The sequence below is a fragment of the Clytia hemisphaerica genome, unplaced genomic scaffold (genome assembly GCF_902728285.1).
Source record: "Clytia hemisphaerica strain Z4C2 unplaced genomic scaffold, Clytia hemisphaerica genome assembly, whole genome shotgun sequence".
Classification (NCBI taxonomy): domain Eukaryota; kingdom Metazoa; phylum Cnidaria; class Hydrozoa; order Leptothecata; family Clytiidae; genus Clytia; species Clytia hemisphaerica.
Genome location: NW_027104353.1, coordinates 374,753 through 516,830, shown reverse-complemented (window position 1 = coordinate 516,830; position 142,078 = coordinate 374,753). Strand labels below are relative to the sequence as shown.

General features: G+C 35.0%; 4 protein-coding genes across 8 annotated transcripts; 2 read left to right on the top strand and 2 right to left on the bottom strand.

Annotated features, from left to right (window-relative positions):
- Positions 1-3,801: 3,801 nt before the first annotated feature.
- LOC136818109 (M-phase inducer phosphatase-like) lies at positions 3,802-10,625 on the bottom strand. The gene is made up of 14 exons (XM_067074467.1): positions 10,408-10,625; positions 10,220-10,314; positions 9,940-10,012; positions 9,732-9,779; positions 8,870-8,903; positions 8,313-8,567; positions 7,641-8,036; positions 7,309-7,408; positions 6,867-6,904; positions 6,594-6,656; positions 6,045-6,143; positions 5,373-5,503; positions 4,875-4,992; positions 3,802-4,651 (listed from the first exon to the last, which is right to left on the bottom strand). Exons 1-14 carry the CDS (start codon positions 10,518-10,520, stop codon positions 4,508-4,510), a joined length of 1,707 nt encoding a protein of 568 aa, XP_066930568.1. The 5' UTR covers positions 10,521-10,625; the 3' UTR covers positions 3,802-4,507.
- Positions 10,626-15,646: 5,021 nt separating this feature from the next.
- On the top strand, positions 15,647-50,819 carry LOC136818122 (uncharacterized). The gene is made up of 33 exons (XM_067074479.1): positions 15,647-15,812; positions 18,001-18,459; positions 18,655-19,190; positions 19,448-19,739; positions 19,942-20,137; positions 20,295-20,347; positions 20,654-20,707; positions 21,046-21,120; positions 21,325-21,438; positions 21,875-22,026; positions 22,378-22,479; positions 22,971-23,012; positions 23,686-23,839; positions 24,050-24,109; positions 24,721-25,002; positions 25,566-25,645; positions 26,736-26,895; positions 36,995-37,034; positions 37,360-37,439; positions 38,161-38,257; positions 39,160-39,353; positions 41,129-41,226; positions 41,567-41,662; positions 42,187-42,247; positions 44,882-44,974; positions 45,323-45,400; positions 45,836-45,958; positions 46,236-46,304; positions 47,496-47,687; positions 48,394-48,482; positions 49,387-49,461; positions 49,887-49,958; positions 50,709-50,819. The coding sequence occupies exons 1-33, from the start codon at positions 15,786-15,788 to the stop codon at positions 50,743-50,745; spliced, it is 4,332 nt and encodes a 1,443-aa protein (XP_066930580.1). The 5' UTR covers positions 15,647-15,785; the 3' UTR covers positions 50,746-50,819.
- A 1,020-nt stretch (positions 50,820-51,839) lies between these two features.
- On the top strand, positions 51,840-57,004 carry LOC136818121 (hematopoietically-expressed homeobox protein HHEX-like). 2 transcript variants are annotated; one of them, XM_067074477.1, is made up of 5 exons: positions 51,840-52,787; positions 52,993-53,066; positions 54,045-54,161; positions 55,357-56,293; positions 56,521-57,004. In XM_067074477.1, the coding sequence occupies exons 4-5, from the start codon at positions 55,714-55,716 to the stop codon at positions 56,916-56,918; spliced, it is 978 nt and encodes a 325-aa protein (XP_066930578.1). In that variant the 5' UTR covers positions 51,840-52,787; positions 52,993-53,066; positions 54,045-54,161; positions 55,357-55,713; the 3' UTR covers positions 56,919-57,004. The 2 variants fall into 2 exon arrangements, with proteins under 2 accessions (XP_066930578.1, XP_066930579.1); XM_067074478.1 differs by having other exon boundaries at positions 52,993-54,161.
- Positions 57,005-59,288: 2,284 nt separating this feature from the next.
- On the bottom strand, positions 59,289-116,763 carry LOC136818047 (lysine-specific demethylase 3A-like). Of its 4 annotated transcripts, none has more exons than XM_067074408.1 (34): positions 116,474-116,566; positions 111,147-111,378; positions 106,892-107,026; positions 106,630-106,703; positions 106,199-106,253; positions 105,555-105,651; positions 105,172-105,211; positions 104,912-104,969; positions 104,569-104,650; positions 104,302-104,363; positions 103,963-104,105; positions 103,664-103,774; positions 103,459-103,503; positions 103,150-103,266; positions 100,270-100,406; positions 97,646-97,826; positions 82,810-82,910; positions 82,414-82,521; positions 81,750-81,896; positions 81,430-81,519; positions 80,947-81,080; positions 79,569-79,739; positions 67,345-67,420; positions 63,580-63,719; positions 63,209-63,252; positions 62,751-62,825; positions 62,431-62,557; positions 62,184-62,238; positions 61,779-61,852; positions 61,424-61,486; positions 61,151-61,207; positions 60,778-60,897; positions 60,280-60,414; positions 59,290-59,910 (listed from the first exon to the last, which is right to left on the bottom strand). In XM_067074408.1, the coding sequence occupies exons 2-34, from the start codon at positions 111,258-111,260 to the stop codon at positions 59,833-59,835; spliced, it is 3,246 nt and encodes a 1,081-aa protein (XP_066930509.1). In that variant the 5' UTR covers positions 111,261-111,378; positions 116,474-116,566; the 3' UTR covers positions 59,290-59,832. The 4 variants fall into 4 exon arrangements, with proteins under 4 accessions (XP_066930508.1, XP_066930509.1, XP_066930510.1 ...); XM_067074409.1 differs by lacking the exons at positions 111,147-111,378; positions 116,474-116,566 and adding exons at positions 107,483-107,562; positions 108,124-108,173; XM_067074407.1 differs by lacking the exon at positions 111,147-111,378 and having other exon boundaries at positions 59,289-59,910; positions 116,474-116,763.
- Between the last annotated feature and the right edge of the window lie 25,315 nt (positions 116,764-142,078).

Genomic DNA, 142,078 nt, shown 5'->3' with positions numbered 1-142,078 from the left:
TAGCATTTTTCGTAGTAGAGTGGTGCCTTGCCTTCTAGGCTACTATTTGACTTGTTTTTTTTCTCTTGTTTCCAAGGATTTTAGAAAGAAGATTTATTTTTATTGATTAGTATATTACTTGAGAGAGTTTTTTATCGAAAAAGAAGTTTCTTTACATTACCTGACCTTGTCACTCGGAAAATTTATTTCTTTTTCACGACAATCGTTTTGTTTTGGTCAGTACCACTCATATTTTATAAGCATATGGGAAAATCGGGTCGAGGCTCAATATGCTTAGCAAAAAAGCAAAAAAAAATTTCAAAATAAGCTCTTTGGAGAGTTTGTTGACAAGTCTAGAAGCCAAATCCAATCGACATTGAAGGAAATGAATTTTTGCAAAGTCTTCAGGCCTTTTTTTTGTCTTTTTTTTCAGTCATTTTTAGTCTTTGGAAGTCTAAAATTTGCAAGGACTGCTAGCAAGCCTATAGGTGTCTTCTGCCAGATCACTTGTGGTTCATTTGGGAAATTTCCCAAGTGTCAAAAGGGCTTTTTTTGGCACTAATTTTTGAAAAGTCCTTTGAAACAGACCTTTTGTCCGTGATTGTAACACGTTATTTACATGGCTCAATCAGATGAATTAATTTTGAAAGATTAACGAAAAACGCCCCACAAGGCGGAAATTCGAAGACATTTTTGCTAAGGGGTCTGCTGCTACGATCTGGCAAAACTTTATTATCGACCAATAAAACTGACAACTAACGAAACTCGTAACCATAAATTTGAGGTAAATTTGATTTTACGCTTACATGCCAAACAGTTACGAACATTTTTCTAGCCATTAGCATTAAAAATATTTGACTTTGTGCTCGTTGGAAAGATATTATATTAAAAAGTGGAATATTTCAAATAGTGAAAATTCAAAAAACATGTGATTGTTCGAGATGGGGAATTTTTTTACTGGAGGGGGTGTCACACCTTAGATAGCGATTAAAAGCTCAATTACCTGAGATATCAAGAGTTTACTACAAAAGTTTTTAATCGAAGCATCGAAGCTAGATATATCGTGGCACGCCAAGTGAGCGTTGTTTCTCACTCTAGAAAAAATGCGACGAGGTTCGTTTCAATCACTCCTCCGTCTTTAAAAACTCGCGTTATATTTCTGCTTTATTATACAGTTGACACTCTCTAATTCGATTTTCAAAGCGGATGCGTTTTCATCATAAGGGAGCGTATCGAATAGATGAGTGTCGTTTATGAGAGTTTCTTGTTGATTGTGACTTTCAATATTATCGAATAATGGAGCGTACGGCGAATAGTATAACGTCAAACTCGAGAGAACAAAACAGTGGAGCATATCGTTCATGACGTAAAGCATTCTCATCAAGCCCCAGATTATGATCCTTGTTTTGTGACGTATAATTCTGAGACGTGAGGGATATTTTAACTCAAGAAGTATAGGAATAATAGATCGGAAAAATGCTTGCGGCACATTCTCGATAACCGGACGGAATATCTGCAAGTTTGTGAAGAAACAAACCGGAAATATCACTTGTGGTTTGCAATCCAATTACCATTTTACCTTTCAAAGCGGCCTTGTTTACTTTGCGAGAAAATTTCTGTCTCCTGTACTATTTCCGTCACAGCTGATTTTTCTTTTCAATTTTATTTGATGATAAGTTTTTAAAAGAAATATTTTAAAAAGCTAACGATTAGGAGGTAGATTTCCCGTTCGGCTTAGCACTCCAAAGGCGTTCTTTGTTTACTCAATCTATATTTGTTGTATTTTCTAAAAGAAGTTTATTCGCTCTCTAGGAATCCTATTTGAATCATGTTTAATCACCCTTCTAGAGATAAGGAGAAAATCTGTTATCACACGACGACTTTTCTTGTAAATTGGACATTGAAAAAAATTTTCCCGCCTTTTGATATAAAATTAGAGCTAATGACATTCCAACGTCACTACATAAAAATCAACTGTTTTAAGGGGTTTCCCTTTGATAAGAGTGTTCCGCTGTGAAAAGTGCATGCAACACGTGATAGATTGAACCGCTCGATGTACACAGTACACGAAAAAATAATCTCCTGTTTAATATCTCGCATTACAATGAAATTTAACTTTCAAGGGATAAAGTTAGTGGTGTAAAAATTCAAATTAAATGCCAAAATGACCATTTTCTAGTTAGACCCCAACATGAATCAAATGAGATCGAAAAAAGCGGGATAACAGAAAAATAAACAGCTTTAGAAAAGGTCATGATAAGAAAGAGTAAGAAAACGGAGTGGTATGAAGCGCGACATAGTCGAATGTTTGTTCTCGATACTTACACTTCCTACTGTACTCATTTTTACAAGGCACCATTTCTTCCAAACTGAAAGCGCTGGCTTCTTTAAAAACAAACAGCGATATGATATTTGATAATGAAAAGGCCTGGTAATGGGCTAATTAACAGGAAGATTAAAAAAGGTCAACGAACGAAATCTTGTACATTGACACACAACGATTAGCCCTGCAAATCTATTACCACCCACAAAATGAAATATACTGTAATAACATTCAAAATGGCATAAGTCTTTTCCAGAGAGAAATCTGTTGATGGGGGGTGGGGTATATTTTTTCCGATATTTCGATTTTCCACCCCTGGAAAAGAATCAGATTCGGTCAGATTGGACAATGGACAATGCAAAATGCAGAATTTCAATGACACTCTTATCTGGAAAACATTCAACCTCTTTCAAATGAATGGCAGTTTATGTCTGGAAAAGCCTAAAGGAATGCAAGTTGCATGTGTACAGTCATGATGAAACAAACTGAAAATACTGTGAACATGTACACCCCTGTTGCATATTGGTCCGTTGAGAATTTTCTAGTTAAGCATCTACCTCTAACGGTCGATGTAGTCGCGTGATGATATATCTGCTAGGATCTCTATGAGAATCCTAATTAAGAGCATAATGAAATGAGATGTCTTGGAGTTTTTACAAGATGCTTAACTGATTGGTTATTTTTAAACAATAGGGATGACGCGTTCTTTAGAAAAAGTAATAAAATCGTTTGTCTCGACATTTAACGACCAACAGAGTCATCAAAGAACTTGTAAAAACTCCAGCTTGACCCAATGAAATGGACTTTGCAAACTTTGATCATATGCGAGTGGAGATTTCAAATGGCACATGTCATCACCTTAAAAACCAAATAGGCTACGGTGCGAAAGGTTGTGGGTTCAATCCCAGTGGGCGATACCAAAAACTTCTTACTAAGTACAATATGATATTTGATGCATCTCTACTCAGCCCTTTAGAAAAGGAACAAGAGTAGGTGGAGCAATCCAAGGAGAAAGAGTGGCACCCTCCCCTACCTTTGTGCTATCGAAAGAGGAGCCTTCGCAGCCGACTGCGGTCGCAGACTTTACAAACTAACTCAAACCACAGATATCTAAGCCCGAAGGGCTAGATTTGCAACTTTAAGCTTTCTCCAGCAAAAAAAAGTGAAGCAAAAATTTGACTTTTTAAATTTCGTGCCGATGGATAGGATCTAGCATTTTAATTGTTTTCGGAGCGCGAGATCAAAAAACGTAGGCGGCAAACCCTATTTCACATCTCTCAAACCGGTGAAATTGCATATTTTAGTCACGTGACTTTGGTAGGAAATCCTTCCAAACCTAGGCTTCACTTTTCGATAAAAGCCGCAAATCTAGCCATTCGGGCTTTACAGATATCTGTGACTCAAACCCTTTCAAGAGGTTTGATAGTTTACTCGGAAATCATAATATATATCTAAATAATCTTAATTACAGTCTGAAGAAGAGAATGATACCAAAAGACTTCTCAGGTTTTAAGAAATATTTCGTATTCATAAGTATATCTTCGTTTGTTATAAAGATAAAACATTAAAATAAAATCAAATGGTAAATAAAATTGCTAGGGCAGAAAAATAATTTTTATGCCGTAAAATGAAAATAATAGTAGAATTTCCAGGATGAACACAATTTCGAACAAACTTCTTGGTCTTGAAATGGAGAAAGGGTGCTTTGTATATAGTCGGTCATCTTTACTTTTCTACAATATGCGCCGGCGCATTAGAAATGACCAACCCATTCAGCTTCAAGCCAACCCTTTTCAGTCCATTTCAAATAACCAAACAAACTCAAATAAAAACAAACTCTATTCTACCACTGCATACAGCACACGAATAAAAATTTCAGAGAAAAATAAAACTAAACCTAAAAAAAATATTTAAAATCTTTTTGGACAGTCATTTTGTAATAAAAATGCTGAACGTCAAACTTCTCCAGCAGCAAATTGGGTTATGATAACATGCCAGTGGTCACAATTTTTATAATATACTACTTACTTAATACAAGGATAACAACAATAATATAATAATAACTATATACGCCTCAGGGTTAGTTTAATATTTTGCAATATTTACATATGAACATTTCTTGACTTTTTAATTTATTCTATAATATTTATAAACGGACACCCCGGGAAGTGAGGTGTCCGGGATTTTTCTGGTTCTGGGATTTTTTTAATATCTTAGGATTGGTCTCCTTCGGTTCCGGCAACTTGACTTGTCTTCACTCCATGATTTTGATCTTTTTGAAAAAAGTTTTAATTGTTGTTGGTATTCAGGATCTAACATTTCTCGGTATTCTTTAGGTTCACAGTATCCCTGAAAATAGGAGAAAAGATATTAGTTTCTAGGTTACTTTACTTTACTGCTGTTTAGATTATCAGACAAAAGGTTGTGAAAGACGCCTCCCAAACTTAACACTTATTTGAAGATTTTGCACAGCTTTCTATTGAATAACGAAAATGACTCATGATATTTAAGTAAGGTTTAAATATTATATCAAACAAAATCTCTATAGAAAAAAACGATAAAAGATACATACTGGTTGGTTACTGTAGAACTCTTTGTAGCCTCCTTCTAGTAAATAAAGCTCAGGATAATAAAGTTCTGGGTAATTCTCTTGGTGAGCATCTCGATCTTTGTTACGAAGAAATCGTGACCTGAATGACAGAAAAATATAGAAAAAATTAATGTTAGTCATTTTCTATAATTTTGCCATACTGTTGGTAGTTAAGTACCATTAATTAAATCATTCATTTATGTGGGAGGGGCCTTTAGAGAAATTTCAGCCCTCATGGAAAATTATTAGTCTTTAAAGCATAATTATCTGATTTTCAGCAAAGGAAAAATCACAGTATTAATGTCAAAAGCGAAGAGTCGTAAAATTTTGTCTCGATCGGAATTAAATTAGGAAAAAAAGGAATAAAATGAGCTTTGGCATAATAAGGGCCAGAGTAAAAGATGCTGGTGCTTAATTATGGCCGGCGTAAAATTGTCGATAAAATGTTTAAAAGAAATGGGCATAAAGTTTAAAACTTACATAGAAGGACCACGTTTCGACGAGAATTCACAATGGAAAATAAGGACAGTTCTTTTCTCATTATCACTCTTTGGTGGGTTCTTCAAAAATCTATTCACCAATTCTTGTTTCTCGAAGATGTTAAGAGCATCCTAGAAACAAGAAGCATTCATTATTACAACCCAGTTCCAATACGAGGTTCTCATAATATTTGAAATATTGTCAGAGGCCCGATATTATTGCATTTTCATCAAAAAAAGAGGAACTCTTACTCCTGAAAACGAGGTTTTGATATAGGCGTTATATACTAAAATTCATCACAAGTAGATTACGGTTAGGTACATAAAAAGCGCCGTTTAAAACATCGAGTACTAGCCAAAGTGCACTTATCAAAAACGAGAAGGTTGGAGAGGAGAAAAAGCTCAGTCAGCTGATATTAAGAAAAAAATTAAGATTAAGAGAGATTAAAAAAAGATTCACGTCACTACTAAGAGACTGAAGTGGAAAAAGGACAGTACTATAGTGACTAAACCTGAAAATATGCAATATTCAAACTGCAACTTGAGCTTATAGTTGTTGTGCATGGCTACCTTCGAATGACGAAAGAACCACTCTTATTTTCCTCTTCTCTCCTTTCTATACTTTTTTTTACTTTTAAGCCAAACCAGAGTACTTGAAAACAACTATAAGTACCTTGATGTGTCCACCTTCGAATTCGTAAGGGTAACGCGAGTCAATGATGTGAAACTCGCCAATAACATCATTGTATTTTCCCTCCAACAAATCAGTCAACTAAAAAGAAAACAAAGAAGTTGAAAAACGATCCAGGTGTATTGGGGCTGGAATTTATGACAGAGAAAAAGCTGCAAGCCATTTGAGAACGATGTCATAAGGTGTACTAAAGTCTACAAGAAACTGATCTTTTCTATTTTTTCTATTTAGCATACTCTTGAATATCTTTTCAACAAGCACAAAACCGCTACTTAATTCTAATTCTATCATAAGTATCATAAGCCTTTTTTGTCTCCACTGCAGATTATTCTGAGATAGACTTTATTATCATTATGTCATGAATTTATCCCTTGCTATAAAGCAACTGGTGCATATCGCATATCATGAATGTATCCCTATCCAAATCGACAAAAGGGTCTCTTACAACATTTTTATGAATTTGATCTCAGTAATAGATCACTTTACTGTAGTGTAATAAACTGTGAAAAATGAGACTTTTAAATAACTTACAGTTTCAGGAGTTATGCCTTTCAGGTCAGGATGTTTGCTTTGACAGGTCGGTAAGCAATATTCCTAAAAACATGAGAAAAAGAAATTCGATCCTTGTTTATCACTAGTGAAATCACATTGAAAGGGTATTAAAATCTCATCGAAGTGTTTATTTAGACAAATCATTTACATCAAATCGCCATGCCAACTGCAGTATCTATTTTTCAAAAAAGCCGCAAACTATAATGACCCTTTTTTAGAGAATTTAAGCGAAATCAAAAGACGGAAAATTACCTTGCTTTTGTCACCAATCAATTTTTTATCATCCATGTCTGTAAAAGATAAAATACGGACAGGCAAACATTACATAAGGTTGATAAAATCTCTCCAAAAGTTAAGTCATTTCATTTGTTTATCAAAAAGAAAGTTAGGAATAGATAATACAGTAAAAACTGTTTAGATAAGCTTTCTTTATCAGAACGTCAAATTATTCTGGGCTTGAGATAAGAAATATTCTTAAAATGTTCTAATTCTAAGTACAGTGGAGTCTCTTTAACTCGAACCTCTAAAACATGAATGTCTCCTTAACTCGAACAAATTTGTGTTCACTGTTGGTATTCGAGTTATGTAAACCCCACTGTATTTTCAGTCCGCAAAGCCTTTGAAATGTTCTTAAAATTTCCGAAGCCTTAATCTTCTTGGAGACTTTCTTCTTATATAAAAAATATATACATACCAAACAGTTTGCTGATATCGACATTTGCATTCTTGGAATGTTTGACATCGAATGATTGCGATCGCTGTAAAGCTCTTGTAGGCGTTGGTAGTTCGAATTTCTGAAACGGAGCGTATTATCATTAAATAATGAATGCAAAAGGTACGAAAACTAATTTGCAACGGGTCTATCAGTGTGATAAACACTTTCCATCTAGTATATTTCCTTTTCGATCATCTAGCCTGGTATAATCTAATGACCTTATTCTAGTAGCTTTTAATAGTTGGTCGGAGAAACCAGAAAAGAGGTGACCAAGAGATGTAAAAGTATAAAAAAATCAAGCAATGGCAAACCTTTTCAGACATGTACAAATCATCAGGATTGGTATCATAAAATGATTTGCTTCGGTAAACATGTCTAGGTCGCTTTTTTCGTTTCATGGGGCTTGGACTCAACGTAGCTGGGCTATCTCTTTTGACGGATAATGAGCATGATCGAGGTCTAGTAGTTGGCATGCCAACTGGTTTGATGAAAATCGGTTTCGATTTAGGGACTTGATTTTCTTTATCAACATCGCTGACTTTTCTTTTGGAAGAGCATAAAGGTTCATTGATTAATCCCATCAAGTTAGCGGGTGCATTGAAGGAAATTGCTGAGTCAGCGATATCACTGGTTAGTTCATCAAAGAAACCATCATCGTTGCTTCCATTTGAATGACCAGAAGACCCAGAATCAAAAATATCCAAATCCTTTAAACAATTTGAAAGAGAAACAATGAATTTAAAATTGCTGACACGCAAATTGAACGCGTGAGTCATAATTCTAAGTATCGAGTGAAATAAAAGTATAGTATCGAAAGAATTTGAAGTATTTTGAACAATGTCAATGATTGAAAATTCGAATAAAATTGACGGAGTAATTATTCAAACAAATTTTACACTGAGAGACAGGGATATATAAAGTGTTTCCTACACAAAATAGAATCTTTAAAAGACCACGAAAATCCCTTGAACTTAAATTCTTACCCTTTGAACAGTGGGAGCAGAATGCGATCGTCCAACGTATTTCCTTCTTTTGATCTCAAAATCGTCATTCAGCTCTGGAAACTGATCCGACATTTCGCAAAGAGATAGATCACTGTGATTTTCTTCCACATTCTCACAACCGCTGTTAAAGATAATCGGCTTCAAGAGATTTTTGGAGGGCCTTGCCGGTGAGTTGTTTTGAATGTTAGCGAGGTCGTCGAAATTCAATGGTTCCAAAGGCTTTCTTGGTAAAACCTGTATTTGAAGGATGAAGCATGATTGGTAAAAATCTTGATAGTTGATTAATACATTGGAATCCATTGCCAGTATTTTTACTTCATATAATTATAAAGCTACAAAACAACGAGCTTTTTAAAAGCAAGATGTTCCGCAGAGAGGACACTGAAACTTATCAACGGAAGAATAACTAGTAAAAAATTGGCATTTCTTTCAAAAAAGCAGATGGCATTTTTAATTGGAAATTGAATAATTATCAGATTCGTTGCGTGATCAACTTCTCTCCGTGGACGAGCACACCAAAGACAATCAGAACTTACAGGTGAAGAAAAACTCCTTCGGGTCATCAATTGCCTACAAAAATTAAAAGAATAGAGGAAAAAATGTTAATGGCTTAAGAATAAAAGATTATAATAATGGTTATTTACTACAGAATAAGCAAAAGGGTTAATCTATAGATTAATTGTAAATACAATTAAGAAGCTCAGTGCGAAGCCCTCTTATTTTGTGATCAATTCTGGAAACAGCTGAGAGTCATTTCATTTAGATTTTTTTTTTGAAACGCGGCGATGAGATTTATTGTACAATTGTACTCATTATTTCTCAATGTTAAGAGTTTTGAGGGTTTTTCTTTCTCGATGAGATGTTAATAAAGAGATGAATATCTCGGTAATCTGTTATCAAAAAAATATCAATAAAGTCTTTTCTCATTGATTTAAATACACGTGCGGATTTACTATTTTAATAAAAAACCTTTCGGGTTCACGTTTAAAAAATAAAATAAAAATGTTTTGAGGTTTTATCGATTGTTTTGTAAACGGACGAATTTATTTTTGAAAACGAGTGATCGATTCAGGGGGTCAATTCAGAAATTGGGAAGTGATGTCAAAAGCATTACTCGACAGGAAATTAATGCAAAATTTTTCCAAATGACTCCTTCTATTTCAAATGGAGACTTCCATCAAAGAAAAACCCTCTTGAGGTTTTACGCACGCACCGAAAAGGAGAAAAAGAAAACCCCAAAATTGCAATGGGAAAACCATGTCAATAGTGATTGCTATTCAGAGAAAACTCCTTGTATCTTTGGCGGGAAAATTGGGAAACCCTTGAAGTTTTTTTCGCAAAGCCGAAAGGTTTGTTTACAGGCAAAACAAAGTTTTTATATTTCTTTTCTAAACCTACCTTCGTAAACTGTGGTTGTGAGAAGGTCCCCCTGAGAGTTTTCGTGCTCTATATGTATTAAAAAAAAAAACACAAAAAGGTTTTAAAAACATTTCATACATCAAATATCAAGGTTTCATCTTTGATCTATAAACAAGGTTTCGTTTGTTTGCCAGTTGTAAAATCACAATTAAAAGACAATGATACAGAACAAAACAATGTTTGTTACCTTATACTCTCAAGGGTTGGTGAATCTATTTCTGGACAGGCGTCCAAAAACAGTGGAGACCCTGCTTCGTAACCTAAAAAAGAAAATTCGGAAGAAATTTTTTTAAATCGAAAAATCAAAAAAGTATCAAATTTCTTTTCCAACGAAATAGTGTTCTGACTGAAAAATTAATCTCCTCTGTTTATTCAATCTGTCTCGAAACAGCATCTTCTTAATCTGCTTACCATCGTGACAACCGACTTCGAAACAATATAACAAATACTAAAAGATTAACACTAACCTGATTCTAGTGATTCTGTAACTGAAGGACTTCTCTCAGGCGTAGGGTTCATAGAATTTGAAAGTGCAAGCTTTCTTCTTGGCGTAGACATCGAACTAAAAGAGAAAATATCAAAATCATAGTTCAAACTTTTCATGAAAGAGTATAATTTTCAACATTTTGTAAATTTGAGAAAGAAAATAATTTACCTGAGTTCGAAGTTGTTCGCCAGTTCTGTCATAGGAGACAGGGTAGAGGAATCATTGGCCTCAAAAGAACAATTATGTATTGGTAAAAAGTTGAGTTTTCTTGACAGATCCATTTTTACTGATTTTTTTGATGTTGTTGTGTTCTGACGGAGAAAGTTGTTCGTCAGATTCACATCCAATAAACTGCTAAACTGTTTTTTTCTGTGTGTTATTTTTATAGCACTGGAAGAGAACAAAAGGAAGGCCATCAAATTAAAAGAAAATAATTATCTCGTCAGCTACCTCCATTAAATCATGTAAGATGGTTCAATTCCTAAATGAGAAATAGCACTTAAAAATATATTTTACATAATTAGAAAAACACCGTCCCTCTCTTTACTTTTCTATAGTAAAAATGATGATATTTCCACTCTTTCTCATATAAATATACATTATTTTCGACGGTTAAAATGTGCCCAGACACAAATAAATATGATCACTCTATCAGCAAATCAGACATCTTTCTTCTGATGTGGTTCAAATATCATGAAGCAATGATCACACAAAAAGAAAGAACGGCCATTATTGAAAAATGTTCAACTAATAACCACATGTCACAGGGGTTTCCTTTGACTGTGCTGTTTATGAAGTACACACTCATCAGCCACTCATGTTTGCTATAAACAAATCCTACTGAAATCTGAGACTAAGTTTTCCTTCATACTTATCACCCTTGCACGCAAAGGAAAACCCCTTTGACCAAACCTAGTGACTTTTTTGAAACCAATAAGTTGATATTAATGGACCAAATTTTGCCAATCATTCAAATAATCAGTGTAGCATAATTAGATTCAAATGAGATTTTGCTACCTAACATTTCAACAATTATTTCATTGATAAGATCATCATCAGCTAATAAAATCAACATTTTGGTGATCTGGTATGTCCTACATATTGACTGAAATGAATAATCCAAATAAACCCAATGAAAGTGCAAAAAATCAATAGTTTCATAATCTCAACTTATGAGAACTATCAATAATACAAACTTTCAAACTAAAGTTATCCAATCATAAAATTCCTGATTCATTGAGCTCTTTTAGAAAAAACTTAGAATTTTTATAACGATGCTAGCAACTAGTAGTAAACAGTAAAAAGAATATTTTCATATTGTAGATTCTATATAGCAAACATTTCAAACAAGTAATTTTGTTGGAAACCGTTGCAATTCAATACAAAATTGTCTTTGAGATGTGATAAGTAAATACTTAATCAAAGTAAAATCCAATCAAAACCTTTATCTGATCATGTTGTTATATGCACCATTTTTCATTGTACATAAGCCTAAATTCTGAACCCCTGGGTTTCAATTTATTCAGTTTCTTATCAATGGCAGAATAGCAGTATTATAACCAAATCCAAGGTTGGAAGGTGATAGTTCTCCAAATCTGTCTAAATAAAAGCTGGGCATTTTTACTTCTTTTATCTAAAAAAGCTGGAACTTATTAAATTCTGTCTGGCTTTAAAATGGACAGAGTTGAATGAATTTGCTCAAGCTACCTGAACCATCTTAAAAAACTAGGCAAATGAAAGAAATGTCTGATTTGTGAAATATAGTCCACAAAAAAATTCTAGATTCTTTATTCGCTAAAAATAAACTTTTAAAATTGAAAAACATGTCAGCTTGTGTCTTGTCACCCATAACTCACCATCTGGGAAGCAAAAATCCAAAATTATAAGGCACTTTTTATTGAAAACAGGGGTTGTGAAAATTTTTTTTTTGTAGATTCGTAATATATATACTAAGATACAGTATAGAATAAAAAGCTTTTCATTAATTTTGAAGTATATACTGTTCCCTCTGTATTGGCATTTAAAACATTTCCTTGGAAAAATTTCCTATTTGCTTACAGTAGAAAATATTTCAAAAATAGTTGCTACTGATAAATGCTACCAAAAAATGTCACAATATCAATGAAGAAAAATGGAGCCCATTAGCATTAGATGTTATTTTTTAGCAAAAATTTGACATTTCCAGCCTTGTCAGCTAAAATTTGGGCCCTGATATTACATCTTGTGTTTACTGCAAGCCTCCCACATGTCTCTAAACCAATCTTTAGTTAACTTGTACAACTTTTTTTTTTGTATTATGTTCTCAAAAAGTACATGAAATGTTTGCAGACCTAAAAATTGAAACTCATCTGATTGATAGCTCAGCAACTACTCTTTCGACTATGAGCTATCTATCTATCTATATATTTAAGTAACATTAGGCCCGAAGGCCCATCTTCGCTACATATAAAATACAAGATTGTTTAATAAAATAATTTTATTCATAAATACCATCATTCTAAAAGCTTCAATTTTCTATTGTGAAAGGTATTGTAATATTTTCCATTTCTAGAGTTTTGAAAAAGAAGTTCAGAAATCTGCTATTTTTAAGTATTTCAGCAAGTATAAAACTCTGCACTGCCATAAAAAGAGAACCACCAGGAGTTAGACACTGAAATCTTCACAGATTTTTCATGCCTTTGACAAGAACAAAACACTCTAATAATGAGACAATTCCAAGAAAGTCTTTTTCTGACCCTTGCTGATTCTTACAGACAGTAGAGAAAAGTTTTAAAAACAAACTTCTAAGAAAACACAAAAAATGGATGTCTTTATCATGATAGTATAAACATATCAAGAAATAAAGAACTAACTTACAATTGGTACATGGTGTTTCATGCTGGCGCAATCTTCAGGCAATGCAGGTGTATTATAGATTTTATTTCAAGTATAAACATAAGATTTTTTCATTGAATTCTATCAACCTAGCCAGATAAAGCTTGGACCCTGCCAACAAAATGTGGACCCATTAACTATACAAAATCTTCTTTAAAAACCTGGTGTATAAGTGGCAAATAATTAAAAACTCCACTGATTCTAGCTAGAAAGAAATTTATTTTGATGCTTGAGTTTTTTCTCACACTCTGCTGCAAAATTATTTAATCATTGTAACAGATTGTAAACCTGCAGGAATATCATCATCTAGTCTGTCTTTTATGGATGAAAAAAGTCCTCTAATTATACCCTTTTTGTCCTCTTTAGTTACAAGATATGCAGAAATTAAAAAGAGGTCAAATACAGAAAGGGGTCACTCACAAATCAATTTTAGGCTAGAAAAACGTCAATTACAACCTACACCTGCCTACACCCAAAAACATCAAACACCTGATTAATCCCTGAAAATTGATGAAAAACTGAATGAAATCCTTTGAGGGCTGTTTTCAAAACAGCCACAGCAATCAAAAAGAAACATGGAGAAGTAACTTGGTATGGAAAAACGAGACCCGCTGCCCACGTAAAAATTGATGTTTCTAGACTTGAAAAAAGTCAACAATCTTCAACCCACCCACACATGCACACACACGTGCGTGTAATATATTGAACTTGAGAGGGGCAGGAAAATTAGAGGTGCTGAAATGAATGTGGCATCAAGCAAAATTAATGAAGGTATTCAACATGGCACTGTGATAAGAAATGGTCTATCAGTTAGTCACACTAGGAAATTAAGCTTTCAGAAAAAACAATATCAGTCATCTACAGGATGTATTTGCAACAACAAGGATGAGAGTTACCTGAATCAAGTTTGCAAGACAATTAATTAAAACTTGAAAGTTTGAAACAAAATAAAACGTGCAGCAGCCAAAATCAACCAACCGAGATTTGTGATTCAATTCCCGACAGCGCTTCGATTCTTAAGGCCTTGTCTATACGCTAAAGTAAAAACAATTCCGCACATGTAATTGGGTCAGTGTTTGAGGTCAGGCAAAATTTCCGGGAAATAGCCTATCCGGCAGTGCGCTGATCTATTAGGTGGATTCTGTCTCCCCCGTAGATCTTTTTCTTAGGAAGTTGATCTTCTTCAAATTAGTTCTCAAGGTTGGCTTGGCTCAAATTTTTTCATCTATGGCTCAAATTTTAGGCAATTTTCCATAGTTTTTGAGAATGTTAATTTCATTAAAAAGCACCAGGTTATTATTTTATGAATCCCTGCCCTTTAGAAGTAGGACCCTGCCGACGCACCGGACTGTCCGGTGTATTTGTCCGGTGGCAAAAAGTATCCTTTCGCTACACCGGACGCAATAAGTCCGGTGTCAGTCCGGTGTTGCATACAGGGAATTTTGGACACCGGACATTTATAAAACAAAAAATTAAGAAACACCGGACGCACCGGACTGGTCATGTCCGGTGTTTTGATTGTCCGGTGGAAAAAATATCCTTCTCCAACACCGGACATACGACTTTCTTAAGTCCGATGTAGAGATTGTCCGGTGGTAAAAAAAATTCTCATTTTACACCGGACTTTCGCGTGTCCGGTGTTCGTTAAGTCCGGTGCGTTGGCAGGGTCCTTTAGAAGTTTTGCGGCGCATATTTTTGCTTGAGAGTCAGGTAAACGATATAGCGCTTTCGCAGCATTAATCTTTGATACGCATTTCGCACACTAGTGTGACTAACTGTCTATTCATCATCAAAAACTACTATTAAATCAACCCACCCTCCTGCAGCCGGGTCCTGGCCTTCATCTTATTAAGTTATCTTATACTGTATTGTATTTATAGAGCCTGAAAAACAAGGGACCCTTTTTATGACACATTCTCACACCCCATTTTGCCTCAATCCCCAAATCTTAGTTCAGAGCACCCTGCTATCCCCCCCCCCCCCAAAAAAAAAAAGAAGTTAAAAGCTAATAAAAAACTTTGCAAAAACAACTTCTCCCTCAACTTTTCATTACAGAATGAATACCTTTCGTCAAGGATGAGAAGCACAGTTTGCTCTATGTCAATATTTCTTCGATCAATTTTGAACAGCAATAGACATTTACTTTTTACAAATCTAACCCATTCATGAATGAAAACGAATGAAAAGAAATTCAGGTAATCCGGAGTTACAACAACCGGACGAGCCGAGTCGAATGATTGACAAAAAGTTTTTTTTTACAACTTTGAACAACAGCGCCAAACTAGCCTCGACCGGCTAGTTTCTTCATCAAGTGATAGGAGATAGTCTAAATAGAATGTAAAGCCCTTCCCCGTTTTGAGTTTTAAACCTTTTGTGAGAGGCCTCCACTTTCTCTTTGGTCTTTCTAGATTTTAGAGCAACGCGGTGAAGAGCACAGTTTCAAACAGATATCTCTCTTTCTAGATGACCTATAAAGAAAATTCAGGGCAACTTTCTCCACTCTAGTTATTAAAATAGAGATCCGTGGTATCTTGGTTCCTTGTAAACAAATGGTAGCTAAAGCTGCGAGTACCTTAAAAAATTTGGAATTATTTTAAAATCTAAAGCTGAAACAGTCACAAATGCGAACTACTGACTGAATGTGAACGTCAGGACATTCATCAAATTGTAAAATGCCCCCAATTTTTCCTACAAAGAAGGTAGGAATTTCTATTTTGGTGTTTGGTTTTTACAAAACCCCTATATTTAGACCCCATGCCATGTGAGGGGAATTGGGTAGTCAGTTCAAGGTGCTGACGGGACGCTCATTAGTAAGTGTCTATAGTTGAGAGAATAGGCCTCTAAAGCCTCATGCAACTCAACCAAAATAGAATAGACTGATTCCCATTAAATTCTGCTGTGTTTTTATTTATTTCACCACGTCCACACCACGTACCAATGGAAATAACAACGACCAGCCATTTTTCTAAGAAATGGCAAAAATAATATGAATATGTTAGAAAACAAGGTTCTTATCGTGAAGTCGGGTAACTTGCATCAGTGGAGGCTAACATGCATAGCCCTCAAATGACTGACCAACAACACAGCAGCAAAATGTCAAAACAAATGAACTACGCAGCTGGCGCTCGCAGTCCCTACTCTACCATTCATTTTTGTTTTGATTCAACTTTGTATTTTAAGGACCAGCCAGGTCATTCATTTGAGGGCTAAATGTGTCGGAAATTCCACTCTTTTTTAACTGTTTTTTCTTCTCTCACCTTGGAAATTTTGAATTTTGGGGAAAACTTTTGCCCTCAGAAATCCTGTGTTGTCCGCCCCCTGTTACAGACGAATTCTGGAATGGTCCAATGGCAAAAGACACATCTGGACTTACTTTTTACTTTACAGTCTCTAACAGTCTAATAGTTTGTAGTTATTTTCTCTGATTTTTTGGGACTTTGTGAATTATTTTCTATGTTTTCCAACAATTTGAATGATTTTCAGAAAGGTGTGGAAACGATGCAAAGTCCAGGACGAATTGTTATTTGTTAAAACTGAGGTCTACGTCAAAAAAAGTTCTGATTTTGGCGGGTAAAATTTCTGGGGAGGGGGGCTCAGGGGTAAGTAAGTCCCCCAAATGGGTCCAGGGCTCGGCCTTGGTGAGGGTCAGGGGGCGGGGAAGCCCCCCCGAATACCCTGGTATATTTGCTCTTCTTAGCCTAAAAGTTGCTCAAATTTTGCTATATTTTGTAGTTTTATGATTGAAAAGGTTAGAAAATAGCTTGTATTCTAAGTACTTCTAAGGTGGATGCGCTTAAACCTGGTGTAATGAAATTGGGTGTTAGAATGGCAGTTCTTCTCTCGTTTTGAAAATAAAATTCTGCGACCAGATTTGGCATCTACATCTGTTATTTCTATATTATTATTCGTTTTAAGTTTAACTAAATGCTATACTTTGAAATCACACGAACAGAGTAGACGGGTCTCCCAGCTACGTCTAACCTTGCATGCACCACAGATCATGCCAGAAAAGCATTTCTGAGGGCTATAATTTATATTGTACAAACTACAAACCAGACTATATTAAGAGACAATCACAAAAGAGTGCTTGTTTTGAGTTCCAAGCCTGACCTTAACTGATGATAACCCAATTTCTTGCCAATCTGATACAAAACCACACCCAAACCTCACCCATACCCAACTCTACTACTGCAAGTTGGTCTAATGTTGACACCCCTCTTCTAATTCTGACACCCTTCTTTGGAAATTGGAATAATAGGAAGAAGTACTGTGAAGTTAACCAAATAATATGGGAAGAACCTGTGTGAGTGGATTAATATCAGTATTTTCTTTGATGTTTGAGAGTTTGGTTGATTCTCAATGACTTTTTTTAGCAGCATGTGACAGTCAATGATAAACAGAACATTGAATTCCCATCACCTCATCTCATTATCCCCTTTTTCTTTATTTTTAAAAAGTAACTTAGGAAACAATATAATGTGCAATACGTAGACAAATAAATGTTTATTAAGGAAACAACCATAAAATTAAAGAAGAAAATTTGATTTCAGGGGTCATTGACTCTACTGCATCACTGAATTTAAGCCTAGAATTGGTGTGTGAAAAAACTAAAACGAAGCTCAATGTGGATAGAATTACACACAAAAACTTGCAAATGTAATGGAATGGTTAGCTATTTAAAATAATTTGGACATTTTTCTGAACAGGCTGACTCGGTTTTGGTTGGTTGAAAAATATTGGAAGTTGATTCAGGTTGATTCTCTTCCTTTTATTTCAAAATTTTATTTTTAATAATGATTTGATTTGATCCTTGATGACTGTCATCCTTATTGAGTTCTTTTGAGTTTCTTTTTTACATGCCTTTTTTTTTGCCTTTTATTTTTTTAGATGATGCTGTTTTGGTTACTAATGTTATTAAATGTTATTGGAACAGCTCAATGTCAAAACACATGCAATAATGGGAATGAGCATTCATTGATGAACATCAGTACAGTTTATACTAAGGACAACTTAATAGGATCATATGACAACTTGCTCCATCAAATCAGGAAGGAATTTTTCATAGATCAAATAGAAGTACCTTCTACAAACAATCTATTATACTTCAATATTACCATTGAACCCTGCCGTAATGAAAGCTCGACATTGAAAATCAATTGTACTAATTGTGTTTTGAAAATAATTAATGGTATAAATATCGATGAAACAACCTTCAGAAAAGATGTTTTAGGAAAAGAGCTTGTCACAGTCTCATTTGTGATATCAAATCAGTTAAATAACAATGTCATATTTGACATAACATTACAAGAAAATGGGACACGTCTGTTAAAGAAAAATCTATCTAAGGTTTGTTGATGATTGATCTTTCTCAGTTTTTAAATTGCATAATTTTCCACATTAACTGAGCATCATCAAATTTTATATTTTTCACTTCAAATGAATTTCAATACCAACCTTCCCTAAATAAAATTATAAATTCACTCTTTACAGTATTCTTGTGCTCTTTAATTCTAGTATCTTTTTAATCTTTTAATTTCATAGATTGTATGTTACCCAAACGATGCTGCTGCTGGTTCTTTTTTCACATTAACAGGTGAACCTGCAACTAACCTTGTCTCTGGTGATACCATCTCAATATCAATCAATACATCTTCCTATCACAATGAATTGTTCCTTGTACTCCCAATATCAAACCAAGAATTCAATTATACGACATCTTCAACTACCTGTAAACAAGTTCTCACAACAAAACTTAAGGATATTAATGTCTTCAGTTTGGAAGTGAATAACAATAATAAATGTATCGTGGATATAATAATTTTGAATATAAAGCCAGCAACAACGATATATGCCCATTGGTATCCTGTATCTAATCAAACGAAATGCTTATCTTCAAACAAAAACTTGCTACAGCTAGACTCCAAACCTGTTCAAATTTATTACAACACTTCAAGAGAAACAAACGATCTTCTTGCTGGTGAAGCCTTTTTCTTAACAGTAAATTTGGAATTTCCAAAGACAGAAGTGAATGCCTTGACCATTAATATTAGCTTTATTGGCGATGAATTGCTTGATATGTAAGTTGATTTTTAGTTATTACATACAATCATATATTTTAGACCTCGTATTGCATGAGAATGTCTCTATTTCAGAGCTAAATTTTTCTCATAAAAAACTTGAGTTTGCTTTATTTTTACTTCACATTTAATTTAAATGTGTTTATTCTATAACAAAACATCGCTGAACATAGCAAAACTCCAAAGAGGCATTTGACACTATTACCTACCTACAATTATGTCAATTTGTTTATTTTAAACACTAAAATATTTTTAAGGAATATTGCTTCACTCACATACATCAATGCTGTTTTTGAGAATGATCATATGACGTCAGTCATTACTAACCAGTCATCCAATGGAATCGCACTAGTCATTCCATCATACATTTCAAGTGCTCCTTCAAACATAACTATTGACCTTGAAATGCAAATAATAGATGATGCTTTTCAGGCCAGTGGTCGAAGTGGCGCTGTTTCGATTCAGTGTCTATCTTCGATCAAGTCCTTCAGAGTACAAAGTATCGGACCTATTTTGAAACCTGCTCTCACTTTGGAGAAGAAAGCAGAGGTAAGATTCTTAATACCAAGTGTGTGTTGCTAATTTACTCTGATGTTTGATATTGATTTTGTTGTTCTTTAGAATTGGAACAACAACCATAATACAAAAACCTATTTTTCATTTTGAATTGCTAAATATTTAAGGATTTGAATTTATTTTGATCCCATAAAATTCAGGAAAATGAAGTTCTTTTTAATCAATTTTTCTTTAGGTTTTTGGTGAAAAGCGAAATTACTTGAGGACTGAATTAGTTTTGAAGCACCAAACAAACTCTTCAGATATCGCATTCAATGTTGGTATATATGATGGTTTTCCAGGAATGCAATTGGTTTCAGTTCATCAAAGTCAAGAAGAAGTTGTGACATATACTGACTTTCTAATCAATTTCAAGATTAACGCTTTTGGAGGTACTGAATGTTTTTTCTCAACATTTCAATGGTTGTCTTCATAAGACTCACCTTCAAAATCCTCCTAGTCCTAATAATTGTAAATTTTAATTATGTTCAAACCTACAATGAGATAACTTCTTATAATATTTTCTGAATATATTTTTCTTGATTTCAGTACAAGAAGAGTCTACTTTCGTCTACATCACAAAGTTTTCTTCCCTTTGGGAGGTTTGTATTGTACATCTTACCACTTTTTTAAAGTCGTCGATTTACTTTCTTGAAACACATGAAACTGCCTTTAAATTTTTTCTAAAATTCCTTTTTGTTTCTAAAAAGAAACTATTTAGTCAAATAAAATAAGTTTTATTGAGTATCTTATGGGCCCTAATTTAATGCGGACCATCTTTGAATCACTTGACTTTCTTGAGCTTACATATCAAAATAGGACTAAAGTCAAACCACTTAAAATTTAGCATAGAAATAATTGGGCATAAAAAGGCTAATAAATAATTTGATCCACTTTGTACATTTCAGCCATCTGAATCAAGGACTTACAATAACACAGAATTGATCTGGACGTCAGGACAGGTAATAGCCTGGATATCCAAGATTTAGATTATTTTCTTATAATTTGGTGTTTCTGCCATTTACTGTACCTTGATTCTTGTAAACCCGGTGTCGACAAATCTTTAGTTTTACAAATATTTGAATTGCATCGCCAAAGTCAAAGTATACATACACTGCACCTCTTACATTGCTGTAGAAACAGTAAACTAGAAACATCAAAATTTAAAAAAAGTTCGCAGCCTGGATATCCAGGCTAGTGAAATGATTTATACAGTTTAAAGAAAAAATCACTCCTACTCCTGCTTGAATGATGATTTTTTCTTATTGTCAATTTATTATATTTTGCACATTTTCTTTAGGTTAACAGTCCCATCTACAAGAAGGTAAACAATGGAGCAATTTGTCTTCATCAAAATGTCAAAGAAGAACAAAATGTAATTCAGACCCTTCCTTTCTATTTGCATCTTTTGCAACAATTAATCAGTCAAAAACATTTCAATCTTTTATTGAAAGATATTCATAAGGCCACTTTGGATATTGATGGCTGCATGTAAGCAAGAAATTTGCAAAAAGACTTGTAATAAACATTTCAGGTGATTCATAAAATATACTTTATTTCCTATAATATCTTGTTACAGGTTGTCTTCAATTATGGATACTTGATATTAGCAGTTGTCTTGGGAATCTTCTTTGGGATTGTCATTGCTTTCATCATCATTCACCTCTTGAAAAAGCTGCCACAATTTAGGAATGTAAGAATGCTATTACTCGTGTCCTTTCAAGGTCACGAAGGTTGTCAATAATGGTAGTCCATATCTTCTGAACACCCCTACCATTAGTGTTATTTAGACTTAAACTATCAAATTGTAGGCTTTGGTTGGAAATAGTCTTATACTGTTGATACATCCTGTGAATTCAGGTAAATGATTCAGAAGTTTCAGAACTTGCAGCCAACCTAAAATAATCAAAACTTACCTTAACCCTATTTTTCCACCACCCTTGCGTTGGGTGAAAGAATAGTGTTTTATTTGCTAGTAGCTCACCAATGAAAAAATCAAACCGTCTGAAGTTGTGCATTGTTGCATTGACTTTCTTTTAGACATAGAACTTTGATGTAATTTCTCTGTGTTGAACACAAAGCTCTTTGTGGCCTTTAGATTTGATAGCTATGTATTCTAATTTTGACAGTATGTTCTTCACACCGATGAAGTTGATGAAAATGAAGAAGAGAATGCAAAACAATCAACAAGGAGAACCAAATCCAAACTACCTGATTATTATCTCTTGTTTGATCCACAAGACACTGAAGAAGTTGTTGAAAAAACTTGGAAAGAAAAATTGTAAGCAATTTCCTATTCCCAAAGGAGCAGCCTAAGGTTACCTATATCTAAATTAGGAAACTATATGTCGAAAACTAATTTAATTACTGCAAAAACTGCGGCTTCAAGCTTGGTAACATTTAAATTCCGAATCAGCACCCTCAAATTGACCAACATCAATTGTAAAAGCTTGGTCACGGACATTTTGAAAAAAAAGGGAAAAATTTTTCTTTTTTAGATAATACGAATTAACTACACATTTCTAGGCAAAAAGGGACTGCTTCAACCTAAAATTAACCAAAAATTATTTAAAAAAGTAAAGCATCCAAGTACTTTAGAGACAGACTTGAGATAATGTTTTTATTTCTTCAGAAATGAAAAATTTTCCAATGGACGTATGAACAAGAAAGAAGATGTCGAAAAGGATCAAAAGTTGCTGACCAATCTGCTGAAAGAAGACCATCAATCATTACTGTATGACTTCATCATTTTTATGTCTTATGTTTTGTTTAAATTTTTTAAAAGTTTATGAAGGATTTCCAAGTTAGTGGAGGAGCAGAATCAGGCCTTTTATGGAGTTTGGCGAAAATTTGGACAGAATTTTTAAAATTAGGTTCTTTTGTGAGAGACTGAAAATTGGAATTTTTGAGCCCGGAAAAATCAAATTTCAGAATTGGGAAAAATATTGAATTAAAAAAAAAATGTTGGTCCTTGTTTTGACAGTTTGACGAAATTTTAAGAGGAAAATGAGGGAATGGCAGAATTGACAACATTGTCAACCTGATGACCGATGACGGGTTTTTGGAATTTTTTCGGAATTTTGAAAGATTAAAGAATGATAAATTTATTATTTTAGACATTTTTAAATTCATACGTCATTATTATAAGGGAACAACCTTTCGAAGTAATTCGCAATACACGCTTTGCATTAGACACAAATCACACAGCTTTCTTTTACATTGTAGGAAAGAAATGGATGAAAAGAAAGACACTTTGTGGACAAAGCTGTATGTATTTCTTTTTCAAAGGAAACTTTCTGATTTTGAAAATTACTACCTTACTAGCCTAAAAAATAAAAGCCTAAGATTTTTTTCTACATTAATGGCCCTAATTTTTGTCCACGCATACAGTCTTTTTCAAATAGAGTCCCCCCCCCCGGTTTTTTCCAGTGTTTTTATCTGTGTTAAGGAGTGATACTTTAACTAACAAAAATCGTGCCTTGTTTGTTGACATCATTTTGAACTATTGCTCTATGTATTTGTTATCGTACTTGTTAATAAACATAATTGGTGAACAATGTTCTATGTGCATTTTCAAATGATTTTTTTATACCCTAGAAATACTAGGCTACTACACTTTGCCAAAGATTTTATCTAATAACTCATTCTTTCTGCACCGTGCATTATAAAGTCCGATCTTTGGTGACTATCTTCAATAATGCGCACTTTTCAACAGATATTCTTTTTTATCACATAGAAAGAAAGTGCGCTCAATATGCTGACTAAGCAGAAATGACAAAAGAATTTGTCCTTGTGCGGCACAGGAAAGGGAGAAAGCTGCTCTTTCTTTTGTTTAAAAATGCTGTGTAAGCAAATGGTAGGAGATGCGTTAAATGATGTCCTTAAAATACCAACTATCATAATTATCATAATTACAATTATAACTGCTTTGATTTACTAGCTGTTTCGACTTGGACCTTGCGGTATCATCAAAGTTCACAATGTTGGCCTCAATTCGTCAATCTTTTTCTCAACATATCATGCAATATTTCATCAAAGTATGGAGCAGTGTCATTCAAAGAAAATTGAAAGAGATTGACACTGATAAAACAAAGGTCAATATTTTTTTTTACGTCTTGATAATTTTTATTCCTATTTTATATTTTTTTTCCTGCTTGTTATAAACTAATGTACATGTAGGCCCAAAATGGTCCACTTTTCATATCTTAATGATGGGTTTTTTAAATTGTCAGAACTTTAATGAAAACTTTCCTGCAAATAATACTGTATAATTTGCAAATCTTCCTTTTTTTCCTATTTTACAGCACGACGATAAAATGATATCTCCTCGACTTTCTGATAAAGATCTTCAAAATTATCATGAGGTATTGAATTTTTACAAAACTATTTTAATAAACTGATATTCTTGGTTTGCTCTAGCTTTGCATATCTTCCATACTTTCAATGGATTCTCCATCCTGCAAGATAAAAATAATAAAATGTCTTTAAATGTTTTAAGACAGTCGCAACCAGTGGATGGGGGGGGGGGTTGGTACAAAAATTTCAGACATATATGAGTACTAAAAGGGTTTTCAAGAATTATTCGCGTACCACCACTCTATTTTAGAAAAGGGCTATTTTAGTACAAATATACTATTTTTGGGAGCATTTAGACACAAAGACTACACAATTTTGGTCTTCTCAGGATAAATTTTGTCTTCTTGGGACGAATTTTCTCAAGAATGCTGATTTTTGCAACATAATATTTATTTTTTGGCAAAAATTGATACTTTTATAAACGATGCTGCTTTATGAATTGAGCAAACATTTTTACAGCAATAAATGAACTGAAATAAAATGAAAGTTTTCTTTAAGAAATAAGAAATATAACGACATTATGTCAGAAATTTTAGTATCGACCCCCGTGTCGTAGCACAAGTTCCATCAATCTAGTTAGAAAACCAGACGTATAATTTACTTTGTAAAAAAATTATAGTCAAATGATGGAAAATTGCTTAAAGATCTCCTGGATGAGGGAATTCAAATCTTCAATGATGGAATGCAGAAAATCCTTAAACAACCTCAATTTCCCTCCAAAACAAGTGAAGAAGAAAAAGAGAAAAAAATGGCAGAGTTTGAAGAAAGACAGAAAGATTTGCGACTGGAATTGATGCAAGAATTCACTTCAATTTTCGAAGGATTATTGAATATGTTATTCTCCTTGAAATGTTCAGAGTTGATGGAAAATCATCGCGTGCAATCATTATGTTGCAGCTTCGTAAGTTTTACTACAATCACAACAATAATACACGTTTTTCATAAGAACAAACTATATAAGAACATAAGTCTTCGATGGCCAAAATGTTAGGAACATTTTAAGGCTTTGCAGACTCTAAAACACTTGATTTTTAGGAAAACGGGCAAACATGCTCAAAAAATGATGAAAATAAGTTAAGAAGATTTTTTAGGTTTAACACTAAAAAAGTTAAGAACATCTGCGGGCTTCAAAAATTTAGATGTTCTTTTAAAAACAAACATGTACTTAGCAGTAAATCAAGAATTTTCCAAATAAAACTTTAATGTAAAGATCTTTTAACCTTACTGCTCATACATCCTGGCTAATATTGTAGCTAACAGGCAATAGTTTTTGAGGACCTGGGAATAAGAATATAATGTTCTATTACACACAAAATGATCATTTTCAATCTACCATTTGGTGAGAACCTCTACATCGAAATTCCAGCCCTCGCAATGTTTTTTGATTCTTAAAGCTATTTCTAGAGATAATTGTAACGCATCGATTTTCACGAATAAGATATTTTTGATCTCTTATATTGCTAGGTTCCTTTGAAGTCATCTGTCCCTGTCTTGGTTCATTTCATCCAGCAGAAATTCACAAGCGACATTTTCAAGATACGAAGGTTAGTTATTACCAAATCTTTCTTTTGAGAAGGTCATTTTTACGATAATTGCATTTTTTTTGTTAATTTTTCATGCTAGATTTGAGAGATGGTTAAGAGAGTGCATTGTATTTTTTTTTTAAGACTACCTTAAGGGTTGGTTATACTCGCTGACTGTACCTAAATTTTAAACATATAGTGTATGGCTGATTACATTTTTAAGTTTGAGATGAAAAGGGCGAGCGGTGTGATTAATTCGTAGGCCTGTTTTTTTTTTTTGCAATCACCTCGGCAAAAACAAGAATTTGTACTAGTAATCGTATGGTTTGGAGTGCAATTAACGATTAATCACGAGTAACAAAGGAGAAAATAGTAATTTGCACGAGTCCGAAGGACGAGTGCAAATTACGGTATTTTCTCCTTTGTTACGAGTGATTAATCGTTAATTGCACGACAAAACATACGATTCCGAGGTAATCGACAGTAAATAGTTTTGAAAAAGAATCTTTTTCTAACTTTTATATTTTTGTAAACATTCGAAAACCTCCTTTTTTTCTTTTGTTTAAAAAGAAAACATTGCAGTGTAATTTTTCTTTGTTTTCAATTAAAAGAAGCTATTGTAACGTAAAATTTCTTTGTTTTTTATTATATATAGTAAAAAAAAGTCTCGGACACAGGACTTGGGAGAGAAAAGAATAAGGGGACAAAAGTGTACCCCCGCCGAAGAGTGCAAAAAGTGGTAATAGTGCAATTAACGATTAATTGCACTCCTCTAAACCAATCAGATTCGAGTAATTTTGCACGGCTGACGATTACCATAGTAATATTGTTAGACAATTGATCAATTTCGTTATAATATTAATCGAACGTTTTGATTTATTAAAAAGAAAAGCATTCGAATTTTAAGTTTTAAAAATCAACATTGAAAAAACATAGCAACAAACGCACACCGCTTTGGGAAAAGAGAAAACTACAAGATCTTCTTAGGCCATAACGATTACCGATAAATAACATGGCTTTTGGGATAAAATAGCCCCTCGTTTCATTGAAAACATTTTAAATCTATATTGAGCCAATGGTAACAAATCATTGCTTTCATTTTGCATTTTAGGAAAGGAGAAATTTCTCAAAACCTCCAGGTAGAGGTGGAGAAAGTTTTGAAATCGGAGTTGTTTGATTTCCATCACTATCTCGCAACATCTTTACTGAATTTGGTGGAGAGAGATGAAAAAACAGTCTTCACAGCATTCCTTAATAAAGTCAAATTTTGGGTGAGTTTAAATCTTTAAAAACGGTTATGTCTAGACAGGTACATAAAACTTCAAACTTTAAATGATTGACAAAGGTGTATAGGGTCTTCCTTATTGACAAATATAACAATCTTATTTCATAAATGAATTTTCAAGATATCGAAAATTAAAACAATAAAACTTTCATCATCATATGAAATAAAAATTAAACAATAAAATTTTCATCATCATTTCATTTCACTTGAATGTCAGGTTCATGATATCGGACTAAGTGACCATTGTTTTCTCTGTGTGAAAAGAGATAATAGTAACCTTCCAAAAGCAGCACCAAAATTCGTTACTAGTAGATCCTTTAAAAACTTCAATCAATTAGACTGGTCTAATGCTCTAAATAGCATTGACCCAAACATAGCTGCTGATGCTTTGAATGAAAATGTTCTGAAAGTCTTAAACATTCACGCCCCTATTGTCAAACGACGTCTAAGGGAGTCAAGACCTTCTTGGATATCCGAAGAGCTGCTTAAATCTATATTAGACTATCTAAAAAAATAGCATCAAGAACAAAAGATGGTGAAGATTGGGCAAACTTCAAACAGCAAAGAATTTTTGTCATTAATCTGAAAAATCGTTTGAAGAAGCAGCATTATCAAAATTTGCTAGATGAAAACTATGACAACCCAAATATACTGTGGAAAGTTCTAAACGAGTTAGTACATAACGAGAAGAAATCCAGCAGTACCCCGAAGTTCATAACTGAAGTGTAGAATTATCTGAGCCAAAGGCTATAGCTGCATCTTTCAATAAATCTTTTGCAACAGTAGGTTCTAAGCTCGCTTCTGTATTTCCTTTTTCGGACACCATATTTGCCCAAAGGTTGTTAAAAATGATTTTAATTTTTCTTCCATCTCTCTCACTTCTGTCGTGAAAATCATTTCTGGATTAGATAATGGCATATGTGTAAAATCTCTTTAAAGCTGGCTCACCAATCCTATCTTATTACCTTGTCCATATTTTAAATCTCTCTTGCTACTGGTGTCGTCCCACGATGTTGGAAGAAACGAGTTACCCCTGTCTACAAAAACAAGGGAGATAAAGACGACGGAAATAACTACAGACCTATAAAAAATCAAAATTTATTTCACTACATAAAAATAGAAGCTTTTCGGCTTACGCCATCATCAGTATACAAGAATGGTAAAAAATCACAAATTTGTATCTAAAATGTTGAAAAAAATTGCCTAATTATCTACAAATAAAAAAGTTATTAATAAGCGCTTGATAAAAAATTCGTTAAAAAACATAATGGGTAATAAAATTTTATTTTATTCCGTGGAGTAAATCAAGTGATGCCATTTCTAAAAAGTTGTAATTGTTTTGTTTCTATTTGGTTGTTTAATGATGGTCCCATAGTAGCAATAAATCAGGCTTCCAGAAATTTCCTTTCCTTATCGTTAATTGGAGCTTTTAAATTTTTTTTACCATTCTTGTATACTGATGATGGCGTAAGCCGAAAAGCTTCTATTTTTATGTAGTGAAATAAATTTTGATTTTTTATAAACTATGGCGAATGGATTCAACAACAACTACAGACCTATTTCGTTACTTCCTGTCTGTATATAAAGGTTTTCGAAAAACTCGTTCATATCCAAGTCTCTACTTTCCTAGACGAACAAAACATCCTTAGCAAATACCAATCTGGATTTAGAAATGGTCGCTCCACGGATACAGCAGTCCTTTGTGTCTCCGACTTTGTACTTGAGGAGGTAGCCAAGGGAAGGTATGTTGGAACAGTCCTTGTGGACTTGAAAAAAGCCTTCGACACTGTCGACCATAAAATCCTCCTGAAGAAGTTATTTTGTCTAGGTCTACGCGAAAACTCCTTTGATTGGTTTGAGTCCTATCTCAGTGAAAGAGAGCAGTGCTCAAATATTGGAGATGTCCGATCTTCTTTTATCACCGAAGGAATGTTTGGTGTGCCCCAAGGCTCCGTTTTAGGACCTCTGTTATTCCTTTTGTATATCAATGATATCTTTAGTTGTATTGATAAATCTCGCACCTTCTGTCATCTTTATGCAGATGATACCATCATCATTCAAAGTGCAAAAAATCAACTTGAGTTAAAAAGTAACTTAGAAAGCCAACTTGTCAACCTCAGCAAGTGGTTTTTCCAGAACAAACTTTCTGTCAATACCGACAAGACGGAAGTCATCTTTTTGGGAGGCCTAGAAATATGTCTGAGTGTAAGGTTCTCCCATCAATCAAATTCCAAGACAGTGAGGTTACCAGGCCTCCCGCTGCAAAATCCTTGACGCAGTCTTGCAAAATTCCGTAATCTAAACCTTCCAGATGTTGAAAATTTTCCCGACCTTCAGAGCTTTAGCGTGTCGGAAGAAGATTTCACCATCTGCTGGGTGCCAGATAAATTAACACCAACACATGCCAAACCTGTATGCATATAACAGGCTTCATCGACGAAAACTTTCAGTATGACTTTTGATTATTATTGTGTTAAAATTTACTGCTCGAGTTATATTTCAACATTTTGAAACAAAGGAATATAAATTATACCGTATCATTGAATAATAATGTAACCAAATGGTAACCAAAAAACGATGTCAAATATTTAGGAGTTATTTTTGATGAAGGACTAAGATGGGAAAAGCAGGCAAGTAATGTTAGAAAAAAGGTCTACCTAACTCTAAACAAAATCAAGAGAATTAGTACCGTAATAGATGACAGCACCAAAAAGAAGCTCTTGAATGCTTTGGTTTACCCTCATATGGGGTATTGTGTAAATGCTTGGAGCAATACTCTGTTTCGGGTACGAAATCGATTCAAATCGTTGTCAAGACAGATTTGATCGTGTCTCACCAATGAACAGATCTTTTAACTCTCTAACTAAATACAGCACGTCAGTAATGGCTTTTAAAGCTGTCAACAAAATCTATCCAGACTATCTCTCAGAACGTATCAAATTAGTAATTGATCTCCACGCACACAATACACGCTTTGCTGCAGAAAACAAACTGGTGGTCCAAAACAACAGAAACCGTTTTGAAAGTAAAACTTTGTCCAATGCCACAAAAATTTGGAACGAGCTACCAAGTGAACTGAGAAAGAAAGCGAAAAAATATTTTTATGGAAAATTTAATATAATTTCTTCCTATTCATTCTTATTTATTTATTATTATTGTTTAGATTCATCTCTATATTCTGTTATTGTTCTCGTTCTAAATTATGATACAATTGATAATAAGAATGATAATTCGAACGAATTCCTTATCCACTTGATCCAAGGACGCAATAATTTGGAACGAAATCAGAAAGTTGATTGTGATGACCAGAATCGAGTGGACCAGAGACATAGCGTTATTCGTTTATTTTTAGGAGAACCCCCCTCCCTCCTTAAATTTTCCTGCATTTTTCAGAAAATGTTATTTGACCTCTTGGAGATTCCTTCTCAATTTCGGTTGCACATATAATTTAAATAATTAAAGCTTCCCTTATTGCAAAAACTATTCTAAAAAACCTTTTTATCGGGTATTGTCTCCCTTTACCCTTTTTACTTATCATTTTCGGGTGTGGTTCTAAAATCAACTTAATTATCAAGATTAATTTCAGCAGCGCCACTCTATCGGCTGTGCAAAACTTTCTAAAAGAGGTCAAATAAAGTGGTTTTCTTCGATCTTTTTTAGCAAGTAGACAGTTTATAAGTGGAACCTTATTGGGGCGATAGTTTTGCAATCAAATATTAAGGGTAGTAGAGGTTCGTGCGGACTATCTTAAAATGCAATCAGTTTGATCCAGATTTTGAGACACGTGGTTTTCCATTATTAATAATTGATGCTGGAAGTGCAGGAGAATGGCTACATATTTTGAACCTAGACACACATTTTCTTTATAAGAACAATTTTATGAGAACTCGGGACTGAAATTTCATCAAAGCCTCAGACCGAATTAAGGGCTCTGACCATAGTGAATTTTCCATAATTGCCGTGTTTAAAATGTGTTTTCTGACTGATGTAACCAACAAAACTATGGCATGTTATACATTTTCTGTTAGACAAACTATTCCTGAATCTGAAAATTCAAAAATTGCATTGAAAAAATTTGACCAAGAAGAAAATAAAGACTTTTGCGAGGAAGAGTATTTCAACTTTGAAGAGCTTAGTTTCGGCGAAGAAAAAACATTTTGAAATTTTTTTCGCAGTAGATGGTGTATCTTTTACCGAACAATATAAACTTTTGCGGAAAATTTTTGTAAATGCTTCTTTGTCTCGAAATCTTCAAAATAGTGGTTTTTCATCAATTTTTCATCTGGATTTTGCTTAAAAAAACAGTCATAACTTTTGACACATCGTTTTAGAAAATTTTCCGCAAAATTTAAAATAGTCAATTCTTTGCGGACAGTGTAAAGAAATTTTGAAACAAAAAAGTTAATTACCCATTAAAACTAAGCACTTTTTGTAAAAGAGGGTGATGCAACATATTATTAACATCTTTAAATTTTTAAAGTTCATAACGTCATTTTTGCAATTAAATTCTTAATTACTCTTAAGGGATTCGATTAAAAAGCAATTTATAAAGGCAATTCTTTTTTAAAAGTGTTAAGGAACCTGAAATATAACTTTTATGTTCAAAATACCAAAATAAATTTTTGGACTATGGTCAGAGCCCTTAAGAACAATGCGAGACGCGTATATTTCAGAAGCTTTTAAAGTTTAAGTCGGTGTTTTTTACACTTTTGGCAAAAACGTGAAGTTTTTTTAAACAAGTTTTAAAATAAATACAAAATGCACCTTTTCTTAATATGATATCAGGGGAATCGGCGGGGAATCGGCGGGGAATCGGCAAAGGATTGAAGATTCCATTCCATTTTTCCCGAGCCTTCTAGAGAAACTAAACCAGTACTTATAACCTCTTAAAGTTAGGAGCACGTTAGGATTAAACGATTCCATAATGAAAATGGATTATGGATTCCATGAGCAATAACTTTTGATCTAATGGGGCTTTAGAACTGAAATTTGGCAGGAGTGAGCATTTATGTATTTTCTATTCCTAAATAAAAAATCTTCCAGCTGGGAGCAGTTTGGGATCACCTATTTCTAATTTTTCTTTGAGTTCAAGCCTTTTTAAACTGAGGATTGTAGTATATTTATTTGATATTAAGTAGTTCAAATTAAACTATTTGGAAGGTTTGGGCTCTTAAGAACACGAAAATAAGATTTTCCACTAGAATAGAGCATCTAAGGATTATCAAATCCTTCATTGAAAGTAACATACTTTGCCTTATCCGAAATGAGCGTCTTAGTCTGGAATGAAATATCCTACAAGGCTCTAAACTGATTTTTTTACGTTATGTATGATATGTCGTTACGTTAATGACCTAAAATAAGCTCAGATAGAGCCCCGAAGGATTAATAATTCCATTTTGCGACAAGTTGGGGTTGGGGTGGGTTGGGGCAGGTTGACCACTTTAAAATGAAATTTTTAATCCCAAAACACTCGCGAAACCGCGCCTTTTGGTATCTAAGAATGTTTTAAAGTTAAGTGGAAGTGACTTTTGATTAATTTTAGATTGGGATCAGTCCATTTTAACGATGAAATGTATCTTTTATAATTGTTCAAGTTCAGAGATGTTCTTCGGATGGAATTTTTTATCCAAAAGTGCTCTTCATCATTGTTTCATAAAATATAGAGATCATGTAACAAGTTCAGACCATCAGAATCAATTCAAGAGCCACCTAAACTCTCATAATTCCAAAATTCTTAAAATCTAATATTTTGGAATATTGGATCCTTCTTCGCTCCTGGGACCAAAACCAAAAGTTCTAAGCTCGTGCGTTACACCTTTTTGGAAGATTTCATCCCAAAATGCTCGTTCAAATTCATTTTATTCAAGAAAAACCGTTTTTTAGAAAATTTAATGTCACGTTTTTGCCAAAAGTGTAAAAAACACCGACTTAACTAATTTTAAGGTTTTTTTAGTGTTCAAAGTAAATGAGATAAGTATAATTAAAAGCATCAATACTCAGGATCCGAATCCACGCGTGATTGGTTCGAAAGTAAACAAAAATTATGAATGACTTGCTTGAGAGGAATTCCCGTGAATAAGGCCTGGCTAAATTTCTTACGACTAAAAGACTAAAAAGTGGTTAAAATTTGATGACGATTTTCAACATTGAATTCAACAGGAATTATTGTCTTAAATACAGGAATTTAAAGTTCAAAGTGGTATGATTGACGTCAAATTCTGTCTAAACCATAATGTATTGGACATGATCTCAAACTTCAAATGGACAAATCTCTTTTTGTGTTCGAGTACAGGATATGTTGTTATATGATTTTTGCAGAATTTTTGCTCAAAGCGATAAAATCAACCATATTTATGTTGAATTTGGTCATTTTTTAACCCATTTTTGTGTCTCGAAGATTCGTGTATTGCCTAAGCTGATCCAAACTTTATTTCTTTCCTATAAAAAAGAGTATGTATTAAGATAGACGATGCTATCGTCCGTTAGAGGGTTAGTAAATGCGGGAAAATATATCAGGGCGTCAGGGCGGTTTAACGGGAAACAAAAGTGGTTTGGAACAAACAAACTGTAAACACATTCGCCACTGCTTACTCCACCCCTGGTCTAATCACCGTTTTCAATTCATTCCTTTTTTAGTGATCTTGTATAGACGATAGGATCGTCTAGTATAAAGATCTATAAGAATGATATGTGGAAAATCAAATAAAAAGGGATAATAAGCCCAAGAAAAATCCAGAGCTCTATGCAAAGGTCAAAACACAAGAGCTGTAAGCTATAGACCATAAAAATATGATTAAACTCTCTATAATATCATTTCTCCTTTTTCTTCGTCATTTGGATAGTTTTGAAATTTCTGGCGAAGCAAATAATTTGTTAAAGGGTTACAATTCTATAACCATCTACTCTCAATGCATAAATTCAAGTTATCAGACACCCAACAATAAGTTGGCTACAAATGTAAAACGGCAGAAAATTTTGGTTTTCTCTTATGATGACCTAACTACACGACATACTGAATATGAAGATATTTGTAATGATACACAAATATTAACTCAAGTCTTGGTTGATATGCTTCTTGATCAAAAATATTTCTTCCAACCTGATGATATCACAAATCAAAATGTCGAAGTATGGAGGGACCAAAATATCATAAACATCTTAGCTTTGGTCCCTGATGAAATGTCCCAGCTCATCGAACAAACTTTCAGCTTCACAGATACATTTAAAGTTTGTGGTCCTCGAAACTGCGACAAAAGATTGACAATAAAACCTGTCAATGACCAAGTTGTAGAATTGAAACAACTTCTAGACGATTGGCAATGGTATGATGTAACTTTCATCACCACAAATGATCAAACACCGCAATCTGAATACTGGGATCAATACTGGAATGAAAGTATACAGATTCTCAAAGATAGCAAACAATTTTGTATCCAAACAAAACGTTTTGATGCTATTGATGAAGACGATTACCAGAAAAGTATCTCTCAATGGGAAGACTACTTCGTCCATTCCATCAGTAATTCAACAGTCATCATCTTCAATGGACCAATTAACATGTTCAATTACATGAAGCATTTTCTACTCATTTTCTTCAGTGATAACCCTATTATTATACCATTCAAACCTCAACCATATTCTTCTATGGGAGATGTAAGTGAATATTTACCAGAGACTCTATGGATTAGTAATTATCAAGAAACTAAACAATCTTCCAGAATTTATGAATATGCAACCATTCAATACAAAGAAATGGTAAACATTTACAGACTCTATGGGAATTATGATGAACGTGTGTCACTTCAAAAAGCGTTAGATTATGTTATCCCTTACATTGGACATTCTTACACTGTTCCTTATTTCCATAATAAAACTGGTCATGATTATTCAAAGAAATACCCAGAATTCATTAAAGAGACCAAAGAATTTCGCAGAAACGCGAATCTAAAACATGTACAGTGCAGAAGGGAAATTTGTCCACCAGGCAAACACCAAGTTTATGGCTCGATTGAAAGTGGTCTCTTTGATGAAAAGTATGGCTTCAAATGTGTTTCATGTCCTGAAAATCACATCAAACCATCCTATGGCGATGGAAAATGCATAAAATGTGATGTCGAGCCTTTTGTTATCGATAACGGTCAAAGAACCACTTGTATTGACCCATATTCAAATGTCGACATCCAGTTCAGTCAATTACAAACTTATTTGATTTTGAGTTCAGGGGCATGCTGTATCACCATGACTCTGGCATCGTTGGTTATTTTCACTGTCAAACGCAACACACCAATAGTTCGTAGCTCGGATAAAAATTTATCAATGCTGCATCTATCGAACATATTACTGACAATCGCTTCTTTACTTTATCTCAACCTTGCACAGAAAATCACCATTGCTAAATGTATTGCAACCAACCTGATCATCAGCGTCTTATATGTTATCAATGTGGCTTTTGTTTACACCAAATCGCAAAAACTTTTGACCGCTTTTCGCTCTCACGTTCATCTCTCGCGTAAAGAGATTCGTTTGACATCTGCTGCTCAAGTATTTACTTTTGTCATATTCCTGGCAATCTCCAATGCTATGTTAGTGACCACTTTCACTCAAGAATCGGTAGAAATTGTCAGCTTTCTGGATGATACCAAAATGCTGCGCGTCCATCATTGCAATACAGTGTTCCACGAGAATGTCTTAATCTCCTTCATCACACTCCTACAAATGTTATGTTTGATCCAAGCTTACCGAGGACGCCATTTACCAGGTCCGATGAACCACGCAATGTCTCTCCTCTACTCAATTCTGGTCATCACAATAAACTTCCTCATTTCGTTCCCAATTATTGCGTTCTTGGATCAAGTGGATAAGAAATTCGCTCGAGTTATCGTTCTTATTATCAATTGTATCATAATTGTCTTCTTGTTATACGGCTTCAAATGTTACATCATAGTGTTGCAGCCTCACAAAAATACCAGACACTATTTCAATCAAAAACGATTGGAATCTATGGCGAGACTGCCAGCTTTGCCGAGACTTGGACGTCATTGATTTATGACTTAACTGGAGTAATTACTAACTGTGTGGCAGCTTGAAAAATTAACATTGTAAGGACAGGGACTAAATTGTTTCATTAAAAAAAGCATAACCTCTTTTATGTATATTCTATTAATTAATTTATATTTAAGTCATGAAGTAACTAATTAATGTATCAAGTTTGAAAATGTTCAAGAAAAGATTTGACACTTTGTGCATCAATTAATGTTCCAATTTTCTCAGAAGGATACTGGAGTATTTGTTTACTCGAGTGTCACCTCAACTTCAACTCAAATTAACCCTATTTCATTTGAAAGATGAAAGATAAACTAGAGTTTTTTGAGTGTCATTTATCAAATTCATTAGACCAAAAGGCTCAATAAAAAATAATCACCTCTAATATTATTTTTGGTTCAATTTTCTGTGCGAATTTATCGTTACTTTGTGGATTGATTGAACTTTGTGTACTTTAAGGGTAGAAACTTTCGTGGGCAGAAACTTTCGAGTTTTTCGCGATTTCGATCCTTTTTCGCGAAAGTTTCTGCCAGGTAAGAAATTAAACCTAAAAAACGCGAATTTTTTTTTCGCGAAAAATAAACTTTTCTATTCAGTTTTGCACTGTTTGCTAAATTTTTGTAACCAAAAAAGGTAAATTTTATATGAATTCGTGAAAGTTCTATCTGTGAAATTTCGGCTAAAACCATAATTCGCGAAACTTAAATTCGCTAAATTTCGCGACTTTTTGACTTCGTGAAACTTTCTGCCCTTAAAGTATTTTACAGACCAAGTTACACTCTTGCCATTCAAATTGATTTAAAAAAATTATTCTTGATTAGCTAGAATAATATTAGGATTATGGGTACCTTATAGTCGGTTTGAAAACACTCTGAAAAAAACTTTGCAACTACATTTCTTTGGAAAACCTACCCAAAAACTTTTTCATTGCATTTTTTTACCATTCTAATAAATAACAATCTGTTGCTTTTGACTGGTTAACTTTTATACATCTGCCATTATGACATTATTTCTACTTAATAACTATCTTAATTACTATGTAGGAAGAATCAAACAAACAAAGGAATGCTCAAACTTTAGAAGGTAGTTGATTGATTAACTCTATTTTCCATATTTTACGTTAAGTTCAGCTGCCATTTTTCCCCACCCTGTTTAAATCCATTTCTAATCTTCATCTCAACTAAATTCGCCAATATTCTTTACCAAAACCTCTGTTTATACGCCATTTCACAAGTGAAATAAATTATGTGTAATCTGGACTGATTGCGCTTCCATAACGGCTTCCTATTCGTTAGACGCAAAAACCCTCAAAATTTGGTCCAATAGAAAGTTGTTATAAAGGTGCAGTGGTCCTGATAACCTTTAATTCCTTACGGCTTTGAAATGACCAATCAAATTCGCTTTCTAGAACAATGGGTAGCAACAGATTTCGAAAGACATTTCGAATACATCAACGAATTGAACCACTTGTCTGATGAACTGCAAACGGTAAATTGTTGATTTGGTATATGTTTCGTTTTGGAAATTGGTCGGCCTTTCCCTTACGGGATAATATCAGTTTAAGTATAAACTACAACTTGTCCCTTCCATTACTTTGCTTATTTTACCATATGTTAGACTACTCTGCTCTGAATAACTGGGGTCACTTCTAAACTAAGTGAAAGTGGTTAGGGGGGGACTTAGAAATAGGCGTTTTGGGAATGAATTCTTTGCAAGGTCAATATTTCGCAAACTACGATTATCTATAGATACTTTTGTAATTTCCTCTATTTAAATTAAGGACGGTAACTATTTCTTTAATTTTGATAAAATCGCCAATAGGCGTTGCTTAAAATCGTTACATTGACAAGCATCATGGTGTTAATATTGGAAATACGCCCTTGGGGGAGGTACTTAGACAAAATGGGTAGAGGTATTGGGTCCTATTGTTAAACCCAAAAAGTCTCTCGCATCACTATCTGCTCCCTCTCAAGGTCATGAATTCTCTTAATTCGCACCAAAGTTTGAAAATGTTGTCTGAAAATCTGGAAATATGCTCTCACAGGTCGTAAAAACGTCAAAAGGGGCAAAATTCAGTCTCTCCTATGGTCGATTTTCGAACTTTGGCTCCGACATACCCGTCACCTTACAAACCTAGTTCCCCTGGGGAAATACGGTATTCAATGTAATCATTCTTTATGACGTTTGATTATCCATTTTGTTTACTCAGGAGATGCAACCAACCTTTGTAGTTTTTATCAATTACATGAATTCCATGTTCGATATTTTCCTAAATCGTGTGGTTCAAAAGATTGAACATTTCCAAGGTAAGACTCATTTGTGGACTGTTGTTTTTTCAAAGCTGTGTCCCACAGATTTCTGTAAAGCCCGAATAAGGAGATGATGGAATGCTTTAAGCTTTTCCAAGTAAAAAAAGTGAATACTACAAAAAAAATATTGTTGCTATCGTTTATGAAAATCCGCGAATCTTCTGATTGGTCAAGCGCTGAAATTCTATTGTAATGTAACGTGACCTCGATAGGATTTCCTACCGAACCGCGGCACAATTTTCGGCCAAAGCACGCAATCTAGCCCTTCAGGCTTTACATATCTGTGTGTATCCCAGTCTTTTAATTACGTCATTTATCGATACCGGATAATATTATTTGGTAATTTAGCACCAAGAACTGATATTATTCTAGGAACGAGGTTGTTTCCTCCTCCCCTGTTTAGTGTCTAGAATGTCAAGGAATGTAGAATATTAACTCTTGAGTTTTAACATTGGACGTTAGGATCTCCAGCATCCAAAAGCTAAGAAATGTTTTAATATGGCTGAGAATATAGCCTGCAATCAAAGTCATAATATTTGATAAAAAAGGGAAATTCCCACAAAATCTGACAACCACAAATGATTTGGAAGCGCTCTAAATTAGGTTGGACGGGTAGAGTTAAGACTTAAGCTAGACTTAAGACTAAAGACTTAAGAACTTAAAGTGCAAGAATGGTCCAATAGGGCTTAGAATATAGCCTGGAAGTCTAAAAACCCCTCCCGAATTGAAATATTCGAATAAATTTATCAATTTGCCCAAAAGCGACTTTTTCGCCCGAACTTTAAATTGCTGAAAACGAGGAATTAACCAAAATTCTCAATATATTTTGACCGAGATTGTGGAACTTGAAGATCTCAATATACTTCAATTATTATGATTGATGAAACTTTTTTCAACAGAATCTGACGATGTTGATGATGAAGTTCAAAGCATGGGAAGTTTCTATGGTAACGGTGGCATGCAACTCCAACAAACCTCATCAACCAATAAGAATGCGTCTTTGGCGGAGATTTTTCATTCGATGGAAACAACTGTTCATAATTTTATTAACCTTTTTGTCAAAGAAATTGATCAGTTGAATGGTCAAATAAAGGTAAGATATCTTTTCTTCTTCTTTTTAACTTTCCATGGTCCTTTTTGGACAATTTATGATATGCACCATTGCAATGTCTTCCACGAACCCAACAGCTGATTGGTTGAAAGTGACGTATTGACTGATTTTACGTCATTTACAACCAATCAGCTATAGGGTCCGTGATGTAATTTGAGAAGAACATTGCAATGGTGCATATCATGGATTTAGTTTTTTTAATGGGATGATTACTTTAGGCGTACAAACGAAATTAAAAGTTAAAAAATAAAATTAAAAGTAAAATTTTTTAGCGAAAGTAAATGTCTTTAAAAATTATAGGAAGGGCCATTCGCGAATGTTTATGCTCGCAAAAAAAATCTTGCAGGGCCGGCGAATCGGTTTTAAAAGTGAGTGGGCTAAATGATACAGTGACTAAGAAGGCCCCACCATGGTTGGGGCCGACGGGCCGGAAAACTTTTGAAATTATAGTACTCTACATTGGCTTAAGTGTCTAAATTTAATTTTGATGAAGTTATTGGAATGTAAAAATCAAAGAAGATGGGTGTCTTTTTATACTGAAAATCACCAAAGAATTTTCTAGAAATTATAAGATGTCATCTTAGGCGGAGTACTTCCCGAGAGGTATATAAATCAGAACTATTAGGTAGTTGTAGGATGAGTTCAATATAGAAACAAGTTAAGGCTCGATATTTCAGGTTAGGTGGTGAAGTGAGATGTTCTGTGTTTGAAAATATTTTGCAGAAAAATGTATAAAAGATAGACATAGTAACATAGACATAGACAGTGAAATGAGTGTTTAGATAAAGAAATCCAACACAAGATAAGTTAACAATACAAAGATATAAAAAATACCACTAAACATCCACATATTTCAATCATACTATAACGATTTTAACTATTTTTTTATTTTTTCCTCGCGAAGCCTCTCTTTCTCTCTCTCTCTTTTTATTTTGCAAAAAAGTGGGGGGGGGCTATAGTGATTTTTCATCCTCGCGAAAGTTTCTGCTCGCGAAAGTTTGTACGCCTAAAGTAGATGGTTTAAGATCTTTCACTTGTAGGTTCCTTTCCTGCTTACGCACAAGTACTTTAGAAATGAGGCAGACAAATATATTTTGGAGGTTTTGTTCAGGACCATGGAAGGCATCTACAGACCAGAATATCTCATCTGATTATCATTTTAAGACATCTGTTATTTGGACTACAGTGTACTTCTAACTGAACTTCTTTGATAACTTCTGTCCAACAGGAGGGGGGTGGGTAAAATGTTACTTTATTAATTGAGCAAACAATAATGACATTGACAGATTGCAAAAACAATATTGAACCAAGGAAGTTTTCTTCAAATGAGAAAATTTTCAATTGTTTTGTTTTTGAAAATTACGAAAAATTCTAAAAAGTATTCAAATGATGATAAAATCACTGGTTTTAGTACCAATACACTAAATAATTCTCAACCACCATACCACCTTTTTGATAGTTTAGTACTAAAAGAATTTTCAAGTATTTTGGGTATACAACCACGTCACTAAACATCATGATGTCCTAGATTTTAGTACCGACCCCACTCCCCTGAGTCAAATGAACATGAAGTGGACTAGGGGCAAGTTTGTATATGAAAGATTTGGGAGATCTCTTTTTATTTCAAATACTTATAGATATTTGGCGTTCTATTTTTGACGTTTCTTCAGGCTATTTAATAGCCTATAACCTGAATAATCATATATCTGGTTATTCTAATTTCTAACATTTTAGAGCATATATTTTCGTTTTTACAGGAAGAAGAAACTCTATTGGAGGAATATTTCGATGGACAATTATTGAAAGAGAAGAAGAATATCATCCAATTGAAGATTGATTCACATCTTTACTTCAAGTATGTCTACATTTCATAGATTACGTCACGAACAACGATTGCCTCGTTTTCAAACAACTACCAAGGTTATTATATCTCAAAAGACAAAATGACACATTTTTCAATAGAATCAAGTTTTGATGACCATAGCGATCAATTCAAAACGAGGCGGCATATGTTCGCAAAGTAATTCATGAAAAGGGATTTTTCGAACTTTCGACCTCATAGCAAAAAATATAGAATAAATATAGGATTTATGGCGATATTTGAGACAAGTACCTCTCGCTTCTTTACAATTTTCAGCTTCAAATATTGTAATAAGACGGTTTGTTACATATAAACTATTCAAATTTTCTGTTAGGTCATCCATCCAAGTTAAAAGTTCAATGCTGCATGAGGCTTCTAAAGAAATTATAACGGAAGCAGTTCAAACCTTCCTGGAGTCTATTCTAGATCGGTAATACTATTTTTTGGTAAAAAGTAATTTAGGAGAATTAGCTCTCTAGTTGGAGGGAATTTAGCTTTTTCCCCCAATACTGGATTTTATTTGTTTTGAAGTATTCTTCTTAAATCGTTCTTATGTTGCTATCTAAAATTGAAGTCTATCTCAAAAGTATATGTGGACACTTTACTTTGTTGACAATTTCTCAACATGTATCAATGCTATATCAAAAGACTTGAACACCATGGCAAAGATATTTCCGAGGAAAATAATCTAAAGATTAAAAGATTTTTGAAAAATTGAAAAATGAAGAAGAAAAATGAGGATGAAAAAATGAAGATTTTTTCTACTGTTTTTAAAATCAATTTTTTTCTTCTTCATTTAAATAATTCTCCTAAAGAATATCTTTCCAACGGTGTATAACTTTTTAACATAGCATGAATGGGCACATATTTTTGAGACTGACTTCAATATCTGACACTTTGATCTATGACCAGGATATCTTTTTATCTAGATACTCCTTAACATTCTATTTTTAGATTTCAAAACAATTCAATTCGGGTTCCTGAAAAAACTGAAGGCGAAACAGATTCAAGACAGGTTTGAATAGAGCTTTCCTCGATCAGACAATCTCAGTAAAACAATCGAGTTAAAAATCGAATAAAATTGAAAACAGTCTTCTGAATATTTCCATGATTCCAAGATTCGATTAGATCGTTTCTCGATGATTGAGTTAAATCTAACCAATCGAACTTTGTCGTTTTTAAAGGGACATTGCGGGAGTTGTGATGTAAACATTGTCGCGCCTTCAAGTCAAAACAAAACATACAAAATCAAAACAAAAGTCACGTGGGAAAACAGAAAAACCATAACAAACATGGTAGACTTTCCTTTGGGCGCAGGAAGCCTTTTGCATATGAATCGTTCCAATCTTTCTTGTAATACTAGCTAACGAAGTAATATTTTCATTCACAGAGAAACATTTCCAACAAAAAAAAATCTTTCATTCATTTCTTGTCATTTTGTTTTTGTTTTACTTTTTTATTTCTCTGGACGGGGGTGCTGGTGTGTTTCTCTATCGCTCTTGTAAAGGGTAATGCCTTTGCCAAAAAAAATTTGCTTCGAAAATGGGATCCTTGACCATTAAAATGCACTTCCTGAACTCCCAAAAAATGTCCCCAAAAAGTCTCCCTATATCGTCAAACGTCCGGTGGGTCGCTTAACGTTTTAGATGCACCCCCCAGGTTTATTGCAAATTTTCGAACGTCGAGGTAATCGATTTCATTGCTCTCTCTTCCGCAGCTAAAAATTGAAATTATAAAAAAAAACTCTACTATAAAAATGAAAAAAGACACAACGGTAAGTGCGCTACGATTACGTAATACTTACTGAAATCTAATGATATTTTTGACCATTTTTTAGCAAATACGTTGTTATTATGAGAGAAAGCAGACAGAAGAAGAAGATGGATGATTTATTTTGCAATTGTAAAAATACCTGTTGTAGAAAAGATTCCAATCTCAAAAAGGATGTCCCTGCAAAACAAGGGGTGTCAAATGCTCAGAAAAGTGTTCTTGTGGGAAAAGAAAAAGAAGAGCCTATCCTGCATGAGATTATGAAGCTAAGTTATAGTTACAATTTCCAATTTAAAAAGCATAATAATCCACATTTTAAAGAGTACAAAGTTCTTAGTAGTGGTAGCCAAGGGAAGATCAAACACCTGTTTTATATTTCTATGAAATCCAAATAATATGCATTGCATTACAGAAATCTTTATGATTGCTAACGAAATACTTAAAATCATGGATCGAAACTTCGCAGACATCAACTTTGATAAGTCTCCTTTCAACTCCATACATTCCCAAAGAAATTGGTAAAATAAAAGACAACTACTAGACCATTCAATTAAAGTGAAAGAAACCACAGAGAAATACACATGTTCTTGCCGACATCTTGAAAAATATTATAAAAGTAATCCGCAGGTTGTATCTCAGTGGCTGGAAAATGAATAATATAATCTGCAGACCTAGGCTTTAGTATAAAGTGCGCTGGTCTGTAAAATACACAAAACACAATCTACCGATTCTTAAAAACGAAAGGCTTCTATTGTTAAAACTCCCGCAATGTCCCTTTAAAATTGATTTGGTTTGATTGATTAAATCACCGACTTGTTCGATAGAGATCATCTGAATTTGAATGCTATCGTTAAATATCTTCCTTCTTGACCCTATTGTTCATTAAACTATTTTCATATCAAGGGTTAGATCTTTCAATACTCGTTAACGAAGATTTCTTATACTGTTGACTGGTTGTATCATAGTATAAGAAAGCCGCGGCTGGAATATGTACCGCATTGTCTTTTCAGTTAATTGCTGTTCTATCTATGTCTCCGTGGTTTATAAGAACATCAAGATTGTCAGTTTATTATTGGTAGATAGTTTTTGAAGTTTTTCTCTTATCTTTCTTCAAAAAAAGTTTTTTCATTGCTAGATATCTTTGAATCTGTACCCAACGGAACACTTGAACTAATTTTGGACATATTTTAGGGGTATTTTGTGGAAACAATAGTTTTTCGCCAGAATTAAAATTATAAGAACTATATTCAAGATGACAACTTTCCTGTCAGTTTGAATGATAAACTTTGAAGGTGCTGGCTTGACATTTTCACAGTATTATCTTGATGTACTTTTTCATTGATTTCTAAAAAGATTTCACTGAAATATTATTATTGTGAAGGCATTTCGAGGCACTTTATTAATTTTTGAGTTCTTTCAGTCCCAGCCATTTTGTGCTTGTTTACATTTCTTATTGTTGATCTTTTCCTTACAATGAGTTTATAATACAAGTGTATTATCAAGGGCATATCATTAATGTCTAAAACGCACTGAGAAGTAAGTATTACGACAAACCAATGAAATGTACCATTAAAGATGCTACATTACTTATTTCTTGATCAACAAATAGTCATCAAATACGACAGAGATAGAACAACAGAAATTCAGATGTTATCATTCCAGCCGCGGCTTTCTTATACTATGGTTGTATCTAATATTTCCTTAAATGAATGCTGGGATAACAAAACCCTTTATAAACTTTGGACTCCCTAATACCAAGGCTTTCCATAAATCTCCGATTAAGTTTTCTAGGAATGTTCGAGTTATCGAGAGGAATGCATAACTAGATATTAGGGAACTTTAGAATTTATTAAAACCTTTACCTTCTTTTTTCACCAAGGAGAACTTAAAGCACATGAAGCTTTCTCAACAGTTGCAAACCATTTTTGCTCACACTACAGAGAAGATTGCTAACATGTACAAAATGGCCAAGGTGAACATTTCTTTCTTTATTATACCATTATCACCATTTTTTCCAAGTTAAGTCTAAGCTAAGTGTAAGCTAAGGGTACCTTATCTGTTTTTATTTAAAGTCTGAAGTGAAAACTCTCTAAAAGTATAGAAACTTTGTTTCATTTCATGTTACTCCGTGTAAAAAATGGTTCAACAAAACGTTCTAGTATGAACTATATTTTACATGAAAGTAAAGCATAGCACTTGTCAAATTTGATAAATGGTTCTTTCTTCCATTGGCCACTTTTAAGGGCTCAATTGACTGAGCACAAAAACTGCATAACTTGGTAACATTTAAGCCCTAGATTTTTACTTTAATTTTTTTCAGACAAAGCAGCAAGAAGGAGAATTTGGAAATGAAGTGAACAGTTTGAAACATGATGAAGTTTACCATGTTGAAAACGATGTATGTATTTTTCAGATTGCTTTTTTTGTGACTCATTTCTGTTGTCTGTGTTGTCAATTCACATCTTTGTTTACACGGGGCTACACGTTTTTTTATAAGAATAAGCTATATACCTATATAAGTATAAGTATAAGGCTTCGCTGGCCAAAATGTTAAGAACAAGTTAAGAACATTTTAAAGCTTTATGGACCCCAAAACACCCTATTTCTTAGAAAAATGGTCAAAAATATTCACAAATTGGTCAAAATAAGAACATATTAAGAACATTTTAGGCTTAAAACTCAATAAGTTAAGAGCATTCTTATAAAAAACGTGTAATAGATTTACAATGGAGGTTTTTCTTCGTAATTTTCGACGATGCAGCAATAATCGAGTAAAAATTGTATAATAGTAATATTGAAGTGGAACTATACTCCAGTTTCTCTCTGTTTTCAGTATGCAGAAAAAGGTGTGATATTAAAAATCACTTTGCAATATTTGAAAGAAATTTTCTCCAATCATCCAGTCGAGGAAATGGAAAATGCGGAATTACAAACAGCTTGTCACCAATTCTCAAAGGTATATACGAAAACGTATTAGTTACAACCCCAAAATCTAACTGTTATTTAGACTAGCTTTTTTATAATTTTTGATGGTGCTGAGTCCATTGAAGTAAACCTCGCCATTTTGAAAGAAGATCACCAAAATATCCAAGTAACAAAATAATTGAATGATAAATAGAATAGATTTGCAATACCCTATTTTCAAATAAAAACATTGCCCTTTCCATTTTTTACCTTCCAGGTAATTTTTCCCCGAAGAATTTCTATTGTACAATGTATTGTATATTCTTCAGGAGGTGAAAACAATCTTCAACAAATCAAACACCAACGAAGAAGAACAAAAACAAGAACTTGATGAAAAGGTTTGTTAACTCATCACTATTATAGGTGGTGGTTGCTATCAGAAATCTTGTTTACTAGCACAAAAACGCAAGAAAAATATCAAAAGCCAGAAGAACTCCATCCCGTTCGAATCTTTTTCAACCAATCACAACTCATGCTGTTACCAGCATAAGTTTCAATGTTTTAAAGTGTCATCGAATCGTCATTCCCTTTTAATGTTCTAAAAAAAGAAGTTTATTGGAATTCTCCATTCTTTTCCAACAGTTAACTGTCTAGAAAGTTAACTGTTAACTAACTCGATCGAGAAGACATGTTTGTTCGAAATACAGGGAAATTCGAATTATAGAGAGTATTTCATGTAGGGTGCTCCTTGATTGGAACAGAATAAATTCGCCGAATAATAAAAGAATTTGAGTATTAGAAGTTCGATTTGGCGAGAGGCCACTGTATATCACGCCCCATTCTCACAGACCAGACCCACTGGGAACCCTTCCCACTGGAAAAAATCGCCCCAATTTTTGTCCGCACTGAAAATAATCAAATAAACCAATCCTCACTGCAAAATATTATGCTATTTTTTCCATCTCCACTGAATTTTCTGACTTTTAAAGAAAATAATTGAAATACCCAGCTATAAAAAATAAGGAAATACCGATCCCCATCGAGTTTTAGTCCGTTATTCTTATCCCAACTGGCTGAAAAAAATCCTACCGGGTCTGTGAGAAAGGGGTGTTATATTAATACAATAATGACCGGTTAGTGAGGGCTGTACTGAGAAATATTGCCCGAGGTCAAGTAACGACCGAGCTTGCGAGGTTGTTACGTTGACCGAGGGTAATATTTTCAGTACAGCCCGAAAAAAACCGGTCATTATTGTATTTGTTAACCGTTTCCTTCAACTTTGATTGATATTTAGCGCTTTATCAAGGAAAAATAGCGAAATAAAGCAGAAAAAACAAGCGAAAAAAGATAAAAAATTGCTATAATTTCTGACGTCAGGAATAAAAAATGAGAGAAATGATGTCAAAGCATTGTTCATTTTCCTTTGAAAAAGTGACGTCACAATGAATTTTCCTAACGACGGGCAACTCTGGACGATGTAGGCCCGTCGTCATGCGAAAAGAACCAATTGCATTGCGCAAAAAGCCATGTAGCCCGCTTCGAAAAAGTAACCGGTTAACAATTAAAAATTTCTACCCCTTTCAATTTAGGATTTTGAAGAACAACTCTCATCCTACATATCACACTGCAACGTCTTCAATCCCTCTTACAAACCGATTTCGCATTCGGAAGAAGTTTTCATGTTTGATGTTCAAGAGATGACTCAGCATTCTTTACGTTTGATCGAACGAGATCGAAATATGAAGAATCTCATCCGTGATATGGACTTTATTATAGAAAAGGTATCTCGACTGCTTGTGTTTTTGATTCTTCGCGAATGTAACGAAAAACAAGAACACAGTATTTAGTTAAACTGGCAGAAATGATCTATATAGGTAAAAAAGACATCCTTTCATTTTGCGCTGACGAACCAAATCAGTTGAAAATGTAATTTAACTTAAAACTAGAAATTTACCATACATATTGCAATTATATAAATAAGTAGAGGAGCAGGCCAGGCTGGTCGTAATGGACTTAGATCTTCTTTCTTTATTGCAGTTTGATTTTAACTGGTAGGGTTATTTAGCATTATTACGGGCTTCTTTATAAGTATCATGTCCCCCTTGCCATGTTATCTCGTAACCAAAAAGAAGAAATCATGTTGAGGGTTTGGCTGCACGCACCCCCTCCGATATGTTTTGATAAAGGGGATGCGTATCGTGTATAGAATTCCCGCCCGAAAGTTACCCCCGTCTTTGTGTTTTCGAGGGATATTTTTTACGAGCAGACTGAGTGAACGCTACGCTTTTTGTGCAGTCTTATCAAATTTTCGAATCGCTATAAATTGAAACAGCTGTTACCCCAAATTAGGGGTAACTTTCGGACGGGAATTTTTTTATACACGATACGCATCCCCTATATCAAAATCAATTTCGGGGATGCGCGCAGCCTAGCAGAGGGTGCACATTTTGAGATACAAAAATTACAAATCCTCTTTTACGTGTTCAGAATTTCCAATTGCTGGCTGAATTATGCAAATATGACGTATTGGATGAAAATAAAGCAATGGATTTGTTTAAAGATTTGTCATTCCATTTGTAAGTTAAATCTTTGCTTGTTAGAGTTATTTCCATTAATGACTTTATTAAAGATGAGTTATTTTCATAACAAGTGTAGAGTTAAGTATTAGAATTAAGATTCCTGGCCCTTAAAATAGTCTCTGCTGGAGTCTCACATGAATTATTTGTTACTTGTGAAAAACAAATTTATGGCACGAACCAGGACCCAATGCAATAGGTTCCCTGATGATCTGTCTGTTATTGTTTGAGACGTGTTTCAATATTTTCTATTGTGTTCATGCGAGATTAAAAGGTAAATTTGTTCGTTCAAATTCCCCATGGAGTCATTATAGACTGTTCCAAACAAACATTAAAACGTAAACATTTCACAGATATGATTTTACACATAATAAGTCCACCGGAACAAACTTTTTCTGTTCGTCTTGACGTGAAACTCGACAGATTCAATTTTTGTTGATGAATCACATCAGAAATTAATCTCCTTCTTCACCCTTAGTTATTTCGTTGTTGTTGTTGTCTTGCAAAAGCTTGACGAGGTCACCTCAGCAAAAAATTGAACGGATTTTATCTCAAATTTTAGTTTCATATAAAAATTGAAGAAGTTAATAATTATAATAGTCAATAATTTAATTTTCTCGTGAATTCGTTGACTTTCATCCCGGGGTGGGGGACGGGCACTTAATAAAAAATGACTAAGGCCTTTAAAATCGGACCATTACAGTGCGAAACAGAAATCTTCCTTTACAGTACATTCTCTTGAAAATGTCTGTCCATTTCATAGCAAAAGATGGTCAGATTTTCCTAAATTTGTTCAAAAACTTCTTACCTTGAGTGCCCCAACCCGGGCTCTCATCTTCACTTTACTTACTGTCTACAGAGATAAATTTCTAGCTCTAATGTGTTTTTCCATTTTTCTTCTAAGGAAAACTCAAGAAGAAGTTAATCGAGTCAGTGAAGTTATTCTTGGGAAGAAATTCTCTCTGACAGATCTATACAGGTAGGTTTACACTGAGATTGACCTATTCAACTTTGAAGAACTTGATGAGCTTACGCAATGTATAGAATTACTCTCGATAGAATGGCGTTTTGAAAATGAGTTACTTCTATTGAAGAAAACAGAGTGTTCCCCTTCTATACACATTCGGGTTAAATCTAGCTTATTTGGATAGAATGTACTATACCTACTAGACCTACGTCAATCACTTTGCAAGAAACATTCTAGCAGCTTAACCACTCCAAGGCCACTCAATGACCACACATTAAAACTTACTGTGATAAGCCTCACAAACGCTCTCAAGACTAGACGCTGATTAATTCTGAAAACGTTCCAAGTGCTCACGCCCATTCTCGGCTGTGTTAATCCGGTGAGAGAATGATGCTGACGTCATTGGCCTTTTCAAATCATTCTTTTTCCACATTTAGGTACTCCACCACAAAAAATGAGGAAACAAGCACCAGAAATGACCAACCTGATCCACCATTGAAGCGTAGAAAGTAAGTCTTTCTTTAGTAATGCCATTTGATGCTCTATATGCTATCATTTGATTGCTACTCTAGTAGGAAAAATACAATTTAATGTTTACTGAATACGTCAACCAATGCTTGCGTCAAAAGCTAATATGATAGAAGATTGGGTCTGATTGGGTTCGATTTTCTAGGAGTTGAATGCGTTAAAAATGCCTGAAGTTCTTGTATAGATACATGCAAATACGTCACGGATTCCAATATTTGACCTCATTTGACCCCGACAAACTCGAACCCAATCCCCCTTTTCGCGTTGGGAGCGATAGATGTATGGGGAGTGAATGAGTCAAGGGTATTCTCGGAATATAGTGAAAATCTAATCAGCATTTTTCCTCGTGAGAGTGTATTATTGATGGTAGATAGGAATAATCATGTATTTTCATGCTTATTTGTTCCTGTCAATGAATTTCTACACAACAAAAAAGTTCGTCAGTACTTTCCGGTGGAAACAGTTTGTTCATTCTCGATAAGCAAATGAAAACTGCAAGAGTTGTTAGCTTGTAGTGGTATACTGTTGACATTTTACATTTTTCTGTGTACATGCATTTTTTGTTTATATACCAGAGATTGCTTATTTCCTGTCGACAGTGTTGCGCTCTTGTTTGCTGTGGTTTTTTGACACATTTGATAATTAAATACCTTATCCCTTTGTCAAATATATTCATTCAATTTATTGCCGTTAATTAATAATATTTTCTTATTTTCCGTTGTTTTTTCTAGGTCAAAAAAGAAGAAAAAAACAACGAGTGAAGCATAAAAGATGCGAGTTATATTATCCCAATCTATTATGTAGTTTGGAAGCTTAAATTTTGCTATTGAGGTATTTTTCAAGAATGTAATAAAAAAAGACAAATTGGTACACGCTTTTTTTTATAAGAATGGTGTAAATCCATTTTATCATGGATATTCTTAACTAGATTTAACATTTAGTACAACGTCTCAAGCATACAATGGCATTTTGTGAAAGGAGTGAGCCTTACTTGGGGGTAATGGGCAATTTATAATTGAAAATGCTCTAAAAATGGCATTCTTAGCTTGAGTAGCAAAATTCCATGATGTTGATATTCTTAGCATTATTCTTAATTTTTTGGCCATTTTCATCATGGACCTTCTTATTAAGTGTATTCTTATTAAAAAAAAGCGTGTTTTCTGATACCTGGACTAGCGTTTCATAATAGAAATGTCAGAAGTTGGTTATGGATTCTGCAAACAGATATAACCCATTTAGCACGTTACGCTGTTTCAATGTTCAGCTGTTCTTATTTTTTGGGACTTTGATTGAGCTAAAAATATTCACATCCTGTTATCATTTATGACCCTTGATTAACTTTAAATCCAGCAATTCCAGGCTAAATATTATTCTTAAATTGTTCTTATTTTTGACATTTTTAAGCCTCGTTGATCTTATAAAACTATATGACAAACGTTCTTTTGATGTTTTATGTAAGTCGGGAACAGCGCTTTTATTTGCAATACATGTACCGCGATGTACTAAGCACATTTGTATATAAACTACACCACTGCACATAATTTTTTGAACATTTATATTTAAAGCCTGTAAAATATTGTTTTATATTATCCCTTTTTTTAATCAATTTTTTTAATTAATTCTAATTTCCAAATATTATTAGCTGAAATTGCATTTAAAGGTAAATATATATTTAACAGGTATATAACCAACTAGTCATGTTCATTTTAATAAATTGAGACTTTATTTGAATTCCTCCCAAACTATATTTACCAAATAAAAATCACAAAAGTTAAAAAAAAATCATTAAATTTCATATCAATGTTTATGAATTAAAATTAAGACAGCCATCGTTTAATTTAATTATGGATATTATTATTAAAACACTCGAAAAATCAACCATTGTTTGAACAACTGTAGGCGATATATGAGAGGGACGTTTATTTTGCACTCATTTTTTCTTCATTCTTCTTTTTTAGGTGCCCTCAATCCATTTATGTTTAATCAGCAAATTAAGATTGATCATAAATGTCAATTGTATTGCAAAGAATGAAACACGACCCAACCTGTCTTTTGATAAGCACACAGTTATATTTGAGCCTTCAGTTTTTTCCGGTGTTTCTATTGAGTCCTCCAAAGGTCTTTACGTGCTTCTAGCATTGTATTTGCTTTTTCAATGACCTCATATAAGACTTAATATGGAGTTTAAGATGACAAAATAGTCAATCAACTATTTACTCAAAACAGCCATCTGCTAGTTTTTTATGATATGATGAAAACGGTATTGACTTATCGATTGTTGATTTGGTTTCTATTCATACACCACTCCTCTTTATTCTAAAAATCAACATCTAAAAGAAACCTTGAAACTATCAATGGCTGAATTGGTTAGTACGGTTTGCTAAATACTTGTATTTTTGCTACCTTGGAGCATGCAGCGGTCGTCCGATCTAACTGGTAACCCCTAGGGGAATAATTTGTCAATAACAAACCTTTCTTCATATTTGGAATAGGAATAAATCCAGGGTTTTGGTTATAAATTTCAACAAAGACGTAGATTTTTTTATAAGAATAAGTAAGCTCTGACTCAAAAGTTCTTATAAAAAAAAGTACTGATTATTGGTGAATTGTGTTTTCCATTACGTTGATTTGTATTTCTTTCTATATTATACAGAGAGAGAATTAGAAAACAAACAGTAAATGATTGTTGAGATTGGACACTGTTTCAAAAGGACATCCGAAAGCGTTCTGTGGTTTCCGGCCAACGTCAACTGCAAGCCTCAATGTGCAGAGAGGAGATCTCAAGAGATTGCAGCCAAAACTCTCTTGTTGTGGGTTTTACTTCATGTCTTTGATTTTACTTTATCTAAACACACGCCCTTTATAAAACAGTTTTAATGAGCTCCCCTTTTCCGTTTCACATATATTCAGGCCCTGACGGCGTGACGCCTCTGGAAAAAGCACAAATGAAGTAAGAATGTCCTCTTCAATACATACCCACAGCGACTTGAACCACTTTTTTTATTTTACTTATAGACTCGATACAATCCTTACGTGAGTGCTATCAGAATCGAATGAACAAAAGGACTGGGTTCGAGTTTGGTTTATTGGTTCGTTTTTATTATCAAATTTGACGCATGTAAAATTTTGTCCATTTTTCGACGTTTTTGCCACACTATTTCCCTAGAATTTCAGCCAAAATTTTCAAATTTTAGTCCAAATTTCAAGAATTCATGACCTTTTGAGAGAGACGGTTTTTGATTTTCGTAGTTTTGGAACCCTTAAGCTTTTCCACATGCACGTAAAATTTTACTTTAGACCTTGAAGAGTGGGGAATTTCCCTAAGCTTACGTAGTGTTTTAAGGCCTTATGTAGAGTTTGCTTACGTTCAAAAAGTTTTGAACGGAAGGAAAAGTCACGTAAGACCCTCTTAATCAACAAAAACTCTACGTAATGTCGGGGAAATTCCCAAAAGACAGCCTTACGAACGATTTTTCGTAAGGTCTAAAGTAAGATCTTACGTACATGTGAAAAAAGCATTACAGAGACTCGATTGCTTTTTAATGGTTTTTGTACCCCTTTGATGTAGTCTAATTGCTATTGGTACCTATGCCAGTATCAATTATGTATAGGGGGATTTAAATTTGTTTCAATATTCTCATATCCAGTCAAACTAAAACTGAGAATGTTTTTTTGTCTTTGTATCATCGTATTTCATTGTCTCATCAAAAACGTTAGGTTGGAAACTGGTAAACGGTCCGGTTCCTCCTCAGGAGGAAGTGTGGAATTTCTTTCTTTCGTTTTATTCTTAGAGATGAGTTCTACTGAAACGACTACAATTTAGAGGATTTTTTTTTTCAATTTCACAATTGTAAGTAGCTTGTAAATTGTAAGTAACTTGTAGATTGTAACTAACGAGTAACTTAGATTATGGCGGTTAACGGTTAAAAGGAAGATATTTTGAATTTAGTTTTTTCAACCAAGGAATGACAGGATTACACGGGCCAGTTAATTTCTTTATGAAAATTGAATTTCAAGTTTGTTTATGTTGTGAGAAAAAATTGAATTGAATTTTTCTTTCATTACAGAATTGTTGATTACACCATTACACAATCAAGAATGTTGTTGATGAAAAAAAATAGATAAGAGGCATCCAAAAACCAAAACAAAACATCCAAAGTCAAGTAGCAATAGACCACTCTGTGGTAACCATTTTGTTTTCTTTTTGTGGAACATTTTCTTCCATCCACTTAAACGTGAAACAGGTATGATACATGCTTTCAAGAATGAATGATTAGGTGCTTAGCACTTCAAAAGCGGTAGAATGGCAGTCTCTTCAAAATTTGGTTGTTCCACAATTTGACAGCCATCTTAATAAACTGTGTTCGCCATTCATTTAACGCAGTACCACTTTGCATTTAAATGGGGCCGCTTTTTATTATACGCTTTTGGGTGGACAAAATATTTTTCTCCACCCAGTTAATTATGAGGATATACATCAAAATGGTTGGATTATAAGCTAAAAATACTATTTTTCCTTTGCGAGTACCATTGAATATTTTCCATTCATTTTCTTCAGCGCTGGGAAATTGTTAGGGAACTCACCATCTAACAGTTCATCAGAGTTTCCTTAGCTTCAAATTGAATAGAATGTTGAGAGAGAAATCGCATAGTCTTGTTTCAATTCCGCCATCTTATTTGTACTCGGGAGTTATCCGAATTCCGTTAATTTTTTTAATAACTTTCGGGAAAAGTTCTTTGAAGTGTGAAAAATACTGTTCTTTTGACGACATTTTTGTGTGAGATTTTCCCATAGGAATAATCTTCGGGACTTGTTTATTTTGTCAGGGTAGTTTAAGAGTGCTGGAAAAGGCAATTTGGCGCCTTAAATGTTCTTAATGGTGTTCTTGAAATTAATTCAATTAGAATACAAATTAGCCCTCAAGTAGAACAAACCTGCTCTAATTTTAAATTTATTGTGAATTCAGATGTCTTTGGTTAATCTGTTCGAATTTCAGACTGTCCAGTTCTTATGATGTTCTTAACTTTTTCATTGCAGTCTTACTCTGTAAAACTTTCTATTAGATCTTACTTCAGCCCGGGGGGGGGGTTACGGCTTGAAGCTTAGAAACTGTAATTTCGCTATTTCAGCACATCAAACTTTTTTCTGAAATGACCTCTTCTACTCTGGTTTTGTCAATTTTTTTTGACACAGGGGGGTAAAATGATACTTGATTACCCACACCCCTTCAAATCATTTTTTCATTGGTTTCCAATACATTCTTCTTTGTATTGTATATCATTAACAAATATTGAAACCATTTTCATAGATTATGTATTGATTCTTATTTCGAACAATTTTGATACAATCTCTAATTCTCACATTATTTGTTGTTATAGGCTCGCATCGCTCAACAACTAAACAAAAGGATTGTATTGTCCCAACATCCAATCAAAATGAGAGGAAAATACAATAGACATTGTTATTGTTTTAATAAACAAACATACACAAGAAAAGTTCTTTTTGAATGACAAAATGACGAAATAACTCAATCAAAGTGTACTTGAGCGCCGCTACACAAACACGCTACCATCAATAACTGCGACAAATTCATCAAAAGACATTTTTTTGTTGTATTTATTTGGTCTCGCTCAACACACGCAAACCAAACAATCAAAAAGGTTATATATTAGAGAAGCACTTCAATTTGAATCATCAGTCTTCATTGCGCCTTAGTACGGTCAAGTTCTCAAGACATGACAACGCTTACTGACAGGATGCCATCAACATCGCATTTTAGTATCGAAAATATTTTACGTAAAGAATCGAAACCATCGATCGAAGACTTACGAGCTCTCAACAACGAAAAGAAAGATTCTTCGTTCGAATCTTGGAAAAGTGATTATTTTACAGAACAAAAAATAAGAGGAACAGAGTGTTGCGGTGGCAAAATCAATCGTTCTGATGATGATTTACCGTTATTACAAAGTCGACATCGATTAACGGAACATTGGGTGTACGAAAATCACTTTCAACAACGATCACGACATGAAATTCCGACGCTCCGCCCCAACCCTCTCCTTCCGCCGACATTACCAACCAAAAGACCGACATTTTCTTCGTCAAGCGAACTTGATATGATTCCTTCACCGTCAGCTCCGCCCTCATCATGGTCACCGCCCCCGCCCTCGAAACCATCTCTCGAAAACTGGTTCCTTGATCGAATGATGCGTGAAGGCGCCGAACGAAGAAACGCGGTCGCGCGGAGAATGTATTCGGAAAATCCTAATCATGCTTTTCGATATTATTGGAATTCACTTCACGAGGAACGAGGAGGTATGTAAAGTAAACACTACGTCATAACTTTCCAATGAAGTGCCGAATGCCTACATAATCCCTGTCTATAACTTTGTACTTGATATTAAATGACCTTTCATATTGGCATATCACGAACAATTTCCGTTTATGGTCTAATATGATAAAAAAGTGTCAAGTGTTGTGATGTAGGTGTTAATTTCTCTGGTGCCATTAAACCTAATATCAATTTTCTTCTTACCTTATAGCATATCCATCGCTCCTTAGTGGTCACGGCAGGCGTTTCAAATCACATATTCGAGATGATGAGAGTGATGAAGGAAATCGCAAAGGAGGACAAGTTCGATTTACACATACACAATCAACGGAATTGGAGCGTGTTTTCAGCGTTCAAAAATACGTTTCACCTCAAGAGCGAAAACAACTTGCACGCTCGATTGATTTATCTGAACGGCAAGTGAAAACGTGGTTCCAAAACCGTCGCGCGAAATGGAGACGTATTAAACTTGAAGACGAAATGAGAAATCGGATGGGGGACAAAGGAATCGAGAAACGGTCAGATGAAGAGGTAACCAAAGATGAACTTAATCAACAAACGAACGATTTTAGACATCTCTACCATCGTGTAATAGATCACGAATCATAGACGTTTTAGATATTTGATATCTACTACTATTTATCTATCTATTTTTTATCCTTGTAAACTTTAACGGGTTGCCTTTTTTGCCTTCATCTGACTGCTTTTTTTATTAAAAGAATTCTAATTTGAAACTTTTTCTCTCCGAAAGTGGAAAAGGTAGCAAAACAATCAACAAGGCATTGATAAGAATTTGATAAATAAAGCCCGATTTTTAATTATTTTGTTTTTTTCCTTCTGTTTCAAGAAGCTGTAAATATTTCAAATTTTGTCAAGATAATTATTATATAGTTTTTAAGAAAATATTTCAGATTGAATGCATACCTCACACTTTTTATAAGCTAGTTATTCTATTACATTTGATTACATTTTGTACATCAAATAGTTCTTATTTTTAAGGGCTTCATACACTACACAATATATTGTCAGGCAATATATTGCTAAGTGCCGGCAATATATTGTCAGCTCGACTTGCAATATTCCAACAATATAGAGGGATTCTTTACAGAAAGAAAATTCTTAGAGCACCTGTTGTTTACTTCGTACATTGCGGTCCGAAAAATATATTGTCAAATATTGCTCACCAATATAGTCGAACGTGCGCAACGCACGCTTCAGTGGCTTCAAATTATTCATAGGCCCAATTGTAGACCCCCAGATATTCGCCCAATAAACAAGTGTGCCAAATTTCAGCCAAATCCGACAATCTTGGAGGCCTGTAGGCTGCTCCAAAGTTTTAGCCTCGTTTTGGCAAAAAACTCGTCCCCAGGCCCAAAAAATCAAATATTTTGAAAAATGAAAAAAATGCCCCCAGATATTCACCCAAGGAACAAATGTGCAAAATTTCAGCCAAATCGGACAATTTTTGAAGTCTCCAGGCTGCCCCAAAGTTTTCGAACGGACATACATACATACAGACACACAGATATAATATACAGACATTGTCAGATTCTAGCTCAACTAAAGTTGAGAACATTGTTTAGTAGTAGCCTTTTATATTATTGACCTTATTATCACTGTCGAACGTGCTAACCGCACTGGCTCAACTCCAGTATCTTTGAAATCATTCGTAGGCCAAATTGTAAACTTAATGGCTTAAGGAAAATTTTAGCATTTCTTAAATTAAATAGGTTTTAGCCTCGTTTAGGCTAAAAACTCGTCCCCAGGTCCCAAAAATGATAATTTTCGAAAAATAATAAAATTATCCCAAAATATTTTCCCAAGGAACAAGGGTGCCAAATTTCAGCCAAATCCGACCATTTTTGACGTCTCCAGCCTGCCCCAAAGTTTTAGCCTCGTTTTGGCGAAATATTGTGACCACGCCCTTAAAAAATTAAAAAATTTCAAAAAATGAAAAAACTCCCCCATGTATTTACTCCAGGAACAAGTGTGCAAAATTTCAGCCAAATCCGACCATTTTTGAAGTCTCCAGCCTGCCCCAAAGTTTTAGCCTCGTTTTGGAGAAAACTCGTGACCACGCCCTTAAGGCCTAAACCCCCCGAGAAAATTATTTTAAAAAGTACAAATGTTTCAAAAACATTTTTTATGTAGTTTCGAAGTCCTTAGCCTAATTTAGAAATTTGAACACTTTTTTTTTAATTTCTCATTATGGTGGCCCACAAAGACAGCGGTTTCTGAGATTTAGGCGGTTCACCCCGGCAAAGATTCAGAAAAGAGAAGTAAGTTTTTCAAGGTGAAATTGTGCATGTGATTCTTTAAAGAGTGTCTCTATGAAATGAGCGGAGCAGTTTTTGAATAAAGTCCTTCTGTACCCTGTAATTCGATTTTTCGTCTAAATGTTAAAATTTCATCAGAAATCAAGAATTTTAGACAACCCGTATGGGCCACCATAAAAGTCAATCCAAAATCCCTTCTTCTCATTTTGTCATAGAATGACCCCTTCAAATTTGGTGTTGTTTGGGCACTTGGGTCAGTGTCAATCTTTGCCAGGAGATCGAAAAGTGGTATTTCGAGAAAACGAGGTTTCAAGATTTTTTCTCTTCAAATTTCTCAAAAAGACTGTCAATTTGACCAAATTTGAGAAGGTTTTGTCAAATAAACGACATTTCCAAATTCCCTGGTGCACCCACGACCAGTGTACTGAGTTTCACTCCTTGGAAGTCCTTGGAAGTCCAAAAATCACAAGGACCGTTTGCTAGCATGTAGGGATGTTCGGTGTAATAGCCACTTGTGGTGATTTGGTGGTTTCGTCCGCACCTGCTTTACCGGCTTCCACTCTTTAAATAGCCTGAGAGATATTAGCGATGAAATTCTTATTATTCTGTCCTCACAGGTAAATTTTAGTGAAAGCTAAACTGTGGTTCGTGGTAATAAATAACGGCTTAAGAAATGAACGAAACGTAGAATTGTTGTTTTGAGTAAAAATTATCATTTTTCTATGCAAAATAAATTAATTTTTTTCTGTCCGTCAAAATATACACAGAAATAAATATGAAGATTAAAAAATAACTAAAGAGACTACCTATGATAAAAACACCAACTACAAATTGATGAAAAATAGCTGTTTTGTAAAAAGGCCAAATAACAGTGTTATAGCCTACAGGTTGCTTTAAAACCAGCTGAATATCCGATCTATTCCTAGTATGAGAGTTGGATAAACTGATAACTGTGACTCGACTTTATTCAAAGGCTTTTGAGAGTAGTAAAGCCATTTAAGAACTTTACAAAAAAGGAATGTGCTATTTCACCTAGATCTGTACCTTTACATGATACCTATGCGTATCAAAAAAAAACATTGAACTAACAATATATACGAAAATGTTCTGAAAATGTTTCTGAAAAAATACAGCATGAAAATGTATCAAAAATGAAAAAAAAAAAAATTTAACAAAGGTGAATATAGAAATATCATTGCCTGAAAATCCAAGAACTAAAAGAGAGTAAACTACAGTGTAGGGATAAATCATGAGGTGTCTTCTGCATGCTTCTTCTTGACGACACCGAGACAATCTTTCACTGCGTGGTATATGATGTTCTTAATCTAGAAAAAAGGAACAGAGTGTTCGGGAAAAACGGAACAGAATCTATATAGAATGACATTTTTCCATGAGTATTTCAACGAGTCTTTTTTACGAATTGATGTAAGTGAAAATGGTTAAAAAGAAATAAAAATAACGAGGGTTTATTTCGAATTGGCAATCAAGAAACAACTTCCATGGTTTCAAATATCCTTCATCTCTTATATATTTCTTAATTCAATTTAATTCAAAGTATCTTTAGTGGCTTTTCGTGGGAACAACTCTTGAGCTGTCTGAAAGCTCTAGGATTTTTCGGAGCCACTCGCTCAAAATATTCGTTATTATCAATAATGCACAAAATAGACGGGCTGCAATATCTGCAAATACTTTACCTGTAGTTTGTCTTCATGATTAGTATGATAATCGGACAAATATCGGAACTCTTGCGTTAGTTGGAAGCAGTGAGATATGTGTTCAGGTGCCACAAAATCTTCCGCCACTTTGATACAACTGTGCAAGTTCAAAACCTGAAAACCAAAGGATATCAGTGAAAGATTATTGATAATGTACACTGAAGGTTTTTGGACCTGTGACTCTCCAAATAATTGAGGTTTAAAAAAGCATTTTAGTGGCATGAATTTTTCTTCTGTTGTTAAACATTTGGAAGAGATGAAAATTGTGAAAAAGTTGATGAAAGTTCCCTAAAATCCTTTTAATCCTCATGATTTTAGTCCTGACAAACCTGGTCAAACGACGTCAGAAATTTGAAGTCGTTTCATAAAAAACGTTTTCACAAATACAGTCATTCCACCCTGATTAACTCAATTTGAATCCCTTGTACCGTTGAGGCGGATAGGCTATAACACCAAAAGATATATCAAACTATGTACCTGATGAGGAGCACCGGCGGGTATGAATACGGCGTCACCCAAACACTGACAGATTGCGTATCCTTCTACATCTTCTTCCTTACGTAATCTTTCCAACAACATTTGGTCCAAGTAAAACGACTGTAAGGAAAAATGAAATAATTTGATTGGTTCAAATTTTAATCAAACAAAGTATCTTACGCACAACAAAGCGCTTTGAATTGAAGACCTTGCAAAAATGTTTTTTACGCAATTCCTTTAACTTGAGGAGAAAATTCATTTGGTGCATCCGGTATATTGGGCTAAAAACTTAGCCCAATCTGAAGCTGAATTAAATCATCATTATCATAAAAGAATGATACAGTGCAGTTTGTTACTTTGATTCTATCCTTACTTGATCGTGAATTGGGTCACTCATTGCTTGTTGTTCCATTCCTCGTTCTTTTGCTACCTGAAAAATAAAGATTAGGTATTCAGTATTTAGAGTATCGCTGTTCTGTACCACCAAACGCCCTGTCAAGAAAGGGGCTTTCCTGATTTTAAGTACTTTTAAAATTAAGTTGCGAAACATTCTCGAGCTTTTATTTACGAGTTTTCTCATAAAAGATACGAGTCGAGTATAAAAATAGAATTGACGCGACACATGCTGAAACATATGCTAGTTTACCTTTCGTAAGAAACGCCGTATTTTATAAGCTGAGTGAGCGGGAAAGATGTGCCATAGAGCACCCTGTAACGAAAAAAAGGTATGTCCAGTTTTAAAGCTGATTATTCCTCCACGGTGTTCTGCCTGTCAACTACCACAAAAAATGTTGTGAAATTCAAACGGCCCTAAAACACTGGACACACTTTCACGGAAATTTTGCAAACAAAAAGGTCATGTAGTTTGTAAAGAAGTGTTGTACACTCTAAAATATACTTTAATTATCATTGCCAGGATTAACATTTTATGTGAACAATCATTGTGATAAACATGAGAGTGCAGATTACATCCGATTTGTTTAAGCTCACAAATAACTTACAGGTCGGACTGTAGGATCACGAATTCGCTGTTTTGTTGCATCACAGCACGCTTTATCAACCGTCTTGTACGTATCTACAAAGAGGAAGAGATTCACTCCAAGTGACTTTTTTTCTGCGAGAAGAATTGTTTTTTGATTGTGCGCAAAGCATGCTAAAGACTAAAACCTCCCAAAAATTAATGCGAAAACAGAGTATCATTAGATTTGAAAGTAAAAGGTAGACACCCCACAAAAAATTACTCTTCTCAAACGAAAAAACAAGTTAGGAAAAAATCGAGTTTTTTCGAGTTATGACGTCATTTTTGAAATTTAGTGACATAATTTTTACATTTCATAACTCGGTTATTTTACTGCCTTTTGCTTTCCGAGTTATTTATCTGAATCCTGATTCTGAATTTCCCTTACCATCGATTTCTTTCTGATGGTGCTCTTCGTCATCGTCTGGAATTCCTACATACGCCTTCAAAACACAAAAAGATTTGATGAAAAAGTGAACAAAAATGAAAAATTGCACAAATTGTACTAATCTAAAAATTATGGCTGGGCCATAAAATGACTTTAAAAATCTTAGTTTTTTATAAAACCCCAGCCGTCAGTAATTAGCAAAATAGAATCCTCCAGAATTATTCAAATCAATGAAGTCATATCTTACAATAACGTTAGTAGCATCTGAAATATCCAAGTGAAGGTTGGTGGTGCCAGCTTTCGGGTAAGAAGCAGAGCCATATGCGTTGTACATTTTTGGTCCAAGATCAGGGACCGCGAAAAAGTCGGGGAGCCTGGAAACATGGAAAAAAGCAAGTTGCACGGGCAATGAAAAAAACTTAAGAGTGATAGAACGATGTATCTTAATTGACAGGAACTGAGATTAGTTCAAATTATAGAAATTCGGAATTAAGGAGAATCCACTGTATCTAAATATTGAAAGTCACTTGAATTGGTCGTTTTTTGTTATAAAAAATAACGACTGACCTTGCTGAAAGGTTAAATTCGCCATTACGATGAGTATAGGGCGAAGCAGGAAGAGCTTGCATAATGTCGTGAAACCTGAAAATATAGAAATTTAACTCCTTAAAATTTAAGTCTAGCAAGTGCGCCAAAAAAAGTATACAAGTTTGTCTTGCTATTGTGAGCTTTAAGGTAGAATTTTTTAAGTTGACCTTTTCATTGTTTAGAGGAAGGTCTTAGCTTTCGTCCGTAAAACTTTAAATCGATCGAGTCAATTAAATTCAAGTGTATTTCCAACTACATTTACGAGGTCTAATAGTGGAAAAAAGAATACCGACAAAGTTTTTCATATAGACTCACAGGCGTACAAATCTTTAGCTTGACCGAATTAGAGAATAACAACAGACACATTTATTACCAAGTGTTTTTAAAACATCACGAGAATCATGAACTGGTACGAACCATCGAAAGAATACACTGACCTGTTTGGTAACTTTTCTTTGAAGTCTGTCCCAGGTGGCCAATCCTAAATATTGAAAAAATAGAGATAAATACAAATCCAAAATATTAAACTAAGATTCTATATTGTAAATATTTCGTGAATCGAACGTTGTTGATTTCAGGCCCAAACTTGACCGGAGAGTATTTTGTGCGATATTCCAGAATGAGGGGACCAATGTTTTAGTTCGAATTACAGAAAAATTCGAATAACAGGGGTTCGATTTAGAGAGTACTGACTGTATACCGATAGTAAATCGTTTTAATAAACAATCAATGCCATTGATTCAAAGAAAACTGCCTAAATTACCTTCAATTTCAATGCCATTGATTCAAAGAAAACTGCCTAAATTACCTTCAGTTTTAAAAGCGCTACAGGTTGTTTACACTCGGGTCTTTCCTTGATCTTCTCAAAACCTCGCCAGAATTCACGTATGGGCATTTTTTCCATGATTGTACCGTCAAAACAATTGACAATGTCGTTCAGTTCACCGCCTGTAAAGAAAAAGAAAAAGTCGTACAAGCTGCTAATAATCCTTTTTATAGTTATCATGAGCCGGTTTACAAGACTATCAGGAAAGAAGATAACTACAAGCAAAACAGTTTGGATTTTTGTAAAGTATTGCCATTTATTTTAAATTATGAAACATTACGACATTTTGTTTGTCTAAGTTAGAGACAACATGTTCATCTACAATCGGTGACGAAATACTTGGCACAAAAAGGAAATCCACCGGGGTGTTTTGAAACCACAATCGATTTGCAAGTGCTCTAAAGTAGGTTCGAAGGGTATAGTTTTAACTCTGAGTTTTAACGCTAGACTTAAGACTTGGGACCTTAGGATCTGAGGAACCAAAAGTTCAAAAATGGTCCGGTAGGGCTTGTAATATAGCCTAGAAACCAATAAACCCCTCCCAGATCGAAATAATCGTTGAAATCAAGTTAAAGGCCCGAAATTGACATTCTCGCTCGAACTTAATTTTCGAAAAATGGTAAATTAGCCAAAAGTGCCAACATGTTCATCTAGATGCCAAAACTTTGGTAATTTGAAACCACATGGGTATGATAACAAGCTGATGACAATTAAACACTCGTATTTCTTAGAAAGAAAGTTTTAGTGACAAAAGCAACTGTTTTAAAAGTTTACTGAATATCGTACTGTTGTGATAGGATATGGTATGATTTGATATTTAAGTGAATGACGTTTTTCGAAGCGAGGAAAATGTGAAATGTTTTCATCTCAGAAAGTTCTTTAACTATTAAACGAATTTTTATTTGTAAATTCAAAAAGTGCAATCATAGGATAACTGAAGGAGCTCAAAACGTTATGTTTTTAGCTACCATTTAAAACGTTTTATGTTTCAGCTATCATTCAAAACGTTATATATTTTTAGCTATCATTCAAAACGTTATATGTTTTAGCTATCATTCAAAACGTTATATGTTTTTAGCTATCATTCAAAACGTTTTATGTGGCTTTTAGCTACGATTCAAAACGTTATATTTTTAGCTATCATTCAAAACGTTAAATGTTTTTAGCTATCATTCAAAACGTTATATGTTTTTAGCTATCATTCAAAACGTCATGTTTTTAGCTACCATTCAAAACGTTATATGTTTTTAGCTACCATTCAAAACGTTATATGTTTTAGCTATCATTCAAAACGTTATATGTTTTTAGCTATCATTCAAAACGTTTTATGTTTTTAGCTACGATTCAAAACGTTATATGTTTTTAGCTATCATTCAAAACGTTAAATGTTTTTAGCTATCATTCAAAACGTTATATGTTTTTAGCTATCATTCAAAACGTCATGCTTTTAGCTACCATTCAAAACGTTATATGTTTTTAGCTACCATTCAAAACGTTATATGTTTTTAGCTATCATTCAAAACGTTATATGTTTTTAGCTATCATTCAAAACGTTATATTTTTAGCTACGATTCAAAACGTTATATGTTTTTAGCTATCATTCAAAACGTCATGTTTTTAGCTACCATTCAAAACGTTATATTTTTAGCTACGATTCAAAACGTAATATGTTTTAGCTATCATTCAAAACGTCATGTTTTTAGCTACCATTCAAAACGTTATATGTTTTTAGCTACCATTCAAAACGTTATATGTTTTTAGCTATCATTCAAAACGTTATATGTTTTTAGCTATCATTCAAAACGTTATATTTTTAGCTACGATTCAAAACGTTATATGTTTTTAGCTATCATTCAAAACGTCATATGTTTTTAGCTATCATTCAAAACGTTATATTTTTAGCTACGATTCAAAACGTTATATGTTTTTAGCTATCATTCAAAACGTTAAATGTTTTTAGCTATCATTCAAAACGTCATATGTTTTTAGCTACCATTCAAAACGTTATATGTTTTTAGCTATCATTCAAAACGTTATATGTTTTTAGTTATCATTCAAAACGTTATATTTTTAGCTACCATTCAAAAATGTCGAAGTCAAATTTACCAAAAAATCACGAATCAGAAGTATTCGAACCAGAAAGGAAAAGACGCAGAAATGAAAGAGATGACCAGATAGAAATCAGTGGACCATTTTCAAAACCATGGCGGGAGAGCGATGCAGTGTTAGTGGTGGAAGAGAAAGAACTCCATGTTCACAATGACATTCTATCCATAGCATCTCCTGTCTTCGACAAAATGTTCAACGAAAAATTTAAGGAGGCAGAAACAAAACGAGTGTCGTTACCGGGAAAATCTCTCCCCCTCATTGAACAGATACTGAAAATTATTTATCCCAGCAAAATGGATTTTGAGTTTGGTAAGTTTTACACCAATTTCTCTTCTGTTTACCTGGGACCAAAATGTGAATGTGAACAAATTAATGGAGAAATCATTTTTGTTCTTCAAATTGTATTTATGCATAGTATTTACAATGTTGGTAAAATAGACTAGGAGATTCAATCTAGAAAATACGCTTTTCAATCAATTTTAAGGTATCTTAAATGCACTCGAGGCCTATTTATTTTCAAGTGCAAAGATATTGATACACAGTTTTGAAGCAGAATTCAACAAATCCATTTTCTATTTGATTTCAGAAGAAGATGAAAAGCCGAAACAATTCAAAACGCTGAGAAGTCTCATGAAACTATCTGAAGAATATATGATGGCAGATGTCAGTAAATTTGTGCGTAATGAGATCTGCTTGATGAGCCAAACTTTAGAGAGCGCCAGTGAAAACTATCTTATCGCATTTCTCTCTATTGCAGACTCGATAAACTATGAAAAATCGATCAACCTCTGTGCAAAAAAACTTATTCCTAAAATGAAGGGCTATGAATATTTCAAATGACGAATCATGTCTAAGGACATCAGCTCAAAAACAAAGAATAAATTGAAAGGTCTAATGATGAAGAGCGCTATCGATGAAGCAGAAAAAGCGATGAACAGTCAATTGAAACAAGAAAGTGACAATCACAGTAACAAATTATCTTCAGCGGAACAAAAATTCAATTTTAGGGAAAGATTTCAAAATTCCAGTAGTAACACCATCAACAATTTAGTGAGACACTACCTCGATGAATTACGATCAATGGCCCAAGATTTAAACGATTAAAAGACTGTTTTCACTGCTACACCAGCGGACAGTCCGGTGAATCTTGTCACTTAGGTCATAGCAGATACCTCACTACAGGTGAAGGGAAATGAAAAAATGGATTTTCGTTAGAAACTCATTTAAGTATTGATTAAATCCTAGTATGTCTGTCATACGAAAGCCTGTCTATTCTAGATGAACCGTTATATTTTTCGAGAAAATTTAAAAGAAGGTTTATATTTTGATGAAATGAAATATATTTCCGAGAGTTTTTAATTGTCAAAAATTTCCTTTTTCTATAACTTTCCACCCGCTTTAGTTTCTACTAAGCCTAAATTCAAAATTTTTAGTCAAGACAGCATCCCATAATCGGGATTATGATTTTTTCTTCATTTTTAACTATCCGAATTAATCCACTCTTCAGGGGAGACCTTTAGTGAGTACTCTTTCAGTAAAATTACTCAAATTTAATAATCTTACTGAAAATATTTTTGAAGACATGATAAAGGAAATACGAGAAGACAGCAGTAGAATCGAAAATCTTTAGCAACTTACCAAAATCACGTTCGAAAGATTCTGGAGTCCACAGGTCACGGTTCATGTTTTTATGGACGTTTGAAACAATGACCGGCTGAAAAAGATGGATGAAGTAGTCAGAAGCAAGGTTTTTTTTGTCTGAGACGAAAAATGGATTTTACACAGAAAATTAACACAAATTCTTGAGATTCTGGTGAGTTAAGCAACATTTAAAACGGAAAAGCCTCTTTATACATTTCGCTGAGACAAAAAACCGTCTAAGACGGAAGAACTTTGAACACCGTAGAAAAGATTGATCGTCATAAAGTGACTCATCACCCTTCTAGTATTTTTCCGTACAAGAGTGTAATAAACGGCTGGTTTTGATGATATTTGTTACATTATCAGGCCTCCTATTAGACAACTAGATTTCATAATAATTAGCCAAAAAAAGCGCGCTTCTTTCATCACTATCATTAATTGCTCCGGCCTAGGAGCCTTTAATTCTCTCTTCCGACAACGGTCAAGACATTTTTTTTTTGTTTATCTAATCCGATGATCTATTCCGATTTAAAAAACGGATTAACTGGATTCTGATAATATTGTGATTTGATTGGCCAAAAGTATTTAGAAAAAGATGGCTGCCGAAAGTGAATCTCAGTGAAAAATTGATCATTTTCATCATTATTCATGACGTTTTGGACATGATTTATGAGAAGTTTTATGCATACTGGTTCTCTAACAATGTGGAAAGACTTTGGAGAAATTTTGGCCATGAATCGTCAGCTGATCGAGTGCTTAAATCATATAGCTAACTTCTCTTCTAGACACTGAAAATCATACACGCTTTTTTTTATATAAGAATACACTTTATAAGAATGTCCATGATGAAAATGGCCAAAAAATCAAGAATATGCTAAGAATATCACCATCATAGAATTTTGCTACTCAAGCTAAGAATGCCATTTTTAGACCATTTTAAATTATAAATTGTCAATTAGGATCCTAACCTAAGAATGTTGTAAGAATATTTTAGGATGATTTTCCCAAAAAAGTTAAGAATATCCATGATGAAATGGATTTACACCATTCTTATAAAAAAAAAAGCGTGTAAAACTCTAACTTGACAATGAAACTTCCAAACACACAGCTATTGGAATTCAAAAACACCCCTGTGTCACAGACCCGCTGGGCACCCCCACCCGCTGAAAAAAAGGTCCAAAATTTTGTCCCCGGGGAAAAAAACGGGCTAAATTTGCCTCCGGGGAATCCCCACTGAAAACTTTTAATTTATCTAGATCCCCGCTAAGTAGCTCTTCAAAATTTTTATTTCCCCGCCGGTCCCCACTGAAACTTGAAGATTTTGAGAAAACCCCGCTACCCGCCTATGCTAAAAAACATCAACAGAATTTATGCAAAACTTTAGTTTGAAAACTTATGTTAAAAAAACTGCTAACTGTTATTCTATCTTTGATTAACTCTTAACTGATAATCTTTATCTTTAAGACTGACTGTTCATTGTCAAGCAACTTCATCCAGCCAGCCAATTTTTTTTAACATCCAATTTAAGATAGATTGTCTACCATATTTGTTTTGATTTTGAAATACCTTTAAATATATACTTTGCACGCTCGCAAGCTAAGCGAAACAAACTGACAGATTTCTTTACCTAAGTAGTACGCGCTCAGCTAGGCTAGAAAATCCCGATTTTTTGTTATGAACAGGCCTAGTCTAGAATGTGAGACACTGGAAAAACTGTTTACAGGTTTACAGTGGTTTTAAACCTTTGTGCTCTTCATGCAGTTTTATGGAGTTTTGATGATTAAAATGGGTTGAAATTAGACTTCTGTTGACCCTGAGAATACTTTAATGGATTTTTATCAGTGTCAGTTTGATGTTTTGTAAACTGTTATGATGAAAAGGAAGACAGAGAGAAAACAAACTTGGAAAACTTTGCAAGAAGCTGAGTCCTGAGAGGGACATGTTTGTCGGGATTTATTTCTACCTCAAGAAAAAAGAACAGTCATAAGACGAAATTTATACAAGGGAGAGAATGGATATTGTCATTGTAGAAACTAAAAAATTATGGGAATGATTTGCTTTGAATCTTGTTGTGAGGAATTTCTGGAGGATTTTATTTTGTCCATCATGATACAGCATGACCCATGGCCTGCAAAATACAACAGCAGCAGATGCATATGATAGGGCTATCTAGTGACCACCAACAAAGACAAAATTGTTGAACTGATTGCATATGATACTGAACCTGTCAAATAGTTCCGATATCAAAGAGATTGTAAACAGACTTCTCAAGACCATGAATATGATTTTTGTTATCAAAATTATGAATCGGTCAATGATATTGATAATTTGACGTGCTTCTTCCCAAACTCAGAGCTCAAACATCGAACGACATTTCTTGAACTAACTTGGGAATATGTTTCAAATTCATTTTTGATGGATTATATTCCTGTTCTGCTATCATCTTGACATGCATATACACAAAGTAAAGAAACCCAACCTATGATTTAAAATAAGTACCAAGAATTCATTTTGCTTGACTGAGAAATGTTTTTCATTTTTTTTGGGATTATTGTGAATTATTTTATGTTTTGGCTGGTGTCTCTTGGAATTTTAATGAAAGTGACATAAGGATAAATGGATGTAGAGGCATTATGTTATTACTGTTTTTCTAGTTTTTACATTTTATTTCATATTTAGTTTTATTGAAAAATGTCCATAAGCTTCATTAAAGCTTGATAATAGATTTTTATTTTTCAAAACAAATGAACAACTTTGACTCAAAAAAGCTTAACTTTATACATAACTTTTTTTTTCTCTCGCAGAGGTTTTGATATAATAGATTATATACACAAAATTTCTAACAATTTTCTTGTTCATCTCTTTTGTATATTTTTATGGCTCTCTCCCTTTGTGCACTACTGGGTCAGAAACCGTTTGATTCGGACACACGAACGCTTTTCCATGCGTGACGAACGGGTTAACCGTTTGCGACGAATGCTTTTGCATCCTTCGCAAACGCCCTTTAAAAAAGTTTGATTGCGACCATTCGCGACGAACGCTTTTGCTTTTTAACCCGTTTGTGAAGAACGGCTTAAAAAGAAAAGCGTTCGTGAAGAACGCTTACGAAAATTTGAGAAATGAAACCGTATGCGAAGAGTGCTTTTCCGTTTGCCGCGAATGCTTTTAAAGAATTATTCAAAAAACCGTTTGTCACAAACGGTTTAACATACGCAACGAATGGATTTTAATGGGAAAGATTTCTAAGAAAATTTACTTCGCATTTACTCGGATTTATGGAACGGGGAATGAATTTACTTATTGAGTTACTTCTCTCATTAATGTTTTTTAAAAAAGGGTAACTTTATAGAAGGGGTCAAAATTGAAATAAAAGTCATTAAAGATTTGCAGCAACATTGCTTTAAAAAACTGTTCGGGGTCGATAAGTTATAAGGAAACTTTAGGTAAAAATCATTATTAACTTTTCTTTTCAAATCAAATCTTCATTCCGTCTAGAAAGTCAAAACCAGAATATTAAGTAATTAAAAGAAAAACTTTGAAGATACCCCTGTCTCACCACGAACGATCTTTTAGAGAACACCTGTATTAGAATAACCTTAGATCTTAGAAACACTCTTGAAAGTTACGAAGAAAGCGATTTGATAAAAGTGATCTTAGAAACACTCTGAAAAGTTACAAAGAAAGGGATTTGATAAAAGTGATCTTAGAAACACTCTGAAAAGTTACGAAGAAAGCAATTCGATAAAAGTGATCTTAGAAACACTCTTAAAAGTTACGAATGAAGCGATTTGATAAAAGTGATATTTGAAACACTCTTAAATGTTTCGAAAACAGCGATTTGATAAAAGTGATCTTAGAAACACTCTGAAAAGTTACGAAGAAAGCGATTTGATAAAAGTGATCTTAGAAACACTCTTAAAAGTTACGAATGAAGCGATTTGATAAAAGTGATATTTGAAACACTCTTAAATGTTTCGATAACAGCAATTTGATAAAAATAATCGTAGAAAACACTCTGAAAAGTTACGAAGAAAGCGATTTGATAAAAGTGATCTTAGAAACACTCTTAAAAGTTACGAATGAAGCGATTTGATAAAAGTGATATTCGAAACACTCTTAAATGTTTCGAAAACAGCGATTTGATAAAAATGATCTTAGAAACACCCTTGAAAGTTACGAAGAAAGCAATTTGATAAAGGTGATATTCGAAACACTCTTAAATGTTTCGAAAACAGCGATTTGATAAAAATGATCTTAGAAAACACTCTGAAAAGTTACGAAGAAAGCGATTTGATAAAAGTGATATTTGAAACACCCTTGAAAGTTACGAAGAAAGCGATTTGATAAAAGTGATCTTAGAAACACTCTAAAAGTTGCAAAGAAAGCGATTCGAAAAAAGCGATTCAATAAAATCGATCTTAGAAATGCAATTGATTTTTTATAAGCATACAAAAATTCAAAAGCTGGCTCGGAAATGCTTAGATCGAGAGATTTACAAAGCTGAAAAATGCTTTGAAGGATGCTTATATCCTAAGCAAAAATTTAGAGAAATTTCGAAAATCCAGCCAAAAACAAACAAATTTTGAAAAATTCTTAAATCTTTGCCATAGTATGATGAGTCTAGATATGCTTATAAGCCCAATCTTTTCCTACTTCCGTCCTTCTTTAATTTTAAGAAAAGGTTATACATTGTAAAAATGAAAATCAGAGCTTTTCACAGGAAAAAATCCGTGAATCACATGCGTGTGAAAACCAATTTCCGAGCATGTGATCCTGCAAAAAATCACATGCGTGTGAAAATGTAATTCACAATCCATCTTTTCTCACTTGTTAAATAGAATAGAAGTGAGTTACTTTTAGGGTATTAAACCTCTCTCTCTAAGAAAGACAAACAATCCTATTTGTGATTTTAGATCTAGTCAGACACTCCATTTAAGTCGAGAAAAGATGGCTTGTGAATTGCATTTTCACACGCTTATGATTTTTTTCAGAATCACATGCACAGAAATCAGTTTTACCAAGCATGTGATTTCCATACTTTTCCTGTGTTTCTTAGAGCGTGGGAGATTTTTATCACGTAATAAGCATTGGAATGTCTTCTTTTTCTTTTAAATGTTGCAAAAAAGGAGAGAAAATGTTGCCCAAGAATGGCGGCCTTTTTGATCTTAATAAAATGACACTGCGTTGTCTTCCTTTTCTTCACAGAGAGCAGAAATGAGATTTTAAGTATCGATGAAATGCTTGATGAAATGAAATTTGCTATAAAGTGAATTTCCATAGAGGATTATCTCTTTTTTCTTACCTTTTACCACGACAAGGGTTGTTCGCCGATACGGCATCTCCTATAACAAATCATATCAGAAGGGATGTGGCCAAAATTATAGCCTAGAAGCCAAGCCCTCCCAAATCGAAGAACCCGATCAAATAATGTAAAAAGTCAAAGAAAAGTCAAATGATTTTCATCAGTATCAAATAAACTTTCTTTACACCCTGTCTCAGTGACCCTGTTTGAAGTCAAAATAAAATGAAATGATTTTCAACCAAGGTAGATTAAACTTTCCTTACAACCCTGTCTCAGTGACTCCGATTGAAGTCAAAGAATAATCAAATGATTTTAATTATTGTTAAACTTTCCTTATACACCCCTGTCTCAGTGACTCCGTTTAAAGTCAAAGAAAAATCAAATTATTTTTATCATCATTAAACTTTAATAACAGTCAATGTGAGGAAAACCTCTCTTAAAGGTTTTTTTTTGATTGAAAGGTCTGATGATGCGGATGTAGTAAAAACAAGTGCGACAAGATTAGAAAATACATTGAATAAAAAAACATTCCTCATTCCTCAGACTTTAACTGATACTCTTTCGAATCTTTTTATGTTTATAATAAATAGAACGTTTTCTATCTTATAATCAAAACATTCGATTATAAATTTGCTCGAAATCTTTTTTTGTTTACAAAAGCCAAAGAATGCGAGGTCACATCTCGAAACAACTTTTGATCTTTCACTTGTTTACAGGATATCGTTGCGTAAAAAAGTAGCTTTGATTTATCTGGCTCAGCATAAAGACACTGCCTAAAATAAGCTCCTTTTATTCCCATAGAATACCTTTAAGGACGATAATCTTGACAATTGTTAAGAAGAGCCATTCAGCACACATTTTTAAAAACTTACAACCGTTTGTGACGAACGATTTTAAACGATTGTTCAAAAGCATTCGAGGTAAACGGAAAAGCATTCTTCGCGTATGGTTTTATCTCTTGAAGTTTTTAAAGCGTTCTTCGCGAACGGTTTTCTTTAAAAACCATTCGTGACAAACGGTTTCCCGTTCGTGACAAACGCTTTTATTAAAAAAAATCATAAGCATTCGTCACGAACGGGTGACCCGTTTGTCACGCATGGAAAAGCGTTTGTGTGTCCGAATCGAACGGTTTCTGACCCAGTAGTGGTGAGGCTTGTGATATTTCCATGCTGTTTAATAGAAAATGTGTACATTATTATTGTTGAGATACCTATTTATTCAAAAAGTGAATGGATTTTAAGCAACGCAGTGCTAAAGGGCTCAGGCCTCAAAATGGCCTAAAAGCAACTTGGCTTAGGAACTCTAGACCTGAGTATAAAAATTTTTTAAACTACTAGGAAACCCATTATTTTCCTTTTCCACTCTGAAAAGACCCTGAAATCTTGCTATATTACGACTAAAAAACTGCTTTTTTACTGTCAAAAATTTTAAATTTGAGGCCATATTTAGCCAATCTAGAGGGTCCTATTTTCAAAAATTTTCTAACCCGTCGGCCCCAACCATGGTGGTGCCTCCTTAGACACTTGTGTAGCCGTTACGTCATAATACCAGAGATACACCATTCTTTTTAAATCCTAAACCCCCCTGTAAACGTAATCAAATACAATCGAATCCGAAAAAAATGGGGTAATATTAAATTGACAGTCGATTGCTCGATCTTGTACCATTGAGCTAGGCTGCTCATTAGGATCATGGTATACAAAATTTATGTCCGAGATCATGAGGACGTTGATCTCGTCAAATATATATGGCAACTGTCCTAGGAAAGTAGCCACTCCAATACAGCTTTTCTATTTCTTGTTATAGCTGTCATGTTAGCAAATAGTTGCTATTCTGCCGGTTCAAGATTAAAGGTCTATGTTTGGAAATTTTGGCCAAATGAACTTAGGGAGGAAATGATATATAAGTAATTCAACTTAATGAGCCTCATTGACCCAATCAAGACTGGGTGGGAGGAAAGAAAAATGTTATTATGCATTATGCATATCCATATAATTACATAAAGATTGAAATAAAATTGCTTGCTTATCACACCAACGACTTAATAAAATAGATGGACCAAGAACTTCATGCAATGGCTCTTAGAAATCTTTTGTTTTCTATTCATTTTGTATTCTTTCATCTTGCCGTCTTTCCGCCGTCCGCGTAAGTCATTACAAAGAAATCAGACTTTTTACAAGCATCTCTAAATGGTGTAAAATCAATTATATCGAATTTCTACTGACCATAAACATAATTTTCGATTTTTTTTGCTTACGTCAGATCGCATTTTTAATCATCTTTCTCACAAGATATTTTTCAATATTTTTCGACAACACTGTTGCGCTTTTCAGCACATTTTCTTTAAACATTTTTGAAAAACTCTAAGAAAATAAACGTGCGTTCATGGTGCGTTCTTAAGATAGAAAACACAAACACTATCCAAATACAAATGTTATAATTTTTTAACAATGTTTACTAATTTTTAAGCCTAAAAGTTTGACTTGAAATTAAGAACATATTCACAAAATTTAGGTCATGTGATCAATATCAACCAATAGCTAATCTTAAAAAATGCTTTTGCAAGCGGAATGACATTTTAATGATGCAAAAAATCATTAAATTTTTTATCATTCTTACGCGGATCATTCCAATAGGATACTGGTCTATCTATTTTATTAGGTCGTTGATCACACTTACTGTACTGTTTCAACAAACTTGGAAAAAAAGAAAATTTCGAAATCCCCACTGAAATTTTCATTCTAATTCTGTGTCCCCACTGGTATTTTCTGTCTTTGAAAAATCCCCACTGGATTTCCAAAGAAAATTTTTTATCCCCGGTGAAATTTTTAAAGCCACCGGGTCACTGAGACAGGGGTGTTCAAAAGAAAATACTAAAATTACAACATTACAGTGCAAATTTGAAAACGATCTGAGTAGTTTTTGTGGTGTTATGTGTATGGCTGAAAATGATGTAAAATGATCCTGTTTTGTGTATTCATCATTGTTGACTGGCGACCCGTTCCTTTTGATTTTTCAAACCCGACACAGATTTTTTACAAACATAACACTATGAGAATTCAATAGAGAATACTAAAACACAATTCCTGTGTAAATTTGAACAAGATTGGAGAAATTTTCACAGTGTTATGGCTGAAAATGATCGTAGTTGAACTTTGTCGTAATTTCATCGCGGCTGGCGACCGTTCCTTTTGATTTTTCAAACCCGACACAGATTTTTTACAAACATAACACTACGAGAATTCAGTAAAGGATACTAAAACACAATTCCTGTGTGAATTTGAACAAGATTGGAGAAATTTGAACAGTGTTATGGCTGAAAATGATCGTAGTTGGACTTTGTCGTAGTTTCATCGCGGCTGGCGACCGTTCCTTTTGATTTTTCAAACCCGACACAGATTTTTAAAAATTATATCACTATGAGAATTCAGTAAAGGATACTAAAACACAATTCCTGTGTAAATTTTAACAAGATCGGAGAAATTTTCACAGTGTTATAACGGAAAATGATATTTTTTGGACTTTGTCGTAATTTCATTGGTTGGGGCGACCGTTCCTTTTGAAGATTTTTCAAACCCGAAACAGGTTTTTTCCAAATATACCACTATTTATTACATACACACTATTGTACCATTTTATTTAGATTGTCCTACTCTCCTCCACCAAGTATTATCCCAACAAAAACAAGTAATACTTTAATGGACCTACCTATTTATAAAACGAATAATTAGAATTTAATGGAAGTAATACTGTATATAATTTTAAATTTCGATTTATATATCTATTGGAACGGAGAAAGCAATTAAGAAACGCATCGATGTTTAACGGTGAAAGAAAAATAATATCGACACTTTAATCAATCATTCAGAGAAAATTAAAACCGAAGTAAAAAAACATTTAGTTTTCAGTTTTCATTATTTCATCACAGATTGAGGAGTCACATTTTGGGCATTGTCATTTTACATCATTGTGCAAAAAATCATGAAAATCTGTCGAGTATAAGTTGAAAAAATGAAGGAAAACCGTTTTACGCCGGTTTTCGGCTGTTCCGGCGATTTTTAAGGAGTTTCGGATTCAAAGGATGATTTTTTTGGAAATCAAACGATGCTAAGTTTTGGGCATCATCATAGAGAACATTTTTCTGTAAAGAAACAATTAAATAAGTTGAAAAAATGTGACGGAAATGTGAAAAAACGACGATTTCCGGCACATTTCCGGTTCTACAGACCGGAAAAAATTTTTTTTCGACAAACGGTTTTCGACACCTTTTCGGCAGTACTAATGTGCGTCTATGTGCAAAAAATCGCAAAAAACTAATGAGAAAATCTCGAGAAAATCTCAAAAAACCGCTTTTTTCGGGACATTTCCGGTTCTAGCGGCCGGAAAAATTTCTTTTTCGAAAATTGGGCTCTGTCACATTTTGGGCATTGCCATTTTACATCATTGTGCAAAAATCATGAAAATCTGTTGAGTATAAGTTGAAAAAATGAAGGAAAACCGTTTTACGCCGGTTTTCGGCTGTTCCGGCGATTTTTAAGGAGTTCCGGATTCAAAGGATGATTTTTTTGGAAATCAAACGATGCTAAGTTTTGGGCATCATCATAAAGAACATTTTTCTGTAAAGAAACAATTAAATAAGTTGAAAAAATGTGACGGAAATGTGAAAAAAACGACGATTTCCGGCACATTTCCGGTTCTACAGACCGGAAAAATTTTTTTTTCGACAAACGGTTTTCGACACCTTTTCGGCAGTACTAATGTGCATCTATGTGCAAAAAATCGCAAAAAAACTAATGAGAAAATCTCGAGAAAATCTCAAAAAACCGCTTTTTTCGGGACATTTCCGGTTCTAGCGGCCGGAAAAATTTCTTTTTCGAAAATTGGGCTCTGTCACATTTTGGGCATTGCCATTTTACATCATTGTGCAAAAATAATGAAAATCTGTTGAGTATAAGTTGAAAAAATGAAGGAAAACCGTTTTACGCCGGTTTTCGGCTGTTCCGGCGATTTTTAAGGAGTTCCGGATTCAAAGGATGATTTTTTTGGAAATCAAACGATGCTAAGTTTTGGGCATCATCATAAAGAACATTTTTCTGTAAAGAAACAATTAAATAAGTTGAAAAAATGTGACGGAAATGTGAAAAAAACGACGATTTCCGGCACATTTCCGGTTCTACAGACCGGAAAAAAATTTTTTTCGACAAACGGTTTTCGACACCTTTTCGGCAGTACTAATGTGCATCTATGTGCAAAAAATCGCAAAAAACTAATGAGAAAATCTCAAAAACCGCTTTTTTCGGGACATTTCCGGTTCTAGCGGTCGGAAAAATTTCTTTTTCGAAAATTGGGCTCTGTCACATTTTGGGCATTGCCATTTTACATCATTGTGCAAAAAATCATGAAAATCTGTCGAGTATAAGTTGAAAAAATGAAGGAAAACCGTTTTACGCCGGTTTTCGGCTGTTCCGGCGATTTTTAAGGAGTTCCGGATTCAAAGGATGATTTTTTTGGGAAATCAAACGATGCTAAGTTTTGGGCATCATCATAAAGAACATTTTTCTGTAAAGAAACAATTAAAGCTAAGGCTACACTGATAGTTTTTTCAGGCGGCTGCAATGCAATTGTTGCCGTCTAGCCATAAAAAAAAAGGAACCAGGAAAACTTCAAAAAAACGAATTACAAAACATTCGAATTACAAAACATTCGAACTACAAAACATTCGAATAACAAAACATTCGAATTACAAAACATTCGATTTTATCAAAAACATTCGATTTTCGAAGGTCCGACGTTCGAATGACGTAATAAGATTGGAATGTCAGATACATCGTCAAAAAAATTGCAGATTCTTCTGCAACAAAATCAGTTCAAACTGATTTTGTTGCAGACACTTGCAATTTGTTCTGCAATATTTTTATTGCGTTGCAGAGCAATTGCAGAAAAAAATGACGTGCTACATTTTGCAATTTCTCGCGCGCTTGCAATGCAACGCTAATTGCATTGCAGCCGCCTAAAAAAACTATCAGTGTAGCCTTAGCTTAAATAAGTTGAAAAAATGTGACAGAAATGTGAAAAACGACGATTTCCGGCACATTTCCGGTTCTACAGACCGGAAAAATTTTTTTTTCGGCAAACGGTTTTCGACACCTTTTCGGCAGTACTAATGTGCATCTATGTGCAAAAAATCGCAAAAAACTAATGATAAAATCTCGAGAAAATCTCAAAAAACCGCTTTTTTCGGGACATTTCCGGTTCTACCGGCCGGAAAATTTTTTTTTTCGAAAATCGGGCTCCGTCACATTCGAGGGTTTATAGTAATGCACCTTTGTGCAAAAAATCAGAAAAATTGAATGAGCCAATCTCGAGAAAAGTTGGTAACTAACGTACTAACGAACTAACTAACGAACACGGGTTAATTTATAGGACACTACCTTAAGGTAGGTCCAAAAATAACGCTTAGCTAAAAGCTGTGGCCTCTAATTTAGGCTATTTTTCTCCCCAAAATTTTATCCGGACAATCAAATCAACGGCGCATTTTAGCTTCGCTATTGGCAAGTTTAGAAAAAAATAAATTTATAAGAACTTGGAAATATTGACTTCTAAATGTTTATCTCCTTTAGCTCCAATTTTTTAGTGGAGGATGAGTGGGCGAGGGGTGGGGTTGGTTCTTGAGGCAAGAAAGTGCATATTGTGTAATCACTTAGAAGAGCTAAACTTCCAGCTGGTTTATTTATTCGTTAAGATTATTTCTCATAATCGCTCTGCAATAGAATTATTACTTTGCTTTCTGATCTGTTCTGATTACTAGTTTGTGGTCAACGTTCTAACACAACTAACTCAACAAGCTCATCTTTCACATCTTTTAATCTCTTAAGCCGGAGCTTCCAGCGCAGCTGGTTTATTATGTATTGTAACAAACCTTTCCTTTCGCCCATTCGGACTTGAAGAGGTCCATTGCTTGGGACGTAAGACGTGGTTGATTAATGTGTAGCATTCGACCATCACAAAACCATGCACAGTTGGCCGGCGTGGAAGGAATTGCACTCTCTATATTGACATTCATTTGGTCTACGATAGAGTCCAACGGGTTCTAGAAATTTTAAAGTATTTTATAAGAAAAAAGACATTTTATGTTTTATTTTATTTTCAGCAAAGGCTTTTCGGTAAAACCATTTTCAGTGCTAGATGTTTAAAAAGTTATTTCTATTACTAACACTGAAGATGGTTTTACCGAAAAGCTTTTGCTGGAAATAAAATAAAACTTCATGTCTTTTCATAGTATTTTGTTTTTAGCATTATAAATAATCAAACTTAAGGAAATTTGAGGCCTCCAGTACTTCGTACTCCAGTGCTACTTGCGTCACTTTCCGATTTTACTAATAATGAACGTGTTACTATCAGAATACCGAACCTGAGCCTGATTAATAGTCGAACGTTCAATTTCAATTTCAGTAGCTTTAAATTGTTAATAGGCCTGATTGTAGCAGAACAAACAAAAGAATTAGTACCCAGGCCCCAAAAATCGAAATTTTGGAAAAATGCAAGATATATCCCAGGGGAACAAGTGTGCCAAAGTCTCCAGGCTACCCCAATGTTTTAGCCTGATTTTTCAAAAATGAAAAAAGCCTCCAGATATTCACCCAAGGAACAAGTATGTCAAATTTCACCCAAATCCGACCATATATTTGAATTCTCCTGACTGCCTGATGTTTTAGGCCGCGCCACTAATTAATATCAGAGGACAGCACTACTAGGCTTTAATATGTCTTATTACATATTATATACCTGTAGGCAAGAACAGCCATTGAATAATTCCTGATATACCATGGCTATTATACCACGGTAAAAATTCTTTTTCAAATTTTGTTTTCAAAGTTTGATTTTTTTTTGTCGCTCTTGTTGTTATCAAAGAAATTCATTAAAATAAATCGATTGTCACTTTCATGCAGTTTCATGAACAAATTTTATGAAATCATCAAAAAAGAAAAACATTCGAACGCTCGATTATGGGAGTGTTTTAAGTGAAATGTTTGACTATTAACATAATTAATGTTTTATTTTTGACTCTAGGTATATAATAAAACACATATATTCAATAGGTTTTCGTTGGTCACCTCGGGTTAATAAATCACAATAACCAACTTTTACCCATTGAATATCAGCTTATTATAAAACAAATGTCGTCCGTCCCATAGTTATAAAGATCTTAGAGGAAAGATGGTAGAGGTCTTCTAGGTCTTGATTATAAGGTCCATCAGGGTCATACTTCTATAAACAATGAATAATTAATTCCAAACCTTTCGCCAATTGATATTTGATTCCAATATACTCATGTCCGTTGCTTCTGGATATTCCAACAAATCCAACCTTTTAAAGTCTAACTTTATTTCTTCGCAAGTTTTTAACAGGTCTTCGTATAAAGTCTCGAGTACTAAAATGAATATAATCCATTGTATACTTTTAAAATTATTCATCAATTCAATGTTTGGTCTATTATAACTAAGTATTGTCATCTCTTTAATTTAGAAATAGGGGGTATAATTCAGAGGGAGAAGAATCGGAGTGGTCGGTGAAAAACAACTTGATTGTTACGTGACAGCTTGTAAAAGGAGAAATGCAATGAAGTCTCTTGAACATGCACAAACTTTTTGGTCCCTCCATTTGAAAAATCCCTAAGAAGAGTTTCCATAATTCGAATAAATTTTGTGTGTGTTCGAATTATGAAGACTCTACCGTATATGACAACTTTCATCATAAAAAGGGCAGCCACATTATCTTACTTCCATCCGGTATGATTTGAGTGACTCGCAACTCTTCGATTTTATGGTCCATCCCTGTTGATTCACACTCCGCCCATGGAAGATTCTTCCCTGAAAAGTAAAATTTAGTTTTTAATTTTAATATTTCAACTTTTCTACACGGCTTAAACCCGTATTCGACCACTACTACTGCAGTGTTCGTTAGCACTTGCACTTTTGTAGCAAAATTGATGACGTGATGGCCTTTTAGGAATATATATCAAATGTGCAAATGCATCGAATAATAATGCAAATAACAATTCTATCTGAAAGCGAGACCCATAATGGTTTCTTGTACCAACCTTTCTTCTTGAACTTGGCGAAAAAGCAGTCCAAGCAAATACTGAGACCACAAGCTTCGCAGGTCCAATGGTTATTGAAGATACTTGTGGCGCACAGATCACACAATTCACGCACACGCAGTACTGCACGTTTCCATGCCAGCTTCGCTGTAATAAATAAAGAAGAGAACAAATTTAAGAATTTACACTTCTTGATATGCGATTGGGCTATAAATGATTCCAGGACCCATAGCCATAGCTAGCAAACTCTTCATACCACTACTAAGTGCAATGGGCTATCCCAGAAATAAATTCTCTCCTCTCAATACCGAGAAGATAAACTTTTGCGGAAATTTAAGAGACCCCTGGAATTTCGAATTATGAAATTTTTCGAGGTAACTTGGTTTTCGTCGAAATTCGGGAGATCTTCTCTGAGTTTTTCAAGAGAGCTTCCGTGTATTTTTAGGTACTTCGAGGGCCGGTTCTCTTGGACGGAGAAAACCTCCTCGACATGCCTTGTAATTTTTGTCTGGGCTTAAGCCAATGTAGATTCGCTTAGGAATCCGAAATTCAGGTTGCATTATCGTACTGGATTATTTCATCTATCAGTGACATTTAATTAAATAGATGATAGGATATGTGATTATAGAAAGACAAGGCGTGGTTAAAAGTATTTTCATCATACGCAATGTTTTTGTCCATGTTTGGGCTTGTTGTTCTTGTAACACCAATTGTTCGAACTGAGCGCCAATCTCCGATAAAATCGATTTACATGTGGCCAAGTCAAGCAATGCTGAAAGAATTGGTATAATGATTAAGAAATTGCCTTAAGAGAACTGAAATCTAAACTAAAATCGGCGAACCTCGAAGTTTCAGAAAGGTATGAATACAAGATTTTTGGCACAGTAGGAAAATCTTTATTTTCTCTTCTTGAAATTTTCATCTTCATTTTCGAATTCGTTGAAAAGATAAAAATTACAAAAAGGTATTACTCTAATGATATTTTTTACGTACTTTTTCCGTAGAAACTTGCCAATATCTTGAATTCTCATTTGCTTTTTAAGATGAACAATTGACTTACTGTTGTCTTGGAATTTCCAATGAAAAAGATCACTTTCTTCGGCAACATCAGTAGTACAGAAACCAGCCGACTTTACTTTCCCTGATTCCATTTTTCTCAACCTGTAACGAAAAAAAATGACGGTATTATATCAAACGTCTTCATTCTCAGCGTTTTTTCTAGTTATGGTATAAATTATTAAATCACTCTATTCAATTGATGCGGCAGTAATGCTATGAACTTGAAATTTTGACAGTAGTTTTGTTTGTGCAAGACAAACTATTTCCAGAAAAGCTTTTTTCTGATGACGTCATAATTTCAAAATGGCGCGCCAAAATCAAAACGATTAATTTTGGAGACTTTGGCGCCCCATAGGGGCTTTGGATTTGGAAATTTTCCAAATCTGATTGAAAATCGTTAGTGGAGAACTAGACGGTTCCCGTCGTCGCAAAGGCCGGTTTAGCTTACACATTAAAAGCCCTTAGGATAACAAAGATGATATTGTTGATGCTCTCTAACTTTATCTTTAAGGGGATTTGAATTAGTTTTTTATCAACCACGGGAGTATATCGAGTAGTGTGAAGATGTCTCGTAAATACCTTTTTATGCTTCAAATGGAATAAGAGAATGGGACTTGAAATCGTCACCATAAATATGAGCTTTGTAAAAAATAAACCTTTAATTATGATAGTTTCTTCAGGAAGTTTGTTGAAAGCGATTTCAATTTAATCGATTAACGGGAACTTATTGAGCAGTAAAACGTCAAATTGAGAGCGTCAATCAGTGTTTAAGAATGGAAAAGATACAAAAAATGTTGCTGTATTTACGAATTTGAGGTAGACATGACGCATCTAAAAAGACCAAATAATAAATACTTTGATTTCAAAACAATCGTGGGTATATCCGAACTTACAGGACAACATTTTATATCCACTTCTCCCGCGGAAGATGTTAACATTGTTCTTCTAGTTGAATAATTAAATAAAGAAGTGATCCTGTTGGTTGATGTCCAACTATGATAAATGGTGAGTAACAAATTTTACATGGTAGCAGCATTCGGTGGTTTGCAGTAAAGATATTATTGGTTGGTTACTAAAGTGTGATAAAGTTTATGAACTTTGGTTGTTATAACAGTATAAACTAAAGTGGTTAATTGTTGAAAATGGCAGGTGTTGTTTCGATAGGGCAAAAGTATGGATTGCCCCCGTTCTCCGAAGATGGAGACTTTGAACATTGGTTACATGAAATTGAAATGTGGCAGTTAGTAACTGATTTAGCTAAAACAAAACAGGGACCTGTGTTGTATCTCAGTTTATCCCCGAAGGTTCGCCAAGCATGTGCAACATTAACGAAAGAACAGCTAAATGTCGAAGAGGGTTTAGATGTGCTTATAACCAAATTGAGAGAACTCTATGCAGTGTCAAAAGATCAGGCAATGTTTACTGCATACGAACAATTCGAAACGTTTCAAAGAGATACGAGTATGAATATCGCAGAATATATCAATCAGTTTGAACAACTCAATCATAAACTGAAAACTTATAAGATTGAGTTACCATCGCCAGTACTAGCTTATCAATTGTTGAAAAATGCTAATTTACCAAAAAGTAAACGTGATTTAGCCAGAGCCACTATTCCAGAACTGAAGTATGATGATATGAAACGGCAGATTAAAGCTATTTACGATTCGTGTACGACTGATGATAAAACGACTGAAGATACATCAGATATTTTAGTTGAAAATGAACAAGCATATTATTCTCGTAACAATTATTCTGCTAATCGAGGACAAAATTTTCGAGTTAATCGATATCGTGGACGTGGAGGAGCTAACTATCGAGGATCCCGTCAAGAGGACAGTCGCGCTCCTCAAGCACAGTCATCGACTCGTTATAGAAACTGTCCAGATGAAAATGGTAACCCTACTCGTTGTAAAATTTGTGGTTCAATCTATCATTACTACCGTGACTGTCCGGATGCAGATAAAAAGGACTTATCATTACAACATTTGAAAATCCAGTTATTTACGCAAGAAAGTGGAGTCGAGTTATGTTTTCTTGAGCAGATGGTATCAGAAACATTAAGTTGTGCAGTTATTGATCCAGGGTGCCCTTCAAATGTATGTGGAAAGAATTGGTTAAATTGCTATCTCGATTCGTTACCAAATCACGAAGACGTAACAGAAACAAAAAGTAAGAAGTCGTATCAATTCGGTCCTAGTCAAGTTTATCGCAATCATTGAAGAAAGTAAACATTCCTATTAACATCGGTGGAAAACCAGGGCATATCCTTACAGATGTAGTCGACTGTGAGGTACCTCTTTTACTTTCCAAGCATAGTATAAAGGAAGCCGGTGGACAACTTGATTTTGTTAAAGACACGATAACTCTTTTCGGTACAGAGATAAAACTTCAACACACTTCAAGCGGACATTATTGTATTCCTATTTCGCCAAAGCAGATTCTTGTCAATCGTAATATCGCACCTGAAGCACCAATTGAGTTATATCTTACAATAAATGATTTAAACACAAAGTCGAAAGAGGAGAAAAAGTCTATTGCTGTTAAGCTGCATAAACAGTTTGGACATCCTGTTGATTCCACAAAACTGAAAACTATCGTAAAAGATGCAGAAATCAAAGATGACGAGTTATTGGGACTTATAGATCAAGTTACAGAGGAATGTGATGTTTGTACCCGTTACCGAAAAGCCAGAGCCAGACCTGTCGTATCGTTATCGCTTTCCAAAGAATTTAATGGTTGCCTTGCAATGGATTTAAAGTTCATCACAATTAACGATAAAAAGTACATTATTTTTCATATGATCGATTTGTTTACTCGCTACTCTGCGGCGTCCGTCATCAAATCTAAACACAAGGAGGTGATAGTTGACGAAATCTTGAAACACTGGGTTGCTATTTTCGGTTCACCACAATCAATCTTTGCTGACAATGGAGGAGAGTTTAACAATGAACTGCTTCGTGACGTAGCAGAACTTTTAGATGTATCGATAGCTTCAACAGCTGCTGAATCACCATGGTCAAATGGGGTAGTCGAGAGACATAATGCCACTCTAGGAAACATGATCCACAAAATTGTTGCTGATACTCAGTGCTCCATACAGAATGCACTTGTTTGGGCTGTAAGTGCGAAAAATGCTTTGTCCAACAACTTGGGATACAGTCCTAATCAACTTGTCTTCGGCCGTAACCCAAATCTTCCGTCCACGTTAACATCTCAGTTACCAGCCCTTCGAACGAAAACCTCAAGTGAATTTGTTGCTGAACATTTGAATGCTCTTCACTCTGCTAGAAGGGCATTTATCCAAGCTGAATCCAGTAAAAGAATCAAAACAGCGTTATCACGTCAAACACGAACAACAACGAGCAAAGAGTTTAATAATGGAGATACAGTCTATTACAAACGAAATTCAGACAAGGACTGGCATGGTCCAGGTACCATTATCGGAATTGACGGAAAAGTTGTTGTTGTGCGTCACGGAGGAAGTGTTCTACGAGTGAGTCCATGCCATTTGACGAAAGCAAATAAGGAAAAGTCGGGATCATTACCAAAGGAGATACTTATCGTACCAGATGAAGATGAACAACCACAAGTACCCATTCCAGAGCTATTAGACATCGATATTGTTAGTAATGAAACAGTTATTCCAGTTGAAAACCCGATCGCAGAACCTAAGCTTACTAAACCTGACAAAAAGATACCAGAGATCCAAACAGTTGAAACGACGCATCCGGTGGGAGATAAGAAAAAGACTGATCGTAGAAATAAAAGTAACTCTCAACGAATTCAGCTTCCTCGTATTGGACAACAAATTTTGTTCATTGACCCAGATACCAATAAGGAAGAAAAGTTTATCGCTGTTAATCGTGCTGGAAAAGCTAATGGCAAGAATAAACATTGGTTTAATGTTAAAAATTTAGTGTCGGGTGTTATTAAGTGCGTTGATTTTGAAAATATTCAATGGCAGCCAGTTGAAGAAGAAGTCCTTTACAGTTCCAGTAACAACCCTCAAGTATTAGCAGCTAAACAAAAAGAACTAGAGAAATGGACCGAGTACAATGTCTATGAAGAGGTTGACAATGAAGGTCAAGAGACAGTATCGACCAGATGGGTTATTACCGAGAAATCTGACAAGGACACCAACACCGTGAAAGCAAGGTTAGTCGCTCGTGGTTTTGAGGAAATCAATACTGAAGTTCGTACTGATTCCCCAACTATCTGTAAGGAAAACCTTCGTCTCGTATCAACAATTGCCGTGAGCAATTCGTGGAAAATACACTCTATGGACATTAAAGCTGCTTTTCTGCAAGGGTGTCCAATTAATCGCGAAGTATTCATTCAACCGCCAAGAGAAGCGAATACCTCAAAACTTTGGAAATTGAAACGTACTGTTTACGGTTTAAATGATGCCCCTCGCTCGTGGTATCTTAAAGCTGCTGAGGAACTAGTTAAAGCTGGTGCCACAAGAAGCAAATATGACCAAGCGTTATTCTTTTGGAGAAACAAAGGAAAGCTTCAAGGTGTTTTATGTTGTCATGTCGACGATTTCTTCTATGCTGGAACACGCCTGTTCCATGAGAAAATTGTATCACATGTACAGAAATCATTTGATTTAAGCAAAGAATCGTTTTCAACTTTCCAGTACCTAGGATTGGACATCAACCAGACAGGAGAGTTTGTAGCAATGCATCAAAATGACTACATTAAGACACTTCAACCTATTGAATTGAAAGATACATCAAAACGTAATCTTACTCAAGAGGAAAAGTTACAACTGAAAGCTTTAATTGGACAGATACAATGGGTGTCAAAACAAACACGCCCTGATTTAGCTTTTGCGTCGTGTGATTTAAGTAATCGTGTTAAAGATGGTACAACAGATGACATACGGTTAGCGAACAAGTATCTTCGCAAGCTTCAAAATTCAACTGCTCAGATCCACTTACCTAATATTGGTGATGTTAAAAAGTCAACGTTGTATGCTTATAGTGACGCATCACACGCCAATCTTCCAGGATTTAAGTCTCAAGGAGGTTTCATTATCCTGATTAAAGGTGAAAATGGAAACTCTGCGCCTATTGTCTGGACTTCAAAGAAAGTAAAACGTGTTGTGAAAAGTCCACTTGCTGCCGAGACTCTTGCGCTACAGGAAGCAGTAGAACACGCATCATTAATTAAAGCACTACTCTGTGAGATTTATGATTCGGAACAATCAACATTTCCGACTGTTTGTATAACAGACAGTAAATCATTGAGAGACACTGCTCACACATCTACAGTTGTTGAAGATAAAGGTCTTATGATTGACCTTTGCTGTTTACGAGAAATGATTCAAGGCAAACTCATTACGATTGAATGGGTTCCTGCCTCAAAACAACTGGCAGATTGCTTAACAAAATCTACAGCATCTGCTTCCTTATTGATGAAGGTTTTGGCTGGTGAAGCTGGCCTTCCAAGTCAATAAGAAGACCCGCCAAATGTACATAGTGTAAATATTGTTGGTATTGAACATTAAACTTCTGTTGAGATTGTGTTATTGATGCAGAAACACTTTTGAGATTGATTTGGTCTCAGATTCAAGACACACACACTTATGTTTCGTTACGTTATGTTACAACACGATGTACAACACTGGATCACAAATATGTCGATCAATACAAGATTCGTCCGGCCGGAATCTGTTAACATTGTTCTTCTAGTTGAATAATTAAATAAAGAAGTGATCCTGTTGGTTGATGTCCAACTATTGTGAATGGTGAGTAACAACCAATTTACAGAAGACCTCCGTTTTTTACCTGCACATTCACTATTTAAAAACTATATTTTACAACTTTTTCGTAAAAAGTGCCACGCCTTCTAAAGTTATTATGTTTAGAATAATTGACGTCAGAATTATTTTCGTTAAAAAGTCACTGTAGGGGCTTCTTCGATTCGAACAAATCCTTTTTTGGACGGGGGTTCTATGGGAAGGTAGTGCTAATTTTCACGCTCAATCATAGATGAAAAAGAAATTTTAAACATAAAATTGAAACCACGACGTATCATCAACTGCTTTTTCGAAAGACAATAAGATTTTTGTCTTAAAACTGCACGAAATCCCTCTTTCATACTCGAATCAACCCCCTGGCAAAATTTGAGAACAACAGCTCAGCTACCATCTTGCGTTACACACATTTTTCAAAATTTCATTTAGTATAGTACTAGCCGTCACCCGGCGTCGCACCCGCCGAGTAGAGTGTTGTTGAACACATCAAAAGCCCTTTGGATAGTGGGAGAGGGTAATAAGCTTGAATTCTAAGCCGAAAAAACTAAATATAACCACTTATCAATAATCGAAGCTTGAAAAAGTGGCGTCATTTGGGACCTAAGTGACGTCATCGAAAGGGTAATAAACTTTTCACTTCACTGAAAGTATTTCTTCATTGACTCTGAAAAGATTGTCTCGATGATTTCCGATCCAATGAGGGTTCAATCATTACCGAAATCCTTCTCAAACTCGAGATATTGTATTTTTAAGGTTTTGATGACGTCATCGGACAAAAAAAGCCTCAATTTGAATATATTTATTTTCAAAAGTTTCTATATACCCACCATGACCCCTTCAAACTAATTCCACGTAAAATTTCCGATCAAATGAGGGGTCAACCATCTCAAAACTCTTTTCCAATCTCGAGATATCACATTTTTCCTGTTTTGATGACGTCGTCAACTGAAAACGCCTAAATAAAAATTCAGCCAAATTTCAAAGTCATACCTAAGCCATATAAACCCTGCCATCTTATTCTCCATAAAATTCTCGATCCAATGAGGGGTCACCGACCTTCTAACTCCTTTTCAAACTCGAGATATCGTATTTTGAAGTTTTTTCCAAATCTGTGACGTCATTGGGTCCCTTTACCCCTAATGTTGTCAACGGTCAATTCGCGAATTTTAAAATTTTTGCGGTCAACGGGTAGCTTATGCCCCAATAGCCTATACTAGACGTCACCCGCGTTTTTTACGCAATTAACGTCTATTCCACTTTGCGACTTTTTCGAATGTTTTGAGCCCGGGTTTTCGGGCTCTAAACATTCGATTTTTTGACATCACTTTTAATTTTCGAAGCTCCTGCAGTAGCAAAATAATCGAATTTGCGTCAAAGCACTTGAAAGGCTTCTATTTTTCAAAAATCGTCAAAGTGGAACTCACTAAGAAACGAGATGAAAAATCCCGGTTTTTAGTGAGGTGCTCGCTAATGCCCCAAGGGTCCCAAAAAAACAAAAAACGTCAATTATTTCCACGGGAAAGTGGGTTTTTAAATTTGCGAAAGATTTGCACTGCAACGACTTCTCCCCAAAAACGCTAACTTTCACACTCTTCCCCTGACCACTTTCACTTTCATTTCGCTTTCATTTTCACCACCCATCCAAACAGTCGGTCACGTAACTCTCGAACCCCAATCACAAAAATCCATAATGGCTCCCCCACGGCTCATAGAGAATTAGACTTTTAGTATATAGACTAGCCGTCACCCGGCGTCGCACCCGCCGAGTAGAGTGTTGTTGAACACATCAAAAGCCCTTTGGATGGTGGGGGAGGGTAAAAATTGTATATTGTAAGCCCAAAGAACGAAATATTACCACTTTTCACTGATCAAAACTCGGAAAACCGCATATTTCATGTTTGGTGACGTCATTTTGGCCCTAAGTGACGTCATCGAAAGGGTAATAAACTTTTCACTTCACTGAAAGTATTTCTTCATTGACTGAAAAGATTGTCTCGATGATTTCCAATCCAATATGAGGGGTCAATCATTACTGAAATCCTTTTCAAACTCGAGATATTGTATTTTTAAGGTTTTGATGACGTCATCGGACCAAAAAAGCCTCAATTTAAATATGTTTATCTTTGAAAGTTTCCATATACCAACTATTACCCCTCCCAACTTATTATCCATTAAATTTCCGATCAAATGAGGGGTCAATGACTTCCCAGCTCCTATCCAATCTCGAGATATCGCATTTTTCCTGTTTTGATGACGTCATAAACTGAAAACGCCTAAAAATTCAGCCAAATTTTAAAGTCACACTCAAGCCCTATAAACCCTCCCATCTTATTCTCCATAAAATTCTCGATCCAATGAGGGGTCACCGACCTCCCAACTCCTTTTCAAACTCGAGATATTGCATTTTGAAGTTTTTCCCAAATCTGTGACGTCATTGGGTCTCTTTACCCCTAATGTTATCAACGGTCAATTCGCGAATTTTGAAATTTTTGCAGTCAACGGGTAGCTTATGCCCCAAGGGTCCCAAAAAACCCAAAAACGTCAATTATTTCCACGGGAAAGTGGGTTTTTAAATTTGTGAAAGATTGACACTGCAACGACTTCTTTAAAAAAACGCTAATTTTCACTCTTCCCCTGGCCACTTTCGCTTTCGTTTTCAACCACCCACCCACACCCATCCAAACAATCGGTCACGTAACTCTCGAACCCCCATCTCAAAAATCCATAATGGCTCCCCCACGGCTCATAGAGAATTAGACTTTTAGTATATAGACTAGCCGTCACCCGGCGTCGCACCCGCCGAGTAGAGTGTTGTTGAACACATCAAAAGCCCTTTGGATGGTGGGGGAGTATAAAAAGATCTGATTTGTATATTGTAAGCCCAAAGAACGAAATAATACCACTTTTCACTGATCAAAACTCGGAAAACCGCATATTTCATGTTTGGTGACGTCATTATGGCCCTAAGTGACGTCATTGAAAGTGTAATAAACTTTTCACTTCACTGAAATCAATTTGTCATTCATCCAAAAGATTCTCTTGATGATTTCCGATCCAATGAGGGGTCAATCATTGCATAAATCCTTCTCAAACTCGAGATATTGTATTTTTTAGGTTTTGATGACGTCATAGGACCCAAAATGCCCCAATTTGAATAAATTTATTTTCTAAAGTTTTTATATACCCACTGTTACCCCTCACAACTTATTCTCCATTAAATTCCCGATCCAATGAGGGGTCAATGATCTCCAAACTCCTTTCCAATCTCGAGATATCGCATTTTTTCTGTTGTGATGACGTCATCAACTGAAAACGCCTGAATTTTCAGCCAAATTTTAAAGTCATACTCAAGCCATATAAACCCTCCCATCGTATTCTCCATAAAATTCTCGATCCAAGGAGGGGTCACCGACCTCCCAACTCCTTTTCAAACTCGAGATATCGCATTTTCAAGTTTTTCCCAAATCTGTGACGTCATTGGGTCCCTTTACCCCTAATGTTGTCAACGGTCAATTCGCGAATTTTGGAATTTTTGCGGCGAACGGGTAGCTTATGCCCCAAGGGTCCCAAAAAAAACAAAAAACGTCAATTATTTCCACGGGAAAGTTGGTTTTTAAATTTGCGAAAGATTTGCACTGCAATGACTTCTTTAAAAAAACGCTAATTTTCACACTCTTCCCTTGACCACTTTCGCTTTCGTTTTCAACCACCCAACCAACCATCCATCCAACCAAAAAGTCGGTCACGTAACTCTCGAACCCCCATCTCAAAAATCCATAATGGCCACCCCACGGCTCATAGAAAATTAGACTTTTAGTATATAGACTAGCCGTCACCCGGCGTCGCACCCGCCGAGTAGAGTGTTGTTGAACACATCAAAAGCCCTTTGGATGGCGAGGGTGGGTAATAAGATCTGATTTATAAGCCCAAGGAACGAAAAATTACCACTTTAAATGTTGAAAACTAAAAATATTCCAGATTTAATGTTTTGTGACGTCATTTGGGCCATAAAGTGACGTCATCGAAAGGGTAATAAACTTTTCACTTCACTGAAAGTATTCTTTCATTGACTGAAATGATTCTCTTGATGATTTTCGATCCAATGAGGGGTCAATCATTGCTTAAATCCTTCTTAAACTCCAGATATCAGAATTTAAGGTTTTAATGACGTCATCAGACCCAAAATGCCTCAGTTTGAATATATTTATTTTCGAAAGTCTCTAAATACCCATTCTTACCCCTCCCAAATTATTCTCCATTAAATTTCCGATCCAAAGAGGGGTCAACCATCTCATAACTCTTTTCCAATCTCGAGATATCGCATTTTTTCTGTTTTGATGACGTCATGAACTGAAAACGCCTAAAAATTCAGCCAAATTTTAAAGTCACACTCAAGCCTCATAGCCCCTCCCATCTTATTCTCTATAAAATTCTCGATCCAATGAGGGGTCAACGACCTCCCAACTCCTTTTCAAACTCGAGATATCGCATTTTGAAGATTTTCAGAAATCTGTGACGTCATTGGGTCTCTTTACCCCTAATGTAGACTAGTAAACTAGTCGGTTATTACTTATAATAAAACTGTCAATCAAATAATGTAAACACTAATTAAATATTCAGCGCGCGTGAGAGAAAAGGAAAATAACCGACTAGAAGCTTCTTCCAACGCCTTTTTTTCTTCACCTAAAACCGTAAGGAGAGACATACAGATTTCTGTATGTCTGACCCGTGCGGGATTGCATTTATTTTTCTTTCCGTTTATTGCATTTTTGGAAATGCTCATTTATTTATATGTTCTCATGTTTAATGTTACTATGAAATATCATTTAGTCAAAAAAGTTGGATGGATTCTCAAAAACCTACAACGACTAGTTTACTAGTCTACCCCTAATGTTATCAACGGTCGATTCGCGAATTTTGAAATTTTTGCGGTCAACGGGTAGCTTGTGCCCCAAGGGTCCCAAAAAACCAAAAAACGTCAATTATTTCCACGGGAAAGTGGGTTTTTAAATTTGCGAAAGATTTGCACTGCAACGACTTCTTCGCAAAAACGCTAATTTTAACACTCTTCCCCTGACCACTTTCGCTTTCGTTTTCGACCACCCACCCAACCATCCAACCAAAAAATCGGTCACGTAACTCTCGAACCCCCATCTCAAAAAATCCATAATGGCTCCCCCACGGCTCATAGAGAATTAGACTTTTAGTATATAGACTAGCCGTCACCCGGCGTCGCACCCGCCGAGTAGAGTGTTGTTGAACACATCAAAAGCCCTTTGGATGGTGGGGGAGTATAAAAAGATCTGATTTGTATATTGCAAGCCGAAAAAACGAAATATTACCACTTATCAATAATCGAAGCTTGAAAAATTGCATATTTTATGTTTGGTGACGTCATTTTGGCCCTAAGTGACGTCATCGAAAGGGTAATCAACTTTTTACTTCACTGAAATCAATTTGTCATTTAACCAAAATATTCTCTTGATGATTTCCGATCTAATGTGGGGTCAATCATTACTGAAATCCTTCTCAAACTCGAGATATTGTATTTTTAAGGTTTTGATGACGTCATCGGACCAAAAAAGCCTCAATTTAAATATATTTATTTTTGAAAGTTTCTATATACCAACTATTACCCCTCCCAACTTATTATCCATTAAATTTCCGATCAAATGAGGGGTCGACGACTTCCCAGCTCCTATCCAATCTCGAGATATCGCATTTTTCCTGTTTTGATGACGTCATCAACTGAAAACGCCTGAATTTTCAGCCAAATTTTAAAGTCATACTCAAGCCATATAAACCCTCCCATCGTATTCTCCATAAAATTCTCGATCCAATGAGGGGTCACCGACCTCCCAACTCCTTTTCAAACTCGAGATATCGCATTTTCAAGTTTTTCCCAAATCTGTGACGTCATTGGGTCTCTTTACCCCTAATGTTATCAACGGTCAATTCGCGAATTTTGAAATTTTTGCGGTCAACGGGTAGCTTATGCCCCAAGGGTCCAAAAAAAACAAAAAACGTCAATTATTTCCACGGGAAAGTGGGTTTTTAAATTTGCGAAAGATTTGCACTGCAACGACTTCTTTAAAAAAACGCTAATTTTCACACTCTTCCCCTGACCACTTTCGCTTTCGTTTTCAGCCACCCAGCCAGCCAAACACCCACCCACCCACCCATCCAAACAGTCGGTCACGTAACTCTGGAACCCCCATCTCAAAAATCCATAATGGCCACCCCACGGCTCATAGAGAATTAGACTTTTAGTATATAGACTAGCCGTCACCCGGCGTCGCACCCGCCGAGTAGAGTGTTGTTGAACACATCAAAAGCCCTTTGGATGGTGGGAGAGGGTAATAAGCTTGAATTCTAAGCCGAAAAAACGAAATACTACCACTTATCAATAATCGAAGATTGAAAAATCGCATATTTTATGTTTGGTGACGTCATTTGGGACCTAAGTGACGTCATCGAAAGGGTAATAAACTTTTCACTTCACTGCAAGTATTTCTTCATTGACTGAAAAGATTGTATCGATGATTTCCGATCCAATGAGGGGTCAATCATTACTGAAATCCTTCTCAAACTCGAGATATTGTATTTTTAAGGTTTTGATGACATCATCGGACCAAAAAAGCCTCAATTTAAATATATTTATTTTTGAAAGTTTCTATATACCAACTATTACCCCTCCCAACTTATTATCCATTAAATTTCCGATCAAATGAGGGGTCAACGACTTCCCAGCTCCTATCCAATCTCGAGATATCGCATTCTTCCTGTTTTGATGACGTCATCAACTGAAAACGCCTAAAAATTCAGCCAAATTTTAAAGTCACACTCAAGCCATATAAACCCTTCCATCTTATTCTCCATAAAATTCTCGATCCAATGAGGGGTCACCGACCTCCCAACTCCTTTTCAAACTCGAGATATCGCATTTTGAAGTTTTTCCTAAATCTGTGACGTCATTGGGTCCCTTTACCCCTAATGTTGTCAACGGTCAATTCGCGAATTTCGGAATTTTTGCGGTCAACGGGTAGCTTATGCCCGAAGGGTCCCAAAAAACCAAAAAACGTCAATTATTTCCACGGGAAAGTGGCTTTTTAAATTTGCAAAAGATTTGCACTGCAACGACTTCTTTAAAAAAACGCTAATTTTCACACTCTTCCCCTGACCACTTTCGCTTTCGTTTTCAACCATCCAACCAACCAACCAACCAAAATCGGTCACGTAACTCTCGAACCCTCATCTCAAAAATCCATAATGGCTCCCCCACGGCTCAATACGAATTAGACTTTTAGTATATAGACTAGCCGTCACCCGGCGTCGCACCCGCCGAGTAGAGTGTTGTTGAACACATCAAAAGCCCTTTGGATGGCAAGGGATGTGTTCAAATTCACAGCAAAAATTTCCACATTTTAAGCGCACGTGGAAGAAAATGTCCAAATTCAAAGCAAAAATGTCCACGTTTTAAACGCAAGTGGAAGAAAGTGTCCAAATTCACAACAAAAATTTCCACGTTTTAAACGCAAGTGGAAGAAAATGTCAAGTTTACGACAAAATTGAAAGTTTTCCACATTTTAAACGCACAGGGAAGAAAACGTCCAAATTCACAACCAAAAATTTTCCACGTTTTAAACGCATGTGGAAGAAATCCATAAGTCTATGACTTTATGACAAAAGTGAAAGTTTTCCACATTTTACACGCACAGGGGGAAGAAAATGTCCACATTCATAGCCAAAAGTTTTTTCCACGTTTTAAACGCATGTGGAAGAAAATGTCGACCGATAATGATATATTGTATCATGTCGGTCGATTATCTTTGAATATTAAATCTAAACGTGCATTTTGAAAAACGTGAAAAACCTTTTGGTTGTGAATTTGGACGTTTAGATTCTAAAAAGTGAGTCGGTCGGTTTAAAAAGTGAGTCGGTCGGTCTATAAAGTGAGTCGGTCGGTTTAAAAAGTGAGTCGGTCAGTTTAAAAAGTGAGTCGGTCAGTTTAAAAAGTGAGTCGGTCGGTCTAATAAGTGAGTCGGCCGGTCTAATAAGTGAGTCGGTCGGTCTAATAAGTGAGTCGGTCGGTCTAAAAAGTGAGTCGGTCGGTCTAATAAGTGAGTCGGCTGGTCTAATAAGTGAGTCGGTCGGTCTAAAAAGTGAGTCGGTCGGTTTAAAAAGTGAGTCGGTCAGTCTAAAAAGTGAGTCGGTCAGTCTAAAAAGTGAGTCGGTCGGTCTAAAAAGTGAGTCGGTCGGTCTAACAAAGTGAGGCGGTCGGTCGGTCTACAAAGTGAGGCGGACGGTCGGTCTACAAAGTGAGGCGGTCGGTCGGTCTACAAAGTGAGGCGGTCGATCGGTCTACAAAGTGAGGCAGTTTAATTTTTCAAATATACCTAGCATGATCAAAGTTGATAAAGTGTCCTCTTTTTCAAGAATTCAAGATGCAAGAGATTGCATTGCATCTCTCATGCCACATCAAACGAAGCATCAAATCCAGCAAAGAATAATAAAACTTCATCATCAACCATTTCTTGTAACAATCAAACAAAAATCATGATCCAACTCAACTCATTAAAGCATAAAAACCAAAGAAAATAGCAAAAGAGCAGTAGCAACCAGTTGTTTATTTTTGCCGCCATCTTTCATTTTGACTGTTAGAAAGCAGTATGGTCCGATCAAAAATACGCTTCGGAACCGGGGGCGACGTTTCCCGATCGGCAGGGAACCGTATGCATGTTTTCCGGTGACGTGTCTCAAACAAAACGTACTCCGCTTCGAAAAAAGAACACTGTACTGTTTTCCCGCTCGGAGCTCGATCTAAAAAGAGACTTGGAAAAAAATCAAAATGGCCACCCCACGGCTCATAGAGAATTAGACTTTTAGTATATAGAAGATAATGAACTCGAGTCTCTAAAATCTAATTTTTCCATGAATCGAGAAAGCTCTTCTTTCCAATTAACATGAATCAAACTCTTGCGAGTTTGTCTCCATAAATTCTCTACAATTCGAACAGAATTGCATTCCCTGTATGTGTATACTCAAGTTACAGGACATCTACCACTGTACTTACGTTCTGAACATGGAGAAACGGCAAGTCAACTCATTTTCATCATTCTTCTTCTGGTGTTTTTCTTCATCTTCCCTGTAGTCTTGGTTACAATCTAGACATCTTGGTAGATTACGATACGCTAAGCAGGTCTTCTTTTGCAAGTATGCTTCAAAAGCTTTGGCTTTCTTCGATGCTGGCCCATCTGTATAAAACAAATTAACATATTGCTAAAGTTAGGAGGGGCTTTTTAAAGGGACCCTCCGGCCTTTTTTAAAGTTCCTCTCATATCACTGCTAGCATAAAAACATCTACGAAAACGTTTCTCTTTTCCCTCAAAAGCTCCACATAAGGAGATTATGAGCACTTTTTGTTTAACAAATAGAGAAAGAAAAATCAATAGTCGCCATCTTGTTTTAAAACGTAATTTTTAACCGGGTGCCGAAAGTAATGGGTTGTGACGTAGATTGTTGTCACATAAGAAGTTGAAAAGCTTATTTTACAGTGAATTCCAGTAAATTGGACTGAGATTATCAATAACGTTTTCATTTTTATTTGATGTTCTTTTTTTTTTCTCCCTTCAAAAAATGAAAAACCTTGTTTCTGAAGCTTTCTTATAACTTCATCATTTTCATTTTCATGGGTGTTTTGCGATAAAAATCACGGGAAATACGAGAACGGTTGCAATATATTTTGCCTTTGAATATAGTTCGATAATGATACGAGAAGCTGGCAGATTGGGCTCCAATGATAGTAAATCATTTTTATTGGGCGGCACAAAATTGCAGCGAAAACGGAGAAGAGCTAACAGAGCGGTTTAACAGCGTGATTGTTCACATTGTTGACAGACACGAACTAAGAAACCACTACACAAGTTCCCCACCCCATGACAAATCACATCAGTATGATTGGCTAAAGGCAGGATCTAAACCACACGAAGCCTTGAAGAAGATTATCTTTAATGCGGAATTCCAAAAAGGTCTTCGCAAGCTCAATTTAAACGTCTATACAACACACTTGGAGGTTTTCCATGCACTGAAGATAAGGTACCTGCCCAAATCTATTTTTTACGAGCAGGATAAAATGGAATGTGGTATGATGCTTGCTGCCTTAGACCACAACCTTAATATCAATAGGGAACAGAAGCAAACGATCAAAGAGGGAAAGTTAGTAGGGCGATTCAAGATTGCCTATCACAAATACTCCCACCGGTTTGTGGCAAAGCAGGTCAAGAAGGAGAAATCATACGACTTCCTTCGAGACATTGCTGTTCGATGCTACCACACAGTCGCAGATGGAAATAGGAGGTTCACGACGAAGAGAAAGCGGCTTTACGTTACACCTGCTGATAGGGCTGCTAGAAAAGAAACTATCGAACGCTCTACAAAGTTTTCCTGAATGGCAGTGAAAGATAATCAATAGATAGTTAGTTATAGTTCTTAGCACACAAGCTGGTAATCTTCTACGGACATTCTTTTTTCCTTTGCTATGAGCCCACCAAGTGAAATGTTTATACGCGGCATTTCAATAATTTCTGGTAGTAGCTTTGTCACCTGGAGGCAAGTAATCACTGAATAAATCATGTAAGCAATGCTAACCAGACCCATGTACAGATAAGATTCATCAAGAATAAATTTAGTGAAATCAGGATGTTGAGTTGCGCATTTATTTCTCTCCATAGCGTAATATGAATCGGCTTTCTTAATTATCTTGTGGCAGCAAATTCATCCTCCTCCAAGAAACCATAGGCCGTCATAACACTACATCTATCACATTTACACCAATCATTTCTTTCAGATCTCCCAATTATTTCTGACTGATCTTGTTGATTTGTTCTATTTTCTGGTGTAGTCAATGATGTACTAGTGGTAGTCGTTTTATCCCCGCTTCGCGTTGGCTGGAACTGCAAACCCATTATTTTCCTACCTTACATTTTCCTAGGATAATATTTTTGACAAGAAAAAGTTTTAACCGTTCACAGAAGGGAGAAGAATTGAAAGAAAGATAACTTATCACTAAACAAAAAAGAGAAAAAACTTGAAAAATCTGAAGCTTTCTCTTCTGTTAAACAAATTATAAAAGAAGAGAGGACAACAAGTGACGTCACATACGCACCATTTCGATTCAGCTGTTTGGAAGGGAAGGTCGAAGAGATAATCTTTTTATGAAGCTTCGACTGTTTTAAAATTTCATTTATGGCTCTATAAGAGATTTTTACGTTTTATGAAATAGATTTTCCTTCTCATATTCATAAAACGAAAATTCAAAGCCAAACTTGAAAAATGACCGGAGGATCCCTTTAAAATAAATACAGTTTACGCTCTCTTCTTCGACGTTCTACTATTCGATACGCTGAATTTTTCGATGATATTGAAAGTCACCGTCAACAAGAACCTCTCGCAAAATCGAATTAGAAATGCGTCAACTGTAATGCAGGGTCAACAATATGAGTGTCAACGGCGGATATTTTAAGATTTCTCATAAATTACAGTGAAAGTGTTGCTACACTTAATTAATGTCATCGTAAAAAAATGCATTTATTATGATAACCAAGACCAACGGAAACACTTTAAAGGTTCCGAATATTTCTGAAACGAAAAGTTTAGAATGAAGCCTAAAAGTATGGTAGGAATAAAAAATGCCCTGACCTGAATCTTGTTTCGATTTTCGTTTCTGTTTGAGATCGATGCTCTCGGTGGCCGAATCCTGATCGCTGATTTCTTCTTTCGGAAAGAAATATCTCTTCTTCTTTTGTTTTTTCGTTGAGGAAACAGTGACTGGTTCACTAGTAGTAGAAGGGAATTAGGTTATGACCGGAAAAAAATACATATAAAGCTGAAATTTTGCACAGAGTTAGGGGAAGGTCATAGGAACATCCCATTAAAACCCCCAACCTTCAGCACCTTGGCGTCAGGAGCTATGACGTCATAATCCATAATGGCTGCGATAAAATTTGTCCAAATTTTAAGTTGTTCAAACATAGGCATATTATATTTTCTTTTTAAGTCCAGATCTGTCTTTCGTCTTATATTATGATAATTATTTTAACAAAACACAAAAGAAGATAGATATATACAATTAAATTTTCCTGGGTCGTTACCCAAACTGTTTTGTTCTATTTATAATTTTATCTTACTATACTAATTGAGTTATTAGTAGTAGCTTACTATTATTATTTAAATTTCATCTTGAGGGAGTCGCACTCTACCTCTTGATCCACGAATGCATCTCACCGTCGATCTTAAAAGTGAGAAGCATATAACAGTTCTTATGTTACTCGTGACTTTTGAGAGTGTATCATGTCTCTTATCCGAAATCATGCATATTATATACTGTTGGAAAGCTTATCGGATGATTCACCATTTCAGTTTTATCAGAGCTTTCAATCAGATTTCCAAGAACTGACTGAGTGATGATACAAGAAGAATTGTTTGGTATATCTATCTCATCACATCGTGGTTGAGGATCAGTTGTTTTAATTGTTGAAGTTGTACTCCCAATTGACAAACTATAGCAAAGAGGGAATAATGATTTGAGTTGAAAATTTGAAAAGAGATAAAACACACTTTTTATAGAAAAGAAACTCTTTGAGGGAGAAAATGACGACATGTGAAATTATAGTATAAGCTACAATGTCTCCTTCAGTATTTCTACATCCCGATTCTTTAGCGGAATAATATGTCAAAGCCCTCTTTGTTACCAAATCAGCTTATTGGCCCAGCCGCGCAGCGCAAGTGGGCCTTTAAAAAGCAACTGAACGAAAAGATTTTGGCTTTGTCGGAGCCTGTGCGCGCAATAGATTAACAAGTCCAGTAGTCCAGGCTAAACCAGCGGCCGATTTAGAATTTTTGCCTCGCCTACCCGCACGATGTTTGACCTACTCTTATATTGGATTGAATTGGTAGTAAAGTCAAATTTCATTCTCTTTATGGCAAAGTATTTTTTAGGTCAGGGAGCAAGTGGGAGCATTTGGATGTTGGAGTTTTATATTTCAAGCTTAACAGAGACTTTTTTCAAGTAATAAGCCCAATTTACTCACATTCAGTACATTTTTATAAAATTTCGTAAGCAAAAAAGTTGTTCAGAATTCAATAAGCTTTCAAACGGTATATAATATGCCTATGTTTGAACAATTTGAAGTTTGGACAGATTTTTGACGTCATAGCTTGTGACGCCAAGGTGCTGAAGGTGGGGGGTTTTAATGGGAGGTTCCAAAGACCTTCCCCTAACTCTGTGCAAAATTTCAGCTTTATATGTATTTTTTTCCGGTTAGGGCGTTTATTAACCTAATTCCCTTCTACTATAAACTTATGTTGTAATTCATTAAATGATAATAAAATGCAGCTCATGTGTAAATTTGAATAAGTTTGGAATGTTTTTCATGATGCTACCTGTGAAGATGGTCAGTTTGGATTTTATCGCTCTAAACGGTCGGTGGCTGGATTTTTTAAACCTGACAGAGAATTTTTCAAGTAAATTTATGCTGTAACTCATTAAAGGATACTGAAATGCAGCTAAAGTGTAAATTTGAATAAGTTTGGAATGTTTTTCATGATGCTACCCGTGAAAATGGTCAATTTTAGATTTATTACTCTAAATAAACTAAAACGGTCGGTGGTTGGATTTTTCAAACCTGACAGAGAATTTTTTCAAGTAAACTTATGCTGTAACTCATTAAAGGATACTAAAATACAGCTCATGTGTAAATTTGAATAAGTTTGGAATGTTTTTCATGGTGCAACCCGTGAAAATGGACAATTTTGGATCATCGCTCTAAACGGTCGGTGGCTGGATTTTTCAAACCTGAAAGAGAATTTTTTCAAGTAAACTTATGTTGTAATTCATTAAATGATAATAAAATGCAGCTCATGTGTAAATTTGAATAAGTTTGGAATGTTTTTCATGATGCAACCCGTGAAAACGGACAATTTTGGATCTATCGCTCTAAACGGTCGGTGGCTGGATTTTTCAAACCTGACAGAGAATTTTTTCAAGTAAACTTATGTTGTAATTCATTAAAGGATACTAAAATACAGCTCATGTGTAAATTTGAATAAGTTTGGAATGTTTTTCATGATGCTACGGGTTAAATCGATATTTCTGAACTTTGACGGTAAACATTTTGACATTTGAAGTTTGTGAATTTATTTAAACCGATTTTTTCTTTCATACTAGTAACAAAAACATAAAGCAAATCTATTATATACATATATTGCGTATCATTTATCATTGCTGACCTTCCCCTGACCTTCCAGCGCAGCTGGTTTCTTTCTTTTCATTTTTCACTTTTTTAACTTTTTGAATGTTCAATGTTCCGTATTTCAATCTCTGCCGAAAATGTGCATTAGGATTCTAAGACTCTATGTTTCCTTTAAACCCTAAAATTGCAAAAATACGATTCTGCAAACATTGATTCTCTCAAGGTACCTGTTACAAACGACATTTGGTTATTGCCACGTCAGCTGGGCCTTCACGCCGCTTCGGCTTCTTGTTTAACATTACTTAATGTCAAATACAAGTGTTTATACCTTGGACTTTCTTCTGTTGGGGTAGACTTAGCACTTGCTTCTCTGGAATTGTGTGTTGGAAATGTAAATAGCGAATGGTCGACTGGGCTTGCATATGGAGAAGGTCCCAGACTGTGACTAAAGAATAGAATTAGAAAATAGAATTTAAGTATTGAAAAAATTCTTGGGAACGCAGATAACTCTTAAAAGAATAACAAATGAGTCGGCAGTAGTGTATTTACAGTAAATACAAATGCATTTAAAAAAAGTGAAAATTCAATTAATATAGCATAGTGAAAAAGCAAAATAGTAGAATTTCAAAAAGCGTACCTGAGATCACTCAGTTCAATAAATTTCTTAATTTGTGTGTTTGGGCTAAAGGAAAACAATATAAAAATGATCACAGGTCAAAGCTCATCATAAAGCATACAGTCTTGGAGAGAAACACAAAAAGGTTTTGGTTTTTAATCTCTTCCTCATTTGGATAATCAAGCATAGTGTAAAACTCTGAAAAACTATAAGGCTTCTTGCTTACCTGAACTCACTGAGATTTGAGAGAAAGTCAGGTGAGGGTAACGATAATTTGGTTGGAACACTCTGTGGGTTTTCGATACTTAGGGATGATGCTATGCTCCGTGATCTTTTCCTAAGTTTAAAGCAAATATGAATCAAAATACCAGACACTTGCCATATAATTTTCTCCAAAAATCGAAATATTTACTAGGGACAATGGCTCCTAGATTTCCTCTACGAGATAATGCAAACATTACACTTTTGTAAAGTTTTGTATTCAGTCATGCTACACTTTGAAATTCCCTTAATCAGGCCCCTAACCTAGGTGGGGGTGGAGATCTTGCTTTCAGAAATTGTGAATCTGATTTCGTTTTAGACTTCAGTTTCTTGAACAATTCCAAGTAGTTTTCTTTCAGGTTAATCCAGACTGGCGGTTTCCATGCAATCAAATTTTCAAAGGTGACCTATGATAAAGAAATATAGTTTGTTGAAAAGATTCAGTGATTTCCCCAAAAAAGAAGAACGTTTTCCTTAATTTTAGAAATGAACAGAGGTTTTTTCAAATAATTTAAACAATTTAAGTTTACTGCTCTTCAAGCATTTTGTCTACTGTATTGAAAATTTCATGTATAGAATTTTGACAGGATTTGTAACACTTACAGAATGATGTGTTCGCTTGTGTGATGGTGCATTCCCATTCAGCATATCATTTAATCCACTATCTAAACATAATAATGTAGATCATAATTAAGTCAAGCATTTATTCAATTTGATAGTTCAAAAACTAAGAGAAAATTTTAACAAAATACAGAAACTTTTGAGGAAAGCTAACTTCAAATGGTTTTGACTCAAGGACAAGGAATATTAGAGAGATAAAAAAAGAACAATTTCTAAATATTTCAAACTTTCAAAACAGCCAAAACTTACTACTAGTGTAATTGAACTCAATCTGATCAAGATGTAGGTCCACTGTAACATTTTTGCTATCTCTCACGATAACATCTATTGTCTGAAAAAAAAGAATTTTGTTAATTCAATCTAAATAATTATTTTGTTATTTTATTGTCTACAGTAATTTGAGAAAGTATACATTTATTACCTACTGCGATTAGTTATATAAAAAAGCAATGTTCCTAAACAATCAAATACCAAAATACTTGGAGAAGAAAACTTTCAAATCATATTTTTCAAACTACATATTGCTCATTAATTGGATGCTGATTAAAAAATACTACTTCAGCAAGCAAGTGATCAAAAAATAAAAACTTACCCTATTAATAATGTTATGCTTTGATATCGTTCCTTCTAATTGATTGCCGGACTTGTTGCTGGTATAAAATATTTTTAAATAACAAAGATTAATAAAAAGATACATGAAAAGATAAATTTTCGATGCATACATTCAAAATAGTGTAAAACAATATTTTTTGAAAAGGATCCTATAAAATTTGGTTAAATCAGGTTAAATAGCTTTAGTTTCATTGAATCTATCAGCTATTTTTCAAAAAGTAAGTACAAGTGAAATCTTACTTGAACACTTTAACTGAGCAGGGTGAAACAGCATACAAACCTAAAAGAAAATCATTAAACAAGGATAAACGATCATATCTGACTAGAGGCAGCTAGAAGTATATCGCATATGCAGAAGCTGCAACGGAATGGTTTCTAGCACAGGTTCTTCTAATTGTAGATTATTATAAATAATTGAAAAATGCTTCAATAGGCTTGAAGATTTAATCATCGTTACCTCACAATACAGAGTGCAATATGGAATTGCCTTCAGATGAGGAAAATATTGAAAAATCTGAGCGAGAAAAATATTTCTCATATTGTATGAAATTTTTGTCGCTTTTTTATGTTTTGTTTTTCATCTTCCTGCTTATTGAAAGATCAAAAGAGAGGTCAAAGCTTACTTTTGAAAAGTATCAATTCCATTTTTAAGGACTGAAACCATTGTGCACAATCTTCTAGTTGATAATACCTATAATTACTAGATTTTGATCTTGAGTCCTGTAAAAGAATTAAAAGAAATGTTTTGAAGAGACATATAAATTAAAATATAAATTAAAGCTAGGGATTGCAAGTAAATTTGAGCTCTTAAAATTATGTTGCATTTTAGTACACTCTAACTCCTTTCTGAGAACAAATAAAAAAAACAATAAAGTGACCATTTTATTGTTTGATCTATTTAGTTTATTTTATGTGGATAGGGAAATTCCACAGGGAAGTTCCCTGACATTAAGGGAAGGATCAAAATATCTTTACATTGGCAGAATAGGGCACAGCTGTGTTAGATCATTTAACCCCTATCTCTTTCTCTTCTTTTCTTTTGTTTTCCTGTTTAAGTAAAAGTTTTTTATTTATTTCTTCTTTTTTGAAGGTCGGAGGAGAAAAAGTAAATAAAAGCTTTTGAAATCTCTATTTTATTTTTTATTTATTTTGGCAAAAATAACGTCGGCGGATCCGTAAACCAATAAATAAAAAAGTATTTGCCTAAATAATAATAAACTTTAAACGTAATAGAAATGATTATTCTATTTTTGTTTAAAAAGTATACCTTGTTAGTTACAAAATTTTTATATGGAATCAGCAAGGATTTGGAAATCTTCTCACTATAAAACAAAAAAATGCTTAAAAATTAAAGAATCATACTCTTCTGTGCTTAATTGTAGGGGGTGGTAGAATAGGCGGGGGAGATGGACCTTAAAAAATAATGAAATTAATGGGGGGGGGGGGGGTGGTCATAATTACGTGATGTTGGGGTGATTTTAGAAAGTGATTTTAGATTTTAGTGATTCCCTAGAAAAAAGAATGTTTTTAAAACACTTTTTGGCAAAAAGTCATAAAATGGGGAGAGGTCATTAATTAAGAGTTAACTACCAAATTTAGATCCAACAAAGTTAGGCATGACAGCAATAGGTCTCTATGACATCAATATGCCCCAGAATTCCATTTGTTTTGTCTTAAAGATATCTGATGAAAACTTACACTTTCTTTGTTCCAAAATATTGCAAATAAATATGATCAGAAGTATCGCTGTCTTCATCAAATGGCATAAATGTCTAAATAAATGAATATAAATATATTCTCAATGCTGATTTTAGCCTGTAACCAGATGGACCTACTGTTGTAGGGGACTAGGTGATAGTTCAATGTGAATAAAGAGAAAATTAGCTAAAGTTTTTAACAGAAAGGAAAAAATGGTATGGGTTTGTCATCAATAAGGTAGAAATCTTGGGAAAAAACTTACAAGAGCGAGGCAACGTTGTCCTTCAACCAAAACTTCAACGATAAGATATTCAATAAAAAATTGTTTTCCAACACAATTGTTCGGTTTCCATGTTTGAAATTTTTTGCTTGAGCCATCAGTGTGTTCAATTAAGAGCTATAAAATAAATTTAAAATATTAAGATTCTTAAATTTTGCCTAAATTCAATGTTATTTTGAAGTTCTTGTCATTGTGATTTTTTTAAGAGCCATTTTTTGAAAAAATCTTTAAAATAATAAAGAAAGTGTGATACTTCAACCTCTCAAATTTTACTGAAAAATAGAAATGACATTCCTTGATATTCCCTGAAAAACTGTCATTTCTGAATTTGAAAGCCAAAAAACTTTTACTCTTTCCAATATAAACACTAGCTTTTAAGAGCTCTTAATAAGATGGCTTCGAATTTTGAATTTGGAAGCACTTTTAGCTGCCTGCTATGGATCTTACATAATTTATTTATAATACCACCTGGAGTGGTTTACTGGTGGTTTTTGGTGACAAGAAAACAACTCATGCATAGGTTTATAGGTCATTGATACGCTATCAGATTATCCTGACACTGAAATTATGTACCTTAAGGGTATAAATTTTCATTCCTCTTAGCCATTTGGGTTATAGAGACTCTACTGTACACACAAAATCTCGTAATCAAACTAAAAAAAAAGTGAAAATCTGAAAAAATTCAGCAATTCGCGAAATTAAATCCTCACGAAAATTTAGAGTCGGAGTTAGTTGCGAAAATAAGTCCCGCAAAGATTGACTTTCCCTTAAGGTAATACTCCTTTTGCATCATATAGTACGTGTTTTCTCTGATTTTACTTTTTGTTTTGTCTATGTCAAAAATATAAATAGTTAAATTCTTTTCTCACATCCCTTTCAGAGCTTCTATGTTCAAAACAATAAATAAGAGCTAACAAGCAGTACAGTCAAGTATCAATATTTGAGGTATTACGAAAATTGCTACTTTTTGCCGTAATCGCTTTCGTTTTTAACATAAGGTCTTAGCAACGGGTACCCCGGGCATAGTTACGGGGCATTGAGAAAAAATCCTGACATAGAATTTCAAAAAGATTCACGCTATCATATTCTACATCACAAAATACACCTGTTCTATGTTGGTTTTTTTTCTCTGTGTTTTGTAGGCTTAATTATCGTCATGCAAAGTAAATAAAACCCCCTGGAAATCTTTAGGTTTTGATAAGCAAAATACTTACATACTATTCAGTCGAGCACACTGTCATAATTTAAACGACGAAAAAATGAGTAATCACATCATTTAGCGCCACGCTAAACAAAAGAAAAAAAAGAAAGATCAAAGGCTTAAAAAACAAAAAGTACTTAAAACATTCAATAACACGTTGTGGTGAAAACAAAAATACGATATTCGTTTAGCGGCTCTTATAAGGAACACATTGATATATATTTCTGCTTTCCCACAACTTGCAGTCGAAAAATTGGGCAAAATATTGAAAATATTTCTGCGGTGAAGTTTTTCAAATTTCCTTATAGAAATCTCATGTTTGGCACTCCTACACGGTAGAAAAAGTGAAAAGATGAGAAATATGACGTAAACACGATGCAAGTAGTAATTATATTCCCAAGTGATTACGAAAAGTTATTCTTTCAACAATGCTAAGTTTTTTATTACGTCTATTAGGATGACGTCTTTGCAGATTCCTGTGAGAGTTACTTTAAGAAGGTCATTGACATGCGAATGAGTTCAAGGATATTATCTAAGGCCCTCTTTATATCACGATCAATAGGGGATAAAAGCTTGCTTTTTTATGCTTTCTCACAAGCAATAATGTATATTAAGGCAACGTAAAAAGCTCGGTAAAATAGTGGGAAGAAATATTATTTTATCAGATACGTATTATCCCTGTATCACCAGGCTGCATCATTTGAGGCGTGCGATAGCACGCGCACACCTCCACACACACCTAAAATTGTTTTCCAACACAATTGTTCGGTTTCCATGTTTGAAATTTTTTGCTTGAGTGCGATCAATCACACCCCATAAAGTAAGTTTCATAACTGAAAGTTGTGCATAGCACTCCTTATCACACGCCTAAATTACTAAAATTAAGATTTTAGGAGTGTGATTGACCACACGCCTGAATGTTTCAAATGATGCAGCCTGTATCACGCGAGTGGTATTTTAGCTCTCCTGCCTCTCGCACCTCCCTGTGTCACAACAAAGGAAATAGACCATATTACATCCCTGTCTCATGCGAGTGTGCGAGTGATGTTTTGCTTTCCTATCTCCCTGTCTCACAACGAAGGAAATACATATCGTGTCCTTGTCGGAATACACATTACATCTCTGTCTTGTGCGAGTGGGACTTTTTACTTTCTCGTCACTTTTGTCTTAATGACGGGACTTAGAATACCGCTATTATTACCCTAAGTCGATTAATTTTTGCATGTACTTTTTTTTAGAGAATTGAGAATTTAAAAAAATTCGCTTCACTAGATTTCACCAAATTTCTTTAGTTTTAACGGATTGTCAATTTATAGCAAGAACTAAGTTTTGCGAAAAGGGCCAAAACTCATTAAAATTACAAATTTACCATTTTCATCGACCTCTAACGTTAGAGGTCGCTGCCATTTTCAGTTACTACACGCGAAGTTAGAGGTCGATGCCATTTTCAATTACTCCACGCGATGTTTAATCCACCTAAAGCGGCAGATACGTAAGGTATTTGAGTACAGAATTTCACCGGTATGGGGACTGTAAAGATCTTCTAACGCCACATGATGGACATTTAAAAATGTTAGAAAGGTTTTGAAACGCGTTGTGTGTCAACTGTTTCATATTTGATCGGTATTAAGATGTGGTTTTGCCAGTTGAAGATTAAAATAATTTTAATATATTGCTTTTCTTTCTAGAGCTATCAGCTATCAAGTATCCCGGATCGAGAAGTCAACGCATGGTCATATTGCACATACAACATTAATTAGGAAAATGTATTTCGTTCTCGAATGTTTCACCTGGTTTTATCGTCATCCTTTATACCATTTTAATATATATCTTTTCTTCTAGTAAAATAATTTTGTCATACACCCCTATTTAAGGTCGTTGACTTCTATCTAAAGATAAGCTCAATAATCTAATGAAGCCCTACCGCAAAATTAGTTTCATGACAATTTTTTTTGATTCATTCGTTGCCTTTTATAGGGACCACTGGGTGAACCGATAATCGAGATCGTTCTCAGCCAGGCGTAATCTATCGAACAAAATCGAATTCGATTTTTAATCGAATTTATCGAAACTAATCGAAATTAATACTTCGATTAGGCTTCGATTAATCGAAACTATCGAGCCGTAATCGAATTTTCCAAGGTTTTTCTCAATTAGTTCGATTACCATTCGATCAATTCGATTAGCTATCGATATATTCGATTATGTTCGATAACTTCGATTAACTTTCGATAGGTTTCGATTAAGTTCGATAATCTTCGATAAGCTTCGATAAGTGTTTGATAGCTTTGATTAATGTTTGATCTTTATCATATTTTCTCTTTTTTTAGACTTCGATCGAAGAGAACAAAACATTGAAGACGCAATGGAAAATAATATATAACATTCGGAACATTCACCGCGCTTCTCTTCGTTCTGATTAGGTTTGGCTTGTTTTTCTGCAGGCGTTTTCAGCAGGCGGCAAATCACTCATTTTTAAAAGGGCGCTTGACAAGTGAACAGACGAATCGTCGTAAGCCGATCGTGAAAAAATGTGATGAATGTGTGAACCACAGAATTTTCCACGATTTGGTTCCTCGGTGATTTTAAATTTGGATAAAAACCTATCGTCAACTCAGGGATGACTGGGGCCTGAAGCTCGATTTGTTAGAGGAAATTTCCAAATCACGTACAGTAATCATACTCATGTGTGGTGATAGTCAAGCACGCTATAATGTGACATCTTTCTCTATTTCTTTCTAGTCTACGATTCGCATTGGAAAGGAGTGCCGTGGCAATTTAAGGCAATGCAGAAATCAGAAGATTTAAGCTAAGTACGACCGTTGAAGCAATACTCAACAGCTTTTACTTGATAGCAATGACTTATCGATTAAAATTCGACCGTAATATTAAGGCCAATACGTGCAATAAATAGGAGATTTTGGAATACCTTAAGGGAAGAAATTTTCGGCGGGAAGAAATTTTAGCAGAATTTAATTTCGCTGTTTTTTGGCAAATCCGTGAAAAACAAATATTTTTATGATTGAAAGAAATTACCCGAAAATTGGTATTTTTAGGGCAAAATAAGCCATATTTTGAACAGAAAATTCTGAAATTAGCAATTTGAAAAATATCAAATATCATTTTTTGTTTGGTGTCTTTCTCTGTCATCAAATGCTCCTTCACCAACACTAGAACCAACGAAATCAATCACATATCAAATGTTCAAAGGGGTTGAGTTGGTGCAAAGGTTCGACGGACATCTCTAGGACAAACGGACTTGGATGCTCTAGAAAAAAAGAAAAATGACATGTTAGCATCAAAAGCTACAGTCGCTGTCCCCCAAAAAAATACAGACAACGAGCAAATGGATGTTCAGCTCATGAAACTCAAACTGATCTCTATGAACATTAAGTTTCGCAAAAACGCATCAAAGAAAAGTTTGATTGCTTTACTACGGGAGGCAGAATCGCGTAAATAGACATTTTTTTTATTTTTTTAAGCATATAACCTTGGGCACTTCAATCTTTTTCAAGTCAAATCAACCTGAATTAACCAACATTTTGATTTTTTATTTATGAAGGTTGCCAACTTCGGCTTTTATTTTACAGTTACAAGTTATATAAATTTAAAAGTCTTACACATTATGTTTTTATCAACTTGCTGTATTTTAATTTAGTTTGTCCATTTTTACACCGTGTAAGTATGATGCAAAGTACCAAAATGATAAATTTCTTTATTTTCTATCTTCAAAGTTTTTCCCGCGTGTGACGCCTGCAGAATATTCGTGTTCTGTTATTAAGAAAAACACTAAAAATCCAATTCACAAAAAAACTACTTGGAGCACTTGGAGTTTAAAAATGAGAAACATCTATATCATCAATATCAATACCCAGCAGATTTGCAATACCGTATTGCAAATAAAAACATTGCTTTATCCTGTTCTTACCTTCCAAAAACAACTAAAATCTACCGGACTGTTTTACAGCCCACCTAAGCAAGTCTATAAAAAAGCTTTAAGTGGACCCCGCGGGCTAGCGGCCGCACGCTCCGGCGGCCAGGTGCTTGGTTCGATGGCCGGAGGTTCAGTTCGACGGCCGGCTGCTCGTTTCAGTTAAACGGCCGAATGGTTCGTGTGACGGCCGGACGGTCATCCTGGATGCCTTATCGTTTCACCGATTTTGAGCCCGACCCCCCCCTGATAGGTAAAGCTCTAAAGGAGCGGACCCACAGATTTCTGTAAAGCCCGAAGGGCTAAATCTCGTGCTTCAAGCTCTTCCAAGCAAGAAATTACCTGCTCCAGGTGTGAATTTCGCTATCGAAACGCTTTGCTCTAAAGGTACGATGCGAAATATACATCTGTGGACATTGGCCATACCGCTTTGAAAGTTTTACAACAAGGTGCTCGTTGTAAAAATGGCGCCCCATTTGAGCCATTTCTCACCCGCCAAATCTATCAAAAATAATCTACCCATAATCCTTTGCAGCAAAATCAAAACAAATTTTGAAGCGGTGTCGCTAGTTTCCAGGATGTTTTGAACGCGGTCTCGCATGAATCCGTCCAACAAAGTCGTCAGATTGTTTGTTTTCGCCAGGGGGGGGGTCAAGCCTCAGGGTACTAAAGCATAGCCTAGAGAGGGTACTTATCTAAAAAAATTTTTGACTCATACCACCCACCCAAATAAGTACCCGGGTACTTAATGACTTTTCCCTTCTAGACCCTATACCCACCCAAAAAGTACCCGGGTACTTAAGGACTTTTCTCTTCTAGACCCCATACCAACCCAAAAAGTACCCGGGTACTTAAGGACTTTTCCTTCTTAGACCCTATACCTACAAAAAATAAATTTATTACTTATTAATCTTTCTCAATTCTACACTCATCAAAATTAAACCCACCCTTATAACTGATAATTTTAATTTTCCTTTACTATTAGCCCAACTAATAAGCCTTTAAAAAGAACTATACAAAATCTCTTTCTAGCCCAACCAAAGTCAATTTCAAAGTATGTCAATCCACAAATAAAAAATTTTCTCTTTGTTTTTATTTCAAAATGTTCGAACACTTTGTTTTGTTATGATTCGAAAGTACTTAGTGCTCTGTTTACATTGAGAGATCAACCTTGTTCTCAAGTGATACATTGTTTCTTTTTTCTTAACTAGCTACTCGGCAATCATAATGAATGAGGACTTAGGTATTCATCAAAATGTTGTACAGTTACAGTATACAAAAGGCAAAATATTATTTCCCAAGTAAAACGCAGGAAAAGCCTCTTCAGGAGCTTTGCTTTCTTATGGGCTTCTGATTCACAAGCTTCTGATAAAAGATTCGAACGTCTAGGAAACTTTTCGAATGTTTTTGTAGTAGAAAAGAAAAAATGTAAGAGAGAGAGAGAAAATATATCAGTGAAAATAAACACTCAGAATTAGTTCATTACATCACTATTTCACGTGAAAACATAATAGAATAGAAGGAAAGGGAAACACTCAGATGGAGCTCGATCAAAACAAACAAAACAGGACCTTGGCTTTCACTTTCACTTCAAAACTTTTCCCTAAATTTCTTTTTCTTGGCAGGTCTTTTTATTTATGGATCATTAACCGAAAAGCCGGTCTCTCTGGCAAAATATCGACCGAGTTCGCGACGTATTGGAACGAGCGAAGCGAGGTCCAATACGAGCGAACGAGGTCGATATTTTGCAAGAGAGACAGGCTTCTGAGGTTAATAATCCATTTATAGCCCTGCAAAAATAAAGTAATAAAAGTAATTGACATTTTAATGATGTCAATTTCATAACTGGTCACTATGGAGAAATATTGACCGGCCACGTGACATTAATCATCCAATCAGTTTTCTTAAAAATGATTGACAGTTGTATTGCAGGGCTATAAGTTTTGATATTACATAAACAATATAAAACAATTTAAAACTTTCTTTTCATCGATAATATTTTTATATGGCAGAATCATGTTTTTATCTGTTCTTCGTGTCAAATTTTATGCTAGAAGTAACTTATTTTTAACCATCCAATGATGGAATAAAAATGTCACGGGTTTTTAACAATACTTAAGTCTCAAAGCCCTTAAATTATCTTGAAAACAAAATAAAACTACTCACCAGTACTCACCAAAATTGAGTCAAGGTACTTATTTTACAAAGAAAATTCACATAAGACCCACCCAATTAGTACCCGGGTACTTGTTTGATTAAACAAACTTGGCTCCCCACCCACCCAAAAAGTACCCGGGTACTTATCAAATTTTTTTTGGAAAAACACCCACCCCACCGGCTATGCTTTAGTACCCTGAGGCTTGACCCCCCCCCTGTTTTCGCCCATCCCTTTAGAGCTTCAGCGTGGTGGGCAGAAAACAATTACAATCTGTTCTCAGGTTAAGCAAGAAAAAGTGAGTACATATCGGAAAAAGTATTTCTGCTATTGTTTCCGAAAATTGGCTAAGCTTCTGATTGGTCAAGCGCTGAAAATCTATTATAATGTCACGTGACTTAGATAGGATTTCCTATCTAACTTCGACACAATTTTCAGCAAAAGCTAGAGATCTAGCCCTTCGGGCTTTACACATCGTTGAGCGGACCATCCATTGAACATGAATGGGACATGAATCCAAAAAAGAAGATTGGGGAATAGAACTTATCGAAGCTTATCGAAGGATAATCGAAACTAATCGAAGGATAATCGAAGCTAATCGAAGCCCAATCAAATAGACCTTTTTTCAAAGAGGACGTCCTGTTGAATAATTATGTAGTCCAGCCATAAAAACAATGATAGTATGTATGCATTTGTATTGTAATAATTATGCATGGTTTTATCATTGTTTTTCTGCTGGACTACATAATTATTCAACAGGGTGGCCTCTTTGAAAAAAGGTCTATTTATCGAATTAATCGAATTTTCCAAGGTTTTTTTTATCTCAATTAGTTCGATTAGGCTTCGATTATTTCGACTAATCGAAATATAATGGCTTCGATTAGCTTCGATTAGTTTCGATTAATTCGATAATCGAAAAATTCGATAGATTACGCCTGGTCTCAGGTAGACATGACTCTTAATTGTAAACTTGACTAAAACACGACAGAAAAATCGTTTGTTCACCATCGAAGCGCGAAGAACTATGCACCCGATTGATTGCCCTCGTAGTTTAATCCCGGGATTGAAGAAACCTGGAGAAAACCTTTTCCCTACATATAATGTAGCTAAGGAATTTTAAAACACGGCATTTAAAGTGAAACAAGATGGCGGAGAAGTAGTGATTGGAGGTTTTTGTAATTAGACAGCATGACAAAGGTTTGTTATATTTTAGCATAACAAAGACAAACTCAGGAGGTAAGGTAAATTGCGTTTTGACTGCTTTTAACTGTTTTTCTAATAAAGAATATCTTCAAACTTGACTTCACTGACAAGAGCAGTACCATTATAACTGCCAGTCAGGAGTTCTATCCTAATTAAGCATATTTTTTTCGATCGCACGGACTTTCTTAATTAGGATTATCCCTTTGTTTTTCAATCCTAATTAAGAATATGATTTTTAAAATTCAGATTCTTCACCAACAAACAAAATCCGCAAATTCTAACTATGAGCAATAGATAGAGCAGGTCAAAGATGATATATTGAGCCAAAAATCAAAACAAAATTTGGGCGGAGGGCTTTAAAATGACGCCATATAAGTAAAAATCTGCCTAATTAGGCACGTTAGTTCTAATTAGGAATACTTACAAGCGTAATAATTTCCCACGCTTTTTTACCCGCGCTTTTTTTTCTTCTTGTCACCACCTGCGTTTTTTTACTTTGTTCATTCATTTACTGTGACCTAGAGCTAAACGCGTTTTATACGCGTTTTTGTGGCGGGTAATAGAACATTTTTCTAAATGTCATAACTGAAGACTCCATCCATATTACTGTATCAAACTTTCAAAATCTGCTCTACACACTAAATTCTTTCATTGGAGGCTGATAATAATCTGCGGAAATTTGTATTTTTGGAAAAAAACTGGAAATTCGATATATATTCTTAATTAGGATTGAAAAACAAAGGGATAATCCTAATTAAGAAAGTCCGTGCGATCGAAAAAAATATGCTTAATTAGGATAGAACTCCTGACTGACTGCTCTAACTTGGGACGGTTGGTCGAAACATGGGACTGTTGCATATCTGGTCTGTATTTTCACTTATGTACTGTAAAATCGAAAGAGAAATCGTGTATTTTTAAGCCGTTCCTTTACTCAAATCAAATTACTTTTAGGAGGTTCGGTGAAATGGTGGGGACGAATTGCCGTCCCATGTTTTGTCAGATAGTCCCAAGTTAGAGCAGTTGACGGTAGGTATTTTAGACACCTTTTGAAGAAAAAAATCAGACAAAAAATACCTCTAAATCTTTTTGCTGCTGTTTAGATGGAGGATGATTTGATCTGCGGATAATTCCATGGTGAAAAATGGTTTGCTTTTCAACCTTCTTTCTTCTGGTTGCAGACGATGTGCGTTCATCAACAATTAAGCATCGCTTCCCTGGCAGAACATTTGTGATAAACATTCTTCAAAATTTGATAAAATTAAGTTTCAATTGAATTCACATTACAATCAGTATGGCTGGACCTGCTTTTGGTCATGTTTTGCCAGAATCCTCAGAATCCTACGCTCGCTTGACCTCGACCTCCAGCGCGCTAAAGAGTCTAAAATGTATGAATCCTGGCATCACAAAAATTCATAAAGATATCCGCGATTCAAAGATTTTAGATTATTCTTTGTTTACACATCTAGCCATTCTTACCCACTCTAAATGATCTAGCCCTCATTTCAGGAGTGCGAAATAAAAGTTCCATGTCCGAATCAGCACGCTTTGAACGTATCTACACAGCGAGCGTCAGCGAGCGCGGACTTTTATAACGCGCAATTTTCTTGGATGTTTAAGTTACGAGACGTTTTTTTTTTATAAGCATATCCAATCTTGTAAAAACTTAAGCATTGCCTTATCTTACGCAGAAACTCAGTTCTCACTAAATTTCGGGTAGGTAGAAAACCTGGCCCACCTCTCTGGCCCGGGCCATATGGCCTACCCTTGGCCCACCCTTTGGCCCACCTTCAAACATTTTTTTCCCCGATTTTAGTCTCGGACAACCAGGTTATAATGATATGTGTGCCTCGGGATGCGCTATAATTTCATTATGATTTCATCATAAAGCGCGTTGGCGTTATTGCATCAGCCGTTTTACGACAAACAATTGGTCAAATCTTCTAAATGCTCTAAGAATTAAATGCTTTTTTTATAAGAATAGTGGAGATTACATATATTAGCGTAATAAATACGCTAACAATATCTATTGATAATATACAGACAATTACGCCAACTAATTTTATATTATATATACAGACAATTACGCCAACATGTTCGCGTAATATTGATATCTATATTACAATGAGGTGAATACAGTCGCTCTCATATTGTTTTCTGACTGACCATTGGAAAACCAACGGATCCGGCGAGACTCGAACTCACAACCATGCCATTCGCGGGCATTTGCTCTACCATTGAGCCAGATTGAGCTACGGGTCCATGTGGAACCCGATGACCCAATTGCCACTCGGTAGAGCTGGAAGTGAATTCTTGTCTACTGACTGGTCAGAGACGATGAAATTGGGAGAAATCCATCTCCACATTGCTAGTGTGTTGGAATCCACCGTCTACTACACTAACGGAAGGTTTGGGCATACGACCACAGATATTATTCATGAATATTGCCCTTATGTATTACAATGAGGTGAATACAGTCGCTCTCATGTTGTTTTCTGACCAGCCACCAGAACCGTTGGAAAACCAACGGATCCGGCGAGACTCGAACTCACAACCATGCCATTCGCGGGCATTTGCTCTACCATTGAGCTACGGGTCCATGTGGAACCCGATGACCCAATTGCCAGTCCTGATTTAATTTGGGATTATAACTTGGAATATTTCACTTGACGTCCTGGTTTAATTTGGGATTATAACTTGGAATATTTCACTTCACGTCCTGGTTTAATTTGGGATTATAGCTTGGAATATTTCACTTGACGTCCTGGTTCAATTTGAGATTATAACTTGGAATATTTCACTTCACGTCCTGGTTTAATTTGGGATTACAGCTTGGAATATTTCACTTGACGTCCTGGCACAATTTGAGATTATAACTTGGAATATTTCACTTGACGTTCTGGTTTAATTTGAAATTATAACTTATTTCACTTGACGTCCTGGTACAATTTGAGATTATGACTTGGAATATTTCACCAACGCCCTGGTATAAATTGAGACTGTTACTGAAATATGTTATCATGATTTCCAATTTTTCACTTGACGTCCTGATATAATTTGAGATTACGACTTGGAAAAATTTACATCAGCCTTCTGGAATTAGTCGAGACTGTAATACAGTATTGTATGGACTGGCAACTCTACCGACTGTAAACTCTTCTCGGCAAAAAAAACCCGTTTGTGAATTTTCTTCGGCTTTGGGCTTTTTTCTTTGATAGTGATTCGTCTTAGACTATAACATGGTCTAGGTTTGGCCATGCGACCACAGATATTATTCATGAATATTGCCCTTATGTAGCTCAATGGTAGAGCAAATGCCCGCGAATGGCATGGTTGTGAGTTCGAGTCTCGCCGGATCCGTTGGTTTTCCAACGGTTCTGGTGGCTGGTCAGAAAACAATATGAGAGCGACTGTATTCACCTCATTGTAATACATAAGGGCAATATTCATGAATAATATCTGTGGTCGCATGCCCAAACCTTCCGTTAGTGTAGTAGTTGGTGGATTCCAACACACTAGCAATGTGGAGATGGATTTCTCCCAATTTCATCGTCTCTGACCAGTCAGTAGACAAGAATTCACTTCCAGCTCTACCCAGTGGCAATTGGGTCATCGGGTTCCACATGGACCCGTAGCTCAATGGTAGAGCAAATGCCCGCGAATGGCATGGTTGTGAGTTCGAGTCTCGCCGGATCCGTTGGTTTTCCAACGGTTCTGGTGGCTGGTCAGAAAACAATATGAGAGCGACTGTATTCACCTCATTGTAATACATAAGGGCAATATTCATGAATGATATCTATATGATATATCTGGAAATACGCCAACTAGTTCGCGTAATTGTCCGTATAAAATATATCCAAAACTGATACGCCAACAAATTCGCGTAATTTTCCGTATATAATACATCAAAACTGATACGCCAACTAGTTCGCGTAATTGTCTGTATATAATACATCCATAACTGATACGCTAACTAGTTCGCATAATTGTCCGTATATAATACATCAAAACTGATACGCCAACTAGTTCGCGTAATTGTCCGTATATAATACATCAAAACTGATACGCCAACTAGTTCGCGTAATTGTCCGTATATAATACATCCATAACTGATATACCGTGAAAAGCACAGCTCAAAATCATATATTTACGCTGTGCCGACGAATCGAGATTCTATTCATCGCGCAATCAGCGAAGACAAAAGTAACCATGACGACCATCCAAGATCTTGGATGAGCGTCATAGTCGATATTTTTATTCCCGTCGTTGAAAACACAACTTACAAAAAGTCATCAATGCTTTGTAAAAAGAGTCAGTGATAGAGAATCATAACATAAAGTCTGTATATTATTTCGATTCAATTAAAGTGACATTTCCATAATTAAAAGTTTAGTACACGCTTTTTTTTTTATAAGAATGGTGTACTTTGGTTGAGGGTGAGCATTATTCTTATTTTTCTATTGTTCTAAACAATAGGCCTATTGTTTTAAACCCGAAATCTCACCCTGATATTCTTATAGAAGTTATTCTTATAAAAGAAAAAGCGTGTAATTACTGTTATACATTTGGGGATCATGTAAAAGATTTCTTTCGAAATAAACTCATTTCAACTAAACTTGGAGGTTTCTGGGGAATTCGTAAATAGTAAACTGCATACTGATACAGTCTGCTAGACATTAATATGGTAATATTTGCTCTTCATCTTTGATTTTTTCTACAGTGATTAGATTGACACATGCTAGTCTGAATCGCAGACCTCTACAAAACCACAGGTAGTATAGGTCTGCTTAATGATCTACCAACCGCTTTCCGGTTCGCAAAGGAAATCTTGGCGAGTAATTTGATTGACATTGATGTGCGCGCAAAAACGATCGTTTCGAACGTTTTCAATGGAATGTTTACATTTGAAATTCGAATCCCAGACCAAAAAAAACAAAACAGAAAAAAGATAAAAAACAATCTGATGCGCGCATTATGTAGAGTCTGTAGATTTATTTTTGACTTTTGCTTTTATAAGATATCTGGTCTGTAAATTTATCTTCCATCAGCTCTTCGGTCGAAGCTCAAAAAATACAAATATAAACACAAAAGTCAAAAGTGAAAGAAAACAACCAGAAACACTCCAATCTCTTCAAAGAATTGAAGCTAAGTACCTGAAAAGATACAAAGGCCACACAGTATTAAAAAGTGAAATGCCAAAGCTGAAGAAAAGTTCTTTGTTTGTTTTAACATTTAAAGGCCCTCGTTGAAGGAACAACAACACTCCCTTTTGTAGAATCATAAAGAAGTAATGTCAGAAATATTCAATATGACCCCCAAAATGTACTGTATATACATAACTAGAATACCTTGAAATAATCTGCAACATATCTGTAGAACTGACAAAACTGGAGCCAAAGTGATCAACGAATCCAGTGTGGTAAAAAATTATACACTCATGCAAGTCCAAATTAAAGCATCAAAATGTAGTTTTATGAAGCAAAATTTTGTTGGTGCACACAGAAGATACATCAGGGCACTTAAATTCAATAAATCTAATTTCTCATATTTTACAAAATCTCCACATTAAACAAGAAAGGAGGAAGAAAAACAAGCAAACTTCCTTCCGCCTACTTTTTTTTCAAAATCCAAATATATTTTCCAATCTATGATTTGGTGCCTCACAGAAAATTTAAACATTACGTAATGTTATATTTGTAGACACTCGCCAGCTAAAAATGTCTTTAGCCGTATATCGGCTAAAGGCGGCAAATCTCTGGACAAAGGAAATATAGCTTATTAAGCATCCTCTATAAGGAGCACGAATCCGTTAGTGGATGCCAGCAGCCTAGACACATGCGCGATAGAATTTCTATTATTTGTCTTCAGAGGTTACTATTTTCTTTGAAAACTTAACCTCTGATACTCAGGGTATAACTGATACGCTAACTAGTTCGCATAATTGTCCGTATATAATACATCAAAACTGATACGCCTACTAGTTCGCGTAATTGTCCGTATATAATACATCAAAACTGATACGCCAACTAGTTCGCGTAATTGTCCGTATATAATATATCCAAAACTGATACGCTAACTAGTTCGCATAATTGTCCGTATATAATACATCAAAACTGATACGCCAACTAGTTCGCGTAATTGTCCGTATATAATATATCCAAAACTGATACGCCAACTACAGTTAACCAGTTTTAGGAATTGTGCATCTCCCTGAATGTTGTTAGTTTTTAGAAAAAACTTGATTAAATCAGTCCAAATCATTCCATAGGTACTGCACTGCCCAGGTAAACTGTATGTTAGAATTCAGATATTCTATTTTGATTTTTTGGGCCTTCGGACGAGTTTTAGCGCCAAAACGAGGCTGACAGCCTGGAGACGTCAAAAATGGTCACATTTGGCTGAAAATCTGCACACTTGTCCATTGGGTGAATATATCTGGGGGTGTTTTTTTCATTTCATTAAAATTTTGATTCATTGGGCCTGGGGACAAGTTATAGCACGGTAAATTTGACCGACTAAAAACGCCGTACGGCCCGACAATCGTCCTTACGGGGACGTCCTGCAGCGCACCTTTCGCAGCCCGTAGCCCGGCGATCGGTGACGATTGAGTGATGAAATTTAGCATGCTTTTCCCTTTTGATATGCTTGACGTCTCCAGAAAGTTTCAAGTCAGGGAGACCCACCCAGTCCGGCGCTAGGGGAGGGGGTCATTTACGGTCCCGTGGCTCCTTTCCGTCAAATTTTCAGGACTTCGGACCCATTTTTCGGAATCTACACCCAAAAAAACATGAAATATCAATACCTGTATAAAAATTTTAAAGGTGACCTTGACCCGATTCGATCCGGGGATCCCTAGTGCATGAACCTAACGCCTTATACAATCCGTGCCATAATATTTTTGCACTTTTGGCTAATTTACCATTTTTCGAAAATTGAAGTTCGAGCGAGAATGTCAATTTTAGGCCCTCAACTTGATTTCATCGATTATTATCAAAATATGAATTTAAATATTCAAAATACAGATTTAAATATTAGAATATGAATTTTAATATCAGAATACAGATTTAAATATTAGAGTATGAATTTAGATATGAGTAGAATACGACTTTAAATATTCTAAATACGGATTTAAATATTCGGATATGAATTTAAATATTTTCTATATCGGACTTAAATATTGGAATCCGATTTTAGCGGACCTTAATATTGTAATCCGATTTTATCGAGCGAATACAACAACAACAAACATGGCGGTCCAGTGTAGTGCAACATTTCGCTAAATGCACAGAGCGCGACGGCCCATTTTCCCTTTCCTATCTTTCACCTTACCTGTTTATTCTACTTTCTGAAACTTACTTTCTCATTTCTGACTGAGTTTTCATACCTGTCAATCATTTGTCCATCAATTTCGACGAGTCTAATTTTCGCACCGAGTGGGATTCGAACCACCACCAAAGAAAGACCTTCAGATTCGGAAGCCAGCGTTCTGTCCGTTGAGCCATCGCCGCACAGCAAAACCACGCAATTCATAACACATTATACCGAACTGGCAAAAGACGGGGGTAGTGTTATTATAATATGGGTAAAAGTACCCCTTTTTTAAACCTGACTGAAATTCGAGCCGTTACTAGCAACCCTGCGGGGCCCAAGGCGCCGAGTATGCACCCGGCACAGTGACAAGCCGTTACTAGCAACCCTGACCCTACCTCCCAATACCCCCTGAATCACGGAATGACGGATAGGAAAAATTATCGGGGAAAAAAATTGCTCTGCGCGCTCTGTGCATTTAGCGAAATCTGTAGTGCATGCGGCCAGCTACAAGAACTAAAAGCTGGAAGTTCATTTTGTGGATTTTGTGGGGCAGCACTTGGATTACCAGCTAGTAGTAGTAGAATAAACCTCCAGGAATACTATGATCAACGTGAAGCGAACAGGCAACAACATTTCAAGAAGCCAGCAGCAAAAAAGTCAACTGCTTCGACGAACACCACTGTTGTAGTAGCATGTAAACAACCCAAACCAAAACCAACAACCTCACCAAGACTGAGAACAGTCAATGTTGGTAGAGTGGCATACAATGAATTTGGTGATTTCAAACCTTTAAGAGGAAAACGCCTTCCAGTCACAGTCAAAGAAAATGCTGATTATTTTGAGTTAAAGCGAGAATCGATGAAAAAACACTCTGATAATTTCCAGGACTTTTGTGGTCTGGAAGCCCACAAATTGTTGTACTCTGATTACAAGGAAATGATCACAATCCCTGGCTCTATCGAAGACTTTCGCCTTGACAAATACAAAGAATACTTGGGTAAATCTTATTCGCAATTATTATTCTACTTGTGCTCGGAAATAGACTTTAACACCTTCAAAGGAATTGACAATGATAAAAACAGTGACATTGAAATGGAAGAGCCACTCTTTTCAGAACTTGAGTCTAACAGTGGCCATCACCAAATCATTACAGGGATTTCAACCACAACTACTGAAGCTAATGATCCAGCATTGGTCGTTTTCACCACCACCAGTTCATTGCTGCCTCTAGATCTATCGACCAATTCCATTAATGCTTTAACAACCAGTCCATCACATTTTGCTTTTATGTCAACATCACTTCCTAGTTCTACCCAAAATCTATCTCCACCTGTTACAACCGTGAACCCACCAACACCACCACCAATAATAGCCCACCCACTATTATCCATTAAAGCACATGCATCGAGTGGCATTCCTACCATTCCATCTATTGTTATTCCTGATGATGTTGATGAACTACCACTAACTGATCAGGACAATCTTAACAATCGTTCAACCCTCAAGGAAAAACTTGACACCATTCAAAGTGCTGTTTCCAGTAATCCTACTTTTGATTTAGAGATAAGAAGAAAGAGGGCTTGGCTGGACACTCTCCAAAAATTGAAACGGGCTTTCTCAAAGGGGGTTCGTCCCATAACAGTCAAGTTTGTCGGGGAAGAAGCTGATGATTTGGGAGGTCCACTCAGAGAATTTTACACAGTTGTTTTCGAAGATGTTAAAAAACATTTAATGTGTTCAGGTGGTCATACTTTTACATTTTTACATGATATCGAAAAACTCAAAGATGGGGACTTCCTCATTTTAGGAAACCTTTATTCCCTTGCTTTGATTAATGGATGTGCAGGGCCAAGGTCTTTAATGCCGTCTCTGGTGTCCAAGCTATTTTTTCAACCATGCCTTTCTACAAGTTGTCCGACTCCATCAGACATACCGGATCTTGAAATTCAAAAAAAGGTGCTACAGATTGAAATGTGCAAATCATCCCAAGAGTTTGATGAATGCTTGGTAAACTTTCCTGAAAGGTTTGATTGCATCTCAAAAGCAAATGTAAAATTTGAAGAAAAAGACAGCTTTATTCAAAACATATGTGAGCATTATTGTATTTCAAAGTGTTCTGAAGAAATATTGGAAGTTATAAGAGGTATGGATCTATTTGGCTTACACACTGCCCTGATTGAACATTTTGATGAAATCAAATCTGAGTTTGTACTTGCCGATCAGTTGACTGCTCAAGATGTCAAATCTTTATTTGAAAAAGTAAAACACTCAGAGAACAAGGAAATCCTAGAAAAGGAACAAGATGCATATTACAATTTTACCAATTTTATTGAGAATCTGGAAGATGCGCCATATTGTGTTAAAGGTGTTATTGATATAGATGAAGAAGGTAATGAAGTTCCATTAGGCGACAAGGAGGTTTCGTTGGGAGACTTGGTACAATTTTTGTCTGGTACAAGATTTGTGCTACCTTCAATGGTTGGCAAACATGTCATCAAATTTAAAAATAAATGTGACTTTGGTGAATCTATTGAATCTACAACTTGTACCTTGGAAGTCAGAATACCTCTAAATGAGAGGTATTGCACCTCAACCAAAGCATTTGACAAAAATTTTGCTGATGATGTCATCACAGGGCCAGGATATGGTAAACCCTAGACTTTGCTGTGTTTTCTGCTTATTTCTTGCGTTGATATTGATATGTGGTGAAATTGATTTTCTTTTGATATCCTTCTTGGAGGGATCTTGGATCTTTTTATGAGAACTGGTATTTAACATGATTTTATTATGATTGAGGTTGAACTGAAAAGCCCCAAATTTATTAGATATTTTATTTGATAACCAAAAACCTTAAAGATGTTTTGTGATTTAACCCTTTCATTTCTTATTCATACAGGTGTGCCTTAGCATATTTGGTCACCTTTAGGCTTATTTTACAAAAATAAACCCACGTGGCTACTACCTAAATGAATAATGTTTAATGAGAACTGAATGAATATGAATTTCAATAAAGCCAAAGTTGGAATTTTACAATAATTATCAGGGTACACAAATTTGACAACCCCATATATTTATTTCGATAGTGTTTGTATATTGTGTATATACATCTATTCTGAGAAATGAGGGCTGGTTTATTTTGATATGTTGCTGGACAATAGTCAAAATATGCCAACTCCTCTCCATTTTATTTTACTCATTGTTTCTTTATGGATCACTTTTTTCCACTTTTATTAGGATAGTTTTTAATATATTTTTTGATATCGTAAAAGTTGATATATTTAGTACATTTAGTTTTATTTCATTGTGATGAATCATGAACTAGGGTAAAGGAGATAATTCCCATATTTTGCATGGATTTTAATTTTGGGCGTTTTTGGATGCTGATGATTCCAAAAGACATAATGAATATTCAGCCTTCTACCCCTGCACCGGGTTTGCCAAAATGCCTGAAAATGTGTGTGTTCTCTCCTCTTGGTCGAACAGCCTCAAAAAAGACTACCGATGTGTAGTACTACTAACGTCAGCGTCAGATTAAATCCCTATTCCTGGGTATTCTGACCAATATGAGTAGCAGGTTGAACAATGGCTTTCCTTAAAAATGAATACGATTTTCGGAATCAGCACCCAAAATATCCAATATCAATTCGTCCAGATAAAAATAGAAAATGAACTGTTATTTTTCACTGGTTAAAGCTCAACAACCTCGAATTCTAAACCCAGCACCAGTCAATGAATTCGAATCTTCTGATTTCAACCTTTCTTGCTGTTTCTTTTTATGTTTTGGTCAAACATTCAAGTGAAATAATTTTATTTTGATGATTTTCTTTTTCACGGGAATCAACTCTGTCGACCTGCATTGCTTTATCATTGGTCTATCACACTATTATTTTTCCATTCATTGTATGTAAATAGAAAATTACCTTTTGTTAATTTCGTAAAACAGTTTTCATTGTCATTGTATTGACCGATCTCTTTACATGGTTTATCACACCTTATCTTTATGGAATTATCCTAGTCTCAGGTACCTAATAAAGGTACCCCCTCCCCCGCTAATTAATTTTCCGAAAATTTTCCATGCGGGTCATTCTTATTCTCCTCTCTTATTAATCTTTGGAAACATATCTTTTAAAGTTCATTCTTTTGTCGTAATTCTTCTTACTAGCCTCCTCCAATTTTTCCACCTGGGCATTGTAGTTTCCACATCCGCCCCCTGCTTATTCTAAACCCGTGCCCGAGAGTATTTTGTAAATGGAAAAATTTCTCGACTTCCTTTTTCAGAACTTTTAAAATATCAATTTCGGTTTCAATCAAAAGCCTTTTATTCTATCACACTAGATTCTTTCGCCATTTCGAAGGTACACTGTTAGCCAACCTCGTATAGGTGTGTTTGTTTACAATGTCGGGTTTTCCCGAGGGCTTTCAAGAGTAGCCTCTAACAACTGTATACTTTAATGGGATAAAATATCGCGGGGATAAAATTTCGCGGTTGGGGTTATCCGCTCGCGGGACTTAATTTCGCTGGTGGCAATATTTTCACAATTTTGTATCTTTATACTGTCAAATCATGCATATTGGTTGTTGAATTACACATTATTTGCGCTTTTTTGATGCAAGTAACCATTCAAAAAGTATTTATTTGACATAATTTGAGTTTTGATTAGAAATATTTCGCGGATGGGGCCCTTCCAAATTCCATTGGGATTTAATTTCGCGGATTTTCGCGGATGACACCCAAATCCGCGCGAAATTTAATCCCCGCGAAAGTTTATCCCATTAAAGTAGATATTTGTTTTCAGTTTATTTTAGTTATGATTGATCACTCAAAGAACTTTTGAGTTTGCAGACAGTTTTCTTATTTGAAAAACGTACGAATTTTTTACGGACCGAAATCTTCCCAATTTAGCATCACCTCCCGACCAAAAGTTCAAAATACATGCAACATTTTTGCTTTAAACAAAAAAAAAGTGTCATCAAAACTTCTGAATAGGGTGGAGAAATGGTCCGTTTCCTCCCGCTAACTAATTTTCCACATTATTTTTCCCACCCCTTCCACTCCCTCGAGAAACTTCGATGGAGAAAGGTGACAAAATCTGCTACGTGACCCCCAGACACTCAAAATTACCCATTGACTGTGGACCAGGGGATGAGGTTAGCCATCCAAGCATGAAATTTATTGACGATGTTGTTTGCTATCGTACTTTCGCTCAACTTTATAATCGCACTGATTGGCTGATTCGGGTAAACTACATCTTAGTCTCAAGGTTCAGAATTTGATTGGTCAGTGGGTTGGCAATTTTTGGTATATTGGGTAGGTTGTAGGTTAAGTACGATACTTTACACTCGCTTTCAACCCGGTGGAAGAATACCGAATACCCGAACATATTCTCTTTTTCCAAATCAGCAGAAACATCCATATAAGATACACGCTTTTACAGGCGTTGAATACACTTTTTTTATTAGAACATAGTTTATAAGGACATTTAGGCTGAAATTCGTCGAAAAATTAAGAACATCGTAAGAACATGCCCAGCCTCAGTTTGGGAAAAAATGACAAGAAACTACAATTTTTTCTTCTTTTCAAGCAGTTTTAACCGAACTTAGGGATGGATCTTCTAAATTCGAGAGTCAAATATTGTCCAAATTTTACCAATTTTAAGTGCTCTTTATTTTGCATGATATTGTCGATTTAGAGTAGTCTGAAAAATTAAGAACGCATTTAAGAACATTTTAGGCTGAAAATCGCTAAAAAAATAAGCACATCCAGGCTCAGCCAAATTTTAGGTGTTCTAATAAAAAAAAACGTGTAGGAGTTGTAATTGTATCAATGACAAAGTGTTTGATTAAACCAAAACCCGAGCTAACCATCATTTTTTCATCCGAAAGCCGAATTCTTTATGTTATATCGATTCTTCCAGTATGATACGGTATGTCCAGGGAAATTGAAAGATTAGAACCTACACTGTCAAATCATCTATAGTCTTCTATGCACGTGCCACTAGACTCGAGACCTTGGATGGAACTGGAATGTTTTTTTTCTTACTTAAGTCGTCTGGTCCTTGATCACACAAGCACCGGATTAAGTAAAATCTTACAATTAGATTTCACTAGAAAGACACTTAATTCTAATTCACTTTCCCCCCTGAGAAATCTCTTCCCTGGCTTAAGATTCAATTACCAATTTTTACTAGCATAAACGTGGGTAATCTATTTACCAAGGAAAGAGGTATGTTGAATACGATGTTATATGTTTGTTTTCCCGCTACAAAAGGGAAAGTGTCAATGGAGCAAAATATCACTTTGTCACATCTGACCGAAACAGCAAAACTTCTCAAACAGAAAATGTAGTCAAATGTCTGTATATCAACAGTTCAAAACAGTTATATTTTCTGATTGCTCAAAGTTATCAAGAAAATTACATTGCTTTCTATCGAAAACACGAAATTCCCTAGAGGTCGTATACAAGAGGAAAATACACAAAAAACATAAAAACAAAGTCAATTCTCCAAACAGCTTAACATTGTATCCACGTTCAAAAGCGTTAATTTATCTAGAGGAGCTATTGAAGAATTCCCGGACAATTCCCCTTGGTGAATCCCCCCGGTGAATTCTCCCCCAGTAACCCCCCTTAGTGAATCCCCCCGTTTTCCGGACACTCTATTGAAGATGGCCGAGCATAGAAGCTTTTTCTTTTTTTCCCGGCGTGTAGGCGTTAAAAAACAATATTGATGTCCAGACAATCCATGACATTATGTCTCTTATAGTGTTCTACTCGGAGACTAAAAATTGTGCTAACTGCTATATGATTACCAGATTTTTGCTTTAATATTTCGCAACTTTTATCGAAATGGCATAAACTTTCGCGATTGCCTAGTTGAGAATTTTCAAAGACATTTCCTTTCGCAAAAAAGGGTGAAATCCACAAAAGTGCCAAAGTGAACTTCTTTTAGATTCCGAGTAAATTTCGTCTCGGGAAAATTTCTTCCCTTAAGGTATCTGAAACCTTTTTCTACAGCGTTTAGATTTTCGCTAGCGATTTTAGATTTCCGTATGACTTTTTCCGGGGGTTTGTTTTAGATTCGCATCAATATTTTAAGCCTAAAATTTTTCTAAAGTTTTTTATAATCCTTACCCCCTGATTAGTACCAATCATAAATGTAAAACTTACGCATTCCTCCACATTGAGTTTTGAGTAATCTGTTATTTTTCTAAATTTGCTTTATTTTGAAAACTGTCAGATATTTAAATGGAGAAGATTATTTTCGAAATTAGACTCAGACTTCACTTTCCTTTTTCGTAACAAACATTCTCAAACATTTCAAAGTCACACTCAAATGTCTTACCCAATGGCTAGCTACAATGGCTAAGGAAGCCTTTATTGGACCTACCTGGAGATGACCTACCACAAAGATGCGTATTAGCAATGCCAAAAATATGACGGAGTCCGAATTTAGAGGAAAATTTTTTTTCCGGCCGAAAATGATGAAAATATGCCATTTAATTTTGCACGGTTAACTTGATCGTTTTTCCTTTGTTTCTTTCCTATTTTTCTATTTTTGACTGTCTTCATCAGGTAGGTCCAAGCAGCATCCGGCTTGATTCTCATGAAGCTCTTTGTTAGCAATTTATTTGTGGTAAAAATTAGCACTGCAAGGTCATCTTGAACCTAAAACCCTTGAATATATAGACTTATCTACTCTTTTCAAAAAATGATATAGTGATGAGTCGTCTGTGACGAAGGGGTGGGACGACTATACATGTTTTTTTTTTATAAGCATACAAAAATCCGAAAACAGGCTCAGAGATGCTTAGGTCAAAAGCTTAATAAGGCTGAAAAATGCTTGAGGGGATGCTTAAATCTAAAGCATAAATTTAGGGAAATACTGAAAATCCGTAAAATTCCTGCCAAAAAAAGCCAAAATCAGGAAAACAACATTTTTCGTAGGCTCAAGTAATGCTTGCCATATGCTTAGTTTTTCCCCATATCTGAGCCTAGATATGCTTATAAGTGCAATGCTTATAAAAGAAAAAACATGTAGTTTATTAACGTCCAAATCAAAAGTAAAATAGACAGATACAGGATTTGCTCTCACAGTTTGTTTAATAAACTGGTATATAATTCAGGTAATCAGTAATCATCTCCTAGGCATATCATGTCTACCACGCAAGCCCTACCTGTTAGAGGATCTCGGTTCTCTTTGGAGTTTTTTATCAAGAATCTGGATGAATATTAAATGAACTTTTGAGCGCTGTGATTGGCTGTAGTAAAAGAAACTACGCGAAAGTATTACGTCATTAACATTAGGGCCCGGTAGGGCAAAATAATACACAGTTTCAGAAGAATCGGCTGAATTAACGCTGTCAGATCAGCACATTCGCCACAACATTTCAGAGCAGATTGTGGTGCTGGCAGAATGAATGATTGGTTATTAGATTAGGTAATCGGAGAAGGAGTTTTTCAATCTTGTACCCAGAGGGCCACGTGCACCACTTTCTGGTTTTACTGATAGACAAACCTAAGAGACTGGGTTCGAGTTGGGGAGTTTTTCTATTCCATTCCAATTCATTTCTCTAAGGAAGTTTATCAAAACCTTGAGTGAATATTTCAAAAGTCACAACATTAAATGCGGAAAATCTCACGACTCTCGAGAAATTCCAAGTATCACAATATCTTGACTATTTAGAACATCAGTGAAATGCCTTCATTGAGTAGTTAACCTTAAAATTTCGCCAGCGTATGCGATTTTTCATATGTCAGCCCTTGCAGATCGACGGAGGTTTACTGTTTAGCTTGAAAATGTATAGAAGCTACGTAGGACTCATCTTTTTATATTTATTCCCAAAATATTGAAAAGATAGATGACTCTGATTGGACTGAAATATCAAAATGTCGCATTTCTAAGTTTTCCAAAAACCCTGTGAGTGATAGTTCTTCTACTTTGTTGCTTTTGCGATACCTTGGACTCGTTAAGGTTAAATCCTGGTGGGGGGGGGGCACTCGATTTGAAAACGATCGTATGTTCGTTCGAAATTAAGGCCTTTAAAAATCGACCCTTACAGTACAGGAAAAGAATGACTCAAAATCGACCCTTGACGGTTAGTGTAAAACGCAGGTCACAGGTCACAGGTCGCAGGTCACAGGTCACAGGTCAACAAAGTGCAGACCGGAAAAAAAAAATAAGATCATAACATATACATAACATAACATCAATACATAGCGCATTAAATTACAAAAAAGTAATACATGCTATTTAGATATTATAAAATGACAATTGAATAGAATAACAACCTATTTTGACATAGTGACACTTACTTACAAAAATAATGACAAAATCATAAAATATGATGCCTAACAAGACAAAAGCACGAAAAATATTTATTATACAAAATGTGATGTGGATGGTGTGAATGGATATAAAATGGCACCAAACAGAAGCTTGCAAGGACCCTAAGGCTAAGAGAGTGGTTTTAGAAGGATGGAACTAATTAATTATTCAGTTATTATTTTAATGTCTTAATGACAATTTTTGACAAAAATATTAACAGAATCGTAAAATATGATGCAAGAACAGACAAAAAAACGAAAAATATTTATAATACAGAATGTGATGTAGATAGTGTGAATGGATATAAAACGGCACCAATCAGAAGCTTGTGAGGTCCTTAAGAGAGTGGTTTTAGAAGGATGAAACTAAATAATTATTCAATTGTCATTTTAATGACTTAATGACAATTTTTGACAAAAATATTGACAGAATTACAAAATATCATGTCTTACAAGAGAAAAACACCAAAAATATTCAGCATGCCGAATGTGATGATAACAATATGGCTGGATATAAAATTACATCAATCAGAAGCTCGTGAGTTCTCTGAGAAGGTAGTTTTAGAGCGATTTGTTTTATTATATGTAACCATCATATAACCAGCATAACATTACAAACATTACAATATGTAATATACCTGTTATACGTATAATATGGTTTCAAATATTTTCTGGTCTGCGTTATACACGGCGCAAACTGCGAAAGATCGATAAAAGCACATGGTTAAATTTTGATGTTTGAAATGGTTTTATATGGATGAAAATGCTTGAGAATTATGTTTTTGATAATTCTTTGTGTTTTCCAAATATTTTCCTCTGCAATGACATTGATTAGAGTTAACCTGTCATCACTGACCTGTGACCTGTGACCTGCGACCTGTGACCTGTGACCTGCGTTTTACACTAACCGACCCTTATGATGCAATTTTTCGAAATCTTTTGCCCTAATTTTTTGAAATTTTCTAAGATTGACCCTAAAAATTCGTATTTTCCAAAATTTTAAACCCTTACAGTGCACCTCCTCTCTCGTTGATCCTTACAGTGCCTAAAAAACGTACCCTTAAGGGCTGCACATACGGTAGGTCACCATACGGTAGGTCACTTAGTGCCCCCCCCGGTGGAATATATAACTTTCAAGAAGCTCTAGTTTTAAATCATATGAAAATAACATTGAGTGTTTTCTTCAACTTATTCTGGTTAACGCGCAACTGGAAATTCCACTTCAAATATATCTACTATGATACAAATTAATAACATAATTCTACAATTTTCTCAAAAACATAAAGCGCCTCTACCCAACTTCTAGGAGGATAGGGGAGCCGTTCAGTTTCTACAACACGAGTAAAAAAATCAAATAAAATATCATCTTTCTCGTCTTCAATAACATTTGCAGCTTCAACAAAAATATTTCTTTGATCAAGAGCACTTTGCAGAAGATCATTACTGACTGTGAGCTTTTTATTGTTAAACTTCAAAGGGTCGGGTACGTAAAAAAGAACATCCGGTATCCCAGAAACAGTATCATGGCGAGATTTCCTAATGTAATGTGTATTCCATTCATGCACAAACTCGTCCAGCTGATTTTGTAGGAACTCTGCATAAACAAACCAAACACATTCTGTATGAATTCTGTTGCCTACTTCTAGGATGCCATCCGCACACATTTGCTTGAAATAGTCGATAATCCAATATGTAAAAGATTTCTTCAAGTGTGACCACCAACATTCAATCCGTTGGTTTGCTGTTGAGGTTCCATAGAAGTGAGCATTTTCATTTTGGTGAAAGTAGCACTGAAGTGCCGCTTTAATTCCATTTTCTGTACCACAATCTGTTCTCAAAAACTTTGGGCAGAAGCCCATTTGTCTAACAATACTCAAATAATGAAAAGCAGGAATAATTGGATTGTTATTTGATCTAACAACTTTTAGCCATAAGATTTTCCTTGAAAATCCATCAATACATCCATGTATCGGCGGCTAGTTCGAAACGCAGGTCACAGGTCACAGGTCAACAGGTCACAGGTCACAGGTCAGTGATGACAGGTTGACTCTAATCAATGTCATTGCAGAGGAAAATGTTTGGAAAACACAAAGAATTATCAAAAACATAATTCTCAAGCAATTTCATCCATATAAAACCATTTCAAACATCAAAATTTAACCATGTGCTTTTATCGATCTTTCGCAGTTTGCGCCGTGTATAACGCAGACCAGAAAATTTAAAACCATATTATACGTATAACACGTATATTACATATTATAATGTTTGTAATGTTATATGATGGTTACATATAATAAAACTCATCGCTCTAAAACTACCTTCTCAGAGAACTCACGAGCTTCTGATTGGTGTAATTTTATATCCAGCCATATTGTTATCATCACATTCGGTATGCTAAATATTTTTGGTGTTTTTCTCTTGTAAGACATGATATTTTGTGATTCTGTCAACATTTTTGTCAAAAATTGTCATTAAGTCATTAAAATAACAATTGAATGATTAATTAGTTTCATCCTTCTAAAACAACTCTCTTAGGGACCTCACAAGCTTCTGATTGGTGCCGTTTTATATCCATTCACACTATCAACATCACATTCTGTATTATAAATATTTTTCGTGTTTTTGTCTTGTCAGGCATCATATTTTATGATTTTGTCATTATTTTTGTAAGTAAGTGTCACTAGGTTGTTATTTTATTCAATTGTCATTTTATAATATCTAAATAACATGTATTACTTTTTTGTAATTTAATGCGTTATGTATTGATGTTATGTTATGTATATGTTATGATCTTATTATCTTTTTTCCGGTCTGCACTTTGTTGACCTGTGACCTGTGACCTGTTGACCTGTGACCTGTGACCTGCGTTTCGAACTAGCCGATGTATCGGAAGTCCATAAGGTTTTAACTTATCGTATCCATCCGAATGCCAACAAAAGTTCGGACCAGGCGATGAATAACGTCTCCGGTTGAGTCTCCTTCTGCGTCTCAAGGATGTACCTATTGGGTCAACTTGGCGTAAAACTTCCATAACTGTATCTCTTTTTACCTTTATACCATATGATCTTCTGAGATGGTTCCACATTCCTCTATAACCTACCAACGAATTTGGGCCTTCTATCTCCCTTTGAATTATAGCTGTTAGCTCTTGATATGAAACGTTTGATGATCGCCGGCTCAAACCAAAGCGCTTTAGTCGTCTTTTCAATGTACTCAAACTCATTGAGATACCATGGTAAGTACTCAAAAAAAGTAGAATATGTTCATTTGAGTAATATCGAGCGAAGTAAAGCTTGATTGCCTCTTCTTCGTCAAGTAAATGCGAAGGAGGCTGGCTTTGATATAATTGTTCAATCTTTTCTCCACAAACAGTACAAAAAAAATGTCTATCGTTTAATCTTGATCCACAAGAGGTACAATACGCCATTGTACTGATCTGGGACTGATCTTTCTTCACGTAACAAATCTCTGTTCCTAGATTCTGAGAAGAAATGCCATTTATTTTTAAGATTAGTAGTTCAAATATTCAAATCTATATTGTAATTTTTAAATCTGTATGTTGAATATTTAAATTCATATTTTGAATACTTAAATTCGTATTCCAATATTTAAATTCGTATTTGGAATACTTAAATTCGTATTTTGAATACTTAAATTCATATTCCAATATTTAAATTCGTATTTTGAATACTTAAATTCATGTTCCAATATTTAAATTCGTATTTTGAATACTTAAATTCATATTCCAATATTTAAATTCGTATTTTGAATACTTAAATTCATGTTCCAATATTTAAATTCGTATTTTGAATACTTAAATTCATATTCCAATATTTAAATTCGTATTTTGAATACTTAAATTCATGTTCCAATATTTAAATTCATATTTTGAATACTTAAATTCATATTCCAATATTTAAATTCGTATTTGGAATACTTAAATTCGTATTTTGAATACTTAAATTCATATTCCAATATTTAAATTCGTATTTTGAATACTTAAATTCATGTTCCAATATTTAAATTCGTATTTTGAATACTTAAATTCATATTCCAATATTAAATTCGTATTTTGAATACTTAAATTCATGTTCCAATATTTAAATTCGTATTTTGAATACTTAAATTCATATTCCAATATTTAAATTCGTATTTGGAATACTTAAATTCATATTTTGAATACTTAAATTCATATTCCAATATTTAAATTCGTATTTGGAATACTTAAATTCATATTTTGAATACTTAAATTCATATTCCAATATCTAAATTCGTATTTTGGATATTTAAATTCATATTCTTATATTTAAATCTGTATTTTTATATTTAAATTCATATTCTAATATTTAAATCTGTATTTTTATATTTTAATTCATATTCTTATATTTAAATCTGTATTTTAATATTTAAATCTGTATTTTAATATTTAAATCTGTATTTTGAATATTTAAATTCATATTCTAATATTTAAATCTTGGTTGAGCTTTCTCGGCCACCGTAGGTTCGAGATAAGCGTGTGTTTTTAAGCCTACATTTTCTTACAGAACTCTAGGGACCGACAAAAGTAAATATCTTTATTAGTTTTCGCAAAAATCGTAACAAAAAAGAAGAAAAAAAAAAACTGGATTTATTTTAGCGAATTGCGTTTTTGAAAAATTTAGCGCGGATAAATTTTAGCGATCTGTCGATTCGGCGTGTTTTAGCGAGATTAATTTTAGCGAAAATAGGGAAAACTCGCTAAAACGCTAAAATTAGTCTCGCTAAAATTTCTACGATTAAAGTAGCTTCATGGCAAATTTGTACATCGCTACGCCGCCATTATGATTTTCGTTTTGTGATGCTTCGTCAGCAGTTTTCTGTTGGCGTTTGTAAAGCGCGAAGTGTTTATACGCCCGGGCGGGTTTTTTAACCAATCAAATTGCCGATCGGCATTGTTTTGCTTTAGCATTGGAAGGTCTTCTTTTTTCAAAATCTTTGGCAAAAGTGGCAAAATTGGAGCGAAAAGAACACAAGTCTCGTGGGAACAGTGTTTTGTATGGAGCAGTATATGGAGGTATATATATAAAGTTCCAAAAATGCCAAGAATGCCAGATTTACCACATCTTTTTTATTGGGCATTTATGGCACTCAAATTTTGCCACATTTGCCAAATTTTTGTCAATCGAATGCAAAATAATTGGCAATCAGGGCAAAAATGGCATATTTTGAAGTCAATCGAATTGGCTGCGAGTTCCTTACTACATAGGAAATTTTGAACTTTTTGCCCCTTGAAAGATCAAAATTTGGTCAAATTAGTCCCAATAAGGTACATTATTTTCAAATCCACTTATTCTCAGCCTGAGCAGTTCCTTAACAATTCCTTATTTTTTGAACCATTTTCAGCCTCGAGTTCCTTATAAACGTGTTCCTTATAAAAATAAAAACGTGTATCGGACAATAGTTTTTCTATCGACTTCTTTGTCGAGAGTGTAAATAATCAATATGTTCAACAAGCAGACAAGGTTTGTTTCATTGACCTTTCGTCGAGAATGTAAATCAATCTGCTCAAGCAGACAAGGTTTGTTTTATCGACCTCTTTGTAGAGAATGTAAATCAATCTGCTCAAGCAGACAAGGTTTATATTTTTGCCGTGTACCTCTTTAGTGATCAAGCACTGTTGGTGATCAATGCTTCATTAATCACCAGCACACTGTATGGCACTTTTAGGAGAAAAAAAAAAAGAAAAAAGAATATTGCATCCAAAAACTTCAAAAATCCTTAGGAAAAAGATCCCTGAAAGTCACTTTTAAAGCTGTCTGACTGTCTGAAAAATAACCTGAGAGAAAGTTTCCAATTCCGTCGAGTTGACAACCAAAACAGTCCAGAACATGCACCACATGGTGAGTTAAATTTCCTCAATAAAAATCGCACATTGATTAATCCTGACTAAAGGTTTTACACTATAGACAAGAGTTCCGCCTCGCTGCACAAGTGCCTCGCTGCACAAATCGATCGGGAGAGGCGTGGGCGTTATTAAAGGGGCAATCCGCCACCACATATTCACGGTTTGTGATTGTTTTTCTAAAACTCGATTCCTTTTACGACCCTCGACATGGCCCGAGAATTCTCGGGCCAAAACTTTTATTGGAATGCGCATAAAGCCCGAGGATGGCCCGAGTTTTCGGGCCGCGGGCGGGCCTCACGCGGGCCACATGCGGGCTAACTTTTGAAATCATGATTTAAACCCGCGTGTAATTTCAGGACTGCATTTTTTCAATATTTTCTCTAGAAAAACTTGATTTCACTTAAATATTTGCTATTAAACTGGTCCTGGTTTTAAACTTTGAAGCGTGGTCCACGAGGAGTTTGTTAAGTTTATTTAGCAAGATGAACTGGATGAAACGCGACGAAATAAATTAAAATTAACATTTTCACACATTTTCAACGTCACAAATCACGTTTTAATTTCATTATGACTGGACAAGCTGGATTAATTAATGGAATCTTCTGACACAGGCACAAAGGTATAGGTTGAACAGTTTATGTCTTAAGTCGTAGCCCGAACGTGGCCCGAATGATTCGGGTCAAGTTCGGGCCAAAAGAATTGATAGGGTCTCTCGGCCCGAACATGGCCCGAGAATTCTCAGGCCATGTCGAGGGTCGTTTCCTTTTAGGGTGCATAGGGGAATCAAAAAGTCAAAAACTGATACGGCGCCCTATTTATAAACACAATCATACGGTGGCTCCTATCTGCCATTCGATTTGCACCATCATACACCGCTGTGTTGATGCAAATAGCCAATCATCTTTTTTAACTCAATACATTTTACTTACGGTGTAATACACATTTATCACCCAATTTGAAAGACATGGCGCCCCCATCGTGCAAATTTACAAGATAGCACCGCTCTATCGTGCAAATTTACAAGATAGCACCGCTCTATCGTGCAAATTTACAAGATAGCGCCACTCTATCATGCAATTTACAAGATAGCGAGTCTCTATCGTGTAAATTTACAAGATAGCCAGTCTCTATCGTGTAAATTTACAAGATAGCGAGGCTCTATCGTGCATTTTACAAGATAACCAGTCTCTATCGTGTAAATTTACAAGATAGCAAGTCGCTATCGTGCAATTTACAAGATACCGTCACTCTATCGTGCAATTTACAAGATAGCCAGTCTCTATCGTGTAAATTTACAAGATAGCGAGGCTCTATCGTGCATTTTACAAGATAACCAGTCTCTATCGTGTAAATTTACAAGATAGCAAGTCGCTATCGTGCAATTTACAAGATAGCGTCACTCTATCGTGCAATTTACAAGATAGCCAGTCTCTATCGTGTAAATTTACAAGATAGCGAGGCTCTATCGTGCATTTTACAAGATAACCAGTCTCTATCGTGTAAATTTACAAGATAGCAAGTCGCTATCGTGCAATTTACAAGATAGCCAGTCTCTATCGTGTAAATTTACAAGATAGCAAGTCTCTACCGTGTAAATTTACAAGATAGCACCACTCTATCGTGTAAATTTACAAGATAGCATGTCACTATCGTGCAATTTACAAGATAGCACCACTCTATCGTGTAAATTTACAAGATAGCGTGCAAGCAAATAAATTTGCAAGATAGAAAGTCACGTGCTAGAGTCACGTGATGTTTTTATTTATTTTGCGGACGTAGTTGGAGCCATAATAGACGATGTATACAGGCAGACAGGGACAGGCATGGCATGTGCCCAGTGCTAGCGAAGATTAGTAATGTGGTGGTGATGCTGGTAAACATTGGGAATGATCAGGTATCTTTTTGAAATCCTTCCCTAAGGTAGGACTATCTTCCCTCCACCAGTATACAGGCAAATAATTTTAGGCTTTGCTTTTCAATTTCCATATTCAAGATTGCAATTGGGAGGGCTTGGCAGTTGGGGCAGAATTTGGCTTTGGCAAGAGATCTTGGGGAGGGGGGGGGGTGGCAGAGGTCATATTGACAGTGCACCTGAAAATTGAACTTGCAGTTGAATGAATGTAAACAAACTTTTTTCTGGTCTTTGCCAGACGGTTGTGTTATCAACAATAAAATTGATCATGCATCATCAGACAGAGATCAATAATATTAATCAATGGATTAGATATACCTAGATTAGAATCGATAATTGAAAGCTAATGAGGTAAAAAAATTGGAAATATCGATTCGATATTGATTACCTTCTCGTAACAATTATTATTGATTTTCTATAGATTATTATCAATTTTCCATCGATTATCGATCTATCATCCATCGATTGGTATCGATTGAATTTTTAAGTTTTCTAATCAGGGGGTATCCAGATAGAGGGGCGCTTATTCGGAGGGTGTTACAAGAAAGGCAGAGTTTATTAAATATACCAAAGTAATAAATGGACCTGGTCCTAGTTTTTCCTTTTCAGTATACAATCGTTTAACAATCTATATTGTCATAAATCGATACTAATCGATACTAATTGAGCGTTGAAAAATTCTGAATATCGACTAGCTATTGATTATCGATTCTAATCGATTGATTAATATCGATTAGTTATTGATTGTTATCAATGATCAATTTTATCAATCATGACCGTCTGGTCTCACTTAGAATGTTTTAATACTGTTTGTCAGCGAGGTATATAAATCTATTTTAAAGACCAGAAAGTTTATTTCATTTAACTTTACATATACATGTTCAATTTTTAGGTGCATTGCTGGTACTTCATACTTTGAACCCTCTCTTGTATTTTCCAATTGCTGACTATAATAATAATAATAATAATAATAATAATGTATACAAGTTCAAGGCACACGAGGGCCTCTGAGAACCGGATCTTGATTACAATTGTCTTGTCTCGAATCTTTTCGGATGTTTTTTCCAAGCTTCGTTGAGTCTTTCTTTAAAGATTTTGACAGTCTTTGCCTCTACAACGTATCTTGGTAATCTATTCCAGTTTGGTATACTCCTGTAAAAGAACGAGTTGGTTTGTGCGCCTCGGAATCCATCTTTACCAAAATTTGGTATCAGCTCATCTTTGTGTCTCCTGTTCGGACGTGTTCGAGTCGATAATTTACTTGGAAGAGTATTTTTATCGTAGTAGTGGAGATGTTTGTATACTTGGACCATATCACAAAAGAGTCTCCTGAATTCAAGCGTGGGGAGGTCAAGTATGCGCAAGCGTTCTTCATAGGACATATCTTTGCAGATAGGCACGAGTTTTGTGGCGCGTCTTTGTACACCCTCGATCAAATTAACATATTTTCGAAGTTTAGGTGACCATACCGACTGAGCATACTCCAAGTGCGGACGGACAAACGAAGTATATAGTACTAGGAAGATGGATGGATTCAGATGTTCAAAGCTCCTGTTAATCACTCCTAGTATTGAATTTGCCTTCTTTACCTGCTTTGCAATATGCTCCTCGAATGTAAGTTCTGAGTCGATCACAATCCCAAGATCTTTCTCTTCAAAAACATGTTCAAGCTGATTTCCATCCAAACAATATGGATAGGCATGTTTGATGTCAGAGAATTTGCCAATAGTTAGTACGTGACATTTGTCGGGATGGAAATTTAATAACCATTCTTTCGACCACTTAACTAGCGCGTCTATATCATGTTGGATGGAAATAGAGTCTTCGATAGTGTTGACCTCTTGGAAGATTTTGGTGTCATCAGCAAAAAGGAGTATAAATGATGATATCACTCTTTCAGGAAGATCGTTGATGTAAAGAACGAACAATAACGGTCCAAGGACACTACCCTGTGGGATACCACTAACCACGTGATCCGTTGTCGAAAATGATTTATTTACTTTCACTGATTGGGTTCGTCCATTTAAAAATGATTTTACCCAAGACATTATCGGACCATCTATGCCGTATGCTAATAGTTTCTGGCATAAACGACATTATATTGGGTCATTCCATTTTATGTCCATACAGGGGTGGACGAACATTTCCAGGGGGTGACTTTAACAGAATTTTTAGGTGGTCTAAAAGAGTGTTGTTTTAATTTTTTTCCAAGGGGTAAAAGACTGATTTCAGTTCGCCCACCGTCACTTTAAG

Excerpts from the sequence above, each read along its gene's own strand:
- LOC136818109 (XM_067074467.1), bottom strand. The coding sequence starts at position 10,520 with ATGGATCTGTCAAGAAAACTCAACTTTTTACCAATACATAATTGTTCT. Across the intron at positions 8,568-8,869 it reads GAAGGAGTTTTTCTTCACCT|GTTTTACCAAGAAAGCCTTT; the intron begins GTAAGTTCTGAT and ends CTTCAAATACAG. Across the intron at positions 7,409-7,640 it reads ATTTGTACATGTCTGAAAAG|AAATTCGAACTACCAACGCC; the intron begins GTTTGCCATTGC and ends GCTCCGTTTCAG.
- LOC136818122 (XM_067074479.1), top strand. The coding sequence starts at position 15,786 with ATGCCCCCAATTTTTCCTACAAAGAAG. Across the intron at positions 20,348-20,653 it reads AGTTTTCTTCCCTTTGGGAG|CCATCTGAATCAAGGACTTA; the intron begins GTTTGTATTGTA and ends TGTACATTTCAG. Across the intron at positions 41,663-42,186 it reads CTGGAGTCTATTCTAGATCG|ATTTCAAAACAATTCAATTC; the intron begins GTAATACTATTT and ends TTCTATTTTTAG.
- LOC136818121 (XM_067074477.1), top strand. The coding sequence starts at position 55,714 with ATGACAACGCTTACTGACAGGATGCCATCAACATCGCATTTTAGTATC. Across the intron at positions 56,294-56,520 it reads ACTTCACGAGGAACGAGGAG|CATATCCATCGCTCCTTAGT; the intron begins GTATGTAAAGTA and ends CTTACCTTATAG.
- LOC136818047 (XM_067074407.1), bottom strand. The coding sequence starts at position 116,638 with ATGTTTATCACAAATGTTCTGCCAGGGAAGCGATGCTTAATTGTTGAT. Across the intron at positions 79,740-80,946 it reads CAAATATCAATTGGCGAAAG|AACCCGTTGGACTCTATCGT; the intron begins GTTTGGAATTAA and ends TAAAATTTCTAG. Across the intron at positions 62,826-63,208 it reads AAAGAAAAGTTACCAAACAG|GTTTCACGACATTATGCAAG; the intron begins GTCAGTGTATTC and ends CTATATTTTCAG.